Source organism: Liolophura sinensis, chromosome 1 (genome assembly GCF_032854445.1).
Source record: "Liolophura sinensis isolate JHLJ2023 chromosome 1, CUHK_Ljap_v2, whole genome shotgun sequence".
Taxonomy (NCBI): Eukaryota; Metazoa; Mollusca; class Polyplacophora; order Chitonida; family Chitonidae; genus Liolophura; species Liolophura sinensis.
Window position 1 is genome coordinate 16255912 of NC_088295.1, and position 104119 is coordinate 16360030.

The following is a 104119-nucleotide window of genomic DNA, read 5'->3' on the forward strand; positions in this document are numbered from 1 at the left end:
AACCGGTGTAAGAATTTCTCTTCCTTTGTGATTTAATATGGAATAATATGTACTAACATAATATAACATGTGCTACCACTGGAAGATATCATCCTCATAATTTATGTTATTGTTTTAGGACAAATTTTACTCTTTGTGAACAGTTTAACACAACCCCCCAGATCTGTCTCAATTGCCATTGATTGATTCATTTATTCCATTGGGGTTTAATGCCACACTCAAGAATATTTCAGCTATATGATAGTGTGTACCTTGGCTGTCAGAACCTCACTGTATAATCTAAATGTGCACCTTGGGTGTCAGAACCACTATTGTACAACCTACATGTGTACCTTGGCTGTCAGAACCTCACTGTATAACCTAAATGTGCACCTTGGCTGTCAGAACCACTATTGTACAACCTACATGTGTACCTTGGCTGTCAGAACCTCACTGTATAATCTAAATGTGCACCTTGGCTGTCAGAACCTCACTGTACAACCTAGATGTGTACCTTGGCTGTCAGAACCAACAATGTAAAACCTAAATGTGTACCTTGGCTGCCAGAACTACCATGGTAAAACCTAGATGTTTACCTTGGCTGTCAGAACCTCACTGTATAACCTAAATGTGCACCTTGGCTGTCAGAACCTCACTGTACAACCTAGATGTGTACCTTGGCTGTCAGAACCAACAATGTAAAACCTAAATGTGTACCTTGGCTGCCAGAACTACCATGGTAAAACCTAGATGTGCACCTTGGCTGTCAGAACCTCACTGTATAACCTAAATGTGTACCTTGGCTGTCAGAACCTCACTGTATAACCTAAATGTGCACCTTGGCTGTCAGAACCACTATTGTACAACCTACATGTGTACCTTGGCTGCCAGAACCCTCACTGTATAACCTACATTTGTCCCTTGGCTGCCAGAACTACCACTCTAAAACCAACATGTGTGCTTTTGGCTGCTAGAACCAAAATTGTATAAACTTCATGAGCACCTTGCCTGGCAAAACCACCATTGCAAAACCGTCATGTGTACCTTAATTGGCTGCCAGAACCACCATTTTGGTCAGGTGTCCAATATATTTACCTTAGCTGCCAGTTGTGTCAGTTCAGGCTCTCCGCTGTACACTGTTCCCGAACAACTGCCGCTTGCCCAGTCAACTGTGTCTGAAATATGAAAAGTCCTAGTTATCTCCCCTAATCATAATACATAATTCATAATTAATATTCAATCTCGGACATACATGATAGTGCCTATGAAAAGAAAACACAAATCATTTATTTCAACGGCTCCAAATCACCTGTTCATTGTAATATTCTAAACCATGGTTGTAATTATTCAGTGTTTTCATTAATAACACATTTTTTTTTAGATTAATTCATTGTATGAATCTGTACCCCTTTTTTGTTGAGTGTGGTCATTTGATTGACAACCACTAGTCTCAACAAATTATGTGAGCATGCAAAAATTGCGTGCATCTAAGTTTCGGTGTAATTTAGTTAATCATAACAACAAGGTTAACTTTTGTGGTTCAGTTGCTGAGATTAATCAGGTAGTTATCAATATTATTTGAAAATCTGGAAGTGGTAAATGGCCACTGAGATAGGTCCAAAACAGGTCCCATGTCTCAATTCTATACAACATATTTAAATTTAACATTATACAAGATGCCATATCACCTTAAAGTTAAATGTCAAGGAGAGTGAATAAGTTCATGAAATGAAGTACATGTATATACATGAACAGAGTAACAGTATGTCTACATGCAGTACATGATAAGCAGTACAGATAGTTAAAACCCAAGCTGATTTATGGCACATAACATTACCAGTACATGGCTGCCTCACTTACTCATTGTTCTGTACTTGTCCATCAACTTGAAAAGATCCTCCTGAAAAAAAAGAGCAACTAATTTTGACTTTTCCTTACAAACAAACCAAAATATAGTTTACCTGTGTAATAATATCTGAACTATACGGTATCTATTACTGGTCAATCGTGATCTTACGGTATCTATTACTGGTCAATCGTGAACTTGTAAGCCTAAGTGTCAAGTCTCATACTGATATGACTAGTAATTATATTCAGAAGAATGGCCCAATTACTTTGGAAAACAGAGAAACTTGGAACCTCAATTAACAACATGTACTGTATGATTGTAAGTCATACCCTTATTTGCTCTGATTGCAATACAATAGGCCTATTTAATGCCTCTGTCTCATCTGGTATACAAAGTGCAAACAAACACGCATCTCTCATGCACATTTAGCGGGACAAAAAAATGACAGCTACCCACCTCACTGAGACCCTGTTCTGGTAAGCGAGACAACAAATGTTCCCACATGAGTCTTTTGAATCTCACTCTCTATCTGCTGGCGTGTCTTCTTTACTTCCTGCCTCTATCTTTTTTCTCACCGCTGGAATTTTTTCATCAAATTGAAAACAGTCTTCATCATTCTTGCCTTCAAACCTGTTAATCAATATAGAAATGGTCATTTAACTGCTGTTATTAAATCTAGGTCAACCACCATGTATGTTTTGTTATGTGACGATGTTTGTACTTGAGGATGTGACGATGTGTTTCATCTGCTTTAGTGCTAAACTATATTCATTCTTTCTTTTACTCATTCATGCCCATGTGAATTCAGCCAGGCGTGATCATTCTGAGTAAAGAGCAGAGATGGGATCACTATATTACACCCGTACTAGACCTCAATCTGGCTCCCAAAAGCCGGCTCTGAGAAATCAACAGAGCCGCTCGTATTTTAAGGGATGATCCAGAGCAATCATCAGGTTTTACCTAGACTATCAATTCAGGAGTTACACCATGTGACTTAGCTGTCGGTCTACACACGACAGACGTTCTATAATGTTCCTTCTCGGAAACAACGTATATACATTGATTTAAAGCAAAGTGGCATTGATTCAAAAATGATTAGGGGCACCGTTCTATAAGTACAGATATAGTACTCAGTACGTTTTCCATGAAGGACATATTTTTGCTGTTTGAATGCTTTACCATTGCTACCAGGAAAAGTTAAAAAAAAAAAAAAAAGCTCCTTTTCTGTAGAAACGTTCCGCTCATACTCCTAACTTGAACTGACATAACTTTCCATAGAAAAATTATCATAAATGGAAATAACATATAGACATGTGTGTCAGAATGACTTTATATTTGCATTCATGTGTCACACGCATGGCTGCCACTTGACTTGGTATAGCCAATCATTGCAACGTTAAATAAGATACAACCAATGTTCTCCTTCATTTACTAGGTGAAACATGTGCAAAGTATTGAACAGAAAAACATGTTATATGTGTACTCTACTACAAAACAATGACATGTACGCAGCCACCATAACTAAATTTTAAAACCAGGTCACAATTCATCATAGAAACATTATAAAGCATTATTTGACTACAATAAGATTTGTTGTGAGACAAAAACCCCTATTTAATTGCATGATACTGTAATAACCTCCCTTGAATCTCTCCCATTTAAATAATGCTTTTGGAGCTGCAAGCTGTAGCCAGGAAGAACCTCTCCAAATGGTTAATTGCAGGTTTTGAAGTTAAAGCTTGATGGGTTAGTTGAAGATCTATCTTAAGAACAGATTTTAATCTTGCAAACTGATTTGGACAGCCCAGTATGAATGTTTTGGTGATATATATCCTTATGACATAATGTACATGTAAACTTTGTTAAGTATGTATGTCTTATCTAAGCTGAAAAACATTTACTTGAATAAGATCACTCCAAATGGCTAATGTCATGTTCAGTTTTTCTACATTCCATTGCCCAGAAATCAATTATCCCTGTCATGACATAGGCTAGTTTCACATACCCAAAACTTATCTCACGCTAACTGTTATAACTGATGTTGTCTGAAATGGATGTTCAGTCAGAAGAGGCCTATTATGAAGCGACACATACATGTATATGTACTTGTAACAAAAAGCATGGCGAAGTCAAAGGTTGCTTTGTCCCTGGCTATGCATACTCCAAACAGCTTCCCTGCCACAAAATGATCACTTATGTGACAATAGTCTGTTTCATTTGTCGAGGACACAGAAGATATTATCTTATCAGCAGGGACCTTCAATCATAACCAAGGAATCTCGCGTCCACCACCACCTAAGAAATAACTGATCAATGTTTCATTCAGCATGCAATAGATCATCAAGCTAAAGGGCAAAAAGCATAAGTGTCTGCACATTTATGACCGTGGAGATGCATTGGATGGGTAATGCCTGTCTCTAACGCCAAATGACAAACTGCCATGGCAACCCAATCAACTTTTTACATGGAGTCCACTCTGACATTGGTATAGGGCCATCCTTGGCCAAACGTCCGAGCAATCTCGGACAACATGTAGGCAACTCCTGGTACAGGTTTATGTTGGCTTGTGTTGGTCACAACAACTTTTTACTTGATGTCATTTTCCCTCAGTAAAGCAGAAACAGAAAAAGCTACTCACTCTCCTCTTGAAACAGGAACTCTTTGAGTGCTATGATGACCAGAGTTGTCCCCCCTGAATAGACCACAATCTGCCATGGTTCCAGCCCATCACACCATCTATTAACAGTTTTCTTCACAGGCTCCAGAAGCGGATTCAAAGGTTCCTAAAAATAAACATTCATCATGTAATATTCAGATCACTCAATTCATGTTGACTCCTGAAGATATGCATGGTACATACATACAACTATGACCTTGTCAGTATTACCAGAAGTCCTTAAATGGACTTTCAGTGAAACATGTATGTACAGTCATTTCTGAATCACATTTTCATGAAAATTATTTACTGCTTATGACTCTAACATTAGCTGAAAACTCACATATAGCCTACATCTATGTGATATATACACTGATACATGTATACCTCTTTGGGCTTATAGTTCAACATACAGTGTACATAAACTTATATGAAAATTGTACACCTTCATGTTTTACAGTGTGTGTGCCGGTATGTAATACTTCCTTCCAGCACACATTGTTTCTCAGATAAAGATTACCTTCCTCATACAAACATATATCTTCATTACAAGTAACAGTATATATGCACGCAATGTTCAGCATGTGAAAACTCTTCACCAGTCCTCTACATGTATATGTACATATAAGGAAGTAGACCAAGTGGCACTAGCCAGATATATATTGTATCACTAAACAACTACACTATATAGAAAACACAGATTATTACAACTGTTACTGAAACACATGTTAGCAGAGATCTCTTTGAACTCAACTAATGTTACTAGCACTTGGTCCCTTTTTAAGAAAGGTAGAAAATAATGCACAGCATTACATGCATTAAATCATAAGATGTGATGGAAATGCTTCAACGACTAGGACATGCAGGCATTGCACTGACTTTAATAATATTAAAATTATTCTGATGAACTTTAAGGATATATGAAATGGTACATGTAATACAAAACAAAGTGTATGATGTTACACAAAATAAAAATCTGTTTCGTAATCCTTTGGGTAACAAATAGACTGTAAAATCAGATAGACACTACATGTCTATCGTGCAACTGTCAAAAGTTGCACAAGGGTACATGCATGTAGTTGCAAGGAACTAAATGCCCGTTAACATTTTAAAACATTTATTCTATTATTTGTTTATTTGATTGGTATTCCACACCATTCTCAAGAATATACCGACGGCACATTTTGAAATATTAAAATAACTCTGGAATGTACCCAGATTACCCACAAGCAGGCATGCTATCACACTCCCACGTCTAATGAGCTCCTGAGCCAAAGTCTAGATAAGCTGGTAAGAACATTAATTTCATGCAATGCATTATCACATACCATTCCTAAACTGCTCAAAAATGTGTCCCTTAATTCCCTTCAAATCTTTTCATGTATGCTACATGTAACACTTCATGGAACAGCCAATTCTCAACACCTTGGCCAATGCATGCATCAAGAAAAACATCCAAGACAAAGAAAAAAAAATAATCCTTAATAATCATAAATTCCACATCTCTGTGTACTTTGATTAACACTTGACTAATCAATCTGACACACCTGAAGATATGATGCTACTCTCCAAATCTACCCTCAAATATTATCAGTACAGTACATGTACAGATAACAAATGATGTTATCAATGCTAAATCACTGTATACATAAATTTACAAATGTAATGTTTCTTGCATTAGCTAATGCACAGAAAAAAATGCACATTCAAGGCCTAAGAGATCTTGTCAGAGCACATACATACAGTGCACTAGACCATTCACTGAAAATGTATGCAGGAAGAGGCAGTTTTTACATTTTACATTATAAAATACAGTAATTTATATGTACAAGTAAACATAAATATTGACGTAACTCAACCAATGTCACACAATATTGTCATATGTGCAACATTGCGCTATAAATTTAAAAAGTTGTTTGTTTGGGGTAACCCAAGCTATCAACTAAAAATCCATGTACCTACCCCCATGTTTTGTTTTTAATACTGTGGTTTATATTTTGATAATATTAACTGATTTGGTGTAAATCTGAACAAGTTATGTTGTACATGACATTCTCCATTTTACACGCATCTTATCTGTTGTGTCACTAAAGATTTAGTACTAAAGATTTAATTTTACTATTATACATGTAGATGTATTATGGGGTAATCCCATGGTGCTGTTCAAACGTCATGAAACAAAATGTTTCTTTTTCGGTGTCATAGTGTCAGGGTGTGAAATAACAAAAATGTAAAAGTGAAAGTGATATCTGCTTATGTAAAATATCGCTTTATTCAGGGAAGGAAATCCTGGTAAGTATTTCACCTTTATATAAATTATAAAACAAAGTAAAAATTTAAAAAAAAAAAAAAAAAAAAACTGACATAAAGTTGAGCAAAATTCACAAACTGAAAACCAGTTACCCAAATTAAAAGCTTTTTGCTTTGGTGGCCACCGATAGGTGTCATATGAATGTCAAAATGTACTTCATGAAATGGACTCCCAATTGATTTCTATAAGAATTTTGTCACACATCTGTCTGGAATGTATCTTAGCCACATAGTACTCTACTAGTCAATGGAAATAAAAGCAAACAAGAGGCTAATACACATTTGGCTTGGTAAATTTAAATAGTACATGAACCTTTGAACCAGTTTAAATCAATCTCTGCCATGTGCATGTATCTATACCGAGAATAAAGCATACATGTCCATGTATACAGCATTCATGAGTACATGTCCTGTATGTTCACTGACCCATCACTTGTCACTAATGGATACCAAATTCATACACCTGTCCATACACCTATGCACAGAAATGTCCCTGGGTGTTTTTCTGATTTCAGACACACACAATCATAAACAACATGTGCTATTTGGAGATAGCCTAATGTAAGGCCTGCTTGATTTGAATGCACAATTACTCTGACAACATGTACAGAAATTGTGCCCAAGTACTGTAAATCAATCTGGCAATGTATACACTAATGGCTTTTAATGAATGGGTACAAATATTACCCATATACATTTTATTTATTTATTCATTTGACTGGTGTTTTGTTATACTCAAACTATGACGACACCATTCACCGGGCTTGGGTCACTCCTGAGCTCGCAACCAAGATCAGCGACGACATAATTTCTGAAAAAATTTGACTGTTGACGGAAAATAGGCATAATATATAGGGGTAATAAACAGGTATAAAAACACCCCCAAAAGAAAATTCTGTGGCATAATTTTCTTCACTTGGGATAGAAACATAATCTTTGTTTCATAGTTCCTTTTCATGTATCCTTTAAGTAGGGACTACTATTAGTACATACGTGCAAAATATGCTAAAACTCATTTTCAAACAAGTCCAAATTTAGAACCCTGTCATATATTTAGAATAGACCATGAATTACAACACTATTTACCCAATGAATATACTTTACCCATATTAAATTAATCATCACTGTTGTTTAGTGCTAGCTAGAATAGCCAGCTTATAATAGAAGCTTTAGAAACAAAAACCCGTCTCCATTCATCCCAGAAGATGACCAGTTCTTCATGCTTGAAAAGACGATCAGACCTCTGGCCAAATGACACAAAGAGGATGTTATGCATGTACTTCAGAAGTCGATGAGCACTATATGGCCAGACATACCAAATTTAACACCGTAATTTTACTCATCCCAGCAGTTCTGGACATATCACACAGACAAGGTGTGACATCAACTGCTATAATCTCAAAAATACTGACAAACAGACTAGATAAACGGACACCAAAAGTCGACCAGCCCTTTGTCATTAAGCTTCAATTTCATTTCAACCCAATGGATCTGAAGACCTCACACAGATAAAATGATTACCTGCTACAATATTTCAAAATACTAGTGCAGAGATAAGCCAGCAGAAAGATTATAGCAAACACAAGAAGTCGATCAGTTATTAAGTCAGGACTTGTAAATAACCAACAAACAAAATTTGATTAAATGTCATCAGCAGTTCCGGAGATATCACAATGGTTACTGCCTGCTAGAAAAAATGCTATAGTTCAGTGCTATCAGGACAATGGTATTAATCTTATCATAAGTAGGTATACAATTCTGATGAACAAACACACCAGATAATACATAATTAAACCACCTTACAGAGCATAGCAAGAGCTGATTCTATGGCTCTAGTTACATTCCACTGTCTAATTGGGAACATCTGCGGATTGGTTGCCACGGTGTCAGTCTGAGAGGGGCAGAGTGAAATGGGTAACTCATAATTAAAACTCCTTCCCAGCTGTAACAAAGCAGTCCAAAGCGATGAACTCTATTTTTTCTTTCCTTTATTACGGACAACTTTTGGTGTACATGCAATCTTAAAACGTCGAGGCAGTACGCAAGCATTGTAACATCACAGGAGAAAAAGATATGTTCTACTGTACTTTAGACCTTTTTCATGAGTTTTTGTGTAGCTCGTTCTTGAGCCTCCAGTTAGTACTAGACACCAAGTTGTACAAAGCTGCTCGATCTGACCCATTCATCAACACACTCTTTGGTCACATGACTAGAGTACTGGACCTCTCTGGCATAGTTAGTTAGCGCACTAGCACAGCGTAATTACCCAGGAGTCTCTTACTAATGCGGTCGCTGTGAGTTCAAGATCAGCTCATGCTGGCTTCCTCTTCGGCCATAAGTGGGAATGTCTGCCATCAACCTGCGGATGGTCGTGGGTTTCCCCCCACCATAATCTTGGCAGTCGTCATATAAGTGAAATATTCTTGAGTACTGCATAAAACACCAACGAAATAAAATAAATAAATAGAGTACTGGAGGTGAAAACAAAGCCAATTTAACCAAGAAGAGATGGGCAGAAGAAATGGGCAGGAGACAGGAGAGATGGGCAGGAGAGATGTCCTGTAGTTCTTCAAACTTTAGGAATAAGCAAAATCAACATTTCGCCCATTTAGCTCCATGTTATTTATCACCCCATGCTCTGTCCGAGGAATCCCTGTGCTCAAAACTATGAGTAACAAGTTCAGAGCACGCTAAATGTACAGAATTATAATTCTTACTAATATAGAGTTACAGATACAATTTCTCGATTAGGTGTATTACACTTGTACTCTTCCGAACAGAGTAAGAAGTACAGAGAATAACTTTAAACTACGTAGTAACGGTCATTACTGGCCCCTATGCTTAATAATGTACGATAGTGTAACACTAACAGTAATCGACTCGACGAAAGGTTTCATCAGTTCAGAAAAGACAGTAGAAAGAAAACTCTCTACAAAGAAATCACTGTCCACTTTTCGAAGGGCGAGATAGATTAAAACGCCCTTGTATATGTTAGGAAAAACTGAAAAGGCAGAAAAATCGACTTACGATTGCTTTGTAAATAATTCCTGCCATGTCGACTGTCGTCCTCAGCTGTTCACTGTCACATGATCAACCATTGGCAGTATTGCATTCTTCTGTACTCGGGGTGTTGTTGAGGTGATAATTTATTTTGCTATAATTCCACAAGCTGCCGAATGGTAGAGAATGCCACTTCGTTTACAACCTTCTACTCTCGCGACAGGAGAGGGTCAGAAAAAGAGGTCACATGATCAATTGCGAGATCTGATATCAACGACAAGATGGTGGCTATTTGGAGGCGGTGTGAGCTAGGTTTCTGAGTCTATTTTGCTGTAATTTGTCTTTGTGACCTTTTTACCATCGGGATTGATCTATCAAAGCAATGAAAATAAGGTATGTGTTGACATTCTAATAGAACAAATTCGCGTTTGTCAGCTGTGGCGGTAAATTACACACACAAAACTACACAGATTTTCTCATTATTTCCGGTCTATCACATAATTTTAATTTTGAGGTGTACATTTGGGTTTACTTTTGTAGTCATTTAGATTACGTCTAATATGGTTAATGCTCATCTGGTTACACATTCAAGAAACAAACAATACGATTCGGCCTTGCCAGCTTTACATTTCTTGTTGTTTCACGCGTTCCACTTTGGTAACCATTTCGTGCATAGTAAAACGCATGGATTACGGGCCTTTCCCCTTCCCCGGATTTTCGAATCCACGTCATTCGTGCTGAACCACATAAGCCAAAGATGATTTTTGAAAGAGAAATATACACACATGAAACAAAAACAAATCCAGCAAATAAATAGAAGAAAAAGTAATGGAAATCTGGTCATGATATTAGTCATTGCGACAGACAATATTTTGTCAGAGGGATTACGTTACTCCCGACTTTCCAAGTATGCTGGAAAGTGTGAAGTTGATTGAATGAAAGGGGATGAAGAGAGGACATAGGCCAGATTCTTTCCTTTGTAGTTATACAGGACTACCTGGTATACAAGCAGATGTAGGCTTACATATAACTTGCCCAAAAGCATTCTAGAATAAAGTCATTATTTCAGCTCTTCCGCAAGAGGAATAAATTTGAATGAAGTTAATACTACTTTTTATTACAATAACTCACTGACAATTTTATTCTGTACTTTTCATTTCTTGTGCTTTGATAGCAGGGGTTGCAGTATTATTTTTTTTATGGTAACCTGCCAGATATGATAGGTAAATTTTCTTTTACCTGTCTAAAATTTCTTGGGTCGTACAAACTTGTTAACAACTGTTGTCTTTTGGTCAGTATATGATAAAACGGTTGTTGATTTAGGCTAAATCCAAATATAGGGCTTACATTAGAAGACAAGAATTTATTATTTTGTGCTTTAATTATTGGCAGTGTGTAATATAAATCTGAAGTGTTTCTGTGTATATGTTGCTAGCCATTGTCATGATATTTTTTATGTCATTGCATTAGCTTCTTTCTTCACGAAATCATAGGTACATGTGTATGTCAGGAACAGGACCCTCGGTGAGACTTTAACACAGTAGACTGACGATTTGTGGGAAATTGGAATCAGACATTTGGGAGCAATATTAGGTAATTTTGTGCAATATAGAAGCAGAACTTGCAGAAAAGTAACGAAAAAGTCCATTTTTAACCCTTTTGTACATCATCTTCATGGCAAACTATCGAGAATGTCCCAAAGACAAATATCACAGTAGGCATTCTCCACGATTGTGGAGCTTTTGCTATAGTCTGAAGTGTCTCAAAACTATCTTTGGTGGCGAGCGTCGAATGGTTCGCTGTGGAGGTTTACTTTTGATTTTGATATGACTGTCTGCCTTAAATCTCGCGTGTACGCTAGCTTTCGGGAACTTAGGCATACACACAAATTAACGGTACGTCCTGTTTTAATTTTAGAAGCGTATCATCTAATTGTTTTAAGTGTGTTTACGCCTGTACGCCTGTAGCACTGCTAGTGATTAAATCAGTCACAGTACAGTGGTGGCAGTTTGGGTAGCTATAATTGGTATATATGTGTGCTCATAAAACACATGAAGTACAGAAGCACTGCAACATCACAGAAGAAAATGACGTTTTGTTCAGCAATTAAGACTTCTGTGTAACTCGTCCTCAAATCTCCTATTGTATAGGAGGGTAGCCCATCGAAATGTGCTGGACTTACATGGTACATACACCCCGTCTCTTCAGCATATCTAATCCAGCAGGAAAATTTCACAAATCTTTATACATGTAACTTTGGTTCAAGAAGCTATCCTCATTTAAATGATGTCAAAACGCACATCAGTAAACCCTTCTTGAAAGATACATTGTTGACAACAAAATCCAAAGACTATAGTTCCTGTATTCTTGGAAGCCCAAAAACAGAAATTCAGATTAATTCGCAGAGGAAAAGACTGGTTGAACAAATTTTCAAACAGACAGCAGGTACCTTGCCTGAACTTGGGGGAAGTTCAAACTCAAAATATGGCACACGTTCGTGTAACGAGTTGATTTCAAAAGTTCGAAAAGCTGATGCTGACTTTCCTAATTTGACAAGAAATGCCCTTTTAGGCCTAAATAGGCCAGAAAATGACTGATATACCCGTTCAGCTTCGAAATTGCCCCGGGACCTCCTTGGCTCAGTTGCTTAGTGCGCTAGTGCAGCGTAAGGAGCCTCTCACCAATGCAGTCGTTGTGAATTCAATTTCAGCTCATGGTAGCTTCCTCTCCAGCCACACGGACGGTCTGTCAGCAACCTGCAGATGGTCGTGGTTTCCCCCGGGCTGTGGTTGGTTTCTATCCACCATAATGCTGGCCACAGTCGTATAAGTGAAATATACTTGAGTGGCCTAAAACACCAATCAAATAAAATAAGTAAATCTAAAGTGCCTTCTTCAGTACAGAATGTGTACAGGTACATGTATAAAGTTATTGGGAATGCAACAATGGGTGACAGAATAATTGACATGTTCAGTTGGTGAAGTGCCCGTGTGCCTTATTGACCCCTAAAGTTTAAAGACTTTCAAATGAATCATATTGCTTGACTGCGTTATTCATAATACAGCCAATTAAGAAAGTATGATTAATTCCTTATCAGAAAACTTAAGCGTTGGCATCAAAAGTATTACTTTTTGTGCTTCTGATAGTCAAGGTATATATGCCAGACTTGGGCGAAATACAATAATTTGTTTCCTGTTTCATTTGGATAGAGGCTTGACCAAGAGTTTAATGGATTGCCCTACTTTAAACCAAACGGTAAAATAAAATCTCAGAACCTGGATATCTGTTTGATTTTTTGTTAAGACCCAGACTAAAGGGCTATTTTAAGACTGTACATTTACTGCGTAAATGTAGACTGGTAGTTTACACTTAAACATTTTTCGTACAAAAAGTTACTTGCTTACTTCCTGTTAACATAGGTATAAACAGACAGTTATTTAATGTGTAGACAGTGTATTTCCTTGGATTTTGATAATACATGTACCTTTTCCGTGTACATCATATACATGTCAGACTGTCAGATTTATGTAATAAAATGTACATGTAGACACATTGTGGATCAAAGTATTATATCACAGCTAATATAATGTGGTTAGAGTGCAGTTTCCAGTGACAGCTAGATTGTGTGGTCGGAGCTCGTAAACTAAACTATCTCAACTTAATGACATTTAAGGCCATACGTGCTGATCTGAGAAAATATTAAGTAGACATTTTGAATGGCAACTGTACATGTACATACCTGAAACTTGTTTATAATAAGCCTGTGTGGCCGAGCGGGGAGCAGCGCAATGACCCAGGTGCCTCTCGCCAAAGGGGTCGCTGTTAGTTCGAGTCCAGCTCATGGTGACTTCATCTCCGGCCATAATTGGGAAGATCTGCCAGCTACCTGCTCATAGTTGTGGGTTTCCCCCTGGCTCTGCCTGGTTTTCTCCCACCAGAATGTTGGCCGCAGCCATATAAGTGAAATACTCTTGAGTGCGACATAAGACACCAATCAAATAAATAAATAAATATAACAAACCGAATTACTTGTACATCATGTAAGCCAAGATCTGAGGCTCTTGCCTGCTCTTTGAGCTAATGCATGGATCTTGACAATCGCTTTGTCACCAAAGGTTGTCCATGTACAGGCTCATATCCAGTTTTGTGTTTTGTGAGTGAACAATTCTCAAATATAGCTATTTGAACTCTTAGTATTCTTCCTGGATTTTATTCATAATGTGACGATGGGAATAAGTCTTAAAAGGTTACGTTATGTGTGGATGAATTTATTTGTCCATAGAAATTCCAAATGTTGATGTAACAAGCTCCTATATAAGTTAATACAGGATTAATTATTGCATTAATGAGTACTTGTTCTTGACTGGATACGGCACTAATCAGACAGTATACTTCTTTACTCATGAACAGTGAGCCTCTGATTCGTACGATCAATCTGTATTGTGTGGAATTGCTCCAGTCTCTTCTGCTGTTGAAGCCATGTTTGCCAAGCAGTGACTTTTTCAATCATTGTATAAACGCTTGATTGCATCACATGATCTTAGGCTTTTACAGGACAAAATGTTGAGTTTACCTGTGGTAATCTGCTAAGGAAAGCCGTTAAAGACTTCTCTGCCTGTCACTGAGTGTTGCATTGCATTAAAGAGGTTGATTTGTTGGTTTGTTGTTGTTGTGCAAACAGAGCTCCATGTAACCTGTTTGCTGGGATTATGCAGCTCTGATTTGGCGACACAGATGGGCTGTACGCCAGGCCTAGGCCTCTGGGCTTGTCCTGATGAGATTATTGTGGATACCCAGATGTGGGAGACTTGTTACCTTCAGGGATAGAGGGCAGGCTGTGGCAGGAGTGTTTCACGGAGGTTGTGGGGAGATGCGGAGGGGGTGGGGAGCTGTGTGTTTTGATGTGGCTGAATCAGTTGCAGGCTAGTGTGATGGGAGACAATTCCTGATGAGACTGATCCTATTGCTGTGATAATGGCTTGCTCTGCACCACTGATGTGTCCATTTCCATATTGATCTTGGAGAATTCACCTTGATACACGATAGACAGATAGACTTGTTGAACTGTGTGATCGTTCATTTACCTTGTTAACAGTCTCCTGGTCTATTAATGTATCTGCATGTAGGTCGTGCTGTTTGGTAGATGGCGATAAACCATTGGATGTGCTCATGTTACATGCACTAATCACCACAGCCTGGTCAGTCCATTGAGAAGCAGAGCACCTTAATCTCTCACTCCTAACTGTTTTTATTTTGTTGCTGAGTAGTGAGAAAGATATAGATAATATTTTTTTTGTGTGGTCATTGTTCTGGGCTACATGAACACAGTTGTTGCTACTTGATCATTTTGGCCCAGGTGTAGCAAATTTGTGGTGTATGTGTGGCGTAAAAAATGTTTTCTTGTAAAAATTGGTATGTATCACAAAAATATAATTACTTGGAGCCCTGTTGACAATGCCAACTTAATGACAATTCTGTAGTTGAGCTAGCGTTGTCTTGTGATGGATACTGATTAGCATGTAACTAAAAAAAAGGCACAAAATAATCTGTATCGGACATCTGACTTCCCAGATTCCTGCTACTTGTACTGTAACCTGAACCACATGTAAGCTCCTCTAGGAAACTAAAGTGGTATTCTTTTGACAGTGGAGGTAAACCTAATGCTTCACTTAATCAGAGTGAGATAATGGAATAAACACCGTGTTTTCTTTTACATTTGTATTAATGTATATCCTAGGTTAAGGCCAGAAGAAGACCTATAGTTACATGTACCTGTGCGGTCGCTGTGAGTTCAAGTCAAGCTCATGTTGGCTTCCTCTCCGGCCGTAAGTGGGAAGGTCTGTCAGCAACCTGCGGATGATCGTGGGTTTCGCCCGGGCTCTGCTCGGTTTCCTCCCACCATAATGCTAGCCGCCGTCATATAAGTGAAATATTCTTGAGTACGGCGTAAAACACCAATCAAATAAATAAATAAATGCATGTACCTGTTATATTTACACCAAGGGATGTCTTTTACTTGATGGATGTAATGTAACATGCTAAACCATGCTACATCAGATATATTTATTGGTATTGATTTAATTTGCAGCTCCACAACCATCTCCATTGCATTTGATTGCTTCAGTCAGTTGACTGGTCAAGTAATCATATTACAGTGACAGTTTTTCTGTCTTTCCTGTTATCACATTTACAATCATGAAGTGCCATCCAGTATAATACACCTGCCTCAGTAAAACATTGATTGGGATTTGCCACTTCTCGACAGTTACATCTTGAGCCCATAAATCTCATTCTACATGTACCCTACAAAGTGCAAGTATTGTTTATTTGGTAATCTTTTGGATAGCTGTGCTTTTAACGTGTTTATATATCTTGTCCCCTGTCTCATTTGTTTGATGTTGTGTTTTGTAGGTTACAGTAGCGGGAGAGTGATATGAGGTTTGGTTGCGACTAGTTTGAGGTCAACACTATGGTTGATCGCATCTCAAACAGTCCTTCACGAATCCCTGTTCCAGTCAAAGCTTCCTCTCATGCCATCAATGGAGGCTTTACACCCAATGAGATCACAACCAACTACAAGGTGACCAGAAATGCCAACTACAAGCCGTGTAATGAAAATGGGGCTGGAGACCCAGGTTACAATCTCAATGCTAATGCCGCCCTCAAGAAGAAGGAGAAAGGGTTCGAAACATTTGTCATGACTGGAGACATGATTATCAAGACCACATCGCCTCCTAAAAGCATCAAGAAAGTTGATAATGTACCAGAACGCCCAGTCTCTCCCCTCTCACAGGTTAGCCACTCTAACGAACACTCCAAAGAAAACCGCCCCACCAAACAATCCAGAGTTGGGAAAGGAAAACTGGAAAACACCAATTCAGAAGCTTTGGTGAAGAAAACTGTTCTTGAGCCTCAAGTATTTCCAATAGATATAGAGGCAAATAAGACCTCACGGGACTCAACCGGAACAAAAGATAGTAAAGAGACATTAAGTAACAGTTCATTTAAGTCCTCCGATTCTGTGTCCTCCTCGAGTGTCCAGTCAGTAACTGATAAGAGGCTAGCTGAGGTAGTGGACACCAGTCCTGAGCAGTCCACCAGCAACGAAGAGCTGCTGGACAAAGACACCAAGATTTTATACATTGAGGAAGATGAGTCCAGCAGTAGTAGTAAAAGCGACCCTGAAACAGAGAAAAGGTCCATAGTAGCCAGTAAAAGTGCTGAGAAAATCGCATTTTCAGATAACAGGGGTAGTCATCCTCTAGTTCGCACAAGTAAGAGTCATGAAAACTACCTTCAAGGTGGAGGCGATATCACTTTAGTGAACATTGACATTGATGATGATGGTTTAGCCTATTCTATGGACGTGTTGTCATATGAGCAGTCAGCATCGTCTCTGGATAAAATTGGTACGCCACATGTAAGCACAACTTCACACGAGGTTACATGTACATCCCGAAGTCTGGAAAATTCCCCTGAGAGAAAGACAGAGAAAACGTCTGAACGTGTATTCATGCCCGGATTTATCAGCTTGGAGGAGCCACGTGTTTTAAAATCCAAAACCAAAGAGGTTAAGCCAAAGGATGGTGAATTAGACAAAGATCAGATTGACAGTGTTGTAAACATGCCTGGACCACATTGCCCAGGGGAGACAACCCAGCCATCCTGCACCACCCAGTTTCCTGAGGCAGAGGGTGGTCAGGTCATGGGGGCTGTTGCAGATACAGACGCTCTCAATGACAGTGGTACATCAGATGACTTGGATTTTGATTCTTATTACACTCAACCTTGTATTAAAGAGTCGGACAGGCCATCCGCATTCAGGCTTGCCAAGCGCCTCTACTATTTAGATGGTTTCAAGAAATCTGATGTCTCTCGGCATTTAAGTAAAAAGTAAGTACATACATGTGTCACACAGCATCTTTTCGTCCAAAATTTACATTTACCCTATGTGTCCTACATGTGTATACAGTCCCCGGACTGTGTTATGCATAAGTTCATGAGTAGTTAACATCGGAAATGTGTTATTCTACAATATCTATGTCCCTGACACTTGACACTCACTCTCTAAATCCAATATTTAATGTTCATATTTGTATTCACTTTTAGTAATCTTTTATACTTCATAAGACTTTTGTGATATTTGTATTGATGCATATCAGATAGCTTGTTTGACAGAAATCCATTATATATGACTTGTATTATGTCTTTGGTAGTGTGTACATGCTTTAGTCATTTAAAAAATGTGGACTGAACTCATAAAATAGCACAAAGAGTAAGTAAAATTGATTGATGTCAGAGTGAGTGTGAGGCTGAGTGTTGCAACTTGTCAGACATCTGCCAGGTATGCAGGTATCAAATAATCGATAGATAGCTCAATCAATAGCAGGCTTTACACCTCTGTGTATGCAGGCTGCAGTAGTTAACATGACTAAATCTGACAGCACTGACTTCACTCCTAGTAACCTACATACAGTGAACAAAGCATGCTTATCTATGTTCTTGAAAGTTAAAGTGTACAGTGTACCAGAGTAGGTCTGAGATATAAGTAAAGTTAAAATAGATTTGATAGGATTTACAAGTATGTATTAATGTACATTTAGGCTATAATCCATGTAAAAAAGTGAATTTATAAATGAGTAGCTAGGAGTAGGATCAAACCCAGGCTGGATCATACCAAAGACTACAAATATGGTACTTGTGGCAGCCTCACTTGGCGCTCACCACTCAGTGGTTAGAGCAAGGAAACGGCTGCTTGGCCAGGTATTATTGGGTGGGATGTCTGGTGTCGTTAGCATGATATTTCAGTGAAGAGAGCACTTTGGCAGCATGGACTTGCCCTGCCACAAGAAAACACAGTAAATGTACACACACCTATTGGTTCTTTGTCATCATATGATTAAAAAAACGTGTTAAGTACGACATAAAAATTGTTAAATGTGGCAAAAAAAAACACCCCAAGCACACCTACATACATTTAACTGAAGTGTTGTTTTTACCACAGCTAATTGGACTCTGGTGTTTGAGGTACATGTAGCAGACTGGCTGATTGGACTGTGCACCTAGTACCTATAGAGACAGGCAGTTTTATAATTTGTTTGAAGTTCGTACATGTATGTGCCCCACCTTGACAAGTGCATTTTAGTCTTCAAAATCTGATGAATCTCTTGTTTAGATGTATGTTTTCAAATTGCATGTAAAGTACTTTGTTTGATTAAGGGTAAGTGAAAAAGTGTTGGGTATACTGTTACACACCAATCAAATCAGTAAATAATTTTAATTAGTTATATATGTTGTATACATTATTTATCCCATAATTTGCCTTCATCAGTGATATACGTGTAACAACAGTGGTGTAAATTTTCAACATTTGAAGCGTTATATAAATTAGCTGCAATTTTGAATGTTCACCTGGACTTTCATTGTCAAGGTAATCCAATGAAAAGATGAACAACTGCATACCAAACTACTTCTGTTGTTCCTTGCCGTGAAAAAAAAGCCAGACTAATGATCACGTACTACACTGTGACACTGATATCCATCGGTTTCTTGGTACCAAACGGTTAAGTTTTTTAAACACTGGACAGACATAAAATTTATCTTCATGAAATGTGGAAAATATCAAAGTTGGTGAAAGGAAGCCCCTAAAAGTTAAAACAAGGTACACACAAACACCGCCCAACTGTCAACAATAGCACCATGCCTCAGTATCAGATTTTCATGAAAATAAACACCAACATACTTTGTAGAGCACCAAAAAGCTGTGTCGTGTGTATGAACTGGTCTGCAACTGATGTACCTCAAGATTGTTATAGATTTAGTCCATTGTATTTGCCACATCAAACATGATAATTGGTTCCACTGTGACTTTTAGATTCACATCTACAAGGAAAGTCAAAAACACAACCAATATCAAACCCTTTTGAAACACCGTAGACACTATTTTGTTGCATTCTCCAAGCTCCAAGATGGTTAATAAGACCAGCAAATAAATTTTGAGGTGAATTGTTCACGATAAAAGCCTAAATTTAAGCCGAAATTACACCACTCATTTAGGAAATATGATATAATGGGCCAGGAAGTGCATATTCTCTATATATGTGAGATTAGATATACATACAATACATGTGTGTGTCTCTTGCTTTAGTTTCTTCTAGACAGAAAGTTACTTGGCAGGAAGTGTGTTTAAGAATACATGCATGACATGTACATGCATGTCCTTAATTTTATGCAGAAATAACATTTCTTTTTATGTTTTTTTTTTTTTTTTTTGTTATCAGGAACGAGTTCAGTACACTGGTTGCAGAAGAGTATTTAAAGTTTTTTGATTTTAAAGGGGAGACATTAGATGTCTCCCTGAGAAAGTTTCTGCGACAGTTCTCACTAATTGGAGAGACGCAGGAAAGGGAGAGGGTTCTTGCCCATTTCTCAAAACAATACCTGAAGTGTAATGAAGGTGCTTATAATTCTGAGGGTAAGTTCACAGTACCTGAATTGTAATGAAGGTGCTTACAATCCTGAGGGTAAAGTCACAGTACCTGAAATGTAATGAGGGTGGTTATAATTCTGTGTGTGAGTTAGCAATACCTGAAGTGTAATGTCCATGATGTTATAGAAGGTATTTATAATTTTGAAAGCAGGTTGTGGCCAAGTGGTTAAGGATGTTGGTCATTGTCTTTAAATCACAAGAACCCCAAGTCTCTTGGAGGCCTTGCTGACTGTAAGCGATCAGTGAAGCTCATAAGACCTTGTTTTGAGGCCTTAATTGTTTTCCAACCATATGGTGTGCATATCTATACCTCACACTGTAAATGTCTGAGAGTAACATGCCAGAGGTTGATGTTGTATGCCTGACATTCTGATTTCCTCCACACATAATAGTAAACGAGAAAAAGTTCAGGTGTAGGTTGTTATTTAATTTTTTGCTGCAACAAGTTGCCCAATATATCTGTTGGCCAGTTGGTCAGACAGATTGTTGTTCTCTCGCTCTCATTGTTTGAGAAGCCTTGGTAACAGACCAAGGATGCTAGTGTGGCTGTTCACGCAGTTTAACATTTGTTCAAGATCAGTATGTCTGTATGTGACATGGGGAAGTTTGTCACTAACTTAGCAAAATTTGGGTACATTGGTTTACATAGTTTACATTGGGCACATGGAAACATTTTTCGATATGATTTTGAACAACAGTCAAATCAGTCAGTGAAATCAAATTGTTGTTCAACCCTGCTTACATTGTTCTATGAGCCTTATTGGGCAGGTTCATACTTTCTGATGTAGTTTACCTGAAGTTCACTGTAGAACTCCTTGCCTTCCACCCCAGTGATGCTAATAGATTGTGACGTGATGTGTCCTACATGGGAAAAATTGCCAGTAACAGTCAAATAAATAAATTAACAAATAATACATGTATATCTGTTTTGTTTCTCTTTCAGATGCTTGCCATACCTTGACATGTGCAATTATGTTGTTAAACACAGATCTCCATGGACAGGTATGGGTAACACTTTGTTAATTTGCAGCATGAGTTGATTCTGTGCCTATGTACATACCTGTACCTTGTAGGTACAGAAAGTAACAAAATTAAAGAGTAAAAACATGGAATCAATCAGCCTTTTTGAGTGTGAGTAAGCCATAGCCTGAACAGTCCACTCTGTCAAGGTAGTAAAAGCCCTGTTTCATCCAAAAGAAGAGCAGTAGTTCTGTAACATATTGGAGATGTCAGTCATTTGAGTATCACAAAAGTCTGTGGCTCCCACCCTGCTTGGTAAGAGAGTTCCTGAAAGATTCCCACAGGTATTTTATCTGTACTTTGTTCAGTTAAGGTTCTTTCAATGTTTGGCATTTTTTTCCATTTTTCAGAACATTGGCCGTAAAATGACCTGTTCAGAGTTCATCGAGAACTTAGCGGAATTAAATGATGGAGAAAACTTTTCCAAAGATGTTTTGAAATCCATATACCATGCAATAAAGTCAGAACCAATAGAATGGGCAATGTAAGTACACAGATTTAAATTCGAGTGTCTAGTTTACATAAGACATAATTTCTTCTACATGTACCTGGTCAATCTAAGCAGGTTCTGGATGAAGTTTTGTTCCTGTGAGATAAAGAAACACGTCCAATCCAGGCCAAAGCAATCTCACCCAGATTTGGAACATTTCTAGATTAAATTGAAAATGGTTTGTAGTGGCATTGGCTATAACTTAAAAAGTTTTGTTAATTTTGGTGATATCTAGAGTGTTTGTAGGACAAATACAATTATTTTTAAATTAAAACGTACAAAAAATAGATTTAGTTTTGTGAAGCAAAATTTTAATAATTTTTTTTTTCTTTAAATACTACTATATGTACATTTTATTGCTGGATGCAATAATACATGTATCATCAGTGATGAAGAGGCAGAGGAGCATGCAGAGGGCGCACCAGATGACAGACGACCACAAACTGTTATTGATGAGAACCGCCTCATGGTGGGAACAAACCCTTTCCTTAATGTAAGTGTTACTCACTTACAGTCACTGTTAGTATATAAGGTTGAGAGTGAGTCAGAACAATGACCAATATGATGTTAAGAAGAAATGTTTTGACCAGTAATGTTGTTGAGTTAATTTCTTGAGTTCTTGCATATTTTTCTTTTTTTTTGGATTTATTGAAAAATCATTTTCTAGAGATCTTGGAAAAGCAGACATGGCAGTTTTCTTCAAATTGGCTGATTTTCGACTTGTTAAAAAATTTAAAAAAAAAGAAAGCAGCTGAAAAGCAGTGTCGAAACAGGTCATTGCTAATATGATTTGGAGGTAGGGTGATTTGTATTCAGACTTCCTTAGACCTTTTTCTGGCCATCAGTTCCCATCCCGGAATATACATGTATGATCAGTGACTTTTATCATGTTAATTACCTTCATATATATTTGTTTAACACAAGCTAAATCCAGCTGTTTTACTCGAGTATAAAATTTTATTTCTGTGATATCCCCTGGACAGATCCCTGATCCCAGCAAGGCCACAGAATATAAAAAGGGATATGTGATGAGGAAGTGCTGTATGGATGCTGACAGACGGAGAAGTAAGCAAAACATCTCAGCTGTTTTCTGAATTACCTATGAAGCTGAATTTTAAACAAGAAAAGTGTAATAGTTTGATTTCAGTTTTAAGTAGGCTCAAAGGATGTAGAGGTAGGATTTAATTATATGCATTTTAGGAAGCTTATTGCTGTTAACAGAAATTTCTTGGGGGAAAATGTTTGGCTTGTGGTGTGTTTAGGAAAGCAGTTAAGAGCAAATAAACTTGAATCTTTAAGTATATGTCATGATCTTAAGTGTACGACCCAAAACAATGCGATGGTCACAGGATACTGTCTTTCTGTAGAGTGATGGGTAGTAGTATTCTGAGGGAATCCTTTCCTTTGAATGTGGTATGTGCAACACTGCATGTCTCCACAGCAAGTTGTAAGCTCTCTTCATGGTGAATTGGGCCTTTCATAGATGAGATCAGTTAAAAGCACTATCCCCTGGTCACTGAAGTTGCATGTTCAAATCCAGCTCTGGTTTGATTTGACCAGAATTTCTTGAGGCAACTGCTAAAGTGCACAGGTTGCCTCTGTTCTCTTCTGGAATTTCTCCACTCATAAATGTACCCACGAATACATGTATGTAAGTGTAATATTGGTGAATGCATTATCAATCACAAACGTCTGTAAGATGCATAGAAGTATAAAGTTTTCAGTGATTCAAGTCTAGTCTTTGGTTTGTGCACCAGTGAACTATAAGAGTTATACTTATGAAGTGTTATATTTATTTTAATTCCTCAGCTCCTTTCGGAAAACGGGGCTGGAAGATGTACTTTGCCACTCTGCGTGACATGATTCTCTACCTACACAAAGATGATCATGGTTTCAAGAAAGGAAATCTTGTTGAGAGTGCCAATAATGCCATTCGTATTCACCATGCCCTTGCCACAAAGGCCACAGATTACACAAAGAAGCAACATGTATTCAGATTGCAGACTTGTGATTGGGCAGAGTACCTCTTCCAGACAAGGTATAAACTACGAATCAAGTTACCTGACCTGATCTTGTCCTGAAAACCAGTTCTTGTGAAACAATAAAGAGATGCGTATTACCTCTAATAGAGTTGTTGGCATAGTCAGTTAGTGACTTTGTGATTAGGCGAATTGTCTTCTTAACTCAGGACATATTATACTCTGTTGGATGCAACATATTGCACCTTGCAGTCAACAGCTTTCTTCATTTTGTCTTTTTCTTTCATATTCTATTTGCTCAGGAAGTGAGTTTTATAGTTCATACTAAGGAAGATAATATAGTGTTTTCCAGGCAGTGATGAGCCAAGTCTTGTTCATATGATAAATTACACTTCTGTTTGACTGAGCCCAGACACAAAACTAGTTTGTCATCAGATTGTATGTTTTTACTAAAATAGCACATAAGCTTCAGAATTTGCATGTTACAGCTTTTATCACACATGCAAAATATGCATATTATAGTCTGTGCATTAATGTTTTTTTTTTTTTTTTTTTTTTTTTTTTTTGATTGTTGTTTTACGCCGTACTCAAGAATATTTCACTTATACGACGGCGGCCAGCATTATGGTGGGTGGAAACCGGGCAGAACCCGGGGGAAACCCACGACCATCCGCAGGTTGCTGGCAGACCTTCCCACGTACGGCCGGAGAGGAAGCCAGCATAGGCTGGTCTTGAACTCACAGCGACCGCATTGGTGAGAGGCTTCTGGGTCACTACGCTGCGCTAGCGCGCTAACCGACTGAGCCACGGAGGCCCCTGCATTAATGTTGGTTGTCTGTTTGTAGTGACAGTAAAGAACTGCAGGCCTGGATTGATACCATCAACTTGGTGGCAGCAAGCTTGTCTGCACCTCCTCTCCCTGGAGGGGTGGGCTCACAGGCCAAGTTCCAGAGACCACTCATGCCATCTTCATACACCAAACTCAACCTGGTAAAGTATCTCTGCATACAAGCTGTAAAGCTGGACCATTTTCTGTTTGTATTGTATAACTGTATAACTTATGTTGATTTCTGGCTGGTTTTGGATCTTTTGGGACATGTGAGACTGGCCGAGGTCCAGGTCATGTATGGCCCTAACTAGTTAATGTGACCTGGCTCAGTGGTAAAGTATGTTACATCTAACTGACTGCACATGAGGTGTGAGGCTGGTACAAGTCCACTTCATGTATGGCCCTAACCAGGTAATTAGACCTGACTCAGCGGTGAAGTGTGTGACATCTAACTGACTGCACATGAGGTGTGAGGCTGGTACAAGTCCACTTCATGTATGGCCCTAACCAGGTAATTAGACCTGACTCAGCGGTGAAGTGTGTGACATCTAACTGACTGCACACGAGGTGTGAGGCTGGTACAAGTCCATGTCATGTATGGTCCTAACCAGGTAATTAGACCTGACTTAGCGGTGAAGTGTGTGACATCTAACTGACTGCACATGAGGTGTGAGGCTGGTACAAGTCCACGTCATGTATGGCCCTAACCAGGTAATTAGACCTGACTCAGCGGTGAAGGTTGTGACATCTAACTGACTGCACACGAGGTGTGAGGCTGGTACAAGTCCACTTCATGTATGGCCCTAACCAGGTAATTAGACCTGACTCAGCGGTGAAGTGTGTGACATCTAACTGACTGCACACGAGGTGTGAGGCTGGTACAAGTCCACTTCATGTATGGCCCTAACCAGGTAATTAGACCTGACTCAGCGGTGAAGTGTGTGACATCTTACTGACTGCACACGAGGTGCGAGGCTGGTACTAGTCCACGTCATGTATGGCCTTAACCAGGTGATGTGGCCTGGCTCAGTGGTAGAGTGTATGACATCTAACTGACTGCACACGAGGTGTGAGGCTGGTACAAGTCCACGTCATGTATGGCCTTAACCAGGTGATGTGGCTTGGCTCAGTGGTAAAGTGTATGACATCTAACTGACCGCACACAAGGTGTGAGGCTGGTACAAGTCCATGTCATGTTTGGCCTTAACTAGGTAATGGGATCTGACCTGTAAAGTGTATGACATCTAACTGACTGCACATGAGGTGTGAGGCTGGTACAAGTCCACGTCATGTATGGCCTTAACTAGGTAATGGGACCTGACCTGTAAAGTGTGTGACATCTAACTGCTGGTACATAGGTGTGAGACTGGTACAGCCCCATGTCATGTATAATCTTAGTCATAGAAAGTGATTGGTAAGGTGTGTGACACACCAGGTGTATGTCTGGTACATCTCCATGTCATGTATTATCTTAGCCATGAAACGAGACCTGGCTCAGTGGTAAGGTGTGTGACACAAGAGGTATGGGACTGGTACAGGTCCACGTCATGTATGATCTTAACCAGTGAGATTGACCTGGCTTGGCAGTAAGGTGGCCTCTAACTGCTGGTGCGTGAGGTGTAAGGCTGGTGTAGGTCCATGTCATGTATGCTCTTAACCAATGTGACCTGGCTCAATGGTAAGATGTGTGACTTTTGACTGTTGACACACAAGGTGTGGGTTCAGTATGTGTGAAAATAAGTCTGGTATTTTGTGCCAAGTACGATTGTAGAAGTTAAGCATTCTTGGACATGGTGTTAAACAGTAATCCAATAAACAAACAAAACTCCACACCACATTATCAGACGGAAATATTTTGAAATATGAGTCAGAAGTGTTGTTGAACAAGAGTCTTTGAAACTTAAGTGATGAAATGTGTATTTGTAGAGACAGCAGCTGAATCACCATGAGGAACAGGTGATTGACTTAGAGCGACAGCTTCAGGAACACCATAAATATCCACCGGAGAAAGGCTCTAAACATCGTATCATACAGGACTACACAGAGAAAGAGACCTATTTAGAACATGAGGTAGGACACGGAGCTGTGGGTCGTAGGTCTTACAGTGTGTTTGCTGGAATGTTTGCTATTTGATAGTTTTCTTCTGCCCTTTGATGATATGTACAGGGTACGTGGGAAGGTCTGTCAGCAACCTGCGGATGGTCGTGGGTTTTCCCCCGGGTTCTGCCCTGTTTCCACCCACCATAATGCTGACCGCCGTCGTATCAGTGAAATATTCTTGAGTACAGCGGAAAACAATCAAAAAAAAAAAAAAAAAAAAAAGATATGTACAGGTTTCACAAGTCAAATAGCTTACTCAAAGTATTTTAGGTACTGTTAAGATTATATAGTATCCATTCAAAACCATAAGACTGCTTGCCAGGATGCACGCTGTGACCAGTGCTATGAAATATCATTCTTGTTCTACTTCTCAGCTGAAGCGCTTCCGAACTTACGTTTATCTGCTGCAATCCAAGATGGCTGCTTTTCCTGAACTGGAGCCGTCCCTGGTGGAAACCTCCATAGGAGAGGTGGACGAACGGTTACATGATGGCGCTGTGTCAGGAGAGACTGTTCTAGCTCTGAAAACCAAGAAACCTGTACAGAGAAGTCTATCTGATAGGTACAGTTACCGTGCAGCTATATACAAAACAGATCCACTGGACTTTGACCTGGTCTGAGTACTGGACACCCTCTGCCCCATCAGTATCTCCTTTATAACAGCATCTGTAACAGCTAACTTAATTATTACCCTCTCATTATGACAGACTCTATAATATATAATAAAGGTGGCAGGTGGTTGGGGTGGTCATACAGGTATTCTCAAGGTCATGCTGGGTGCAGGCTTCATCTCATTGCTGGTACAGGGGGTCATTGTTCATCCCATATTATCTGGTAACATCTCATTAATTTGTGTGATGAGCGGATTGGGGAATCCCTTCTCCTGATTACATGAGGTTCCATTTCGAGATTTTTATGCTCATGCGTGCCACAGACAGGGGATTCTCATTCAGAGTCAGTTTACTTTTAAAAGAATTGGACTTCTTGGTAATTGTGAATTCATGTGTGGAATGGCAACTGATGTTAAGGTTGCCTTGGGGAAACCCCTGTCACTGGTATGGTTTTGTGGAGGGTTTGCTGGGGAAATCCCAAATGTTGGTGGCAGATCATTCTTGTGATGCAATCACCCATGTTTCACTCTTTCAAAGTGGCCTTCTCGGGCATGTAAGTACATGTAGAATTAGATTATTTTTTTAGTAACTATTAATTAGACTTTCTCAGATAGCAGAAGAAAAAGTAGAAAAGCAAACATGTACACTATATTGTATTTATGACACTATGGCTGTAAAATCTTGTCATGGGCTAAGTGCGTTTCAGGACTCCTTGTCTCTTACAACTTTTATAAGGCCTATATTATGTGGCATAATATAATAGCCAGTCTGTGATTCTCCTCCATTTTATGAAGTCCCTTCTTACAGGCAGATCTGTCAACAACTTCTATCCAATAGGTCGAAAACAGAGCCCTTTTCCCCCGAAATGTCCGACAAGATGATGGTATGCAATCAGTTTTCGTATTGAGAATGTGTGTGAGTGTGGCTGTAGTCCAACTTATGTTGTCAGTACATATATAGTAGAATAATCTGAGGAACTCTGTACCTTTGTGTAATTATGTTTTCAGCACTGTATTAGGTACTTGCAGAAGCCCTTTGTTTGGCTGAAAAACCACTGTTGTCCAATTAGATAGTTTGTTGTGTCCCTCTTCCTGTCAGCTGTGACAGATGGTAGTGTGTCTAATCTGCCCAGTGTGTTAAGACAGCCACCGACAGTGTGCTGTGCTAAACTTTGGTGTGACACTGACCTCCTAAGTGTGTAGCATGTTATAGGCTTGTGTACACAGGGATGCGAAGCAGGGAGGACCCCGGAGTGATTCCATAGTCCTGCAGATTCGACTCCAGGAAGATAAGACAACCATCCATGTTCTACTTATTGGAGTTCATGACTAAAGGCTGAAGAAACAAACTGTAGGAGAACAGTATTTCTGATTTTTCTATTACTTTGCCAATGATTTAGGGCACTTTTGGCATTATCCCAAGCCATAAACACATACCACATGTACTGGAAGGTTTTGATGTGAGCTAAATGGGGTCAGGAGGTGAAAGAGCATGTATGTGTATTTATGGAGGTGGATGTTACTGTAAATAGTACAATCCATGTATGTAGAAACATTACTTTTCTGATTATGATTGTGTTTTCATCTTTCACCATCAAAATTACACGCCAATGGTGACATTATGTTATATTATATTGTATATGTACAAAACCCTGTGGCATGACACAGAATGTAGCCCTGCAGGATGGAAATTCTTGCTGCAGAAAACTTTCAGAGGTAGGCCTACATGTACTTAAACCAGTACAGGAACCATTTAGTGCTGATTCAACAGTTCAGTTGGTTGAAAGAAAAAACTCTCAGATCAGTTTTACTGGAAATGGAAGATCTTTACCTTTTTTGATTTTATGCGACTTTTTGCTAAGAAACTTCATCCCCCAAATCTACCAAATCCAGCATAATATGCAACTTTCTGGGTAGCCATATTGTGAACCTATAATCAGGTCTGTGTGGTTCATTGGCCAATGAGAAGACAAAATTATGTGATATTTATTATCTTTGGACATAGCTCTGTTTCTAACTAGTTCTTTCACCCAGACAGGATAGCCACCCAAGTGTTTGTATTTATAGTGTGTGTGGCTTGCAAAAAAAAAAACAGTTAAAACATGACTGTGATCAACAGAAACATTTTGAATATGGATTTTTTAAGTCAACATCAGTTTAGAGTTGTCTTTATTATTAATGGGAAAAGTTCATGACAAATTTTCAAGTGTGTTTCTGGATGGTTGGAATTTTATGTTGTCATATACATGTATGTAGAAGATATATTGCTAGGAAACTATCATAGCTGGTCAAGATTTGTGTACTAGGTATTTTGTCTGCAACTTCATGGCCCATGCTTGTTATAGAGATCGTTTGAATCTTCCAAACTAGTTTGTCCAGATTTTAAAAACATGAAGCATGTCAAAAGCTGGGAAAAGGTGTGAATTCATGAAAGGTATGTTCTTCCAGTCTTGCTACTACATTTATTTAATTTTTTTAGGGGGTAATTTTCGAAATTTACGTGTTAATACTTTCTCATGCCTTATTAAGAATCTTGTGAAAACATTGCTTTGAGAGTCACACCCATGCTTTAGTGTATCCGATTGGATTTTGTGAAATGTACATACATGTGCAAATCATTCATCCCCTGAGATCAGTCATTCTGTCCAATATGGAGAATTAAAGCCTCATCGTATTGGAGGTCACCTTATGGATTTGAGCTTTGTTTGGATGATGAAATTGATATCACCTGGTCCCTGCTGCTCATTTCAGTCATGAACATCTACAACCAATACAACATGCCACATGGTGATGCCACATAACACTTGCTTTATTTACCATTTCTCCTCAAGTGGGTTTGGTTTAGTTTACACAGCCATGATCACCTTTATCTTTGTTTAATGGGTTTGGAATGATTAAAATATTTCAAAGAGTGATGTTCGCTATTATCTTGTCTGCCACAGTGTGTTGCAGTTTGATGTCTGCTTGTCTTGCTAGACAACTGATGTTGTTTTTTGCAGCCCTGTCTAATCTACCTTGTTAAACTTTTCTGTCTCTTTGACTCGCTACTTATCAATTGTTAACTACAGCGTTGTATAACTCATGGTATTACATTTTGATATCAGTAAGACCTGCTACACGTAGATATCAGGTACTTACACAGATCTGTTCCTGTTGTTAAACATCAAATATATAACAACACATAGCTATAAATGGAATTGATTGGTCAAGGAAAAGACTTCTGCCTTCGGATTACCACAAATTTATGCCATCAGCAAACGCTCCATATATGTATTGTGAGAAGTTAGTAATCTTAAAATTTGGGCAAAATTTCGACAGTCAATTTAAAATTCTGAAATCTGAATGGTTACTCCCGAAAGTTATAGTCCATAGAAAATGGTCTTACTCAATTGTGTCTGCAGCATATGATTAAATAGAAAGTAGTGGACTATGAATTTGTCCTGATTGCACAGATTAAAGGATCATAAGGTTCTAAGGTTTTGAGCACATAATGGCAAATACTGGCACTGAAAATTTCTGGAGTTGTTTTTTGTTTCTCTTTTTGAAGGGCATCTGCTCTACAATATCACCATTGGTAATCTTGTAATCATGTGTGGTAATTGTCAAAGAAATGATTAAAGAAGTGAGAAAAGGTCTTTATATGATGTAAATACCTTGTTTGTACAATATTTTACTTGTTTTTCGACCTAGCCTACATGTATGTACATGTATGCAGTTTAGTGTTATTTTATTATGTAGAAATTATTTTTCTCATGTGAATGTAAAATGTAACTGAAATATGGAAATTCTATAGATTGACAACTTGCAGAATTTTGATGGTGGCATTTTGAATATGTACTGTGTACACATTAAGTTGATTATTTGAATTTTTATATGAATATATTTTTGGCAGAACAGCTAATCTAGTTACACACTATTAACAAGTTGTAAATTGGACGGTGTATGGATGTACTGTGAGGCCAATGCATATCTTTCTTTAATGCCACCAATTTGCCTAACCACTAGATGCATATTTGTTACCCTCACTTTGCTTGTGTAAAGTTTACAAACGTACTGGGGTAGTATCACCCCTCCCTCTGTACAGTTATGCCTACATGCACATGTACATTGTTGAAAGGATTACATTACAGTTGACTAGAGATGGATAATAGTCTGATATTGATCATTGCTATTAGTTGCACTACCTGCCCTACCTGCTGTGTCTGATCATTGGCATGAACTACTTGTACTTGAACAGATCTCTTCACAAACTATTTGTACGTTTACATGTCAATAAAGTATAAATTCCACTTCTGAAGGCCTTCTTTCATAACTACAAGCATCGGCATGCAAAGTCCTTCCCTTGGTATTTTGTGAATGGTTGTCACTGAACATGCTTGTTGTCAGTTATTATGTCCATTTGGCTTACATTTTTTCTGTTATTTTTTGTTTTATTTAAATCTATATTATTGTTTTACTTATTTGGATGTTCAGCAAGAAAGTCTGTTTTCCATATGGCTGTTGCTGTGTTGTGGCGTTAAGTAGTTTGCATGTATTGCCAGCCTTTATAATGTTCTCCCATGGTGCTGACGACTGTACTGAGTCATTGTCATTTTGTACAGGAGACAATGTGATAACTGACAATGTCAGCAATATTTTTCGTTGTAAAACATATGCATGTACATGTGGCTAGATGTAGATTGAACTGACACATTCAGTTGATTCAGTTTCTCCATCGTCCATCGTTTTTTTTTTGGTTTTATTTATTTTTTTTTTCTATACATCTCTTATTGGTTAAATTAATGAACAAATCATTGATAAGCTGGGGTAATGTTATTTTTCTAATTATGATGTGTTTTGTATTTTTGACGCATACTGATCCAGAAATTTGTCCTTTCACAGTTCACAGTTGAAGCTTTATTAGGATGCATGTAGTTAATGGTCAGAAAATGTTGGTTCGCCAATTGTATGAAACTGCAGGAAAATCTGTCATTTTTTTGGTATATTTTTTAATGGTTTTAGCTTCATTGTATACATCTAATACAGTGTTAGTTGATCTGATAATGAGGCATTTTTTGTAGGTATTTATGTATTTGATTTTAGCATTATTTCAAACAAAGTTATATTCATATATCATTTACAATGGAGTACGCAAACACATGCAGGCTGTATGCCCGTTTCTATTCATCTATTTATTTTGCTACTCCCAATTTGATTTTAGAGCCCCTCTGGCAGTAGAAATCATGTGGGTGGACCTGGAAGCTTTGGGCTGTGCTGTGGAAGTGTGAGCACAGATAACTGAACAGCCAGAACAACGTGTAACATTGGGTAACTTCAAAATGGCATGGAGAGAAGCTTTGCATCTGACCGATAGCTGGCAGATTGCATGGCAAATCCCTCATAACTCTGGTGTTGCTGCCAGTGGAGCCCAAACAGAATCTAACCCAGTTTCATCTGAATTCAGTGGCTAATTCACCTGTACTGAAGCTTTACTATGTACTTCTTACTAGCTTACTAGCTGATCTTTACCACAGATCAGGTCCGAATGCAAGTGGTTGAATTTTCAATGTTGTGATGTCGGAGAATGTTGAGAACTGCTCTGTGTTTGAACTGATTGCATCCCCATCACTTGAGTGTTTCTTTTCATTTGGCAGCATGTTCATATTTTACATTTTCATTTTATTGTTTTTACGGTATTATTGTAGTCTGCTCAAAGCTCTTCTTGTCTGCTTTGTAGATAGTTGTTTCAACCATGTATATCTTGAGTAGAGATTTACCTTTGGCTCTACCATTTTTTGTCTGACCAGTTCTTGTGATGCCCTGTGGAAGATGCCAAACCTTGTTTTGCTCACTTTTGTTTCTTTTTTAAGCGTGCTAACTGTTTCTTATGCATGCTACTAATTTCTGTAAATAATTGTTTTTGTTTTCTTTGCTTTTTCTTCAATACTTTTTTTAGCCACTAACTTTCCCAAAGAATTTATGTAGCATGGTACAGTTTATTTTGCATGATAACTTGTAGTCATTTGTATGGCCAATACTTGTGGTTTTAAAGTTTACTGTTGTTGTGATTTTGTCAGCTCTAGGGCTTTGTGTTCACAGGAGGGAGAGAGCTCAGGCGATGCTAGTCATTCTGTTATTACATATAGTATTTGTATAGTGCTTGTTTGCTCTACTCAAGGGCAGATCATGTTTTATCACTGCATGTATGGAATTCGTAGATGAAACTCAACAGTGCCAAATCCATGGGGAATGTTTGTTCACTTGGAAAGGTTACACACAATTACACTTTGTCAGTAAAACCAAATTTTCTGAAAGGAAGGTTCTCAATCTACCTGAAGGTGGTGTTCAGTCCAACAAATTTGATCAGCAGGATTCCAGATCTTGGTTGAATTACCATAAAGACCTTCAAAGCCATGTTTGCTAAAGGTAGATTCATGAAAGCAGCTCTCATTTCTGTCTTTTTATACAGCTTATGCTCTTAAGCATATCCTAGAAAGTAGAATGTAAAAATGTATATTGAAAGAGCCGTCCCAAGCAGTGCTTGTTAGAGGTTATTGTGGAGTGCAGATGATGTGATTGATTGTTTATATAATTGTTTAAATTTTGAGGAGGACCACCCCGCTCCCACGCACCTCCCCTTTGTCGTTTAGTGCGTACAATGTCTGTTGTACTCTTTAGCCTCCAAATTCATTGCAGCCTATGCTCCTTTCATTGCACTGCAGCCGTTGCTCCTTTCATTGCACTGCAGCCTTTGCTCCTTTCATTGCACTGCAGCCTTTGCTCCTTTTATTGCACTGCAGCCTTTGCTCCTTTCATTGCACTGCAGCCTTTGCTCCTTTCATTGCACTGCAGCCTTTGCTCCTTTTATTGCACTGCAGCCTTTGCTCCTTTCATTGCACTGCAGCCTTTGCTCCTTTCATTGCATTGCAATTTAATTTTGCAGTTCAGTATCTGTCTGAAAGTTAATGGCGTTTTGAACCAATAATCATTCTTTCATTTCTAAGAGACTGGCTTTGAAATGAAACATTTAGTCATTGTGACTCCAGAAAATCTTTATGCTTCCAAGTAAACAGTAGTGCTCTTTCAGTTACTCATCAATATAAAGCTGCCATTTGCCCTAGTGTTCGCATGTCCAGAACTTGCTCTAGGTTTTCTTTGCATGATATTTATCTAGTTCAGTGTGCTTGTGTAGTCTTGTCCAAATCATATCAGTACTTTGTCTAATTTGCTATGTAATTATCCAACGAGTTTGTCAGAAGTGCAATCTCAGAATCCTATTGTGGTGTATTTGCCTGTGCTCCGAGAGTGCTGGAAACCAATGATGGACACATGCACCCAACCTCATTCAGTATGTGAATATCAAATATGTGGTGGGACAACTATAGCTCTTGTCACTGACTTTGAGATATGTGTTTAAACAGATTTTTACCCACAATTTGAAACATTTAAATAAAGTGTGTTGGAATTACAAACTGGTTTCGTTGGCCTTGAATTATTGCTTCCCTAATTTCTTGCTTAAGAGTGATTAACCAATATGAAGGCGATTAACCAAGATACAGGGGATTAACCTTGGAAGTGAAGTACTCTGAACCATAACTATGGACAAATAGTAGAGGAAGGCTTGGTATTGACAAGGCTCGATTTTCACCATGATCAGTGTAGAACGACCTACAGAATGGTACAGGGCTGACACACTGCCTCTCTCCCTCCTTTTTACTCTCCAGTAATTTTGCCAATGTATCCTCTTTTCATTTCTTACTCTAAGGTTTTCTGTGGTGAAGAATTTTGTTTTTGTTTTGTTGTTTTATTGATTTCTCTCTTTCTCTTTGTGTTTTTAATTTAAATCTCTTTCCTTTCTTTCTTAAAGGGCGGGCAGTGAGCCAGTGCTGTCCCATTCTCAGCTTGTAGAAGACCCAATTTTCAAGTTGCATATCAACGAAGAAACCGTCACCACTCATTTATAGGAATTATCTGGTCTCTCTTCATCAGTTTTTCTTACAGCAGTCGTGTGCATGGCAACACTATCAACGTTTGCAAAATTTACTCTCTCACCAGGTAATCTAAAATTAACCTGATTGAATGCAGATACTGGGAGATGATATCCATCTCATTGAGAAACAGTTTGGCAAAACTGCCTGTGCCCAGAAAGACATCGTTATGGATTGCTAATGATGATCCCGTGGATTTGGATAATTTATGATAAGGTTCGTTCGGTTTATGCATCTGGAAATGTACTACAGAAACTCATTGGCGTAAGTGTTTAACTTTGGGACAGGAACAACCAGAATCACTCTCAGTTCTAATACTAGTATATCTTCGCCCGTACGAGTTGGTAGCAAGTTATCAGTATTGCCAACACAAAAGCAGCGTGGTTGTCACGGCTGAAATGTTATTTCTGATTTCTGATAGCCATGCATTCATTTATGGACTATCTACGGAAATCAATGTAACACAATATGTGATCAACAGAATGGTGTGCCAGGGAGTTTTGGGCTTGGGGATCTTTGACATTTTTGGAACAAGGATGAAAATGTGATAACTTCATTGTCGATGGCGTGAGACATGGACACACAACGTGTGAAATGTGTGAGAAACCTAACAGTAGTGTTGCCGAACTACGTGTAAATGACTGGCTTGGGACTGAAAATACCGCAGTGTATGCCACAGTGGGATCATGCCGATTAGAGCATGAACTGTAAACATTTTTTTTTTACCAAAAAGGTATAATCGAACAATTGACGCTCTCTGCGGACTTACGGCAAGACCGTTACATCGAATCACTAAACACAACGTTTTAATACATGTTTGCAATCATTGCAGTCGTTTTATCTGGCAAGTTGTCCTTAATTGAGCCGTCGTGTCGAGATCGGTATGACTTAATTATGAATGCGAGACAGTGCAACAATACAGCAGTTCAACATGCCACTAGAATTTATTAAGGTCGAAAAGCGTCGCGTGGTTACTTACAAGATCAGTCTGGATCATTCGGATGGCAAACTCATCTTTCCGGTGAATTAAGTGGAAATTACTTGGAGGGGAAATGCCTAGAGGAGAATGAGCTATATGTTTTTATGATGTTACAGGTGTTTTGGGGGATTATCAAGTGCTGTGGGTACGCTCGGCATTGAACAGCTGAGTTATGTGTGTATAAGACAAGACCATCAGTTGAATACAGCTGCCTTTGAATTCTGTTAATTATCTACAACAATCCTCCAGTATATGGATAGAGAAAACTTATATTTACTGTAGAACAAGTTATGTACAGATTGTATATGTTTACAGTTAATCCGTTTTCTTATGGCCGTGAGTGTGAAGAAATCCTATAAATCTTACATATGTAATTCAAAATATTTACCTCAGAGAATTTAGCTTTCATCTTTCTAATATTTCGTACGAATTATGGAACTTCCGTATTTGGCCACCAACCCACCAACATTTTATATACGTTAAGTAGCGAGAAACATAAATGAAATGATAGTGTTATTTAGAATGTCAACATGATTATTTTTCTTTCGCGCGGTTCTGCTGCACTTTGTTGAACAGATATAAATATATTTGTGTATCATTGAATATATAATCGTGACGTCCTTTTGCAATAGAAAAAAGTTCACCGACTCTGTCCTACAAAACCTACGTATCATACATAACTGATAGCCAGGTACAGGCTATAATTTTATACAGATATACATCTGCTGACAGGTTGTAAAAAATATATATTAATGAGAAAAGAGCATATAAATATATTTTCACACCATCAAAACAGATTTCAAAATTGTGTATGTATAAAACTGATTTTATGCTTCTTTCATGCAGTGACTTAATGTTTTGTCAAGAGAATTTTGAGCTGTTAATGAATTTTCATTGTCGTCTTAGATGGATATTTTTCCACATCTAAGATCACCAGCAAAATCTTTTCCTTAACTGGATTGATTTTCAGGTCTTGGTACCAGTTGGACCCAGTTTAAGATCCATCCAATTTTCCCTCTTTCCTAGTTATTGAAAAACCATGCTGTAAGCTGTACAAACATTCTTTGCTGCTCGATCGAACAAAACAGCGTCTCAAATGCACATAAAGTCATATAACATAGTATACGTGTAGTTTGGAGAAGGCTTACAGGCATTATCAGTGAATGCTTTGAAATCTATTAACTTTACAAAATGTTTTACTTTTTTGAAACTACATGTTTTAAATGTTCATATTGTTACCAAGGCTATAAAACGGTTAAAGTCCCACAGTAAATATAGATATCTTTACAACTTACTTTGTCCGATTTATACATACAGTACGCTTACAGTAAGTGTTCCTAGAGGTCCCATATACCTCTTACATGGAGATCCGTAACCCATATGTGTAAGTCCTGAAAATATTTTTTAAAATGTATACACTTGGTGTACCTACATACGTACAAGCCTAGCTTTACGCGCATATAGATAGGTAAAATTAATATAGTATAAGTTTAGTATAGTATAATTATAACTGGTGTCCTGCATGGGTATGCTTCTTTTAGGCTTTGGTCAAACGCTCAAAGACTAAATAAAACTTGGAAAGATATCCTAAACGATATCATATAAGATTATAAACGCGGTTTGTATGCACAATTAAACCAGTCATCACATGGTTGACGGATGTCTTCAGCTTTCTATTTTGATTTCCTCGATATTAGCCACTGTTCTGTATATATTGTGCACATAAGAGGCAACTGAACTCATTTTATAGCTATTCGCACGAATTAAGAGATTTCATGCATGTCTACCCTCCTTTTTTTTTTTTTTTTTTTTTTTTTTTTAAGTGAAGAGTTTAAGTATTGTTGATTTATATTGAAGTTTTGTTACATATTTTTAACTTTATATCAGTTATATGCTCGAGTCTTTAAACGAGGAAACCGTTATTCATTCAGGATTTCTCTTGGAAAACTTAACATCAAGCCTACAGAACTATATATAGGCTGGCAGGTAAAATAGTGTAGAAATTGTTTAATTTTTATAAAAGACATAACAGCAATGGGTGTTTTTAATTTTCATGAGGGTTCATTGTTGATACAGGCTTCTTAAGTTGTGCATAGTCTACCGGAGCGTTGAAATCTTGGTTGTACTTGGTGAATGCATAACGTGATGAACTGCGGTTGAATGGAAATTCATATGAGCGGTTTTCCCAAATTTCGTGACAGGATATGTATGCCTACGGTTTTCAGTCGGTATGTCCCGTCAAGTGCAGTTGCTCGTATATCCTTCTTGGTTGCATGAACTAATCACCTGCACGTATGAATGCGTCTGTAATATTACTTCATTGCATGGCTACAAATGGAGCAAATATGAGGAGATGGTTCTTATCTAACATTGAAAATTAAATTAAGTCGCATTTCAGTATCCCACCTTTAGGTTTACTGTATGCTATTTAGTTAAGTTTATTTCTCACAAATTACATCAAAAGGAGATAAACGCCGTATTGAAAGTTTATTTATCTCAATGGGGTTTAACGATGTAATCAACAGTTTTTCAGTATAAAGGCGGCCAGATTTACCGGCTGAGGATTCAGAAGGTCTTATGGAAAAAAACGACAGCTCTTCGCCCGGTATACATGTAGGTGGCGAGAGCTTGGCTCTAGCCTGCCACAGCTCAATGGCCAGGTGGACCGGCAACCGCAAGAACAAAGGATGGGCTAACCAGGACTTCTTTATTAATAGGGAAATATCATAATTGAGGCGATTAGTGTATTTATATGTTTTGTAGTATTATACCTATACATATATGACATCACATAATATACGTATCTAAAGTGCATGTGAAAAATAAGTGAAATAGATGTATCATTCACGAATTGAATGTTGGATAGGATTGCATTGTATTAGAAATGGTTAAGGCTTAGTATATATACATATATATATATATATATATATATATATATATATATATATATATATATATATATATATATATATATATGGAATAACACAACTTGGTTTATATATTAATGTGTTGATCTACAACACTGCTAAACATGTGCCAAATGTATATGGGATCAAGTGCAAGCCTGTACTATTTTCATATTGATGTCAGGCCTACATACCTTTGCAGATTTGTATTAGCGTCATTGAAAAGTCAGTAGTCAGATGATAAAGAAAAAAGATGGATAGTAAAATACCATACTGTTTATATGTTGAACATATGTAGGGCCTCAAGTAGCCTATTGGTTTTAAATACATGTATATCTGTAAGAGGCCTTGTCATGGTTGTAAAATCCACAAGCAAAATGAAATGTGATAATTTAAACTAGTTAATGTGGTGAAGGTCAGAGTTGTGGAAAATATTTTGTACCATGGAGTTAAATCTATAAACGAATATTATGATGGTTTCATAGGTAATATGGGATATATGTAATATGCCAGCAACTTCGGAGTGAAGCGGTTAAGGTTTCTTACCGAGAAGTATTTTTTCACCTTTCTTCCAAAACTGACCTGCGGTGGGGAAGAGGGTTGTAGTAACGCCGGTCGACGTCTGTATGGCAAGCAGTTTTAGTTTTTAAACCAATTTTTTTGATATGTTAAAATAATTTAAGATATCTTGAATTCATTTAATGAAATGATGAAATGGATTTAAGGTATCTATTCATTTCATGATATCAGGAATACTAACCATTTCTTAATACCTTAAATTCAGTAGATGATATCATTAAGTAAATTAATGATATCTTGAATTCGATTCTTGATATTTTGAATTCATTTCTTGATATCTTGAACTCATTTCGTGATATCATTAAATATGGCGAATCTGTCCCAGACTTCATTGCGTAGACCGCACGTGCGATTTAACCAAAAATGGCGGGCGCACATGTATATATAGTCCCTGGGAACTTTTTGGATAATCGTTATACCTCTTGACTAGAGGGTTAATTTTTACAGATTTTTCTGCACTTTCCAGTTTAATATTCTTATACTTCAAAACTGTCAGCACCACGTTGCCCAACAGCATACAAGTTACGAAAATATAGCATAAAATTTAACTTTTATAGCATAAAAGACTGACAAATACTCTTTAGTAGGAATCACGGGGTTTCCTTTCGTCCACTGTATTTAATGATATCTTGAAATGAATTCGTGATATCATGAATTGAAAGTGTGATATCTTGAAATGAATGCGGGATATCTGGAAATGACTTGAAGATATCAAGAAACAGACTACATTTATTGATATCTTTAACTCTGTTCTTGATGCCTTTAATTCTTTGACATCTGTAAAGTATTTCACGATATCTTAAAAACGCACCAACATACCAGTGGATGATTTCAAGATATCAGAAATGATTTAATGGCGTCAAGAATGAACTAGTGATATCTTAAATCATTTTAACGTATCAGAAATTTGTTACTGATATCGTTAAATGAAGTCAAAATATGAAATAATTGGGTTTAAAAAGTAAAACGGCTTCCCATGCGTCCATCTGTCCACGTTTTTGTAAACACTAATATGTTAAATGCTCTTGGCCAGTGTCACCAGACTTATGCCACATGAATGCTTAGGAAAGAACACTTTTCATTTTCGTAAAATGACCTTGACCAATGCTTTCAGGGTCATTGGAGTCTTGATTTGAATTTTGTTAGTCTTCCAAACAAGATATGGCCTGGATTCTTGAGGCAGTTTTCATCATACTTGTATCACATGCAGTTTTCTATTTGACTGTGACCTATTTTTCAAGGTCGTTTGACCTGTGCCTCCATTACCTTGTATAAATACACTGTCTCTTGCAGCTGACGTCCCAGGTGCATCTATTGGATTGTACGATATGTTATCTTTGCCTGTGACGTCTTGATGTCTTCTACCGATAAACCCGACCATTGCAGCGGTGTACAAAACCAATCTAACAAACGATAAATGTGCTCCACCTGATAACTTTGTTACGCTAGTATCCGTGCCTCATTCATTCAAATCGACAGACCTCTGAAAATGGCAAATCGCGAAGAGACCAGTGCTATAAAACTCTATGCTATCTTAAACAGACCATGCTTCATTCATTCTGACGAAATATTCTTCATTTAGCCGCCAGATGGCTGTCCTCATGGCTGATGATAAAGATTACTTTTTTTCTCCACAATGCATCTATTTCAGCTTATGTCCAATGCGGAACATATGTTAATATATACATATATGACTCTGATCTCAAAACTTTGTAAGTGTGTAATACGCGCCCCCATTATCTCGATGCGTGGTCTCGATCATGTTAAAAGGGGTTCCAGTCGAAGCATATTGAGGATTAAATAAAGGTTTGGAATTCGAATTGAGTGTTCTTATATGAAAGTTGCATTTTTACGTAAATCAAATAGAAATATTTATGTATTCACACAAGTTAATAATATGGAGGTCTCTATTCTTTTTAGGTACGAGGTGAAAAACAAGTAATTGATACCCACCTGAATTTAGGTCTGTGACGTCAGTATTACTTAATATTTGAGACTTTGGTTTGTTTTATGATGTGCATGCAGCGTTCGCAGTTCTTTTATTGAATTATGTTTAATATTTTGAAATGTAACAATGCCACAAGATGTGAACCTTGAGGACGATTGAGTTGTGCACATAGACTATGTTAAATATCTCATTATTATATCAAAAGTTTTTATGAAGAAATGTTTTCTGTTGATTTTATTTACCGAGAAGCGTATACATGCATGTGAAGAAAGTACGGGCGCTGGTCAAGAAGCTTTATTTAGTTGGTTTGTCTGAATATTTCACTTGTCAGTAAATGATCGGAGCCGTATTACTTAGTGAGGAGTCGGAGCCATGCATCTGACAAACCTTAGGCATATATGGCTGCACCTTGGAGGCAGTTTCAGTTCAGAGCTGGATTCGAACACGCAACCTCATCGGTGAACCACCGCACTGGTTCCAAAGCATTGTACTCCATTTGGCAAGCCAGCCAGCAGGGCGTCTCTGCTATACTTTGCAGAGACGACATTGTCCTGTCAAAGGAATGACTATATCGGCAATATTGCAGCTATACAATGGCGAGCTGACACCTTAAATGGCATCTTGCCTTAGTATCAGCTCTAGGTTTATCTTTTTGCACGTAGAGGTAATGACCGTGCTTCTTGGAGGGTCTCCCTTTCTTATGTGAACCAAAGTCGAAAATATTTGCGTCGAGCATCTTCTGGCACGTCAGAAATGTTGAACATTGCGTTGTCAGGCGCGGCGTAGATATCTCTGTCGTCATAAATGACATTTTTAGTCCAATGAGAATGAGTCTTGGCGTCACGTGGTGAACCAACAAAGGTTACTACGCCAACTCCTGGCGGCATTCTTCCCAGCTGATGACAATGGCGGAATGATGAAGCGTAGGTCTATCATCATTTCAACCCTTGTTCTTGTATCAGTTGGGTTGATAGCCGTTCCGTCCATAGGGATTCTCTTTAAAGGGTAAGTTTATTGTTTTTCCCAATGCCTTGCTGCATTTCGTAGGCTGTAGGTATTTTATTATCCTAACTTACGGATTTTACCAAATATACATAGAGTTTAAATAGGCTACACCGGAAAAAAATGCCCTGCACCGACATGGAAATAATTTTGTGAAATTGCATCACTGGTTCGCAAATTAGTAAATCAGAATAACGGTTGAAACTTTGATTGACGAATTCAAGAAGTGAAATTTTCTACTTTCTGAGGCATTACATGTCAAACTGATAATTAATGTCGGGTTTTCAGCTTAAATAACTTGGATGCTCCGTGTTAAGATGTGTTTGGTGTAAATACACTCCAGCTGGATGCAGGTTACATCTACATGTATCTATATCTATCGCATTGCGATGGCTGAACCTCTGCCTAGTAATAAGTTACTTGTCCCCTAACGGGATTCATTCCGGAGCCGAGTCGTATATATATATAAGACTTTAAAAATGTTAACCTTGGCACAACCTATATGGCTTCGCGTTTAGCATACAAAATGACTATTTTGGCCAAGCACTGGGGGCCTAGTGCGAGTGTTGGTGGACCGTCATTGTGTCCTCGAAAGGGGTTCCAGTGAGGCATGCAGCACTAATTCGGCATTGGAGACATGGAGACGCCGTGGTGGGCGAAATGTCCTTGGAGGTGACTATAACCTCAACCAAACGAACACACGCTGGTCATTTCCATAGGTCTATGCAAGCTGTGAATTCTTCAGTTAAATTGCCTGTCGACTGAATCATTTGTAGGACCTTACAAAGGGCAATCATTGTCCTTCCTTGGATTGGCGTTTAGTATAGGCACTGTACATTCGGTCCTCCGTCACTTCTGTGGAATCAGATGATTTGAAACATAATTAAATGTCTTCCAACACCTAAGTTTTGAAGGGAAATTCAGAAATTAAACGTCAATATAAATAGGTTCACGGGTTACAGGTTATAAATAAAGTTTAATCATCTATAGATTCGTGCCTTCACTCGTGGGAAAGAGCCTATATAAATGATAAACTGTCCTTTGGTATATATATATATATATCTGGATTCCATAAAAGCCTTTTAAAGAAGCAATCCCCGCAGTTCTTTGAATGTTCCTTTTCTTGTGCAGATTGAAAACATTTGCGCCAGATATGACTGCATGTCTCAGCAACAACGGTATATAGCTGGCAGTGTGTACAAGTCTCTGACGTCATAAACAAATTTATTCGGGCCAATAGTAATACACGTTTGCGTCACGTGATGACCCAACAAAGGTTACTACGTCAACCATTGACGTTATTCATCCAGCTGAAGACAATGGCGGAATGATGAAGCGTATGTCTTTCACCATTTCAAGCCTCGTTCTCGTATCTGTTGGGTTGATAGCTGTTCCATCCATAGGGCTTTTCTTTAAAGGGTGAGTTTGTTATGTTGACCAGTGACTTTATTGGCTTTAACTCATGTATTTCATCGATTAGCTGCTTGGTGAGGCAAAACACGTAGGCCTTATATATAGGCCCATATAAGCATATATGGTGTACATCAAAAATATTAACGTAACGAAGTTTTGATGTTTCCATATACGGTACATTAATTTGATTATCTCCCTTTACGTCAAGGGAAGGGAAGGGAATAGTTCCATAATGTTTCCATATGTGTTAAACTACAGGTGTCAGGCAGGAACGCGAGGTCTGTTGGACTGGTTACCGCAGTCGTGGGATAGTCAGATCTCGGCTGACGGGCCATGCGAGCCAGGTAACATCCTACAGGAGGGCTACAAAGCCCTGTGCCCTGCAGTTGAGAGACGAAGTGCCATCAAAGATTTGCTCGACAACATTGGATTTTTCGGGTATTGTGTGCACATACATATTCATTAACTTAACAATCTTCTACGTTATATAATTCAATACCTAATAGTTTGTTATTCATAAATTGGTGTTTAATAGTTTAATGCCGCACTGTACTCTTCCCATATAGGGTTAACTTTCACAAACTTTGCAAAGTATATCATTATACGCATACATGTATATATATATATATATATATATATATATATATATGTATATATATATATATATATATTACTTTAATAATTTACTTTGTAAAGGAAATCGAGGCCTGCACCTAAAATGCCTACCTTGCATTCGGTTTACAGGCCATACCCTAATGAGCCACAAGAATTAGCCATTTGTCAGTATACCAAAAGTACGTGGGCATGGTTAACAAATAAACTAGTTCGAGGTCGTGACGCCATCTTGGATCTCCATCATGCGGTTAATGAAGCCTTGGTAGAACACTCGATAAGTGTGGAGAATCTCCTGGAATTATTCATGGAAAATGCCAACTACGGACTTCAGCACATATGGACACTAACCCACGAAGTCGGCAGACAAGTATCCCTGCCCATCGTTAGCATTCCAAACCAATTCAATAAACAATATTCACAGCTTTGGCAGTTCTATGCAAGTGTCCGAAACAGGCAAAGTGCATGGACATCTGGGAGTTCATATTCCAACACCACCATTGTCACGGAAATATCGGGATTCTCTCGAGCTGTTAAGACAGGCAACTGGAAGTACGTCAAGAAAGGGTACTTATCGCCTGTGTGGCACTATATCACGTGCGAGCCCGCCAAGGTAAATGAAAAGAAAAATGTATTCAAACAGAATCATTTGAAACCGAAACCCTATGTCACATCCGGTGGCGCGGAGGTGAGCTCGGCACCAGAAACAGAGGCGGCGATAACGCGTGACAAGCACGTGCCAGTTCCTAATGATGATTGGGAAACGGTTACTCGTGGTTACGTCATCAAACTGTTCAACATTGTAAGGAATGTTCCAGAAGAAACTGAAATAACCGTAACTAATGAGACACACGAAAATCTGACCCAGAATGAGGATATTGTCAAGATAGCAGTGCTGGAGGAGGATGTTAACCGGGTCACAGCGAAAGAAGAGGAGATCAAAGAAAGCGAAATGGACATACCGGAAATAAAGGAACCAGCCGGTGAAAATCAGACAACTCAAAATGACCAGGCACTGAGTACAGGCAAGTGATCAAAGTACTTAAGAATCCATCATACTCCATGGAGGAGAAACTCGCGTGTACTGTAGATTTTCCTTTAGCGGATCGCAATCTTTCTTAGTTCCTCCAGTTTATTTAAGAATTACTTTACGAAACTACACATGATTAAGAGGTACAATGAAAAGTATTCTCATGATCCAACGAAGAGAAATGGGTCAGGATCTGTATCTATGCTATGTTGTACATTAAATCACGAACGCACGCCATGCAATAATGTTGCAATTATTGCAATAATATGCTTCTGCATGTCATTCTGTACTGGTATAAAAAGGGTTTCAAATCCTGACGAGTCATTTTAGACTAATCATTTTGCCTTATTGTTCGTCTTTTGCAGACGACGTGTACAGTCGGAGTCTAAAGAGAGTGTTGTTGGAATCGCTGATTGCAACCGTCTGTGCTTTCAGTTTATTCATCTTAGGTAAGTGCAGCCATCTACGTTCGACGGAAAAAACAAGGATCGACTATTATTAAGTTGTCTCGTAGAAAGATGCACATCAGAAAAGCCAAATTTGTATGCACTATCTCAAAGACAATGAACTAGGCGCGGCATTGTTTCACTTCCGTTTTGGGTTAATATAACGTTTGTGGATGTGAGGATTGTGATATTATCCAGGGGCTGAGAAAATCCTACTACTAAAACCATGTTGTTGTTGTTCCTACAAAGATGGACACCAAAACAGCAAAAGTCTATTGCTACCGGCATTTAGATAAGCAGCACTGTGGTAACAGTGATAACCAACTATGCAGATGCGATATTCGCTAAGTTTATCCAACTATATCCAACCAGGGCCCCGTGATCACGGAGCGATCTTAGACTTAAAGTCAAAATTTCAAATTATTTTAAAATTGTTATTTCTTACGTAACAAGGTCAAAATATTGTTTGACAACGTAAATTGGGAACCAAGTTTAATGATTGAAATTTTGACTAAAACTTAAGATCGTTTCGTGATTTTTGCTGAAGTGATCCAGTGGCTTGATAGTGGAAGGCCCACGGTTCAATATACTCAAATAGGCATGAAATCTTCATTACAGGTGTTGTCTTCCATTGGCTTGCGCGCACCAAGAAGTTTGGTTTCAAATGGCCAAGTCTAGCGCAGATCGTCATCAACAAATATAAGCCTGTCCGGCTCATCAAATCTACGGCCGAATTCAACACTTTCCACATGGTCTGCAGAAGAACCAGTCAAAACGTCGCCGTCAAATGTCTTCAGTCCGCCTCGACAAGTTCAGCGAAAACGGAGATCGTTAATGAACTCCAAACTCTGAAACGAATTCGCCATCCAAACATCATATTATTGATGGACTGTATCCGGTCTGGTCCTCGATTCTGTCTCGGGACGGAGTACGCTGCATACGGTAACCTTAAGGACGCCGCACTAAATCCTGCCAAACCGTTCGCGTTCTACCAGAAGATCGCCGTATATCGACAGATTCTGGAAGCTGTTGACTGGATGCACAAGTCAGGCTGGGCCCATCTAAATGTACGACCAGGCAGTGTGATGGTCTTCGATCAGTGGTCACAGGTGAAACTGTCCGGATTTACGGCCGCCGTGGAATACTACAAAGGGGAGCTTTGCAGCGACTACAAACTCCACCCTATGTGCGCGTCTCCTCAAGTGATCATCAGACAACCCTATGATCCTGTCAAGACAGACCTTTGGGCTTTAGGTTGTCTCCTTTACTTCGTATTTACTTTGAGGGAAATCAAGGACTCGGAAGCTGCGCTACGTCTTGCCAGAGTTGTCTCCCGCATGGATTATGAGAGAAGATCAGGACACGGCCTCAACTTGCTCAAGTTGTTGGCCGATCTTCTCGCCATTCATCCAGATAACCGGCCACAGTTGGCCGAACTCATAGAGATCATCAATAATTTAGACGAATATCCGCATCTGTAAATAGTTTATCGATGCAAAATTCTGACCATACACGAGTATCCTGTAAAATTACTCGACATTGCTGAATTAATAACGTCACCGTCAAAAACAGAAAAAAACACATTTTAATATGAATAGGATACTTGATATTTAATGAGCGCTGCAGAAATCGTGTCAGTGACAACAGTTCACGGATTGCCATCTCCCAATAAATGTAAACACAGCTAGTAACGCATGATACAAATGTAGAGTATATCTAAGGAAATGTCGAATAAAGAATGCTTATAGCCCTATCCGTGATTTCTTATAATATACCGTAAGAAAAATCTCTTACGGTATATTTAATTTGTCTGCGGATTTCATTCACCAGGTTTAACACGGAAATACAAGTAATGCACGTCACACTGGTGGAGTGAGTGAGTGCTTGGGGTTTAACGTCGTACTTAACAATTTTTCAGTCATAGGACGACGAAGGAATCCTTAGAATGCATTTAATGCGCCTCCTTTTGCAGGACGGATTTCCACCGCTCTTTTATATTGTGCTGCTTTACGGAGACGTCATTTGCCCCGCCCGAGCCGTTATACTGATACGGGTCAACCAGTCGCTGCACTATCCCCTTCATGCTGAACGCCAAGCGAGGAAGTTACAACTTCCTCTTTTAAAGTCTTGGGTGTGACTTAACCCAGGAATGATCCTGGATCTACCGCTCCCGAAGCCGAAACTGTACCAACTGTGCTATCGCGGCTGGTTACACTGGTGGAAGAAAAGTGGTTTTGAACCAAGTTGAAGGTTAACACTGCCTGAACAGTCATACGAGCCCCGGTGACCAGGCAGATTTTAGCTAGTACAGTAATAGTAACCATCCTGAAAGTGTGTTTTTGAGGCATTTAATTCAGTTACAGATGAATACGCACAAGTCCTGAAACTGTCTTCAAGGCCATGTCGCTAACCCAGATTAAATACCCCTGTTTTGCGTTCACACGGTATGGGTCAATTGATTCAATAGCACTTTCCCTTTAACTCTTTGTTAAAGGGTATATGTCGGCACCACAAAAAAATTGAGTATGACTACAAACTTAAAAACATATATCGGCTCAAGTCTCATACATTGGAAGATGCAAACTGAGCCTGTGAATCAAGTAGCTGTGCAGGCTTGGTGTACAAACCTGGACGTCAGTAAAGATACATGCACTCTGGCTGACTGAGGTAGCATAATCCAACAGCCAGGTTTTGGCCAAATGACCAATTTGAGAGCCTCCACATCAGACACAGCCAAACTTCACAGTAGAAACTGATATGAATTGTATCAGACAAAATCCTGAATAACCACCAAGGCAGCATGATGCGCAGCACCATGCTAAGTACCATTTGCATATATTCTCAATATTCTCAATGCTGTGGTTAAAGTACATACATTCACCCTCTCCAATAAAAAAAACACTAAGGCCTGTTGCATGTCAGTTTTTTTTTTTTTACTTCCTTCTGAAAATGTATACAGAGTTTACAGACGACGACCACGTCTTCCACCCTTTCTGCGTGTGCTGTCTGAGGGAATGGGGGTGACATCCTCTGAAACACAGACAACAAAAACATGTTCAACAATATTGGTGTGGTGTTTTATGAAATACAAAAAAATTCAATGTATTAGATGCCAGGTTATTCGAGACAGGGAGCCACTGTGTTAATGGTCTTCCAGGAGAATCTGTCAGCCAGTTGTCAGCTGTTGTCATAAATTTGAGAAGATGTCGCCATCTGGCCTGAGGTTAACTCTGTTTTTCACTATATATTTCGACACAAAATTTGGATATATTTAAAGTAGAGGCAAACTATATGCTTTGATTATTAAAAAAACAGATGTCACTATTTCAGAACAAAGTACTGCAGTAGAAAAAAAATACTACTTCTCCAGATTTGAACTTTCTATGATGCCGAAATATCATATGAAGGAAAGGATTTCACATGGTCCACATTACCAGCCAGCAATGACCTATGGATTTTTATCTGGTGACACCAGTGACCACCACCTTTTCCAAATTCCACAACCATGCTGCTATACATAATGTCAGAACCAAAACTTTGATATACACCGATTTGTAAACTGATCTGATTGGTGTCGGGCAATCCTGAAGAATATTTCACATAGGTTTTTTAGGTTACATCGTCTACGTACAGCAAAGAGTTACTCTCTTCTTGAATTCAAGAACAGATTAAGACCTTTTTTTTCCAGAGAGTACTATTTTTATAACTTCTATGCGTTTTATGGTTGAATCTGTGGGATGAAGCTCAGAAATACCACTAACAATCATCTTCTACTGGCTTGTGCTATAAGCACAACCAGACAATCATTGACATATATGGTATCATCACAGCTCAGTATTATTACTACAATGAGTCACCATAACTTGAAATACAATTAGGAATTTGAAACAATTCAAGACTTGTATGGTAAGTTATGCTGAATGACGGAAATAAGGCAAACCCGAACAAAAATCATCATAAGGTAACTGGCAAATCTCCTGACATCAGGCGGCCATCAAACAAAACCACAAGATTTTTTCATTTTAATCTGAGACCTCATTGATCAGGGCTAAAGTGATGAAGTTCTTCCAAGTATACTAGGCTTTATAGCATACAAGATCCTTACCAATTCGACCAATCTTCATTCCAGAACGGGCCAAGGCTCTGAGAGCTGACTGAGCTCCTGGGCCAGGTGTTTTTGTCCTGCAACACAATTACATAAAGCCTATGAATAGTTTGCCAGACTAACTTTCATATTAACTCTTATGGGTGTTTTAAATTTTCTAAACTCAATTACTGTCTCAACACAGGGTAAGTATGTTTTACCTATCACATACAGCTGGTCAAACTGCTTTCACCCACACTCTCAAAATTTGAAATATCCAACATAATATCCAACTTTTAATTGGTAATTTGGAAAGTTAGAAAAAAATGCATCATGACTGCTCTAAAATTTGGAAAATCTAAGAAACAGATTTCTGTAAGTTAGCTGTCATGGTTAGTTAATCGTCAAGAAATTGTTTTGCTTTATTACTGCATGCGAGAACACTTTTTTTTTTTTAACAACAAATCAAAAATTTTAGTTTACTGTTCTAAATAGGAGACATATGACATGTCTTATTAAAAAAAGCTTTGGCATATTGAAATTCTCATGCTGCATATTTTTTAATTTTGTAATATTTTTTACATTTGTCTGCTCAGAACAGCTGAGCCATGAGAGCTGAAAATTTGTCCACTGGAGCAGTTAGAGAACAGGAACAATGTAGAAATGAATGGTTGAGGTTTAACACCACACTGCTATTATTTCCGCCCTCAAATCTCCTTAGTCATTTGTCAATCAATCTTTTTCCCCTACTAGTGGGTACCCATTCTAGTATAGCCACAGTGAATGTTCCAGACAGGATCAGCATTATTACATGTACTGACAAGCTATGTTTATGTTATCACACCATGCTATCTTCGCTGAACAAATCACCATTCCTGCTGCTTTCCTGATTTAAGTCTTTCGAGTCAGTAGGTGTATATGACCAACCTGTTTCCACCAGTAGCCCGCAGCTTGATATGCAGGGCAGTAATACCCAGCTGTTTACAACGCTCGGCTACATCCTGTGCGGCCAACATAGCAGCATATGGAGATGCCTCATCCCTGTCTGCCTTCACCTTCATCCCTCCAGTCACACGGGCAATGGTCTCCCTGTCAACAATAAATCCTTGACTCAGCATACATCTATAATGTCTCAACTTTCTGAATCTTTAAAGTCTTCTTAAGACGGACCCGTCATTTAATAAAGATGTTTGTTCTGAATACCAGTAAGCTTTCTTGTGCTGCCTTTCAAATTATAGTTATTCATCACAGCATCTAAATACAGTCCTAAATACTAATATTAATGTTTCAGACGAGGTACTACTTCCCTACTGAAACTCACCATATTGCCTAATTTTGCATAGGAATGGCTCCTCCTGACTGCAGCTTTCCTTTTGTAGCTCTCCGTTCAATAGCAAAATATGAGAGCTACAGTACTGTATATAATTGTCAACGTATGTTAGGACATATAACCCCATCTGACCATTTTCTGAAAACTCTTCTATCTAGAAACAAAGACAACAAACTGGTTGGCCAATTAAAGCCTGTTGCTGATTCCAACCATAGAAAATGTTATCTCTAGCCCTTGAGCCCTAGCTACTTTTGTTCCATGGCTTACATGACTGTGCAAAGAACTGCCATATCATGTTTCCATCTACGAGTTGCATTCTTCACAAGGCACATCCCGTTGTAGTTCAATATCCTCTCTATTAATATTTTCGGGTCATCACTATGCATGCCAGATATTATCACGTAACCTCCAAACCCCAATTTTTTTAGATTTACACTCTCTGAAAGTTAATATACATCAGCAATTAAGATGCAGTAGTGGACACATCTGTAAAATGTTGGGTTTGATGGCAGCTTTGTCATTTATGTGCATATGTTCGACCTTACAAATCCAGCATGGCTTCAGGAGTTGTACACACAAGTCTAATCAGCCAGGTGTATGCAAAATGTGAATACCATGCCTTTCCATCATATCCAGTACAATGTGACAACAAACACATGCCAGAGGTAATTTTTATTCAACTTTGAACAACTGTTATTTGTGTATTTTTTTTCCTGCCATTCCTCCTGTTTTCCATTCTAATCTAAGTGGCTGGCCTTGTAGTCATAAGGGGGTGCATGCTATCATGCCTTCATGGCCACAAGTTCCAGAGCTAATGCTATCTCCCAGTATAGTAAAGTTTTATGTTAACTACAGAGCTACTTACTTTCCAGAAAGATCTGTAACATGTACAAATGTGTCATTGAAGCTTGCGAAGATGTGAGCCACACCAAACACATTTTCACCTTCCACAACCTGAGGGCCCAGGGAGACCTGTTCCTGTTGCTGGACCTTTCCTTTACGTGGAGCCATCCTACAAATAGAGAACAAAGAAGCTGCAGCTTATAATTAAACTACAAATTTAAAGTTTATGTACACCCCCAAAAACCGTTCGCTCATTCAAGGAAGTTAACCATCTTTAACTCTCACTGCTCAAGGAACGGTTCCCTTTATCACCATAAGCATCTGTAAAAAACCTGTCATAGAATCAGCCTCTAGGAATCCTAGTATTTGCAGTACTATTAAATTTCTTTATGTTATCAGTTGTGGTTCATATTAACGTAAACTGACATTTCATACCATGAAAGGCTGAATTTTCTGTTCTGGCTTTTAAAATAGGAATCTCAGTACATATTGATTCCATTCTGCTGATTTAACAGAACACCATCTCATATAAAGATGAAATGAATGGCGAACAAGTCTGGTTCTGTCTTTCTTCTTGTATTATGTTGTTGTTGTAACGACTTTGACGTTAATTTGAGGACGTTGGAATTAATTTAATATTACGACCTTTAATCAACACAGCATGTATTTATTGACTGATCTGAACAAAAACTAAATGTTAAAATGTGTATAAAGTATAGAAAAAAGTACATAAGAGTTGACAGATGATGTGATGTTCTTGGATTTTGTACAGTTACATACTTTCACCACACGTTAACGAAGGCGAAAATCCAAAGAGGGAGATTTCTCGAGACTTCACGAGAACTTATCCACGTAGATGAACGAAGTCATCCGGAAATTACCGACCTCCATTTCTCTCGTCCGGGGTTTGTTATTGTTGAAGTCAATTCAGCATGTTTTCATGTCATTCAGGACCATTATTTAGTGGATTTCTGAGGGCTAATACCTGTGTGATTGACCTCATACCGGCACATAGTAATGGATCTTTGGTTTATCATTAGGTGAGAAATTATTCTCGGGTCTGGAGAGGCTAACGTCAGATTTTTTTGCGAACGTGTTGCACACAAAGTAAAGGTTGTGTTGTGACAGTGCACGGGTTGGACTGCCGTTTGGATTTGCCAGCTTCGTCGCCTGGTCGGACGAGAAGTCTTTCGTTCAGCTCCCAGGAGAAGGATGGACTTCATGTTTGATTGGGATAACGAGGGAGATCGATTTTCTTTTGAAGACAGTGATCGTTTCGAAGAAGATTCACTCTGTTCTTGGATAAGCGAACCGGAAAGTCTGTGCAATAACTGGCGAGGGTGGAAAAAGCAACATGGAGGCCAACAGAGCAGCCCGTTGATCCGTCCTCCGAGTGGTACGTATATGCTCTACCTTATATATTTACCTTTAAATAGCTCAGTGGACGTATCCAAGGAAAATCAGAGTCTTGCTGAACCTTGGTCTTCATTCCTGAGGAAAGAGGATAATTCTTCACTCTTTGTGTTTTTGTGAACTGTCAAGTTTTTCATTCATTCTAATACTGTTTATTTAAAGCCAAAATTTTTTGCAAGGATTCGTCAGATTTCTGTTCACGCGTTTTAGAATTTCATAGATGTAATAAATTATATTTGATCTCCCACATTTCGTTTTAGTTTTAATTTTCAAAATGTCCAGTTTTTATTGCGAATTGTACTACCATATCAACACCTGCAGTTAATAGATCACGACTGTCTGGTAGAGGTGTGTTCATATGGTGTCGTTTGACATTTTGGTACTAAATATATGATACAGTTCATCCAAGCACCATTGGTTTAAAGCACACAACAAATTTTAAGAACTAATCAGGTATTGTGATAGGGTAAACATGGCTTTATTCATAAATTGTGTATTGATCAGATGTTATGTAACATTAACATTATTCATGCATGTTATTAAGTACACAAAGTTCTGAATGTCATAAATGAAAGTCAGCTTAAATCCTTTAACTCCAGGGGTTTAATGATGTTTACTGAGAAGAGTGAATTTGGCTTGCAAGCATTTAAATGGGTCACAGAATTAAAAGCCCATGAACTACATCATGTAAAGCTGGCTGTAACTACTGAGGGCCATTTTTGTTTCTTTTTTCTCTCTGATTTATGTAGTGTGAAATTTTCAGAGGAGGCTATTTGAGCATTAAATATTACTAATTTTACATGTAAGACATTACTTGTTGTTGGAGATTTGAGATCAAATTAATTTTGGTTTTAGCGGTCAAATTTTTGACACTATCTTTTAATGTGAAACATTAATTTGGTGAAGGGCATGAGACATCACAGTTATGTGTGAATTTGGGCTTTTGAGTTGTTTTTTGTTTATTTCCTCAGGCCTGAAGGATTTTTCTAGCCACCAAGGATTTGCATTTCTTTAGTGTAATTCTTCGGTTTTTCCACGCATTTCTTCTAGTTTCCACCAGTTTTCTTTGTCAGTAGGGCCTTAGTGACAAAAAGCTGTCACATTTGGATGTGCAGTGCAAGATCCATTGAAAACATCATGGTTTGCATATATATAGATCTACAGCACATGTGAGACAATTTGATAGTAATTTGTCAAAGTTTGATGGCTTCCCTAGCAGAGGCAGTTTCTTCCTTGGATATGTTCTGGATGTCTTTAGGCCATCCTTAAAAATTCCTTGTGGGGCATATCCTGACCCTGTCAGAAAAAGTAGTGTTTCTAGGGAAGTCTATTTATTTCTGTCTGATGAAGAATGTAGGGATGTTAACGAAATAAACATTGAGAAAGACATTGAAAAAAACAACTCCTATCAGATTCCCAAATAAAAAATTTACAGGAGTTTTTTTGGATAATGAATCGGGTTACGATCAATGAACATATTTTTACAGGGGTGTATACAGACCTCATTCCATACTGTTCAATGTCACCCAAACTAGAGCTGTATAAAACGCTCAAAATATTGCCATAAAAATCTCCAAATTACAAGTCTCTGGTAAGAAGAGATGGTGAAAGAAAAAACTTCATCTACGGGTATTTAATTCATTGAAAGCAATATTCCTAAACTCAAGCACATAAGTGACATTAATGTCTAGTTACAACAACAGTGGAGCAGCTGAATTTACCTTTGGCACTTCACTTTATTATACATTGCATGTGATCTTTGCTGTATTTACTGATCTTCCTCCTTTGATCACAATCTAGTAAACAGACTTGCCATTGTAGGACATGGGTAGCAGAGGTCATATGAATCTGAAAATGGAGACAGTCAGCCAAGTGATATTTAGAAATCATCTCATTCCCTTGACACATCATCAAAAGTTTGTTGTGTATTTTGGGCTTCAAAACTACGTGGTAAATATCTACAGAGATCTTTAAAAAAATAAAAACTGGCCTCATTGCGCTGACCTTGCCAGTCACATCTAAAATGAACGGAAATTTCCAGACAATGTACAATTCGAACAGGAAGTATCACTGTTGATGGTAAAAGACTTGCAAGTTGTGAAAGACAACAACTTTCAATAACAGTGACACAAAATAATACATCTATGTAACTAGATAGAACCCTGGCGGTCAGTGGATTATACATATTTTTAGATTAAGGTTCAGTTTGTTTAGTTCAATGATTCCAATTTGGATTTGGTGTTCACAATACTTAGCCTTACCATGCTTATCATATGGGGGAAGATAGTGAATCTACTGCTTCCATTCCGATTGGTTTGCGTCAGACGCAGGACGCTGTAAACAGTAAATAGTACAACAGTATAGTGTTGATGCTGGTAATGACATATAGCACTTCCATAACATGGTCTGCACTCTAAATGTTAATGACAATAGATATCTAAATATACCTCTTCTTGATGGGATGGAGTACAATAAGATCGTGTGACCCAAATGTGAATAAACTTAGGAGAGCTGGTTATTTTTAGAGTATTAATGTATGTGGAAATACACTTTGAGTCTCTAGATGGACTGACAGCAAATTTCTTTTGTTAGGAACATGTCTTTCTTCATGCACATACAAGATGTATTTGATGAAGACTGACAAAAGGCTTGTCATCCATTCCCACTTGCATGTCAAATATTGGCTCTTCATTTAAAATAGTTAAAACATACTAAGATGTAGCAATTAAGAACATATCCCACCTCATTTATCAACCTATGACATAATCCCAGCAGTACATGTAACAGCATGTGTAAAACTACATGTACCCTAATCCCTCAGTCTTTCGCTAATGAAAGAGCAATTTTCAGTGAGATCTATGCACCTTTTATTTTGCTTCCAGAGACAAAACTACATTCTTTAAGTTGACAAATTTCAGGACTTCTCAAGCAGTATAATTATATGAGTCTATGTAGAATAATGTTTTCGGAACATTCTTGAATAAACACCTTGAAAACATGTGAAAAGGTTGAAGAATTACAGTGGGCTAAATTTTTGAATCCTGCCGGGAATTAGCTAGGAAATTGGAAATTGTATGTAACCCATTTCATTTTTTTGTGAAGTAGTTAATGGGGAAACATGTAAAATTGGAGTGTTGACATTCTCTTTATTGTTTATTAACATACATGTACCCAATGAATACTGAATTGTTGATCTGCTCGCATTGGTTCCTTTATTTTTACCATAAATTAAATCATATAATTATGTATGTGCCCTCTGGCTTCTTCCATGTTTTCTCTTTATCTGCTGAACATATGTTTAACTTCTTTGGGCTAATGTGATTTTTAACTACATGAAGGTGATGTTAGCTATAATAGTTGATTTAAATGTTGAGTATGTCGAACTCACCAGTTCATTTGCTGTTTATCTGTTGTCCAAACAGTTTTATAATTTCTAAGTCATCTGTATATATGTATCTCAAGAAGTATGTCACCACCTTTTTTGCAAATTAATGTTCCTCATTGATAATTGATACAAGTTATACCTGAATATGTTATGTCCTTTTTAACAGCTTGCAAGGTAAATTGATGGAGCCATGTTTTTGCCCTTTACTGGTTGTGTGTGCAGTATATGCATATATCCTTTGTAATGATACAGCTTGACCTGGCCATTGTTTCAGATGTGCCTTGGTGTTATGCTGGTATGAAATGATTTGAGCTGATAGAATAGCCTTCCCTGTGTTGCAGTGGACTGGTTAACTTTTTCCTGGTATTGATTATTTCCCATGCTGTGTGGCAAAGCAATGCAAGGTAAAGGTTACCAGCAGGGTCAGACAAGGGCTAATGTTTCAGGAATCATGGATTCAGGTTTTCCCTGTATATACATGGACATGAGTCCATGGCATGGGTGGGGCATAAATCTTAATTCAGGTCTCTTTTGTTAACATGGTAATGTAAAATGTACACAGAAAACTGGCATTCTAATGTACTCAGCAAAACAAAGTTAAATCAACTGGCATGTACATTCCCATGGCCAAAATTTGAGTAATATATATGTTTGATTTTCTGCCACTTACCCTTCAAGAAGGCCCTGACCAAAATTCTTTTTTCGTGTTTTTGCTGATGCCGAATTTTTTTCATTTTATTTCATTGAATTACTTGTTTTGTTTTTTTTTTTCTTTTTTTTTTTTCGTTGATCTTTTAAAATGTCACCCTCTTTCGAGATACAAAATTTCCTCTCCCACTGTTGAGCAAATCCGGCCTTATAGCGCTTCAACAAGGATGCTGTGTCTGATACTCGTAGATCGAGATACCTGTGAAGTGTATTCACCCGTTTCCATTTGTATATCTGTAAAATAGTGTTGCCGTATTTTGGGGGTGGGGGGTGTACTTACTGATATTATTGTGTTATTGTGTTAACCTGTTTTATTTTGTTTCCGTAGGGAGTCGAGATTTCAGATTAATCACTGATCTTCTGAGATAATCATTGTAAAATGTTCAAGGAAATCTTGGAAACCTTCGCAGCTGTCAGCGTCTCATGCAACAAAATATAGAATTCTCTATAAGCCAATTCTTTTCGCCTCGCTAACGTACATAAGGAGGTCTGGCAGCAACTTGTGGATGATCATGGATACCCCCTGGGCACAGCCCCCTGTTCCTCCCACCATAATGCTGGCCGCTGTCATAGAGGTCAAATATTCTTGAGTATACCACGTAAAACATCAAGCAAATAAATAAATTAATTAATTAATAAATAAATAAATTGTATACAGCAGCCGACCTGGCCCTTAGCAATTAGGTCACAGGATTGAATCAACCTACATTTATAGCTGGTTCAACTTCAGCTTTAAGCCAAGGGGTATGTCTGGTACATTAGATGAAGGGTGATTTTACTCTGGACAAACCGTTTCCTTCACCTATAGCCATGATCTGCTGTTAGTGCAAAATTCTTGAATTTGGCATTAAACATAAATCAGATAAAGAAATAAAGTATCAGACAAGAGTACATTGTACCTTTTTTATGCTAGGACTCCTCACCCCCAATCCTCAAAACTCGTCAGCTGCTTTGCATTCAATTTAGATAGGATATGAGGAAAGCAGCTTTAGGAGTTTATGTATTATTAAACTGCACTTATGTATCACTGCCAACAATCACAGAGTGGATGAGGATACACATGGAACTGCAGGGTCATATTGTACATGTATGTGTACACTGTAATCCACATGTTAAGCTTTGCCTGTTGAAACAGGTTATATGCTCACCTGGTGACGAACACCTCAAAATGTTTTACTTGTCAAAATTATATGGTAAATGTAATTACTGTTACTGTTACAAAAATTATTTCCTGATGTCATCATCAGTTTATAATGAACATTATTTCAGTTGTTCTCTGAATATTTTCGCAAAAGAATATTTCTCAAAATCACTATTAGTCAGTCATTACAACATATTCATGTACGTAAAACTACTAAAAGGATCAAAATTGTTACTGCATACATGCACATGTACATATACTTACCCATTTAAAATAGTCACCACCTGATTCTAGTCAGCTGCTCTTGCAGACCCCTGCCTAGGAGTTTAGAGGGGCAGGGTGCAATGAGGGGTACAACCATATTAACTGGGGGATTTGGGGCCGCAGGGCCTCAGATGGCCCTTGAGTGCTGGCAACCCGGCGTTATCGGAAATGATTTTGTCATGATGCAGCAGTCATAAGCTGATCACTGAAAACAAAGAGTGATTACTGTAATTTCTCATTAATTTTGCAAGTGATGCTGTCTAATTTCTTTTATTCTAAATAATAGACCTATAGTTTTAAGCATATTCCATTACTTCAGTTGCAAATTGTTGATGATTAACACTATTAATATTTATTCTGTTATGTGGTAGAACAAGGTCAATTCATATTTAATTAAAGGAGAGGACTGACAAGCATTTATTCACAGAACTTGAAAGCTGTTCTCGTGCTCCTTGACCTTCATAAGCATTTCAAATCCCTCACTTGCCCACATATAGCTGCCATTTGAAGCACTATGTTAAGCTTTTTACAAAGTTTGTGGAAAAGTACTGAGGAAGTTTTGTGGGTATTTTCGGCTGATTCCTCTTTAATGAGCAACCAATCGAAGTTCAATGCAATGATGGCTTTTCCCCCAACTAAATGCTTAGAGTTGTAGTTAGCTTTAGGGTTCTGTATGGCTGACGCTCGGGTATCAGTTTGGCTGTGAATTTCCTCAGTCGGAGTTTCGACCGCTGAATGATAAGTCAGATTCTGCAATCGAGTCAGAACGATCAGCCGAAGATGATATGTTGCTGTTTTTGTTAAAGAAAATGTCACCAAAGAACTTGTTCAGAAAAACGTTGTAATGGAGTGGTAACATTTTTGGCATGGGCTCGTTTTTTTTGCCTTTCTTGGGCTGCTCTGCATAATGCTTATAAGCTTTTGTTTCAACACATATACACACAAAAATAGTGGCAAATTGAACTGCTGTAAAAAGCTAGACAAAGGCACTCAGGTGATGCTGTTTTATCTGACATGCAAGTATTTAATTGCAACTTTTTCAGCCATTATGTACTGGTCATGTACTGACACATATATTTAGTAAAAATATTTAAACATATATATAAAAAATAAACCTTTCAGGTTATACACTCCTTAGTGATGATATCATTAAGTGGCATTTCAGTGAAGTCAGGTGAGAAGTCTGTGAATTTGTGTCATTTGGGTGAATGTGAGTGGGTGGAGACCCATATAATAATCTTTGCCAGGTATGTGTAGGTGAATGCACCTGCATTGATAAACAGGACGAGGTAAGCATAGACTAAACATGTGCTTAGCACACAGTTGAGTGACATAGCTTTATTCTAGAGCCTATTGTGATTTACATATCACGGCAATCCAACCATATTCTGACCATGAGGTGAACAGTCAATTGACCAAGTGCAATGCATCATTAATCATCTACACCTGCTTAAAGAATGGACATGTGCCAATTCTTTGTCCTAAATGGAAATTTAAAATTGCCTCACAAAATTGCAAAGTGTAGCATTTTCTGTACATATTACATTGCAGGATATGTTTAGTGCAGTATGAGTGAGTATTATGTGAAAGTAATGGTTTTATCATTCTTATTATGAGATATGAATATGTTATATGTACATGTACTGGACAAACATTTACCGAGGTTTCTCAGAAATTTTCAGTGCGATCTATTTTTTTTCACATTTGTGGCAGTTAGTTGTACTTGTGTATGTTTAGACTTGCATGTACATGTGTATCGTGAGGTGTACAATTTTACAGTATATAAGTGTACAGCAGTGTAAAGGTTTCTTCAGGAAAACTTTTTACATGCACTGTTAAGGTCCATTATGTAGTAACATCATATTACACTTACATGTACATGTTACATGTACATGCCCCCTTCTGTACACACACACTATCACTTTCTTCAGTTCTTTTCTTCTCTGTCAACAGAATTAAGTAAACAATTACATGAACTTTTTGTTGCAAAATTAATGTGCATATGGGATACTCTTGTACATGTATGCATTTAGCGTAAGATGTATGCATGTTTTGACTGAATTGATGTCATAGGTTTATGTCTAAGAAGAAAAGTGATTAACAATTTGATATTCATTATGGACTCATTTAACTGGTTCATTACTAATAAAATTTTAGATTGTTCCAGATTGTTCTTAGGCCTCAGAATATTGGGAAATGGACATACTTTATTTGTGAGCATCTTACCGAGTCATTTCTTGGCCCAGTCTCCGGAACACTAATTTACCCCTTTTTTATGTTTTGTGTGCATGGATTTAAATTCAGAACAATGAATACTGTAATTTGTAGTCAATTTTGACAGGCAGGCAGGCAAATTGAACAGACCCTTTTGTTCAATCAGAATATTCTGAGAATTAGATTCAACTCTTATTCTGGATGTGATACATTAAATTGACAGTAACATACACACATGAGAGTAGTGATCACCACAAGGTGTGTATAGTAACTATATCTCTTTGACTCTACTAGCTACACTTTGATGCTGTACGCCATAGTTACCAGCACTGATTTCTTTATTAACAGCAAGAGCATTCAGATACTGTAGGCCAAACACATTTACTCTACATCTGACTGTTAGGTGGCACAGGCTTCTTTGGAGAGTCACCTACTGTACATATATATTCAGATTTGGCTAAAACCTCACTTACTCAAGGCCCACAATGAACATGCACTTTTTTCTTAAACTGGTGATATAAACAGAATACATGCACCTTGTATCTGTTTAGTTTATTAAACCTTGAACTTATCCTTTCACAGAGGGTTTTGCTTGCATAAGTCTCTTTTAACTTAACCCTGTTTGTATTAAATCATGTATGGCCATGGAAGAAGTACGTGCATGTACATGTAATTATTCCAAAATATCCTTGAAGAAGACCTTCACTATTGTGCTTTGATAACAACACTCAAATTACAGAGAAATTTTTTTTTACAAAGAAGGACGAGAGAGTTAGGGATATTCAGTACAATGAAGAAGACCGTTTATTTCTCATTGTGCAACAATTGCTTTGTTTTTCAACTTAGGTTGGGGTTATTTTTGCAGAGTGCAGTTATAGATGGCAGTAAGTTTGCTGACATTTGAGTACCAGCTGTGGAGTCCTTGGACTCCCCCAGCCCAGTTGTACTGATTGCTTGGCAGGGCAGCTAACTCGAGGTGTGCTTTGTCTTTAGGCTGTGTTTACCTGTACAAGTGTACAGAGTGTGATAAATCTGCTGACATGTCCAAACACGCTGGTGACCGTATACTCTGCAGACTCTCACAACATCTAACACATACATGTAGCTATCTTCAGGCATACAGGTATTCTATTTTCATATGAGTTTTTTGAAAGGCCAGCCTATGTTTGGTCATAGTTGAGAGGACTCACTAGTTTTCCCTTTTATTGAGGCACATTTACATGTATTTAAACTGTTCACACCATGGAGCTGGACACATTTATGCTTGTATATTAACTGAGCCTACATGTAACTGCCAATAAGCTGCTAATTAAATGACCTGCAAGTAAAATAATATGACGTAGATATTAATACATTTAGGAACAGTTTGAAAATACACTTTGAAAGTGAATGGAGGCTCCATAATTTCAGCATTCATTTCAAAAAATCATACACTACTTGTGACTACTTCATTTGTGCGTGCAATTTCCCATATTGTATGTAGTCTGAATCCTGTTAAACAATGAGGTAACTATACATGTACTCCATGTTTTACACTGGCTTTATATGTGTTGTCCACTGTAGATGCATGTAATGCACATATAAAATGTCAGGTACAAATCTCCTCAGTAAATAACTGTATGTACATATATATTGTATATCTGTATATGGTCATTCGCATGAAATACCGGTAGTTATGACTACAGTTAGTACATGCATTTGCTTGATTACTGATCTTTCCAAATTTTATATTTCAGGGCTCTCAATGTTTGTAAAGGCATTTGTGACAAGTACCTATAAGCAGTTGGTGCACTCTTAGGGTTGTTGAAGTGTTCTGTATGTTTACACAACGTTGAGATAGTTACATGTACGTGGTACATGTATTTATAGACCATTTGCCTCGTGTAATTTACATTTAATTTGATTTTTATTTCCATGCAGAAGCTTACATGCTTAACATGACTCTACTGAATTACCTTATACTATTGTAACATAACAGCATCTTTGCAGTAATGTGATGCCATTTTAGGACATGTCAAACTACAAAAAAGTGGGACCTCGTCCAGTGAAGTATGAATTGTGCTCTGATGCGACAGTAACCACTATTATCGATGAAGTCAATGATTTTCAGCTCCTTTAAAACTTACCCATTTCAACACAGTTTGCCCAAGCTTTCATTCTTTTTTCTAAGTGGCAAATGTATTTTGAGTATATTGCGAGCTTTCCAAACGACTTTACAAAACTAAAATTGGAGTAATTTTCTCTAAATTGGAGCTTGAAAACATGTATGACTGAAGTGGTCTCATTGAAAAATTCACATGCATTTTAAGTTTACCATTTTCACAGTTATCCATCTCTAGGCAAGGTGGAGAACCTAGTATTGTTACACCATAGTGCTCAGATAGTACACTGACATGTATACATGCATGTGCATGTACATTTGGGTTGGTAAAGCCTCTGAAAGCTGTTGACATTTGTATTAATGAAACAAGCACATTATGTATATGTATACATGTATTGCCCCATTCAACCCACTGGCTGTTTATGTAGTGTGTCACATACAGTGTACATGTTGAGAACATGCGTAGTACCCTTTAAAGGCACTATGTACATGTATTCTATTAAGTTTCAACTTATAATACCTCATGCCATATATGTATGTCATTTTCTAGGATAGAATTTTGAAGTGACACCATTTGCTAAAACAAATGCAAATTGCTTTAGCTTACATGTACATTGTTCATCCACTGTAGTCCAGTTAAATTTCAGAAAAAATGATTTGTTCTTGCAGATTGAACATGGTTGTTTGGGTTTTCCTTTATAGAAGTGTATGGGCCACTGTGCAAGGTAGCATCCTGAGTAAATCAATATCCTAGGGTATGGAAGCACTCACTAATTGATTCAGATTCCCAGCCTATATAGAGTGCTGGAAACCTACTGGCCCAGATTGGTGCAGGCAGGAGAATAATATTAGCTGGTTGTACGTGCTCATGTTGCTGCATGGCTGCTGGCTGCAGTCTTATATCACTACCACAGACACACTAGGGCAAAGATAAGAGAGGCACACTTGTGCTTTGAGGTGGTATATGTGCTAGCATTTAGCCCACATTTGACTCCATGTACATATAAATAGGCTAGCATTTGTGACGTCCAAGAGTTGAGATCTAGGGCTGTATGAGCTATTGGAAATACTTTTTATAGTACTGTATCTATATGTTCATGTGCATAACTATGTACCTGAACAGCCCATGTTCAATTAGATGTCTTTAAATTATAATCAGATGGATAATTCAGTTATTGATGCATTCACTACATGTACTATAGATCTTTGTATTAGGCTTGCTGCAAGCTTGCACATACAGTATACATGTTGGGCTCATGAATGTATGTATAGCTGACATGTAGTGCATGTATATTTCCTTATAACAGAACGCGAATCAACCTTCTAACACTACGTCCATGGTTACTGGGTGGAAAATTGGAAATTGCAGGTTTCTGTAAAGGCCACTGACACCATTGATCCTGTTCCATGATCTTATTTTGCAAAGCTAGCCATATCTGTAAATTGCAGAGTGACCGTCCGAAGGAGAACACATGCAGCTAATAAACCCCCGATATCATGAGTAACCATCCATCACCTCACCCTAACCACACTCTGTCTACCCAGGTGGTAGCATCTGATGGCAGATGATTAGGAGAATTATATATAAATCTATGGTAAATAACCTAAAATTTTAGCAACAAAAGTACAGCTTTAGAGGCATATAAATATCATAAATATTACCTTTGGTGCTGAAGCTTACATTTTCCTAGTAGAGTATCAAGGTACCATGTGAACAAATCTCGACATTATTCTAAGATTAATAGAATATGTACAACTTAGCTGTTGTCTTGGGTAAAAGTTTAGGTCCTTTATTGTAGATACAACAGCTAAGAAGGTATAATTTTTTCTGATGTATATTTGTTGACTTCTGGCCTCTTTAATATGGTTTAATAAAAACCAAACTGTATGTATAAAAACACAATAAGCATTGCTTGTCTTTTCTCAGTGTTGTGGCATTACTTAAATATATGTTAAACTATTCCATTGGAATAGCAGTACACTGTTGTAAATACATACATGTACTCCTGTATATAAATGTACCTGGTGAAAATTCTAGATGTGAATGTGTAACAGTGGTGTGTACTCTTTATATAATTATGTTGTCCATTAACTCAGAACAGAATGCATGTTATTGTCATTCAGTTCTTGTTTGTGATGTCATCTTTCAGAAGGACAGACAAGTTCATTAGTGGAGCTAGCTGCCCAGTCTGTGGCCTGTAATATTCCGTTTGAAGTGGTGGAATACTTCCCCCAGCCCATCCCAGAGTATCTTCAGCTGCGCATTGCTTTCTGGAGCTTCCCAGAAAATGAAGAGGACATCAGGTATGCCAGTCACTAAATTTAAGCCTGATTTTGTGGACATGATCTATTGGTATTTATACAGTCAAACCTGTCGTATGTGGCCAGTGAAGGGAGACCAGAGTAGTGGCCGCTTAGGGCAGGTGGCCACATAACACAGACTGGGTAAAAGAGCGAGCGAACACATAACTTATGTTTCTGAATATAACCAGTTGGTATTAATTTCAGATATGGTCGGTGTTTATGCCTACATACATTTAGTAGATATATAACAACAATATACTAATATTATATTGTCCCGGTAACAGCTTTATAGGCTTTCTGTAAGGTTTGCTGTAAATGTCTGAACAGTGGATATTTGTGGAAACATGTATTGGTTAATGCATGTTACATGCCAGTCATCCCCACAGAGATTGTATGATTGGGCATTCGAATTTACAGTGATAGAGTGTGAGCTATCCTGTAGAGAGATTGCTGTGTGGCTGTGTCCAGGCTATTATCTTTAACACAGTCATGCCTGGCTATCTCAATTCCATGTTTTTTGTATAAACAGCAAATAATATGCTGACTCACAAGTTTCTTGTGGGAATAATTTTACTTTTTCAGCTAATAAGGATGTTTGTTCATAGAAGTAGATGAGTAATATTTTGTTGCATTTATGTTATTTTTTCTAACAACACAAAGATCTTTATGTTTATATTCATCTGGTGTATAAAGACCTTCAGTTTACAAGCTCCAGAATACATGTATTTCACCTAACTGTACGTAATTGCACCTTGGTTTGTTGCTGGAAGGCCTGATATTATATACAAAAAATATAAATGCCCTAAAGTATCAGTGTCTTAACCATGTATTATTATAATTACATATACATGTAGTACACTTTTTCCAAATGTAGATCCACAAAGTAGGTGTGTTTGAAGATACAGGTATGACTGAATTGTGGATTTCAAATCCACAAGGATATGCAGATTGTAGGCTTATTACATGTGTTTATTAAATGTGTTAGAGGCTGTAGTACTTATACATGCTTTTGGCCTGCTCACAAACCTTGATTCAGGCCTCAGGAACACATGCAAAAATAAGGTCATTGATAGCTCTGCTTGATAACATATGACCTCCATAAGACTTGACATTGTTCTGTCTAAATGCATTGACCAGGCAAGTCAGTCATATAAAGGGGACAGTGCCTGGCTTGCCTAGGGACTGCAGACTGAGCTATAAACAGCCAAACAGACTCTGAGCTGGGGACTCCAACATGCCTAGAGGCCTGGCTGTCAGCTGATAACACATAGTAGCTGACCTTACCCTTACAAAGGCAAGCCCACAGACAAAGAGGGGCCTTGCATTTACTGTACATGCATGCACATGGGTCTCATTATCATATCCACAAGCAAGTAATTCAATTGTGTCTCTGATGAGCCATAGCTTTGCACTGTATCTATGCTTAATGCATATTCATGTATAAGCCAGATGTAATGTAACCTGGAATTGTGACCTTACATGTACATGCATCAAATGTAATGTAACACTTGATGATGCCACGTATAATATGACTCCTGCATGAACATACACACAAGGGTGGATCAAAGAAAGACAGTCAGATCTGGACCAACATATGTGATAATAAATGAAAAAAATAGCCATACATACATTTTGATATATTGTTTGATTTCTTAGTCTTTGCTACTTATAATTATGAGTGTTATAAATGAGAAATCTCTTTGACTACAATATGGGCAGTTGGGCATATCGGCAAACTATTGCATACTTCTTACCTGTACCTGTTCACAAACACATCTTTAATCAGGAACTTCAGGACAAACTGCCAAGGGTTGCATTTTAATAAAAATCAAAAGTATTATTTGTGTAGGAATATTTCATAACAACAGCCTACTCTCCAAGATTCACAAGTGCTGCTGTATTAAACAGATAAATACAGACAGTACAATAAATTATTACTTTAGAATTCTTTGTCTTCAAACTAAATATTTTCTGAATTTCAGACTTTATTCCTGTTTGGCAAATGGAAGTGCAGATGAGTTTCAGAAAGGGGAACATCTATACAAGGCCAAGTGTGTCCGTGATGCTCTTCAAATTGGTATGTGTTGCCTGCTGAAAGCCGCCTTGTATGTACAGTACAATAAGTAAGGCAGAAGAGAATTGTCTTTGTCATCTATGTGCTTGTTTTCCAGTACACTACACAGATCTTTATTCCAGCTATAGGATGAAACAAATGAAGCAGATAATTTAATGTATAACCTAAACATAAAAAATGATGACATTTTTTGTTACGGAAACCTTTGTCTTCTGTGGAATTCACTGTTTGAATTCTTTTCAAGTCGCCTATTTTCCTGATTCTTGTTGATTCACACACCTCATAGAGCCACATAAGAGTATTATGTAAAGTTATTAGAAAAACTGTGTCGGCTTCAAAGGTATCAGTTAAGGTCTTCATGTGCTTCAGAACTTTAAAAGGTGATTTTCACCAAGCTTTAGGTGAAATACAATATGTTAAGAAGTATTAGAGTTGCTCTCTGCCACTGTTCTTGTCTTCATTTATTTAAAGCAAACTGTGTTATCTTCATCTGGTTTAAATAACCATGTACATGTATTCTGTTATGAATGCATTTAAATATTGAGCATATAAGTATCTACATATGTACCAGATTTTGATCACTTTTAACCGAACCCCTGTTTAATTTTAGGATTTCACTTGAGTTCCACCGTAATACCTCCTCAAGGTCAAGGGTCGTTTAATGTTGCTGTTGTGTTTGATCGACGGCGGATCTCATCCTGCAACTGCACGTGTAACAGCACCCCATCATGGTGTGCTCATGTGGTAGCCCTGTGCCTCTACAGGATACACCAGGTTGGTAGATTATATGACAGAAGAGGAGTAAATGTAAAGGAGTAAAAGGTGTGAGCTCAAATTTGGCCTTTGACAGGATTCTGCCACTCTTCACTTCTTGTGGAGCCTTGGTTGCAAGAAGCAATCAACTGCCCTTGTTGGCCTGGTTGTGCAGTGACATGTTTACGAGAAACACTTGTATTCCACCAATATAGGTTGGGCATATCAGTTTGTCACATGTGAGGAAGTTCTCAGTAATTTACCAAAGGCCATTGGTTTACCCCAGGCACTCCATTTTCCTCCACCCATAAAAGTGAACACCATTGGACAAGTGAAATACATTTTAGTCTGGCTTTAAGCAGTAATCAGATGAATAAATCAAAGACTAAAAGATTTATCAGATAGGTTACCAAAGTCTTATGATGTGTATGATTTTACTACATTTATCTCGGGTCATACAGGAATTTTTATTTGCTTTACCATTGCAAAATTGTTTCACTTACTATTTTTTAGGCCAACTCGGTGTGTCTGAGAGCCCCTGTGTCAGAATCACTCTCACGCTTACAGAGAGACCAGCTGCAGAAATTTGCTCAATATTTAATCAGCGAACTTCCTCAACAGGTAACGCACACTTTCATGTATCCTGATGAGTTAAGCAAGCCTAGATCAGTTGAGAACAGTACTTTGTAGACACATTTACACTGAATGCAACAACAATGTTCTCAGCTGTAACATATGAGAAATAGAGTGCACTAAAGGGGATAACATCAGGGTGATGTGATTGTTGCCAAGCAAAGGTAGTAATTTTACCATTTCGCATGGTCTTGGCATTAAACTTTGTGTGGGTGTAGTTGTCACGTCCACTGTGAATCTGCATGAATCTCTTGTTATTCTCCAAGATAATTTAGCTATATCTCCATTCTATTTCCTCATTTTTGTCATTGTTGTTAATATTCTGTACTTACCACAAATGATAAATATCTTTGTTCCCTTTGTAGATTTTACCTACAGCACAGCGGTTGTTAGATGAACTCTTGTCCTCCCAGCAGAATGCCATCAATACTGTTTGTGGTGCACCAGGTAACACCTCTGCAGTGTGTTGTCAGTGTTATTTTTTAGGGATCTCAGCTTTTACCTCTGTGCATCTATAATGAATGTAATTGTTTATTTATGGCAATATTCAGATAGAAATTAAATTGTAATGTTAAGACAGTCAGCCATCCTTGGAAGAAGCAAGCTGATGTCAGTGACATACTTGCACTGTGGGATGCTGTAGATATTTTCAGTCTGTTGGGTTCAGCACTGTATTCTTCATCTCTTTAACGTTTTTTATTTTTCGTAGCACATTGCGAAGTGATGGGTTATCGAATTGAATGTGTAGGTTTTGTCATGAAACCTCAATCTGAAGATAGATTGGTGTATAAGAATGATCTTTATCAGTGATGACAAAGATTAATGAGTAAACCCTGGAATGCAGTTAATATCTTAGTGTCTGCTTAATTTATACAGATCCAACAGCTGGACCCTCAGCCAGTGAGCAGACATCCTGGTGTTTAGATGCTGACACACTTCATGAAAATGTGAAGAAAACTCTGATCAAGTTCTGTGTGCCCTCCCCCATGGTTTTCAGGTAAGTGTTTGTAGTGAATAACTTTATCCTTCAACACTGAGTTTTGCATTACCAGAATTGATCTTTATTATTTATTGTCTCTTTATTATAAGTTTTCTGCACATTCATCAAACTACATATTTAAGGAATGAATTGAAATGTAAAAAAAATCTCAATATTGAATTCTGATTGCTTAATTTCAATATGTACATGTTTACATATGTTTTGCCATAGTCAATATGTGAACATTTAGAGAAATTATAGGATCTTCTTGCCACTGCAGTGATGTGAACTACTTATCATCGACGGCGCCACCTGCAGCTGCAGAATGGCAGAGTTTGCTGCGACCGCTACGTGGTAGAGAGCCTGAAGGCATGTGGAACCTGCTGTCCATTGTAAGAGAGATGTACCGTAGGAATGACAGCAATGCTGTGCCCTTACTGGAGATTTTGACAGACGAGGTGCTGCAGTGTGAACAGGTAAGAAAATAGGATCTATTCCTTGTATCTCTAAAATTAGCAATTTGAATGCAACACATGCATGAATTTACCTTCACATATCCTGCAATCAAGAATAAAAGGAGGACAAATGTTTTTTCACCCTAGTTATATGCTGTGCATGTCTATACTGGTTTATTGTATAAAAAGTTTTCTAATTCTGCAACTGCTTTGAAACTATAGTATAATTTTCCAGTTTCAAGAGAAACAAAGTGGAATAAATCAGTGAGATGAAGGAAAAATTTGTATTGAACAGGGCCAACACCATGGTTGAGAAGGATTTAGTGTTAAAGAACAGGTTAACTTCCATAACTTTGGCAAGTTCTATAAAATTTGAAGATGAAATGATAATATTCTTATGTAATGTTGAATCAAATATGTCTAGTACGCCAATGTTTAAATAAGTCAGCATTACACAAAAGTACATTTATTGTGTCCTTTGTGACTTCAGCGATGTGCTCTTGCATGATATCTTTCTGGCAAAAGTAGAAACAGCAGAAAACTTTCCATAGGGCCCTTCAAAAAATAAAATAGCAGTTTTAATTTTTTGCCATTTTTTTTGTTGCAGTTTGCAATCTTTTTTGCAGTTAAAAACAAACAGTGACTTTGTTTATAGTTAACAGTAGTTATATAAATCCCTTTCTTTCTCCATTAGATCCTTGTGTGGTGGTTTTCAACCAAAATCTCCTCCTCGTACCTGAACATGGCCAATCACATCAGTCGTGGAAATGGTAACAACAGCTCAAGTGGCACTCAGCACGCGGCATCAAGTTTGTGTGACGAGCTAGTGACACTATGGAGACTTGCTGCTCTCAACCCCAGACTCTCCCCCATACAGAGAGAAGACCTGGCTGCTAAGTTCAAAGAGTGGCACATATCCACGATAGACAAGGTGCGCAAAGCTCGCGGAACCAGTTATGGCGGAACACTAAACAATATGAAGAAGAATGACGTGGAGGTGTTCCCAGGGTTCAAACCCTCACTGGAGGCGTGTCAGATGGACTGGAGTGATTACCCCATTACAGGGGTCACCTACAGTGAGAATGGCTGCTCACATCTCCAGTACAACTTCAGCCGCAGTCATGATGGAGACATGAAAAAGCCATCAAGGGTTCAAACTGTCACAGTCTGTTCTGAGGACCTTATTAGTACAGACAACAAAACAACGATAGTTCAAGGCCCAGGAAAGCTAGCAGAACACGCGCTAGCACGGTCTCAGGAAAAACAATCTAAGTCACACAATAGTTTGCGAAACTTCTCTCATAGTGACAGATCTCAAAATGACGGTGCTTGTAGCTCAGGGTCTGAGGGGTTTTGTGAGCCTGACAGGGCTGACCCTCTGTTTAGAGACTCTGATTCCAGTCTAGACATTGCTAAGGATCATGGTGTCGTACAGTACACACCTGGCCACTGTGTTTATCATACCAACTCTGGCCCTCATCCTCCAACTCACAGTCGGGACCCCCAGTCAACTGGTCCATGTGAAAGAGTTGGGGCACAGAAAGCGGCAGATGCTGACCCGCTGGATGTAGACTCAGACACCTCGTGCCAGGGAACGCTAGCCACTGCAGCAGCTCCCTCACAGAGCTTACCAAAACCTGCTGTGGACCATTCTATGTCAGACACACAACACTCCAGTGACGAGTTCCTCATTTACTTCTATGATACCAAAGCTAAAGTACCAGATTCAGACAAGAAGAAAAAAGACAAAACTGAAGAACCAAATTATTTTGCTGGTTTAAAAGCCATCAATGATTGTCAAGAGGTATTGATGGAATATGGAATTTTCATTTCTGCATGTACTGTGAAGGGGATGTTCGCATAGTTCACATGCACAGTTGTTAAATCTGTCACACTATTCAGAATCTGTAATTTCTCCCTCCGATAAGTACAGCAGCCGTACTTTTCTAAATGTGTCTGGCAGATCTGAATTGTCTAGCCAAGCACATTTTGGCCATGTCACTATACATAAAGAATCAGAGCTAAAACACACTGCACACTTCCTACTCCCTCCCACCGCTAAACACAGAAATAGTTTATTATGTAACACTAGAGTGTGCAACCCTTTTAGTGGAAGAAAGACCCCATAACTGTACATTCCTGAATAATAAAGTCCTCCACGCTTTGTTCCTCGTACTTTTTTATCCAGGAATGTATAGTTACAAAGCCTTTCTCCACACTGAACAAGAGAGAGGGAAGGATGTAGGGTAAGAAATGCCTGTCCTGATGATACTTTCCTGTTATATTGGAGGCCATTTGCATTCTTCCCAGTTTAGATATCAGAAAACAAATCTTTTCTCTTGCATTCTCCAATGTGGAACTGTCATTGTTCTCCACAATGAAAACAAATTTCCATTGATAATAAACTTAGTTTGACTTTCAGATTGTTGTTCATGATGATTAAAAATGACAACATTCACATAACTGGCATAAATGTAACTGGCACATCAAAAGATCAGAAGAAAAAATAACTGGGAATAACTAACCTCCCAGGCCCAGAAGAAGTTTGCATGAAGTCTGAGCCAACTGTTTCTTTGATGATATATCTGATCTTAAGGTTTTTATTATTCATGATCTACACAGTACTATGAAATTAGAATTACTTCAGGGCTGAAATAAACTGCTTTTGTGGCAGACATGTTTTACAGGTTGGAAGTGGAAGGAAAGCTTTAACATACCTCTGCTAGATTCATATGCGTGTCACTGTAGTAGATTGCCAGTGAACAGTGTTTTAAATGTAAATTGCTTGATGGTTTTCCAATGTTTATGTCATTGGCACAAAAATATTGAAAATTCTCCATCTTCATATTTTTAGAAATAACAAATGAACATTGTGTTCAATAAATATATACGAATACAGATGTGTTAATAAGTACATGAATATGTTGATGTAGGACCATGCCCTTTTCTTCCAATGCCATTGTGCTGTGTACAAACAGATGACTTCCACTTTGAGCCATGTTGTATCTCTAACTGAAGAACGCCCGTATTGTTTCTTTCATTGTTTGCACTGTATCATGGAATTCTTTTAACATGGCCACTTTTACAGGTTGCAAAGCCAGTTGTTTTGAACTAAAATCACAACCTCTATATTACATGTAGTTTCATCAGAAGGCCATTATCTAGAAGTATGCAACTTCCCTATAGCCAGTCTCCAGGGCTCTTTACATTTTTCTTTGATCTCTAACACGTTATGTGATGTGTCTGCAAAGCCATGTATTTTTTTCTGTCTATTGTGCAGCATATGCTTGAGAAACGTCTGAGGCACGGTGGGGAAAAATGGTTCAGATGTGGGTGTGTTGCAGCAGACTTAAAAAAAAGATGACAATAGAGAATTTGTAAAAGGACAACAATGTATTTGAAAGTAATTGTTTTAGAGTTGCTTGAAAATAAGAAAACAATCATTGGGTTCTCAACGGTATAGCAACAATGATTAGCAAAGTTGTAGTTTTTAAGTATAGAGTTTCGGTTTCAGGGTGTGACAAGTTCTTGTAGCAGCCGTTTACAAATGGCTTTGACCTTAACAGTTTCTCAGCACATTAGATTTCCCATGATTCCGTTCACAATTTCCACCCAAGAGGTTGGCATTTTTCTCCACCAGATGGCGCAAGCTACAGACAACATAACATATGTAATGTACTGTGGAGACAAGCTATAGGGAAGTTGAATATTTATAGGTAATGGACTCCTGGTTTCATTGAAAATGGTGAATGAGATGCGGATGCATTGTCCATTGATCTTATTGTACGTGTTGAATTTCCCATCACTTTAAACTTATTTATATATTTGATTGGTTTTATGCCTTACTCAAGAATATTTCACTTGCACGATGGCAACCAATATCGTGGTGAAAGGAAACCGAGAAAACCTGGGGGGATCCCACAGTCATCACATTATTAGACCTTGCACTGCGGAAAGGACCATGATGGTTTTGTGCTGTTTAATTGATTTGCATCTCAGTGCACAGTAATGTAATGGTGATATTTGAAATCATCGTTTTACAGCTACATAATTCATAGACATGTCAATAGCAGTGTTATTTACTGTTGACTTATGGACATACTTGTTCTTCTTTTCAGAACCAGTTTGCTAGAGCTGAGGCACTTCATGCACATGGTCACACCAAAGAGGCTAGCAAGCTGGCCAAGCAGCTGGCTGAGGATATGTTAGACAATCCACCTGACCTTCTGGCCGAGGCAGCCAACCTGGCAGCTATCAAGGGCAAGGGTCAGTCTCCACACAAATTCTATATCTCAACATTTCAAGAAATTTTGAAGTACTTAAACTTTCACTGAACAGTTAGCCTCTTCTTATCTGTAATGTGGGGGATGGTGGTGATGAACACATTAATAATTACTGGTTGATAATGGTATTGTAAGTCGACAAAGAAGTAAGGTCTTTATGAAAATTGACAGTCTTATTTTTTTTATATGGATAGATCAACTGTAAGTGTACTGTATATATATATATATATATATATATATATATATATATATATATATATATATATATATATATATAGGTATTCATAATTCAGTTTGGTTCCCTATTGGTAATTAGGAAAGAAGAAGAAGGCCCAAAATGTGATCAGCATGCTAGCCAGTAACACCCTGTCTAAGGCAGCTTTCTTGTGCAGTGTGTTGGCGGAGGACCCAGACTGTCACCACCTTGCTTTCAAGATTGGCATGTTTGGCCTGGAAATGCCCAGACCACCTGCCTCTTGTAAGGCGTTAGAAGTAAGACAGGTGCTCAATACTTCTCCTATGACCTTCAGGTTGCTCCAAACACTATGGGAAGACATAACTTGTAACATGTAGCTGTATTTGTGCTCTGTAAAACTGAATGTGATGACAGTTTGATGTATACATGTAATGCTTAAATTAGCCTTTTCTGTCAGAAGCAACTAATTGCTAAAACTGCATTCGAAAGGTTTGATTTGTCATATCAACAAATGCAACAAGTCAGATGAAAATGTGACAAGTTGTTTTGCATAAAATTTATACCTTTAAATGACAAATGGCAAACTGTGAACCCATTTAATAGATATGCTAGAGAATTCCTCGGAGAATCATCATACAATTGGCTTACCTCTCATTTTTACAACTTGACATTTGTTTCAGGTTAAGCTGGCGTATCAGGAGTCTGAGTTGGTGTCCCTTCTGAAGAAGATTCCATTGGGACCGAGTGAACTGACTGTTTTACGAGATAGAGCTGAACAGCTAAGAGATGGCAAACTCAAATCTAGGGGAGAAGCTTTACTACCTCTAATGTTGGCCAGTTTCATCTTTGACTCCTTATGTTTGCCAAGTAAGTCTTGGTTGTAGCTCTTGTTGTATTAGTGCAAGGCTCAAGAGTTTTCTCCCCTTGATAAGGTGTAATTCTGATATGCCTTTGTCCAATTTAATTTAACACAGATTAACATCTATCATTCTTGTTCTCTTCATACAGTGGTTTTTAATATGCATACCACCATATCTTGAAATCTATCATTCTTGTTCTCTTCAGACAGTGGTAATGACCCAGGAGTCTCTCACCAATGCCATCGCTGTTAGTTCAAGTCCCGCTCATGCTCGCTTCCTCTATGGCCGTACGTGGGAAGGTCTACCAGCAACCTGCGGATGGTTGTGGGTTTCCCCCGCGCTCTGCCTGGTTTCCTCCCACCATAATGCTGGCCGCCGTCGTACAAGTGAAATATTCTTGAGTACAGCGTAAAACACCAATCAAAATAAATAAATAAATGAAATGTTCTGTCAAATTTAGTTCAGGGGCATGAAAGGATGAAGAGATCAGACTTTAACACTATTAGAAGATTGCGAATCTCCATCCAGAGCTTGAAATTAATACAGAATAACTGATTTGCCCCTTGAGTGACCTATGACGCAGAGAATGTCAGGTCAGTGGGACTTCAGTGGTTTATAACCTGTTTGTAACTGTGATATGTTTTATCCTGCAGTGTTCCCTGTGAATGGTTCAAACAGCAGACCTCCTAGCCGCTCTGTACAGGTGACAGCCAGGTTACCCAGTGATGAGAAACTAGGCTTTGAAGCTGCTGTAGCAGCACTAGGTGAGAAGAATTAAGATTTGGCCTTTCAGTGTACATGTAGTTGAATGAATTCGAAAAATCTGTTAAATTGATTTTGAAAACATGCTCTTGAATATATGAGTACAATCTTAAAGGCACAAGTTAAAAAGTCCATTTCAGTGTGAAATTGTACTGGTGATAAAGTATTTTGTTTACTAAATCTGAAAACAAAGATTTCTGAATATATCGTCTGATGCTTTTTAAAGTATGCTATTATCAGAAAGTAAGATTTTCTCTTGTGCTGAATGTGTTTTCGGTAGTCATTTGTTTGGTATCCTGTTTGGCAGGTTTGAAGGCTAATGTGTCTGAGGCAGATCATCCATTGTTATGTGAAGGAACTCGCAGGCAGAAAGGAGATTTAGCAATTGCCATGCTGGTTCACTACAAAGATGACCAAGTCAAACTCAGCAAGGTAAAGTATGGCCTAACTGGCAACTGTGTAGAAATCCAGATATATACTTCATGTGCAGTAACAATAACATGGAAAAAAAGATTCTTAAGCTGTTAACTAGTCTTTATTATATAACCTAGTTCCTGACAAAGCTCTTTCATTTGGCCACTCTTTCTTTTACTGTTAGATCATGGACAAACTGCTGGATAAGGAGGTACACCAGCTGTTTAAGGCCCCTAGTCTAACCACCTATTTGGCCAGCAAGTCCACTGGATGTACAGCTGTATCAGTAGCTACAGGAGAGACACGAGCAGGACCTGAACCTGCCTCACCTGCCCGATCTGCCCAGTCCGCACCCCCTGTTGGGGCTGTGGGTGAGAATGAGTCCATGTCACCCCCAGAGGTGCGTCCCAGTCAGCCTGAGAGCCAGGAGGCCACACCCACCAGAGAGAGTAACCATTCTCTGCTAGCTGCCCGTAAGGATGGGGGAGCTGCTGTGCACAGTCTTGAGTACCTGAATTTAGAGCAGTCTCGGGGCCAGCAGGGCCCAGTCACCAGTGGGGCCAGGCCAAAAACAACCTACCCTGCCAGGTATAACAGGTACGTTACCATTGGTGCCCTTTAGTTGGTACATATTTTTTTTACATTTGTTCAGGGCTTTATGGCAGATTTTATGCTTGTTTGCTTAAAACTTGGTGATCCACCAAATATTACATGTATGCAGTTTGTAACCATTGCCTATATTGAACAGGTTATTCACATGCATTGATAAAGTTGTGTTTTCTTGTGTTCAGCGGTAAGGACACAGAGGACAGTTCGGCATTGGAGGAGGAAGGAGATGATTTCAAAGCTTTAGAAGCCAAACTCAGGTGTATGAGCATGAAGAAGAAGCCTTCACAAGGTATGAATGGGAATTGTCTGCACATGTATTTTGTTCTGGTGGTTACTGGTATAAACTTACATGGAGATCGACACGCTAGTAAAATATTTGTTTTAATAAAAATTACAGTTCTTGATAATTGAAAAAGGAGTACCAGGCTAAACAGTGGCTTTGTGTCCTCAGCTCATACAGTTATTAGGAGTAATTTGGGTTTAATTGACAAAGGGATTGAGGCAGTGTGAAAATGAAAATATGTTTGGTTTTAGGAATGGCAAGTATTGACAGCAGTGCCCCTGAGACTACCTCTAGTGACAACTCCCCAACACTTGTCCGACGTCACTGGGCAAAACATCAAGGGCCTGGCAGTGACAGTGGAAGCAGTGGGAAAAGCAGTGATTCCATTGGCTCTAGTAGCTCTGGAGACAAAGGACCGAGGCCTAAAATCAGAGACGAGGAGAGGTGGGTTGTCTCCCTTGATCCATATTTGTTCGTCCTGTTGATAATATAAGCTCGTCTGTGTCACGCAGAGCCAGTTAACCTCCAGATTGTTTAGTGGCTTAAATTGTTTTGTGAATTACATATTAGATCTGCATCAACCAATTAAGTATCAGTGTGATCATTGCTCAGTGATTAGTTCTGATATTTTTTCATACACAAATAACCTTTTCCTGTTTTGTGTCTTTTATTGTAACTTAAAAACATAAGGCGATATCGTGTGTGACATAAATTTTATTAAATTGGAGAAGATGTTTAATTGACTCTTTGCAGTATGATAATATGTGTTCCCTGATTACTGGTATTAAATGATGCTATGTAATTTTACATCAGATGCTTGCCTTTTCTGTTGCAGTCCTGTATGGTCTGTCAATAACAGGGTAATACCCCAGCTAAATTTGGATTCGAGAAGCTCCACTCCAAACATCAAGGGACTCAGGTGAGAGTGTATTATTTACCTTTCTGACTTTAACAAGAAGGACATGTAAACATTTCTGAAAGAAACATGTGTCTAAGTCTTATTCTTGAAGTTTTGTAGTGATATGGATTATTTCCATTATGATTCAAATATTTGTTGAAGGCTGTTTAGATATTTTCTTTGGTTTTAAATGACTATGTGTTCATGTATTTTCTGTTCTGTTCTGTTCAAGATTGTTGTTGTGTTTTAATCAGGTACAAAGGTAAAAACAGGGTCATGCCTACTATTCCAAATCAACCAAGTGAGGCTTCTGCTCACTTCATGTTTGAGCTGGCAAAGACGGTGTTGACTAAGGCTGGAGGGAACAGCTCTACTTCTTTGTTTACCCAGCCCACAGCTGCTAACAATCATACAGGCCCACACCGAGCTCTACATCTGTGTGCATTCCAGATTGGGCTGTATGCCCTTGGACTTCACAACTGTGTCTCGCCTAACTGGCTGTCAAGAACATACTCTTCACATGTATCCTGGATCACAGGTAATTGGAGCTAAATGTTGAGCGGCAGTTTTAACGACTCTCGCTGCCTGAGAGGCAACACACCTCTAGCATAAATTACAGGGTGTTAAAGATGGAGGACGTTATGAACTCAACGATTTATGTCAGCTTTGCCGTTTTCAGGCTTTGCAAGTCTGGCGAGAAAAAATCGCAAAATTATGCAGCAGGCACCACCAGATAGAAAAAAATGTGCTCTCTTCAGCCTATAGTGTCATGTTTCTAAGTTTTTATCTCCTTTAATGTTTTTTTATTGATGAGAGGGTACCCTCTCTGGGTCAGATGGTAAAATAGCTTCTTCGCTGCTTTTGTTGCACCACTGAAATCACATGTTCAAACCTGCTTCAATTGTGGCTTTAAGTTGGAGGGGTTGTCTGATGTAAGTACTTGATGAAGAGATGATGATTTAATTTGGGCACTCTGGTTACCTCCACATATATACCGGCAGTCATAAAATTGAAATGTTGAACACTAATCAAATAAGTATGAAAATACATAATTATCGATATCTGTTTCAGGTCAGGCTATGGAGATTGGGGCACCAGCCATCAACATCCTGATAGAAACCTGGGAAGGTCACCTGACCCCACCTGAGGTTGCTTCGCTAGCAGACAGGGCTTCTCGTGGACGAGACCCAAACATGGTCCGGACAGCTTCGGAGCTGGCTCTGTCCTGTCTACCCCACGCTCATGCCCTCAACCCAAGTGAGATCCAGCGAGCTCTGATACAGTGTAAGGAACAGAGTCGTGATATGTTGGAGCGGGCATGCCTGGCTGTGGAGAGTGCTGCCAAGGGAGGGGGAGTGTACCCTGAGGTGCTGTTTGATGTGGCCAAGCGCTGGTATGATCTGTCAGAGCAAGCTTCAGCGGTCGGGGCTAGTGGAAATGTCCGTGACAGGAATCACAGGGAAGCCCATGCAGCAGGCGTTGACCACTCCACTGACCAGCCTGCCGTGGCGCAACCTGAGATCCCTGTCCCTGTTGCCCCAGACAGGCCCAGCCCTACCAGCTCCCACTCCCAGATAGGGGCATTCGGTCAGCCGATTGTGTCCCAAGCCCAGATCTCAGCCCCCCAAGTTGTGCCTGTGGCTGGTCAGCTTCCCACCCAGTCCATGGTCATCCCTTACCCTATCCCACCAGGCAACCCATCACACCCCCAGCTACCACCTCATGCCTATGTTCCCTACAGTTATGTTCAGCCCATTCAGTCATTAGCACACCACTATAGTCAGCCTCACATTCCTGTCCACACACACAACATCCACCCAGCATATGTCACATACCCATACCAAAATCAGCCAGCATTCAGCAACTTACAGCCCATCCATAACCTCCCTCCAGGCCCCACCATGGTGTACCACCCATCTGCCACCCACTTACGCCCTCCACCCACAGCCATGCCGGTGTACACAAATCAGATCACTACTGCACAGACAATGAACAATGCCAGTGTTACCCTGGCGTCTATCCAGCCAATGCACCCAGTGGAGCACCTGCTGCAACCTGTGGAGCAGCAGCAGCAGCAACAGCAACAATCGCAGAACATCACTCCCCCACAGCCTATGTTACAGTCCACGGTGAGGAACCAGGCACAGATGAACTATCTTATGGCAGCCTATAGGGTAGGCATGTTGGCCATGGAAACCCTGGCACGCCGGGTGCATGACGACCGGCCACAGACCAAGTATGCACGGAACCCACCTTATGGGGAGGATGTCAAGTGGCTGCTGGCTGTTGCTATGAAACTGGGTAAGCTATCCACAGCAGTCGTGTCTGTCAGGTTATGTGTATATGTGAGCAAATCTAAATCATTACTCTTAAATTTAAAAGAGAAGAAAACATGAAAATAATGCCAAAATCGGAAGAAATAGTGTTAAAACTTATTTGCAAATATGGTCTTTAAGATTTTTTAATTTCTTTTCTTTTTTTTTTCTTTTTTTTTATTAGGAGAAAAGGATATTTTTGTATGATGGGTATTTGGGACCGCCTTTTGGTACTTACCGTCATTGCATAATAGTGTTCTAAATAAGGATGTGATGCATATCTAATAAATATATTTGAATGTAAATTTGTTGTTTGTATTCAAAAATAGGCATTTAATTTGAATGATGCTAATATTTATGAATGTATTAAAAACATAAATATAATCAAAATTCAGATTGATCACATTTGTTAGCTCAAAAGACCAAATTCATGTTCAAATATATTTATTGAACATGTGTTATATCCTCATTTACATGTATAACATTACACAAAAACTATATATACCAAAAGGTGGTCCTGAAAACCCACAGTACATTTTCAGGTGTCATTTTCTCTTTTAAAGAAAATTGAAAAATATATTGAAGACCATGTTTACAACTAACATTTTTTTTTTTTTTTAAATTTTTATGTTTTCTCCACCTTGAAGTACATTTCATATACTTTAGAGTGTAAGATATTGGTTTTCCAATTTTGTTCCTTAAACACATTGTTTGTGATTTTTTTATGATCAGGGTATGTAAATTTTGATCAATTTTCTGACAATATGTTACAGGGTATGCCTTGCATGTTGATGGTACAGAGTTTTCTTGCTCTCCTGCAGGCACAAACTACTTGCAGCAGTTTTGTGCAAGTGCGGTCAACGCAGTTGTCAGTCCGTTCATTCTGTATGACATTGCCGTTGAGTCAGCTCATATCCTGGCCAGGAATAACCCAACACAAGTGTCCAATCATCTGAGGTCAAACATACTCAACCCACTTGTACAAAAATGCTTGCAGATGTAAGTACATGTGTATTATAACTATCTAGCCACATTTTTCAGACATTACTGAACATAAATGTCACAAAGTGTGTTTAAACTAAATTTGATTGTACTTGTTAAATTCATAATTTTCTGTGAATAGTTTATATATTATGACAGGTAGTAACAAAACATTTTAGGTGTTTGTGACAGTATATGCATAGTGAATACAGATAAGGGGTGTACAGGTGTAAATATGCTTAAAAAATTAGATGACACTGTATACGTCAACAGTATACTGCAACCTCTACTATCAAAGCACAAGGAATGAAAAATACAGAATAACATTGTCAGTGAGTTATTGTAATAGAACCCACACAGGTTGATGCGAAATAAAAGTAGTAACTTCATTCAAATTCAGTCCTCTTGTGGAAGAACTGAAATACTAACTTTATTGGGTTATTTATATGTAGGCCTACATCTACATGTATACCGGGTAGTCGTGTATAGCTACCGAGGAAAGAATCTCTGCATGTCAACCTCTGTAGTGAAGTGTTGAGTATTTGAAAAAAAAAAACTGTGTTCTGCGGCACCACATACAGTACTTGGAAAGTCAGAAGTAACCTACATACTCCCTCTCTTTCAAAGTGGGGAGTACCATACTCCCTCTGAGAAAAAATTATATGTAGCACTATGAAGAAATAGAGAAAAATCCCCTGGTGAGGAGAATTTACATAGGAAAAAAATAATAAAACGCCTTCTAAACTTTCTACATTGTTATATTCAGAATGTAGGAAGTTGAGAAGATGTTTTATTATTTTTTCCCTATATTATATTTTGTGGTGTGTAATCCACACTTTGGGCCTCCAGAACCACGACGATTATGCTACTATTTGGCTTGTTTGTTGACAGGTTCATCCAGTGTGCACATCAGCGTATTCATCACATCAACCAAAATGATTATGAAGATTTTATCACCATTGTCTGCAGCGCGCGGAATGCATTCTTCATGACCCCAGGAGGCATTGTTCAGTTCAACGAGTTTTTACAAAGTCTTCGAAGATCCAAGTCTTGTCGTAAAGATCTCTGGACACGAATAGTCAATGCTTTAAGCACTGGGGGCATTTGACCCTTAACTTATCTTAGACCATTTCTCTCATCTTGGAATACATGTTCTTATATCTTTACCGTTTCTCTTTTACATGGCAGTGATTGTGATTCACAGCCTTTAACCCAGGAAATGACATTGAATTTTAGACTTGTCTGAACTTGTGTACCATGTATATTGAATGATCCTATGTTTTTCAGTGTTTGATGCATATACACATACAACAACTTTTTTGTTGGTTCTTTTTTATTTGTTTTTTGTTGCATGTTATTATTATTATAATTAATTATTAATTTTTCAGGTTGAAATTTAGCATGTGTTATTTTCTGAACTGAATTTGTATTGTTGTTCTTTATTTTATCCCATCTGTTGTGTACGTCATGGCCCTGTACTTGTTGCCAGATATGTTCATATTGGATTTTAAACAAAAATAGTATATTCATACATTATATATTAGATATACACTTGGAAACATAGTTAATATAAAATAAAGGGTACATTGGCTGGCCAGCTTATAGTCAAAATGTAGAGAAAGGTTGTGAGCAGGGACGGGTAACTAGAAAAGGGTAACCACCTACTACTCATGATATATCACCATAACACCTAAAAACTAAGTTAAGTCCAAAAGCTGCCCTCTTTTCTGAATTGTTTTTATCCATCACAATGTTGGTTCAATTAAGAAAAATGCACTTAAATCTTTTGAAGAAAACAACAGCTTTTGCGAGACATGTGCTCAGCCCTTCAGACCAGACTTTTCTGGGCAAAAAAAAGAACAAAAAAAAGAGAAAAACTCATTCTGGATGTGGTTAGCATACTGTTTGGAACAAAATTTACTGTGGTCAATTTCATACATGGGACTTACGTTCACACTACGTTTTCCTCAGCTTTTCATAACTTTTTGCTAAGTCATGTGGTCTAGTGGTGTTGTAACATAAGAGATACTATTTCAAAAAATTTTATGAGAAATTGAAGTTCTATGAACCTGACTACTGACGCCTTTGCTTAGTGATGTTTGATTCCAGGAAGATTTAAGCATAGAAAAAAACAGTGTAAGGTCATCAAACGACTTGACAGTCTAGTTGTCCTCAGATGCCACTTTTTAACCCATCTTGCTTTTCGCTGAATTTCTTTCATCCAGATGAAACTAACATTGAGTATATATGTAAACTGGGTGACTGTGCCAAAGGATAGATTTAATCAGTCATCGGCATTAAATTCAATTATTTCTGGCCATACTTAAATACATTCTCATGTGTGTAGGTGATGTCATTGTTTTGTAACGGTAATGTCATTTTAGTCAACTGATGGTATTTGTTAAGACATACATAAGTAAAGAAGGGCCCACAACCGACGGTCATTTTGCTGGAATTTTAAAAGAAGAAAAAAAAAGCGAGATCTAGTCCCACGAACTGGCCGTCGTTACCAACTTTTAACAGATTTATGCGGTTTTAGAGTAGTAATCGAAAAGCAGAATTCTACCATTATCACAGGAAAAATGCATTATGACAGAGGAGAACAAGACTGCAACTGGCTGGCACATGTCCTGACGAGCCATGCAATTAGGTCACAGTACAACTATGCAGTGATTAGCCAGCTGTAAAAACTCGCTGTCAATTACGTTATGGTTACCTAGTCAGCGCTAAATAAATACATTGTTTGTTTTTTTTTTAAAGAAATCTCCCAGTCAAGTGGCAAAGCATAAAACACAGTGTGGAGACGTGTCTAGAAATTACAATGAAAATGTTTTATGGATTGTGATTGTAGTCAGCCGTTCAGTCGACATTGCTTACAGTGATATGTCGTAGTTTGTATTGTTGAGCTGTTATAAAATTGTAACCCATTAACACGCCCTGGCTGTTTGATATATATGTGTTCTGTATTATCTATCATCTAACTTGACTTTAATTCCGATCTCCGTTCATCTGTACAAACTGCTCACGTGTGAGATCACCGAGAACTGTCATCTCGTGCTGTAGTGAGCCACTCCAACAAAATCGTGTCCCATTGTTTCTAACTCCGTTCGTATCGTCGCATTTCCTGTGGTGTGGTGAAAATTGGCATGTTTTGCTTGCTGATGTACCCTCATAAGAAATTCAGAAAAAAATCAATAAAACATTTTAAAAATCATGATCAATATGACCCCATTTTTCCTTGTTTCATTTTCTGTTTTCATGTTTCTGATTCCGATCATTCAATACCCGTATAGCGTGAACGATTTTAGATATAGTTAGGAACTTGACACGCAAATGAACTCCACTGTGTGTGTGGAGCTATACATCAGAGCATGACGTACAGTAGGATTCCGGAGCAAGATTTCCAAAGGTTGCGGACATTTTTGAAAGTACTTGAATTTGATTTCTCAATGTTAATTATGATATTGCATTAATGTTTGAAATGGCTAGATAAATTATCTATCCTACCAAAAGAGTATCCAGTAATCTTCACATGGAGGTATGTACTAAAAGCGAAAGACATTTTGTACGTTACTTTAAAAGTCCTGGGAAAACTTTAACGGGTGATATGGTCTATCTTCCAAGCGTCAGGGAATAAGTGATGATTAAAATATTTTTTTTGTGATGCCATAAACTTCATGAACCAGAAGTCTAATTTCACCTACATTTCAGATTTAGTATACAACATGTATATCCTCGCAGTCTGGAGGTGTTCAAAAGCATTAACACCCATATATGGCTTCTTAATTGTAGTTGGCTATCCGAGATCACAACATTTTTTTTTTTCAAACCAGGAAGTCAAATCATTTAAATCCAGTTTCTTTCTTGAACATGAGGGTGTTGATCGCCTAATCGTGTTCAAGTTCAACGGCCATGCCATGTACCATGCTTAAGCAAAAAACGTAACTAAGCCATGTCTTTTTTTTCTGATCTCTCCAGAGTGTAATATCTGACTGGTTTAGACGATGAATGTGAACGTTCCATGAAGGCAGAGAACTATTTAGATGTCCAGGCCGTTCCTGGAATGATGTTATCCCCCCCCCCCTCCACTCCCCACCTACCAACAGCATTGCACTTAATTGTGAGTTTCGCTGAAAAGCTGTTACCTCTTCGTTCCATAAACTATAGATGCGCAAGACGTGTAAGACCAAAGCGCCGCGAAAGGTTTCGTGAACGATCATATTTTACTGTAATTATGCATTTCATAGTTATTTATAAGGCCATAGAATCATACTCAAGAACTATTACGAGCTGCATTTGTTTATATAGAAATGCTTCTGTCCATCTCTAGGTCCAAAATACAACAGCTTATATCTCGAGCCATGCAAACTGCCTACTACATGACCACAACCATGTCACCGAGCAGAAATAAAATCGAATTTATACAGTGCAGGTACTTCTCGTTCGACTCTTCTCATTCGGTTGGATTGTTTGGCATTATCTAAATTTGTGCACGTTTATATTTGTAATTGAGGTACATTGTACAAGTGTGATACAGACCTGTAAAGTTCACTCCATCATTCTTTTGTTCTCCACCGAAAAAAATGTATACAAGATGTAGCCTTTAATTCATATAGTTCTCAGAGAATACTCAATAGTGATTTTTTAAAGCTTGGCGCAATTTGCTCAGATATCCCGTAAGGCATTAACGCCCTTAGATGTAAATAGCCTTATGTCTTGCTTCCGTGTTTTTTAAAATGCGTCCCTGCCATTTTTAGTTTCCAAGGCTTTTAGCTTGGTTTTGTAAAGTTTACTTAGTCCGTTTCAGACGTCGTAAAAAGTATTGATCTGAAAACATTTTTTTTTTTTTGTGTGAGAAAATTTTTTACACTGTATATGTACACGGAAATCTGCCTGTCTCGAACTTGCCTCACTTGCCAGCTGTAATCTAGCTTGAAAAATGAAACTAGGCATTCACATTAAGCGTTGCATGGACGCATAGATTTTTTCATCGTCAGCAATGGGGAAAAGTCTTAAAACTTTCGGATTTCCATTGAAGTCTAAGCACAGAAATCTTCAATCAGATTAGTACGGGTATTACTTCCATAGCGAGCTATTCCTCACCTGGCTTGAATCTACCAGTATGTACCTAGCCCTGCATACATGCCTGCATTACAACAATTCTTTACACCTCTTACACGGTATTTGTTGATGTTTTTTGTTTTTAACTTCGCTCCAAAACATTACCATTCATTTCAACAAAAAAAATCCAATCTCTCACCAAGCGCAATCACATTTTCAAAGTGCTTTGAATCCACTCACTGTGTGAGCCACATGTAGTTACTCTAGCCTTAACCCCAGTGGAAGAAATTTAAGGGTAACATTTTTGATATATTCTTAGTGGTAAGCAAAGAGAAAAGCCTTTTCGGAATCACAGAATATCCACTTCCTGGCAGTTCTTACTCCTTTTTCCACAAGATAACTGAATGAGACTTTATGGCCTTAATTGGTTCTTCGAAATGACCTAACCATTTACTGAAGTGGTGGGAAAATGAGAAGAAAAAAGAGGGGGCGAGATTCAGGGCATTCATACTATTTGAAAACGAAGACAAACTGATTAGATAGACACAAACGGGTTCCAAGAGCTTGTGCAAAACAGGGGAGCAGAGTGAAACTAGGTATAATAAGTAATAGCACGAATTGTCTAAAATTAATGTTTACTTTTCTTGCGCATATTTTAAGGCAAAATAATTGTTATAATAAAAATTGTACAAAGGTACAATTAACCCACAGGTAGATTCTTTCTGTATATTATATCCTTTTGTGTATCAATGTACAGATACGCCGTAATATTAAACGTTATGAAGTTGCATCCTTATTTCCAGCAGGCATTTCTTAACATGAAAAATATGGTCACCTAATTTGCTTGAGGAAATCTTTCAGTAAATGAAATAAGGTTAACATATCGGCCTACCAATAACCGTAAATTTGTGTGAAAGATTACCTATAATAATGAAGCCTTTCCCAAAATATTTGTTGCATTGCATTGCGATGAGGGATCAGTATATCTCACCTTGTTCATTAAGCTTTTCCAACTCAGCGGGGGCCGCTTCGATGGCCGAATGGTTAGAGCATCAAAGTCGGGGGACCTGGCATCAAAACCGGATCGGGTCGAACCGGAGACTTAAAAAATGACAGGTGTTTGTGAGAGGACTGAGCACTAAGAGGTTAGAGCAAGGAAACAGGGCTATTGTACCGGTGTCAGTATAGTGTGACTGGGTGGAGTGCTATGTCTGGTGTCTTCGGCATAATACTTCAGAGGCGGTTGAATTTTCGTCTGCATGGACTCGCCCTGCCGCAAGAAGACACAGTATATGTAAATACACCCAATAACTACTCGTCACATGAAAAATTGTTAATTATACGACGATAAACCCCAAGCATCCATTCATTCAATCAGGGATGAGGATTTGAAAGAATCTAATCTTTGGCCAAATCTAGTTCTTTTACTAAGCTGGGGTGGGTTAGTAGACGAAATTTCAGCTGATTTGGACAAAGTAGATTCTCTTTCCGTCTTCATTTTAGCGGTTAGAATAATACCTTTAGGGAGGCAAAACGAGTGAACAACTTATTTTAACTTTGTAAAGAACATTAGGTTAGGGATATATTTAAAGAAAACCTGTGTGAAAAGATTATAGATGTACTTTATGAATTGCAGACAGAAAATAGTCGTGTTTGTCGAATCTAAGAGTAAAACTCAAAGGATATACATTTGAAAAGTAAAGAATTCTGTTCGGTTGTAATCCATATCCATTGCATGATTTATTTACTTACAAGACACCAATTTGGTTCCCTGATCAGATTGATAAATAAAGGCTTTAGAGAAATAATATAGATTGGTTTTAAGAGGTTCTATATAGTCTGAATAGATCAGCCATACGCCTGACAAATTCGTTTATGACTTTCGCTAATCTCCCACTCACCTTAATTTCCGAGATATTTAGCCTCAGCGCGTTACATGGATTGTCTCGGAATATAGGCCACTGGGCCATTGGTTCTGGCTGGTACCACATCGTAAGAAGTGGCCTCGAGTCTTCAAGAGCCTAATGCTGTGCACGTAAACTGACAAAACACCCACATGCGTGAAACATTCCCACGTCACGCAGCAGGGGAATCAATTTATCGAAGCTATTACTGGAAGCGGATTGACTCTTGACTTGGCAAGAAACGTGCCTCTGTTACACTTTGGAAGGATTTACGATGCAGTTGGAAGGACGAGATGTTGACTGTTATATGACGAGAACAAAGAGATAAAGCAAGAGAAGAGTCTGTTGTGACCAAACTCAGAATCGATCTATCGGAAAAGGGCGGATCCTGCTCGAATAGAACAGATATAATTGTAGTCTTTGGCTTCAACTATATAAACTTGATAATTGTTCTATCTGTCAGAGTAATGCCAATAGGGGAAATGCAAATATTCCTCGAAGAAAGGAAAAGAAATATTACAGTATTTATTAGTAATTCCACCAAAATGTCCTTAGCAGCAGAGAAAATTTCTCAAAGAATGATCTTCATTTATCCAAGACCTCGATCAAAATACTCAGCGGCGAAAGAAATTGTAATTGAAATTTTTGTTTTGATATTGATCAACCCGCCGACGTTACATTTCCAGTGTTTGAAACACACAAACGCGAAACTTTGGAAATGAAATTGTGGAAGTGATTTGGGTAAGCCTTAAACGCTACGTTATTTCAAATTTCGTTAGTGTCTAATGATAAAGTGCTCGGATTATAACTGTGTTTGTGGCGTGTACACATCCCTAGTGTAATGAAATGATATTGAAACTTTCTTCTAATATGGTATAGTGTTGGATTATGTCACCCGTAATGATAATTATTCAGTTTTATTACGCTCTAGCTATAATCATTTCGGAGGATAGCAATTTTGTTCATTGTGATGCAATATAAACACATGTAAACGAAGTTTTGTCTATTCACGAGCCTATCCAATCAAATGGGAATCCGATGAGCGAGGTAACATATTTTATACTGATGGGGACTTGTCGTTCTTCACTGTACTGGACGAACATGAATTTGACTAATTTATTTACAATGTACCTTGAGTTTTACGCCTGAAGCAGGAATATAGTATTACTTACAAGGCCACGATCAGGTTTACAGCTAGTCTGAGGAACACGAGTTGAGGCCTAGGGATACCAGATGCGTGTATTTTATTGTCTAAGACCACAGAGATCTATTATCGCTGGTTGTCAAAGGACAATCATGTTTGTAACATGTATGCCTCTTTGGATGTCTATTATAAGTTGCGAATTCATAGAGGACACGGCTTTCCTCATGGATGACGTGGTAACATACTTAAATTTTCATTTTTGTTTAGGCCTGAACATCTTCCAGTGCGGACATGCTTACAATCTGTCCTTTATATTCAAATAATCCCACAGTGTTATCTTAAATGTCTAAATGCAGATCTACTTAACGATAAAAATAATTGTTAGCCATTTTAAGTTGGAGTTACATAAAATGGACAGGAAAGACCTATAGAGCGAAGAAATACAGGTTTAAAATCTCTGAATACATATCTATTTAACAACAACAACAGTTTTTAGACACTTTAAGCGAACATATCCTAGCCTTTATGTTGCTGCTGCCCCATTAGTGTTATTCCTGGTGATTCATGGCAAAATAAAATGTTGAAGTACTGATTAGAGGAACTTTTTGGAGTTGAACTGGAGTTATATAATACAAATACTCTAAGGTATGCTTAGAATCTGAAGTGTTTGACGTTAGGTTCCAATAAAGAAAAACAGTAATTTTGTTAAGCCATATATTGGCGTGATTACAAAGGAAACGAATATATTGTCATGATAAGTTGTAATAAAGTGACGAAGTACCGCCAGCAACTTCTGGTCTTTCCATGACCTTCGATGTAAATGACTGTGAACAGTTTAGACAAGGTCAAACCAGGCCGAAGGTAAAACTCCTGATAAAACAGATATAACAATGATTGGTGGCCGATAAAAGATAGTCTAGTGACATTCCTCAGAAGCATTCCCTTTTATATATTGGATTGAATAGGCAAAACATTGATGAAGCGAAATCATTTTCAGTTGTTCATTTATTTCAACACATACAAGACCCAGTCGCCTGTATTAGATGTATTTTTTAAATGAAACATATTAATCAGCGCTAGTAAATAAAAGGTCTCACACATTTAAGGGTGTCGTGAAAACAATTGAAATGTGCAATGTGAGCTGTTTGAAATGCTTGGGTGTGTCTTCTACACAGAATGAGCTGAACTGCTTCAGTAAATCATGATGAGTTTCCAGAAGAGTGTTCACTGTAGGAACTGAAGTTTTTGTAACACATTTAGAGCTCAAATTTCTTTTGGACGCTACCACCTTTGCCAAAACAAAAGAAAAACGAATAAAAAAAATTTTTAAAATACGAAATTATATTATTATTGCCATGTTTTCCCAACTATATATTACTGGTAGAAATTCCCAGAATTCACTGCCAGAGGAAGTGTGGTACAGACGAAACCTTATACGATGATTTCCATTAACTACAATTTAAATTACCACTCGGCGATTTAGGGATAGTCGGATGTGTCATGTACACTACTGGTTTTTCTTGGAATTCGACACAGAGGAAGATTATGTTAATCAAAACCCTCACCAGAAGACTTAAAATATGAAATTAATACGTTTGTTGGGTCAGCCTTTCTGATGGGTGAGGCGGGATGAATGCATTGGTGATTTAACGGGTATGATGTCCGATCGTTTTTCTGCATTTTATTTTTTTCACCTGATGAAAATTACATTCTAACGCTTGTAACATGCATCCGTTGCTTTATATCTGGGTTATGTATGCAGAGTTTTGCAGAAATATTCCGAAACAGCAGAAATATTGTATTCAAAATCTACTGCCACGCGTTTCGGGGTCCACCTGATGGACAGCACCTGGTTCGGAAAAGGGGAGAATCGGCCCCAGAGAAGCACGATAAGACAGTCAAATTCTATCACAGTTCTGTAAATTTCCGAATCAAATGTATAAAACTTGGTCGAAAACATCCATAAAAGCTATATGGTCATAAGAAAGATGGTTGTTTAGTAATAACTCGTCGAAGATACACTCCCGATCAAAGACGCCAATTTTTCGTTCACGTGGCACTCTGTTTCTCATTTAAATTATGGAGATCAACGTTAACCAGAAAAATATCTTTAACGAACTTCCATATATGTATTTCTACGAGCTGTCAAAGTTTTGTTTTGGTTAACATTTGTCCATATATGTAAAACTTTAGAATGCGATTAGTTTTGTCATATTTAGGCAGGTTTAAAATCCGTATTTCTGCCAAAGTCTCTCATGCGTTATTCATAGTATAGTGGACTAACGAAGTCGCTGTAGAGAACAAATTCAACCACGAGGAGGAGTTCGAATCGTCGTGCTTCTTCTTTTTTGTTACTTTGGAAACATGTTTTTGTGTGAGTAAAGATATAGGCCGCCTTGCATAAAATAAGTGTTATCATGAATTAGAAAGTTAAGGTATTACATAACGTGCGGCAACTGTATCGAAAGCATACATGAATCCTAAAACATGTGGTACTCTAGCTATCATAAACATTAACCTGCTGTGCGTAGCGGAAGTACAACGCTGAAAGTTACATTTGTTATATATGCATTCATGCTCAAGAGTTTTTCCGAAAGTCACATTTATGGTGTAGTGATTTTTTCCCACTCTATAGTGTTTAATGCAACAAAAAAAAGAATTTTTGTTTGACTGGAACAGACTACCATTTTTCGATTTTATGACCTATACATCGCTTCGGTGCATGTTTGGGGCTATATAAGGCACATACTCGTCAAATAACAGGAAAAGAGGAGTAAAACATAGCTGAGCAAAGAAATAGTTTTACGACTGTGTCACTCACAGCTCTAGTAAGTATCGCTTCTTGGGATGCACAGTTTCTTGCCCTGGGGTCGATTCCCCGCCTTACCTCACCACGTCTTTTGTGAAATAAATGTGGGAACGTCCTACTGGACGTGAAATACAGGTGTTCTATATGTTTTATTTTATTCAATGGCTTCTTTTTTGTGTACAAACTGGATTTATTCTTTGGATAACATGTCTGTTGTATTTATGAGGGAGGACATGCCAAATAGTAAAGGAAACAAAATCAATGGGCTCATCTGATGTTCATCAAGTGAGCAGAGGAGGGCCACAAAGACTAACTTTCTTGTTTTCTTTCTCCTCAGCTCGTTTGGAATGATCGCGCCAAAGAATTATTTCCGAAGACCAGGAATGATTTATCTGAACATGTGTAAAGGACTGTTCTCGCAATACTCATATTCCTAGCTAAAGGTCCTTAAAAGGTAGACAGTTTGTGACATGTTAAAATGAAAATATGCCTTTCCATGCCACGATATATAGTATAAGTCATGCTTAGGCTTCACACATACGGGAAGTGTTCACTATCAGTTCTGAGCACGAGACCTGTAATCTGGAGCTCAAATGTAGTGGACACCTCACATGGGAATGTGATTTGCACTTTATATGACGGGCAAGAAACCGTTTATTTCTTAAATTGCGCTGACAACGAAAGGCAAGTGGTAAGAGTACACTGCCACAATATATACGGTAACAGACGTTATAAGTTAGGGTACGTGTCCAAGATTATCGTGTACTGATATGTACATGTTACTATATATATATATATCATATTTCACGTGAAACTTGCACCTGCTTTGCGCTAGAAAGCCAGACAACAACAAATCAAATTTAAAGTATGAAACAAGCGATCATGTTTCTTTGCTTCTTTGTGCTCGTTTTAACGCCGTTTTCAGCTTTCTTTTAGGCCTTAAACACGCCAGTGCTTTATTGTAACAGGCGAATCTGAGTTCAGGTATATTCATGGTGCTTCCTCACAGGAATGCTCTGCCGAAGACACTATACATGTCAGTTTTGTAAGTCTAAGGCCAGAACATTTAAGTCTACATCGGATGATATCCGGGATTCCCTGCAGCGGACGATTTTAATATCTCTGCGCTTATTTGTTAAAATAACGAGAAGATCCATTTAACATGCTTCAGCAGGTACATCGGCGAACAACTGACAGAAATTCTTGTTTACTATCAAAAGAAATCACTGTTTGGACAGGTCACGATCAAAAGTGTTTTGTTTGACCAAAACAACATTACTGGAGATAAATGAAAACAGTGCTCTATGATTAGGTTGGATGGCTGTGTAAAGAAATCTTTAAGGTAAACCAGAGATAAAGCCTTTGGTTTATCTGTACAGATGAGCTGGTGCCTGACTACTATCGGGTATGGTTTCGTTCTGGGTTTTCTATTGTTCGCTTTTACCATGTAACTATATATAACATGGGCTGGCCTTCTTGAGAAAACACAATCCAGAAATGAGATTTTTGCTATGGACAATCCTATGAAAAGCGGAAATAACCGGGAAGAAATCATAACATCGTTGAACTGATGAAAACATTAATAGCCTAAATGTAACTGAAGACGGAAACTTCACGTATATATAACCCGCATGTATTTCCTCACCTCGCTCAATGGCCCGAGCCTTCGCCATCTGTTGTGAAAAAGCACTGACATTCACGGAAACCATTACATAACCATTCATGAGAGCGACTACCATGTATTCCGTCAATAAACGTTTACCTTCCGAGTCTCCAGTTCACCAGAACTGGTCGGCAACAATGAGAATTCCATGATAAATTCCTGGAAACAGTTAAAATTAGGAATCTGTCACAGATCTCTTAAACATATTATTATTAATGAAAAGCAGCAATTTATTAAGATTTATTGTTGTCTTAGTATTTGGCATAATGCTTTTTACCAAAATTCTTTATAAGATTAAGTTTAAGAAATCAGGAATATTGGCACATAGGAATGATGATTTTAGAATTCATGTCACAAAATAAAGTGGAAGATCGTATGACGGAAGAACCTTATGCTTAAGGCTTTTGTTTCATTGGTAATCCGTTTTGAAATTGGTACACATTTATTTTACACTTTTTCCTCCATCTCGTATATTCATTCATTTGAAGCAAGGTCTGATTTGTGTATGCGGCGTTGGGGAAGGGGTATTTGTAATGATTTTCTTCCCCATATAAATATAACACCTATAGATGATGCCATACCGGTACCCTTAAATTCACACTTAATCATGAAATAACATTCAGCTAGAGTTTTTTATTCACGTCCAGTTGACTGGCCATTCAAAGCCGGACATGGTCTTTCAGAAGGGCCTCTTGAAGTTTACAGACACTTTCCTGTAATCTCTGTGTGGGACCATTGTGCTATTAAACTGCATCGTACAGATTGGTATGACTCTGCAATAAAGTTCCTAGACGTTGGCGAGTGCCTGCTGAACTAGGGTATATTGCATTGGCTCGATATTCATTGTTGACATAACACTCGATGGACGGTCGCTGTAAGGGTTTGGATATCTTAGCACTGGGTTTCTCACCAGAACCAACCATTAGAGGCTTTAGTCAGATCACCAATCCCTCCATTTCCTGACGTCACTTGCGAAGGTGTTGCGGTTTTGTGGGTTGTGCAGGATGCGGAAGCCACCTGCTGTCTAATATGGAACCGCACGCCTCGCGCATAGACGGCTCCATGAACGCGCTGACTTGAGGTTAGTCGGCTGCGCCCAGGGATAGGAGGATTTCTCAATTAATATTTACATTTCCGTGATTTACTGACATATATATAAATCATGCAGTTGTTCGTAATGACCTTGATGTTTCCGATTTAAGAAAGAAGAAATGGTGTCCTGGTTTATCAGTATATAATTCCAATGTCGATTCGTAAGAAAGTGGTCCACGGAACTAACGAACATTTCACTCTGCTCTCAACATCAAAATCAGTCTGATCTGGGTCCAAAGGTTAGAATATCCACCACCAGTAGTTTTTTGCCATTTTGAAGGCGCTATTCAGACAGGTATGAAAGTAATCTATTGCCTTCTCACACCTTTCGATTAATTTGCGCATTAGTTATCCTACTTATTTCCAAAATAAATGCCTAAAATGACAAAATCACGTATACCCATGGCAGGATAGTATTGTGAACTTTTAAATTAATTATGTTAATGGTACGAGTTAACATTTTAGAAAGGTTCATGTACTTGATTTGTTTCTTACCAGAATTTCAATATAACGACAAGAGAGCATCTCCGGAACTGAAGTAAACGTATGTCACAATCTACTGCTTTCTTGTGGATATTTTCGTTTAATTTGTTACTATTTTTAGCTTCGCTTTTTTGCTTAAATAGTGCATTTCAATCGGTAAACTTTAGTGTCTGTTATATCGGGCCTACCTTATCAGAGGTTCGCTGTTCAAGTGACGTAAAGTAAAAACCACGAAATCGTTGAGGTAAACAAGATCCCGTTGACAGGAAACGACATTGAATACATGTGGGTTATTTCTATGGTTGTGTTTATGACCTTGGCAGTTGGAAACTTTGTTTATTTGCGAATCAAGTGTAAAGGACGCTATACAGGAGCTTCTGAGTACACATATATGACCCAGTAAACCAATGGAATTAGGTGCCCAGAATTTTAAGGTTTTTCTTTACAAATTGTTCCTACATGTTTATACACCAAGTTCCAGTCTTCTTCACCTTCGTCCTAAATGAAGCATGTATGCTGTTTCATTTTTGGACTTTGCTTTGTATCGGTTAATTTAATTGTAAAGTGTAAAGACGAAAATATATCCTCACACCAATACGTCATCGACATGGGTTTTATAGGTCAATTCAGATATGAATGACTTTGATCAAGATTTGGACGATCAAGTGAGTCTGTCTGTGCTAATATAAACTTGGTTAGTTTACTGGAAAAAAATATCTACCTTCTTTCATTCAGTATATTTATAGCTACATAAATAGAAGTATTTTTGTACATAGCTGTCCTGTAAGGGGCCTATTCATATTTCAGTCAGAAGGATGCTCAGCGAAAGTAACGATGCTTGTTGAGTTTATGGTCATGAGGAAATGAAAAACATGATGGAAGAATGAATCCATTGTACATCATCAGCTAATTGCAAATCTAAGATATTATATTTCTGCTCAGAAAAAATATTCACCCATCTATAGGTATATAAGTACATATTTTTAATTTATTAATTATCTTAGTTTTACTACCTCTGTAGTCTCTGTACTATACCGACGGCCCTTCGGCCTGTGTGACATTTATGTATTAGATGTACTGGTAGTCGAAGTTGAATGTGTTTCCAACTACAAAGTTTGAATAAGATAAAAACATCTTACTCAAACGTGTGAAACCAAGCCTCTGACAAACAAGTGGAACCATCAGTACTGATGCCGGTGCCATTTGCTTAAACAGAACTGTCGCCCTGTTAAAAGTCAGAGTACTTGTGGAACTTGCAATAAATCTTTCACCACTTGGAATAATTTCCCTAGGGGAAAAGTTATCCGGTTTATATAGTCACGAGATCCGCATGGCCGATTTGTACACAAAACGCTCATTTAAAAGTTTCCTACAATTCATTAATTGCTATAAAGTGTGAAAACAAAAGCCAGCTGTTAACATTAAAAGGGACATAGAAATCAGAAATTAGTTAGTATGGTCTTGTCAATGTCGGAAAACTGAGTAGGCCTAAATGGCATCACGCATATAGTCAAGTTTTGAGAGCACTTGGCGTGGCCTTGTCCATTCCGTGGGAATATATCCAAGACATTTTTATGAACACAGGTGGAGTTATTAGATGACATTATACATTATGTTACTGTACTTGATGTGTATCTGACATGGTATACATTTGTCGACATTTCCCGGGATCTGTCTGGTTTCTTCGCACCATAATGCTGACCGCCGTCATACATGTGAAATATTCTTGAGTGCGGGGTAAAACGCTATTCAATAAACACATTCGTCAACAGTGTACTTTACACAGAATGTGTATATGTATACTTTGGGTTTTACGTGGTACTTAACAATTTTTCAGTTGAATGACGACAAACAGCCATTCGATGTGAGTATATTGTTTCTTCTTGTGGCCAGGAGAGTTCCTGCCTCCACTGAAGCATTATGTCGAAGACGCCAGACATGACACCCAACCCAGTCACATTATACTAACACCGGTTCAACCAGTTCTGTTTTCTTGCTCTAACTTCTCAGTGCTGTTCGTCAAGCGAGTCAGCAACAAGTGCCACTTTTAAAATCTTTGGTATGATCCGACCAACATGTACCTTACATAGAGCCTGAAATGTTCTTTGGCCAGGATAAATCTTAAATGATAAAATTACTGGTTTGCAGGCAAGACAACATACCTGATAAGTGGCTAGACATCAACTAGCTTACACAACAGTACTCGTGGGTAAATATATGACAACATATGACATCAGCCTTCGTTTTGCAACGCTATAGTAAACATCACATCACAAGTGGTTTGACAGCACATGTACTTCAATGCACAAGCTATTTTTTGCCAAACACAAAATCATACATAGACTAACTATATTGCCATTAATTAGAGCGCTCATACAGATCAGAAACTGACTAGTATGAGTGGTATGTTTAACTCGGCGCCGTTATTTACATCTCAGGGCGATTGAACATTTTCACACACCGGACACTCCGCTGTGCTTTTGGATGCTCTGAGACAGTTTTGTATGCCTTGAAATCGTTTTGCACTGAGATGGTGCTGGATGTTCCGGGATGGTTGTAGATGCTCTCAGATGGTTTCGAACGTCACTAGGCGCACAACGTGCTCTGTCTACGCTACTCATGAATTTATAGTGGTTTACAGGCAATATATGTCTGCACTGGTGACCATGCCCGGAAATTATATATCTAGTGTCGCAGGGAAAGTAGGTTGGACTTGGAGTAGCTATAGTTACAAGTCAGGTCGACTAACAATTAAATATAGACATTCCGAGATGATTCTTAATACTCGGAGATGCATCCTGATGCTCTCAAATGCCTCTGGGTGCCCCCACCCCCCACCCCTAATTGCTTCTCTATACTTTTTGATGTGTCTAGGTGCTATAAAATGATTCGGGTATTCCAAATGCTCCTTGATGCTCTGATAAGCTGTTGGACACCTTCAAATACCTCTGGATGCTCATATTCTTGGGCACCTTGATATACTTCCGAAAACTCCCCTAAACTCCTGGACACCTTGAAAGACTTTGGATGTTCCTGGATGTTCTTGGTCAACTTGAGATACTTCGGAATGTTCCCAGATGTTTTTGGACATCTTGAAATACTTTTAGTGTATCCCAGGTGTCCTTGGACACACCCGTATTTGCCCTCAAATGCCTCTAGGTTTCACCCTCTCCCTCACCCCTCAGTGCTTCGGTATACTTGGCGATATGTCGGGATGCTCTCAAATGCTTCTGGGTATTCCAGATGCTTCTTGGTGGTCTGATAAGCTATCGGATACTTTTCTGGATGCTGATATTCTTGGACACCTTCCGAATGCTCCCAGAAGCTCCTGGACACCTTGAGATACTTCTGGATGTTCCCAGATGTTCTTGGACACCTTGATATACCTATGGATGCTCCCAGATCTTCTTAAACATCTTGGGAACTTCCCAGATGTTCTTGGACACACCGCTATTTTTTTTGACACATTAACATACTTTTATACCTTCTGGTATGCTTCCAATTCTCCAAAACCCCAAGGATAACGGACCACTCTTAAGTCCAGATAGTTTCGCACTTGAGATGAACATTTTGTTTAAAACGAGTGTTTTGCATATACTTGAATCGTCAGTATTAACCGTTGTTTTTCACTATTAATGCACACATCAGATTAGTTTTCACTATTGATGTACACATCACGTTAGTCTGAATGGAAATAATCAGACAACAATCATCACTGTGTACAAATTTCAACGTAAAGAAACTGTATCTCCATCTTATAAATAACGCTTTCTTCTGATTCTATGGTGTCAACAGATGGTGATCTCAACTTATTCACCAAAAGGAGACTATACTAAGGGATTTCTCTTCACATACAACACCTCGAATACGACAAGTTTTCTCTGATGTATTGATCTTAAGCGACAATTGCCGGAGATAATTGTGAAAGTGATCGTATCTATTTGCCAACATAAATGCAAATTAGGAGTTCAAAGTAGAGAGTTACGGATTAGTAGATGATTATTTTACACATTTATTTGTTTATATTTGTGGTGATTATATACAGAGAGTCGCGACGCACATTGGCATTGTTTCTGGAAAATATTACCCATCAAATAAAATCACATTTCTTATTCCTCAAAAATTTAGCTGGACATGAAAAACTGTCTCGATCCCTGAAGGGTTGCTATCGCTGAAATCCTCAATAGTATCTAGATATTCGGACCAGTACATTGATTATTAGATCAAAAGAAGACCATTCGGAGAGAAAATTATTTCTCAGCGACTTCGAAACCGACTCCGAAGTACCAGCTTTATCACAGGTTAATAATACTTGTCTTAAAGGTGATCTGCCAGTAATGATGTCTCATTTAACGACCGGGCCAGAGTCGATGATTCAGATAATCGATGAGAGAAAAAGTCAGTAATAGAAATGACGCTGTCTCACACAAGCATTTTAGCTATCAAGTCGATGTAATGGCGAGTTCATAGGGTCGATAACTTTCAATTGTTTTTGGAGAGTATGGTGTTGTAAAGTTTGGTTTCAATAAAGCCCTCATAAGGTCACTGATTTGAACATTTTGCAATACCACAACCTTGGGACTACCGAGAAAATGGTTGGCCTTTGCACACTAATAAGATGTTATTCAAATAATATCGATATTTTACACCATGCACTTATTCGATTCGGGAGAAGAACTTTGCGTGCCAGAGAACGAAAAAAAAAATTAATTCAATGTTTAAGTTCAATTTTGATGAAACATAGAACTACGGGGTTATTTATTGGAACAACCATTGTAAAATATAAGAAAAACAGAGTACTGGAAATGTAAGGAGCACAGACCTACAGGGTGGGACAGTTTGCTTGCTCTACTTGGAACACGTGCGTTCTGTTTCACAATTGTGTCTAAGATTTAATCCATTATTTGTTTTATATTTGACTTAAAATCCTATTTTTCCTTCGACTCTAGTATTTAATTTATATTTTGTTGCGCTGATTTATATATTTTTTTGATTGGTCTTTTTGGCCGTACTCAAGAATGCGTTGTTTTGAAAACTTGTGAAAGGCGCTATGTTAGATGTAACCAGCTTGTTTGTTAAGCTTTTTTATTCTGGAATCTAGTGCTTATTAGATACGAAAGTCGGCCGCTCACTAGCTGGCTCATAACATCCAATTTTGTTAAATATGACAAAACTTCATTCGTTGCGAGTGGGAGTTCTCCTCCAAGAACAACCAATCATTTTTAAACTTTAAAAAATGCCATCGTATTAGTCCATACCCTATTTACTGATACTAATAATGCCAGTATCCTTTACTTATTGAAGCATGACTTCCATGGGAAGTGCCAAGTTTTTGTTACAGTTTCACGTCGACCCCCTGGTCAGTATTGATTATCCAGCATATGTTCTGTCACAGGGACGTCTACATTCGCAAATCTGTTGAACACATGAGCGTGGGAAGTCTCCAGATGCTAGCCACATGACATCCCGCTACTGTTTATAACAGTGGTCACATTAGTACTTATAACTGACAGACTGTATATATCATTCAAATTCGGAATCAATACAATCTCATCTGAAACTAATGGTTTGCGTCTGCATGATGCTAAGCTTTCACTGAATTGAATTTTTGTCAACATATCTAATGCAGTCTGTAGATATTAGATGCAAATCAATCACATATGATTTGTAAATTGTTTTACAGGTTAACATAAGGTATCGGTACATGCTTTTGTCCACGTGTGCATATGCTAGTGGTAACATCAAGGAGAGATTGTTACTAACCTTTGTCACGGCGTTTGACAAACACAGATTTTGTTAGCGTGTGGCACTTTCAGATAAGTATGGGTACATCCAACATTTGTTTCGCAGATTTTACATCGTGTTTGTCTCACACAGGTTACAGTGTGAACCATGCCAGGCAGTTTGTAAGCTGTGTCACATCGTGTTTGCTAATAGCTTTCTTTAGTAGCAAAAAATGCAGGTGACAAATAAATTTACAACGGGAAGTATAAAAGGTGGTTTGTAACCTGTGTCACATCGTGTTTGCCTAACACAGATTACAGCCAGAAGCATACAAGGCAGTTTGACACCTGTGCCACATCGTGTTTGCCTAACACAGATTACAGCCAGAAGCATACAAGGCAGTTTGACACCTGTGCCACATCGTGCTTGCCTAACACAGATTACAGCCGGAAGCATACAAGGCAGTTTGACACCTGTGCCACATCGTGTTTGCCTAACACAGATTACAGCCAGAAGCATACAAGGCAGTTTGACACCTGTGCCACATCGTGTTTGCCTAACACAGATTACAGCCAGAAGCATACAAGGCAGTTTGGAACCTGTGTCACATCGTGTTTGCCTAACACTGTTTACAACCGGAAGCATACAAGGCAGTTTGGAACCTGTGTCACATCGTGTTTGCCTAACATAGTTTACAGCCGGAAGCATACAAGGCAGTTTGGAACCTGTGCCACATCGTGTTTGCCTCACACAGATTACAGCCAGAAGCATACAAGGCAGTTTGGAACCTGTGTCACATCGTGTTTGCCTAACACTGTTTACAACCGGAAGCATATAAGGCAGTTTGGAACCTGTGTCACATCGTGTTTGTCTAACATAGTTTACAGCCGGAAGCATACAAGGCAGTTTGGAACCTGTGCCACATCGAGTTTGCCTCACACAGATTACAGCCGGAAGCATACAAGGCAGTTTGAAACCTGTGTCCCATTGCGTTTGCCTAACACAGATTACAGCTGAAAGCATACAAGGCAGTTTGACACCTGTGCCACATCGTGTTTGCCTAACACAGATTACAGCCGGAAGCATACAAGGCAGTTTGGAACCTGTGTCACATCGTGTTTGCCTCACACAGAATACAGCCGGAAGCTGTGTCATCGTGTTTGTCTCACACAGATTACAACCGGAAGCATACAAGGCAGTTTGGAACATGTGTCACATCGTGTTTGCCTCACACAGATTGCAGCCGGCATACAAGGCAGTTTGGAAAATGTGTCACATTGCGTTTGCCTAACACAGATTACAGCCGGAAGCATATAAGGCAGTTTGGAACCTGTGTCACGTCGTGTTTGCCTCACACAGATTACAGCCGGAAGCATACAAGGCAGTTTGGAACCCGTGCCACATCGTGTTTGCCTAACACATATTACAGCCGGAAGAATACGATAATTGTTACACAAGGCGGTTTGGAACCTGTGACACATGGAGTTTGTCTGGTTATTATAGGTTCCATCAGTTACTTTTGAGCCACTTTACCGTATTAAAATTTTTGTCTCACGAAGAGTTCATTACTGGTACAATATTATGTTTATCCCATAAACGCAAAAAAACAGGATACAATGAAGTGTAAGCTGATTTATTTCACTGAGAGTTTTGCCTACTAGTACCATCAAGGTGTGTGTTGCATTGAAAGTGTGTTTCTGTTGACATTACCTGAATAGTCCAGGAATACTTTAAAGTCGGTACCACTATAGCTTTGTCGTAGTG

General features: G+C 38.3%; 4 protein-coding genes across 10 annotated transcripts in view; 2 read left to right on the forward strand and 2 right to left on the reverse strand.

The window, feature by feature from the left end:
* LOC135477762 (sphingosine-1-phosphate lyase 1-like) overlaps nucleotides 1-2452 on the reverse strand; it is a 10946-nt gene extending 8494 nt beyond the window's left edge. Inside the window, exons 1-3 of the mRNA XM_064757968.1 lie at nucleotides 2285-2452; nucleotides 1840-1879; nucleotides 1075-1154 (exon numbers count right to left, since the gene is read on the reverse strand). Coding sequence (XP_064614038.1) covers nucleotides 1075-1154; nucleotides 1840-1879; nucleotides 2285-2332 — 168 coding nt within the window. The 5' untranslated portion in view covers nucleotides 2333-2452. The remainder of the gene's footprint in view (nucleotides 1-1074; nucleotides 1155-1839; nucleotides 1880-2284) is intronic.
* Nucleotides 2453-10065: 7613 nt separating this feature from the next.
* LOC135462092 (PH and SEC7 domain-containing protein-like) lies at nucleotides 10066-38041 on the forward strand. 4 transcript variants are annotated; one of them, XM_064739445.1, is made up of 14 exons: nucleotides 10081-10187; nucleotides 11288-11387; nucleotides 16206-17687; nucleotides 20075-20268; nucleotides 21227-21285; nucleotides 21654-21787; nucleotides 22181-22286; nucleotides 22777-22858; nucleotides 23603-23831; nucleotides 24618-24762; nucleotides 26528-26671; nucleotides 27076-27263; nucleotides 28150-28195; nucleotides 32512-35128. In XM_064739445.1, exons 3-14 carry the CDS (start codon nucleotides 16264-16266, stop codon nucleotides 32590-32592), a joined length of 2832 nt encoding a protein of 943 aa, XP_064595515.1. In that variant the 5' UTR covers nucleotides 10081-10187; nucleotides 11288-11387; nucleotides 16206-16263; the 3' UTR covers nucleotides 32593-35128. The 4 variants fall into 4 exon arrangements, with proteins under 4 accessions (XP_064595514.1, XP_064595517.1, XP_064595518.1 ...); XM_064739444.1 differs by lacking the exon at nucleotides 11288-11387 and having other exon boundaries at nucleotides 10066-10187; XM_064739447.1 differs by lacking the exons at nucleotides 11288-11387; nucleotides 28150-28195; nucleotides 32512-35128 and adding an exon at nucleotides 35158-38041 and having other exon boundaries at nucleotides 10066-10187.
* An 11063-nt stretch (nucleotides 38042-49104) lies between these two features.
* On the reverse strand, nucleotides 49105-53259 carry LOC135480948 (small ribosomal subunit protein uS11). Its single transcript, XM_064760882.1, has 5 exons — nucleotides 53231-53259; nucleotides 52473-52619; nucleotides 51205-51366; nucleotides 50299-50375; nucleotides 49105-49223 (listed from the first exon to the last, which is right to left on the reverse strand). The coding sequence occupies exons 2-5, from the start codon at nucleotides 52616-52618 to the stop codon at nucleotides 49156-49158; spliced, it is 453 nt and encodes a 150-aa protein (XP_064616952.1). The 5' UTR covers nucleotide 52619; nucleotides 53231-53259; the 3' UTR covers nucleotides 49105-49155.
* Nucleotides 53260-53365: 106 nt separating this feature from the next.
* LOC135468405 (zinc finger SWIM domain-containing protein 8-like) lies at nucleotides 53366-85698 on the forward strand. 4 transcript variants are annotated; one of them, XM_064746653.1, is made up of 22 exons: nucleotides 53366-53846; nucleotides 65827-65980; nucleotides 67963-68057; nucleotides 68665-68828; nucleotides 69321-69428; nucleotides 69806-69887; nucleotides 70317-70437; nucleotides 70700-70895; nucleotides 71569-72678; nucleotides 74993-75140; nucleotides 75474-75658; nucleotides 76034-76220; nucleotides 76867-76977; nucleotides 77283-77407; nucleotides 77574-77986; nucleotides 78181-78287; nucleotides 78533-78725; nucleotides 79117-79200; nucleotides 79434-79717; nucleotides 80251-81480; nucleotides 82268-82493; nucleotides 83367-85698. In XM_064746653.1, exons 1-22 carry the CDS (start codon nucleotides 53663-53665, stop codon nucleotides 83581-83583), a joined length of 5724 nt encoding a protein of 1907 aa, XP_064602723.1. In that variant the 5' UTR covers nucleotides 53366-53662; the 3' UTR covers nucleotides 83584-85698. The 4 variants fall into 4 exon arrangements, with proteins under 4 accessions (XP_064602723.1, XP_064602741.1, XP_064602732.1 ...); XM_064746671.1 differs by having other exon boundaries at nucleotides 82316-82493; XM_064746662.1 differs by having other exon boundaries at nucleotides 75474-75649.
* Nucleotides 85699-104119: the final 18421 nt, after the last annotated feature.

Bases quoted from the DNA above. Each gene is read 5' to 3' on its own strand.
- LOC135462092 (XM_064739444.1), top strand. From the start codon at position 16,264: ATGGTTGATCGCATCTCAAACAGTCCTTCACGAATCCCTGTTCCAGTC. The intron at 21,286-21,653 runs GTATGGGTAACA...TCCATTTTTCAG, and splicing joins ACACAGATCTCCATGGACAG to AACATTGGCCGTAAAATGAC. The intron at 21,788-22,180 runs GTAAGTACACAG...ATGTATCATCAG, and splicing joins GAACCAATAGAATGGGCAAT to TGATGAAGAGGCAGAGGAGC.
- LOC135480948 (XM_064760882.1), bottom strand. From the start codon at position 52,618: ATGGCTCCACGTAAAGGAAAGGTCCAGCAACAGGAACAGGTCTCCCTG. The intron at 51,367-52,472 runs GTAAGTAGCTCT...TATTGTTGACAG, and splicing joins GTTACAGATCTTTCTGGAAA to GGAGACCATTGCCCGTGTGA. The intron at 50,376-51,204 runs GTTGGTCATATA...ATTGTGTTGCAG, and splicing joins CGGGCTACTGGTGGAAACAG to GACAAAAACACCTGGCCCAG.
- LOC135468405 (XM_064746653.1), top strand. From the start codon at position 53,663: ATGGACTTCATGTTTGATTGGGATAACGAGGGAGATCGATTTTCTTTT. The intron at 68,058-68,664 runs GTATGTGTTGCC...GTTTAATTTTAG, and splicing joins CCGTGATGCTCTTCAAATTG to GATTTCACTTGAGTTCCACC. The intron at 70,896-71,568 runs GTAAGAAAATAG...TTTCTCCATTAG, and splicing joins AGGTGCTGCAGTGTGAACAG to ATCCTTGTGTGGTGGTTTTC.